This window comes from Leuciscus leuciscus, assembly GCF_965113295.1.
Source record: "Leuciscus leuciscus genome assembly, chromosome: 17".
In the NCBI taxonomy this organism is placed as follows: Eukaryota; Metazoa; Chordata; class Actinopteri; order Cypriniformes; family Leuciscidae; genus Leuciscus; species Leuciscus leuciscus.
The window spans coordinates 24,024,686-24,134,821 of record NC_138741.1 but is presented as its reverse complement, the minus strand read 5'-3'; the positions used below and the strand labels follow the sequence as shown (position 1 = coordinate 24,134,821).

General features: G+C 37.4%; 7 protein-coding genes and 1 long non-coding RNA gene across 17 annotated transcripts in view; 2 read left to right on the top strand and 6 right to left on the bottom strand.

Moving 5' to 3' along the window:
• ppp1r13ba (protein phosphatase 1, regulatory subunit 13Ba) overlaps positions 1-9,110 on the bottom strand; it is a 43,075-nt gene extending 33,965 nt beyond the window's left edge. Inside the window, exon 1 of the mRNA XM_082142301.1 lies at positions 8,947-9,110. Coding sequence (XP_081998427.1) covers positions 8,947-8,955 — 9 coding nt within the window. The 5' untranslated portion in view covers positions 8,956-9,110. The remainder of the gene's footprint in view (positions 1-8,946) is intronic.
• A 4,071-nt stretch (positions 9,111-13,181) lies between these two features.
• ptp4a2a (protein tyrosine phosphatase 4A2a) lies at positions 13,182-16,968 on the bottom strand. 3 transcript variants are annotated; one of them, XM_082142631.1, is made up of 8 exons: positions 16,815-16,968; positions 15,613-15,689; positions 15,050-15,314; positions 14,709-14,945; positions 14,524-14,616; positions 14,275-14,405; positions 13,968-14,042; positions 13,182-13,879 (listed from the first exon to the last, which is right to left on the bottom strand). In XM_082142631.1, the coding sequence occupies exons 4-8, from the start codon at positions 14,802-14,804 to the stop codon at positions 13,768-13,770; spliced, it is 507 nt and encodes a 168-aa protein (XP_081998757.1). In that variant the 5' UTR covers positions 14,805-14,945; positions 15,050-15,314; positions 15,613-15,689; positions 16,815-16,968; the 3' UTR covers positions 13,182-13,767. The 3 variants fall into 3 exon arrangements, with proteins under 3 accessions (XP_081998757.1, XP_081998758.1, XP_081998756.1); XM_082142632.1 differs by having other exon boundaries at positions 14,709-14,873; XM_082142630.1 differs by having other exon boundaries at positions 14,709-15,314.
• A 776-nt stretch (positions 16,969-17,744) lies between these two features.
• Positions 17,745-21,670, top strand: gjb9a (gap junction protein beta 9a). The gene is made up of 4 exons (XM_082142369.1): positions 17,745-17,967; positions 19,742-20,515; positions 21,233-21,296; positions 21,420-21,670. The coding sequence occupies exons 2-3, from the start codon at positions 19,762-19,764 to the stop codon at positions 21,286-21,288; spliced, it is 810 nt and encodes a 269-aa protein (XP_081998495.1). The 5' UTR covers positions 17,745-17,967; positions 19,742-19,761; the 3' UTR covers positions 21,289-21,296; positions 21,420-21,670.
• Positions 21,671-29,428: 7,758 nt separating this feature from the next.
• On the bottom strand, positions 29,429-63,391 carry LOC309478732 (zinc finger MYM-type protein 4). Of its 3 annotated transcripts, none has more exons than XM_082142414.1 (31): positions 62,710-63,391; positions 62,018-62,156; positions 61,428-61,514; positions 57,034-57,082; positions 56,686-56,898; positions 54,728-54,829; positions 54,499-54,554; positions 53,989-54,159; positions 53,823-53,898; positions 52,456-52,867; positions 51,643-51,805; positions 50,545-50,751; positions 50,289-50,436; positions 49,669-49,784; positions 44,142-44,483; positions 43,802-43,952; positions 42,738-42,910; positions 42,356-42,500; positions 42,045-42,161; positions 41,913-41,956; positions 41,038-41,194; positions 40,796-40,926; positions 40,584-40,716; positions 40,299-40,490; positions 38,011-38,105; positions 33,383-33,527; positions 33,061-33,212; positions 32,807-32,921; positions 31,410-31,658; positions 31,170-31,293; positions 29,429-30,111 (listed from the first exon to the last, which is right to left on the bottom strand). In XM_082142414.1, the coding sequence occupies exons 1-31, from the start codon at positions 62,772-62,774 to the stop codon at positions 29,901-29,903; spliced, it is 4,680 nt and encodes a 1,559-aa protein (XP_081998540.1). In that variant the 5' UTR covers positions 62,775-63,391; the 3' UTR covers positions 29,429-29,900. The 3 variants fall into 3 exon arrangements, with proteins under 3 accessions (XP_081998540.1, XP_081998541.1, XP_081998542.1); XM_082142415.1 differs by having other exon boundaries at positions 62,018-62,145; positions 63,021-63,391; XM_082142416.1 differs by lacking the exons at positions 61,428-61,514; positions 62,018-62,156; positions 62,710-63,391 and adding an exon at positions 59,909-60,794.
• LOC309478734 lies at positions 34,613-38,003 on the bottom strand. The gene is made up of 2 exons (XR_014199081.1): positions 35,542-38,003; positions 34,613-35,473 (listed from the first exon to the last, which is right to left on the bottom strand). It is a non-coding gene; the product is annotated as an uncharacterized lncRNA (long non-coding RNA).
• LOC309478733 (piggyBac transposable element-derived protein 3-like) lies at positions 45,304-49,660 on the bottom strand. Its single transcript, XM_082142417.1, has 2 exons — positions 48,613-49,660; positions 45,304-48,102 (listed from the first exon to the last, which is right to left on the bottom strand). The coding sequence occupies exon 2, from the start codon at positions 48,100-48,102 to the stop codon at positions 46,267-46,269; it is 1,836 nt and encodes a 611-aa protein (XP_081998543.1). The 5' UTR covers positions 48,613-49,660; the 3' UTR covers positions 45,304-46,266.
• Positions 63,392-65,509: 2,118 nt separating the features above from the next.
• On the top strand, positions 65,510-69,730 carry rtraf (RNA transcription, translation and transport factor). Its single transcript, XM_082142375.1, has 8 exons — positions 65,510-65,676; positions 65,848-65,972; positions 66,095-66,194; positions 67,804-67,884; positions 68,362-68,450; positions 68,542-68,610; positions 69,180-69,228; positions 69,318-69,730. The coding sequence occupies exons 1-8, from the start codon at positions 65,616-65,618 to the stop codon at positions 69,470-69,472; spliced, it is 729 nt and encodes a 242-aa protein (XP_081998501.1). The 5' UTR covers positions 65,510-65,615; the 3' UTR covers positions 69,473-69,730.
• Positions 69,731-69,858: 128 nt separating this feature from the next.
• Positions 69,859-108,448, bottom strand: nid2a (nidogen 2a (osteonidogen)). Of its 6 annotated transcripts, none has more exons than XM_082142275.1 (26): positions 108,154-108,448; positions 106,886-107,188; positions 101,719-101,960; positions 100,560-101,044; positions 99,242-99,391; positions 97,433-97,678; positions 96,817-97,017; positions 95,726-95,953; positions 89,776-89,922; positions 87,311-87,439; positions 85,789-85,914; positions 84,709-84,936; positions 83,526-83,753; positions 82,970-83,197; positions 81,301-81,528; positions 80,744-80,971; positions 78,853-79,080; positions 78,297-78,524; positions 76,669-76,899; positions 76,314-76,483; positions 76,098-76,227; positions 75,846-76,017; positions 73,638-73,795; positions 73,371-73,494; positions 72,889-73,017; positions 69,859-70,346 (listed from the first exon to the last, which is right to left on the bottom strand). In XM_082142275.1, exons 1-25 carry the CDS (start codon positions 108,355-108,357, stop codon positions 72,909-72,911), a joined length of 5,151 nt encoding a protein of 1,716 aa, XP_081998401.1. In that variant the 5' UTR covers positions 108,358-108,448; the 3' UTR covers positions 69,859-70,346; positions 72,889-72,908. The 6 variants fall into 6 exon arrangements, with proteins under 6 accessions (XP_081998401.1, XP_081998400.1, XP_081998399.1 ...); XM_082142274.1 differs by having other exon boundaries at positions 69,859-70,378; positions 72,908-73,017; XM_082142273.1 differs by having other exon boundaries at positions 72,908-73,017.
• Positions 108,449-110,136: the final 1,688 nt, after the last annotated feature.

Sequence of the window (110,136 nt, the reverse complement as noted above, 5' to 3'; positions counted from 1 at the left end):
ATCCACCTAAGAAGCGTGCGGAACAGACTGACAGCGTGAACTTGACGTATACATCAGCTTTAGAATTTGCTGATCATCCATTCAAAATATAGACAAACCTAAATGTTTTGTAGAAATCTAAGTGGTTACCAGGGCATTGTGAAGCAGTTTCTAGCATGTTCTGGATGGTTGCCAGAGCATTGCTAAGCAGTTGTTAGGGTGTTCAATAGAGTGAATTAGCGCCCGGCCCCTTTTTCAGCGGCGCTGGTTCCGGAAGTATTTTTTCCATTCATTTTTCCCATAGGGATTTAAAAAAAAAAAGATTTATAAGCCATGAACCAAGCCAATCAGCTACGAGGTGTATCACAACACTACAAACTTTGATTTGAAGGAAAAAAGTTTTAGAAAATCTGACAAAAAGACAAAGGTACAAAACAGTGTACTTAACGGTTTTAGTGAGGGAAAGAACTACAATCCCATGAAGCATTGCGAACAGCATAATCAAATTGAAAACGATTGAGAAACATAAAACTACTCATTTACAAATGTTGATTACATGTATAAAAACAATATATTTTAAGTTTAGTGCAAAATATGCATATATATACAAACATTTCAGTATTTTGAGAGCGTAGAGAGATCGACTCGATTACGTCATTCGCAGTGCATCATGGGAGTGGGCGGAGTTAAAGAACGATTTTGGTGTGTTTAGCTTTTTTCGACTCTCTGATTGGTGTAATTTTCTGTAGAGCATCATGGGTAATGTAGTTTTTTCATCAGAAATAGTTCCAAGGGTGTTCTGGCATTGCTAAGAAGGGTGTTCTGGATGGTTGCCAGAGTGTTACTAAGTGGTTGTGTTACTCCCATGTAACTAAGTGGTTGTGTTACTCCCTGTAGAATTTAACCATTGTCACAGTTGTAAACTGGTTTGGCTTCACAGCATCTTTGTTTCCAGGCAGACCATTAAAGAACACGACACATACGTCTCCAATTTAACCAATCAGATGACGACTTAGGAAATCCTGAAGTGTTTCCAGTTAAGTGTACCATAAGCATCAGACGTTCAGCCAGCATGGTGAACTGCAGAACACGAAATCCAGGGGGAGGAGATCCAGATCCAACTCCTCCCACCTTACATATACTTAAACCTACCCATCTCCACCCCCTGATCCCTAAACCTACCAATCTCCACCCCTTAGATCTGGATCCAACTCCGCCCCCTGGATCTCGTGTTCTGCAGTGAGGTGATACTGCAATCCGTGGGCGTGACGTCTGAGGCTGAGACTAGGGCTGAATCCGAAATCAACCCCTATACCCTCAAATAGGGCACTATTTGAGGGGAAAGCCATTTGTAATGGTGTCCAAAACCATAGTGGACGTTATTGAGTACGCTCATTCAATCCCACAATGCACCGCAAAAACGAGTGTACAACCGATGTACGCTCAACGGCTGTCCGAATTCGCTCACTCGTTTTCAATCACTCCTTCAAGTGAACAGTATTAGTGGACTAATGCAGGGAATAGTGAATGAGGGTTTAGAGGGCGATTTCGGATTCAGCCTATAGGTGTTTGCTAGCATGTTCTAGGTGATTACTAGGGCATTGCTATGTGGTTGCTGACAAGCCAATATTAAAAGAGCTCACCCCCAAATATCTATAATATTCCGTTCTCTAAATATGAATCAAATCCCTCCTTAAAGGGGATTTTTTATTATTGTCTGCTAGATGAATATTCTCCAAAAAAAACAAAAAAAATCTGCCAGTTTAGAAAGGTAAGCTGTGGAAAAAAACCTTAACCAAAAATGTGAGAGTAATAATTATAACCACTAATAACCAACAACCTCTTGCTCTGAAACACTGACTGAGCATTCTTGTTCATCTCTCTTCATGACGAATGTACTGTATCTAAGTCAGGGAAGAAAGTTTTCTGATTCCAAAGAAGGAGGTGAAGTCGCAGCACTCAATGCTTTGCCAATAATAAATCTCAGGACACAGGCAGGCCTTGTCACTGTGGGTCTCGAGTCGGGCGGTCCTGACAAATAGAGCTCTGACTGGGTATAGCTGCCCAGTTTCCACGGTAAAAACTGTTAATGCTTCCTTTAGTTTGTAACAACATGTCATTAAATAAGATGCTTCTGTATGGAAAATCCTAAAAAAAAAAAAGACAACGAAACACTTTTGTGAAACGCTAAATATATACTGTCAATCAGCTAAATACCCACATTTCTCAACATATAAGCGTTTTTTATTCATTTGATGCAGATGGGACATGCGCCCAAACTAAAGCATTGTGGGATTGTTGACTCTGTGAACGCTCACCTGATTTACTGTACAGTGCCATCAATAGGGTGTCCATAGCAACGACTGCATCCACGGAAACATGTCAGTTCCTCTCACTACACTGCAGCTGGAAGACTTGCATAGTTAAGTGCAGTTAACAGCAGTAAACAGCACACTCAATCTCTGAGCATTTAATGGCCCTGACAGCTCCTCGCTCTCATAGCCGACACCTGGACCCAGTGAGCTTGAAAACAGACGAGAGAGTATGTTCGGATTTCACATTTCAGTTTGAGATTTAAAGGCATGGAAAAGCACCAAAAGGAAACTGGAAAAATTTGGATAAAGCATCATAAATTCAAGAAAGAATTCATAAATAACTCCAAGTTTGCAGAGAGCGTTCATAGCACTCTCCAGCCTATTACTCATAATCGATAAACAGTTTTATTATATATTTATATAATTTTTTTCATGTTGGAAAACAACATTGGTTGGCGTTATGAGGTTATGAACTTGGAGGCTGGAAATGAGTGAAAATGGAAGAGGCAACGAACAAACTATTTTATTCATATATTATATAACTCTATATTTACTCTGGTTCATTCAAACGTATTTTTGAAAGACATTTACACTTTTATTCAGCAAATATGCATTAAAATGGTCAAAAGTAGCACAAAAAGCATTTATAATTAATTATGCTAAAGATTTGTATTACAAATAATTGCTGTTCTTTTGAACTTTCTATTCATCAGATAATCCTGAAAAACATGCATCATGGTTTAAAAACTGTTTTCAACATTGCTAATAATAAGAAATGTTTCTTGAGCAGCAAATCAGCATATTAGAATGATTCAGGATGTGACACTGAAGACTGGAGTAATACATTTTAAAATACTGTATACTAAAATAGAAAACATAATGTTACCGTTTTCACTGTATTTTTGCTGTAAATTTTACTGTAAATTTGACATAAATATTTCAATTACATTGACGAATGGTCTGGCAAGAATTATATTATGTAATAATGTTTGTTAATAATATCAATTATATTTAGTTTCAGTACTGGCTTCCCTATTTTTCAGCAGCGCTGGTTCCGGAAGTTTTTTTTTTATATCATTTTTTAAATTTTAAAATAGTCTTCGTTAAAGAGTTATTAGCCATTAACCAAGCCAATCAGCTACACTACAAACTTTGATTTGAAGCAAAAACTTTTTTGCTTTTTTCGAGACTCTTGATTGGTGTAACTTTCCAACCCGATCTCAATGGGAAAACGTACAAATTCTACGAGGTGGCTTATTCGTACGAATTCATACGACCTGACTCGTACGACTTTTTTTTTTGTGCAAAATCGTACATATTTTACGAATTTGCCAATTCGTATGAATTCATACGAATGACCTACCCCTGACCCCGCCCCTAAACCTACCCATCACGTGGGTTTAGACAAATCGTACAAATTCGTACGAGTGGATCGTACGAATTAGCCAACTTTTTATCATTCGTACGAATTCGTACGAATTGGTCGTGAGATAGCGTTGAACTTTCTGTACAGCATCATGGGTAATGGAGTTTTTCACCAGGAATTACACTGTTAAACACAATTATTTAAAAAAATAATCAGAATGCGGGCTGACGGCTTCAGCTGAAGCAATTACCATCGATTAACAACCTCATAGTAAAACTATCTTTAAAGGTTCAAAATCAATTTCCTTATGGAGAAAATTAATGGAGTTTTTACTTCCGGAACCCAACTGTTGTACTCTATATAACAGCTATGACGTATAAGACATGTTCAGATCATAAATGCACCACCATATACTAAATGAACAAAACTAGTCACAAAATATTCAAAGTAACCATAAATGCAAAGGTGAAGCGCAGGAGTCAATTCCCTCAGCAGGCTTAGAGATTCAGCAATACTGTGGCAATGCCATGAGGTCGCAATTTCAATAATGAGGCTCTGGGGAGATGTGAGCGACACTAGCGTGGACTCTAATAACTAAAGCACACTCTGGCTCAGCTGCCTATAACAGCGATGTGGGGCGTATTAAAGATCCTGAGCTGCCAACACTCTCTGTTCTGAGTGCAGATGAAGTTGTAATCTCACAGCCTGAATGTGCAAAGGACAGGCCAAAACACGATGAGATGTGTTCGCTAGCATTCACTTAGGGCAGGGGGGTTTCAATCTTTTAGATGCCATATGATCATCCTCATGCGACGGACCCCATCCTAAAATTCAAAAGGAGGCTATTTTAATGTTTAAGGACCCAATTTATACTTTTATATATTTATAAATACTATATACTATATTCTCAGTGCTGGGTAGTAACTGATTACATGTTATTACGTAATTAGATTCCCAAAAATGAAGTACTTGTAATAAGAAGATTATACTATGTTTTAAAATACTCGTAATCAGACTAAAGGTTTGTGGAATTGCACACACAGACCAGCCACTAGTCATATGCCTATCACTGAAACACTGAGACACACACACAGCATTTGAACCCTGCAGATTTACAGACATCATTTCATTTTTAACAAGTGTTTTCTCAGGATTGCATCTAATCAGCTCCTGATGAATGCATTAATTATTGAATAATCACCAGGTGAGTCATTTAACCATGTATTACTGTCTTTAAAAGGCTTTTCAAACACATTAAAATGTACAGATTCATGACATTTCATAATTATTTACATGCAGTGAAGGGATTTTTTTCGTCAGCTGAACCTCTTTGACCTAATGTATTTACTTGAAGTGCCCCCTGAGAATTTAAAATGGGTTAGGTCAATAATACAATTACGTAAATAATAATAATAATAATAGATAATAATACAATTAAGTTTGGTTATTGGTCACATGAAATTGTGCATGACATGCAGGTAAACAAAAATAAATAAAAAAGTATTTTATTTTGATTGTTTTCATTTTAAAATGATTTATTATACAATTTTTATGATTGAATTATTTCATAGCTTTTCACTAAAATCACAAACTCACAGTTTCACCACAAACCCCAGTCTGAGGAACCCTGCACATAATATCATTTTTAATGCACTTCATGCTGTTGATAAAAAAGAATGTAATTTTTGGTTACACTTTATAAAGTGTCATTGTTGCAGTGTAATCATATATTTAAGTACTGAGTAATATTAAGCAACTACAAGTACTTACTATAGGGTTAGGGCAGGATTAGGATTTGGTTGAGGGTTAGTTGCAAGTAATTATGCATAATTTATTGTTATTACTACACTGTAAAAAAAAAAATTACATCCCCAAGTCAAAAATTTCAAGTGACCGATAACATCTACATTTTTCAATTAGTCTGACGTATTATTTCTCATTGAGCCAATGTTAACAGACTATTGCAACAAGAATTTCACTTGGGCCAATTGAAAAATGTAGATGTTATCGGTCACTTGACATTTTCGATTTGGGAGGGTTAGACATTTTTTACAGTGTATGGTAAGTACATGTAACATATGTAACAATGAATTTTCTTTCTCTTTGTATTTTTATATATGTAACAAGATTAACATATTATTCAAATCAATGTGATAAACAAGTTAGGTCAAAAGTAATCTAAAAGTAATCAAAATTGTAGTCTATATTCCAGTCTATATTAATCTGTTAAAGTAGATTATATTACCTTAAATGTGTAAAGTAATGGATTATGTTACTATTTTTGTCATGTAATGCGGAGTTAGTAACCGACTACAATTTGAAAGTAATCTACCCAGCACTTACTGTATATACTACACCAATGTAAAATATTATTTAGAAAATACTGTTACATAACTTTTTTCTTCTCAATTTGGTTCTATACTGTTAGATGTATTGTTAATCACCTATTTTAATCAAATTTGTATTACTTATTAATTAATTTGAATCTCATTTTCATATATTTATTTTAATCTTATTTTTTATTTATTTTTTTATTTATTTTCACACTTTTCAGCTTATTTTCCCTAGCACTTTCTTGCGGACCCCAGTTTGAAAACCCCTGACCAATTTGTTCAAGCTATAACGGTAAATTGACAAGAAGAGACAGATTCATGTTCTCAACTTCAGAATGTTCAAATGAAATTCCGTCATGGTTCATATTCAGTTCTACAGGAAAAGAACAAGCTGTGAAGTAAACAGATCTCATCTCCATATTTACTGCCTCAGTATGCAAAAGTAAACTAACACTTGTCAGAATATAGCTGTCATAGACTTTGCACTATTGGCGTTTGTTCATGAATATTCAAAAATGCTGTGAGCAATTTTACATAGCAAAACAAAATATCTCCCGCTTATTGTAAGTGGCAAACTTCTGAAAACTTAACATGAGGACAGATATTTCTGCTTCCTCATATTTTATATTTTATTTATCTTGTCCCAAAGGAAGAAATTACTTCTGCATTTCCCAATCCACCAGTTCTAGAGTTATACATATTCATATGCACAGCAAGTCAACATAAACCACCGCTCTGAAAATAAAATACTGATCTGGGTGTGTTTGGAAGATCAATTCTTAAGCTCTAGCAATATATAAGGACATCTAAGCTCTAGTACTTTTCTAGTTACATGTCAATCTGAAGACCTGATGCTAATCGCACATGTCTGTGTTGGAGTTTAACATTAACAGAATTTTTCCAACTGGTCTAATGAAAGCAAACAGGGCAAAACATGCAGTCAAAAGTGAAGGAATCGACTGACTGTGCGATTCACTGCAAGGGACGTGTGCAGTCCATTAACTCTAAATGTGAGTGCTCGTGCAAAGGTGAAAAGGGTTAACTTCAGCACAGAGGATGCTCTTTTCTTTCACCTTTGATCTTTGACCCCATCTTACTCTCCCTGTAATCTGTGCTCTAATGTCTCCTATTGAGGGACGCTATCTGCTGCCTCATGGAGATGGAAGATAAAATTACTATATTCTCTAACAATATTCGGTGTAATGGCTGGAAAAAGTGCTCTGGGATTTAGAGTGTTATAGAGATTTAAAAGCACACAACCCTGAGTGTGTCACAATTTAGGAATTCTGACAACTTTTCCACAGCTCACCGCACAGCGCCTTAAAATACTCCCCGCAGGCTAAGGTTTCATTCAACACAGCCACAACTGCATCACTCTCACTCAGAAACTATGACAGTACAAGAAATGTAGAAATGAAGAATGTATGTAAAAGACACAATGTTTTCTAATTGGTGGGACAATCCTTATAAATGCAAGGAACATAAAGGAAAATAATCCAATATTGGAAAAACATGTAGATACATTTCAAGCTCTGACTGAATTTAAATCAACATTTTGGCCACCCCTGAAATGGATCATACAATTAATATTATCTGAGAAGTTGAATTAAATACGCTACAAAACCGTGCTCATTCGGAGACTTGCGTTTAATATAGACGAAGAACATAATGTGATTACAATGCATATAAAAGTTCAGTTGAGTGATAACATTTGCCCTCTTTAATGCTGTTAAATTGAATACGAAGCAAATTGCTTGCTGAAAATATACTCAACAACAACACTGAGTTTATGTGTCAACTGCACGTGAAAATTGCTGTCATTACTATAATGGTATACAGACACACACAAACACACATTGTTCTTTCATGCTTTATGGGGTCTTTCCATAGACATAATGATTCTGATTCTGTATAAAAACAGATATTCTATCCTCACAAACACAAACCCTACCCCTAAACCTAGCCATCACAGGAATCTTTCTGCAGTTTTACATTTTCAAAAAACATCATTTGGTATGATTTATAAGCAGTTTTCCTCATGGGGACCAAAAATGTTCCCCACAAGGACAAGGATTTTGGATATTGCTATCTTTGTGGACTCATTTTGTCCCCATAATGTAGGGTTTCCCAGGCCACAAACACACACACACACACACACACACACACACACACAATATCAAACCAAGTGTGCAAAGTATCAAATAAAGCAAAGTGATGCTAGATTATAAAGCTTTAAGTTGGAATGAAATACATAACTCTGTATTTTCTGTCCCATTAAAAGAGGTATTTGTTCAGAATTTGGATTTTAAGTAGCCTATTTGAATATTCAAATAGGCTACATCAAATCCAAACTGAACTTGAACAAATATCTATTTTAATAGGACAAAAATACAGAGTGGATAAGGTGTCCAGTGTGTCCAAACGAGTGGATAAAGTGTCCAAATACGTTTTGGAGCCATTTATGTATAAAGAGATTCTGGATATTGTGCATTTCATTTACTCTAGGAGTATTTAGAGTAAGCAAATAACTGATTTAAATCAAAATCTGAGAAGCCTAATACCTTTACTGTTATCTTAAAATGTATAGGGTGAATTCAGAGTGATTGGGACACTTTTTGCCATTGAGATGACTTGGAAAAAGTGTCCCTGAATTCACCCCTAACAGTGATTGTTATAACAGATAGGCCGATAGTCATAAAACGCCACCTACAATTTAATATTAAAATCCACACTACACCCACTTGACAAAATACAGCATGACTGCTTCCCTAACTATGATTGACAAGACATAAGAGCCGCATTCCTTCATGATAGTCTAACGGAATCCCGCAGTCCAACGCAATGTATCCACAAGTTATGAATGAATGTTGACAGAGCTGCTGTCAGTCATGATCTTGAATGACAGTTCTGAGTTTGAGCGCTAGTAAAGTACCATCAGCTGTCACAAACTTACCGGCATCATGATTGCAGAATGGCGAAATCAAACAGGGAGATGCTGGATTTAAAAACAATAAACAAGCGCCTGTTTTAACTCCCACAGAAGTGAAGACAAATAGTTCAGTGATTAATTCTGTTATTCAAGCCCTTTGCCTGTCATGAGTTTGGTCCAGTGAATGTGGTGAAAGGATGCGCCATCTGAACTGGGTCATTTAGGCCTACGTCACAGCGGCATCCCAATCCAGTGGCTTCGATGGTTTGCGCAGGTTTTTATGGCAAGCCGGTTTAACATTCATTTACACAATTTTTTTAATTTTTTTTTTTATCCATTTTTATGCTATTAGTAGATTACTTGTTTTTTTATAAAAAAATTTATTTATGTAGCTTACTATTTACCAACTATTCATTAGATTAATATATGGCTATATGATAATAATGGAATGTGCAGTGTCTGAAAATTTGTCAATGAAAACTTTGTAGGCTACTATGAAAACAATAGATTAGTAGGCTAAATATAAATAGAGGTAGACCTACCAGCAACATCTGGGATACATAGTTAGAAGTCAACAGTTAGCCCGTGTGTCCAAAGCGTTTTTAGCCAGCTGAAAACGCTAGGCGCTCAGCTGAAAACTTCTAGCTGTGAGCACTTGAAAGCGTTTTGGCAGCACAGCTTTTTTTCCGGATGATACAGAATATCCGTGGAAGTGTTAGCATCTAATTTCACAGATAGTTTGTTTCTGTATTGTTTCTATATAAAAATGGCTATATAATGTCAAGTATTTGCTCTGGCTCTTGTTTTAAATATTATTCTGCTTGTTGTCATCTGTTGACATTGATATAATGTAACAGTTGGTCAGTGTAGTATTTTTCCCTAACCCTCCTCCACTGTGATTGGACGGCTGGGTAAAAAGTGACAGTGATGAGGTCAGTAGGCTCTATGCATGATTACTTCCGCGTTTTGTCTTCAGCCTGGCTGCCCAGTTACATCCAGTGCTGCACCAGAAGCCGTTTATGCATTCGGTGGAGATAATGGTAAATTACACTCGCTGTTTACAAGAACTTCCAGCGGTTGAGGTGAATGATGTTAACAATATTCTGAGGCAGTTAGCTGTCACACCTAAGAGTAAGAAAGAGAAGGGATTTAAATTATATATTTCGAGCTACATCGACAACTTTGAGGGTGAGTATTCTCTCAATATCATGCAAAATCCGACTAGCGAATCGGTTTCTAAAATCATTGTCTCCGTTTCTGAGAAAATGAATTTTATGAAAGTTTTGCTGCTAGTACACTTCGCTATAGAACGCGCTATGCGGAAGTAAAGACGCTGGCTGAAATTCTACCGGAAATACGTCAGCAGCGTTCGTGCATAGAGCGTCTTCAACTCTTCGCGACTGGTAAAAATAGACGCTCAATGCTTTGTTAAGCTCCTCCCGTTTTAAAAACGTGGCGCTCCCATTGAAAACAATTGGAAAAATACCTTAGTCTCGGGGAAAAAAAAAACGCTTTGGTGGACACACAACCTAAATATGTGAACCACAGATCAAACTAGATTCAACTGAGAAAATTATTTAGCACTAATAATTAAATAGGCCTACATTGGGACATGCAGCAAAGAAATACGTTATAGCATGTGAGAAATAAGTTTTTCTAGTCATTACCATTACTGTGATACTAGAAATTAAATAATTATTAGTAACAAGAAAATATAAGTTTTTTTAAAGAATAATGTTAATACGGCTTGCCATAGGCAGGGCCGGTTCTAGACATTAGGAGGCCCTAGGCAAAATTCATGTTGGAGGCCCCCCACCCCCAATAAAAAAACACTTGAAACAAATATGATTCCTAACCTTTTTATTTATACAACATTTAATTTTAAAAGCAGTATATTTTTACTTACACAGTACATAAGTTTGGACACATTACTATTTTTAATGTTTTTGAAAGAAGTCTCTTATGCTCATTAAGCCTGGATTTATTTGATCAAAAATACAGAAAAATAATATAGTGAAATATTATTAAAATTTAAAATAATGGTTTTCTATTTTACTATACTTTATATTTCTGTGATGCAAAGCTGAATTTAGTGTCACATGATCCTTCAGAAAACTTTATAATATTCAGATTTATTATCAAATGTTAGAAATGGTGCTTAAAGGAGAAGTTCACTTTTAAAATTCTGTCATCATATACTCACCCTCATGTTGTTTCAAACCTGTATAAATTTCTTTCTTCTGCTGAACACAAAGGAAGATATTTAGAAGAATGTCAGTAACCAGACAGTTTTTGGGTCCCATTGACTTCCATAGTAGGAAAAAAATATACTATGGAAGTCAATGGGACCCAAAAACTGTCTGGTTACTGACATTCTTCTAAATATCTTCCTTTGTGTTCAGCAGAAGAAAGAAATTTATACAGGTTTGAAACAACATGAGGGTGAGTAAATGATGACAGAATTTTCATTTTAAAAGTGAACTTCTCCTTTAATATTTATTTTATAACCTGTGATACTTTTTTTCAGGATTTTTGGTTATTAAAAAGTTGTTTTAAAAAAGTCTTCACTATCTCTTTTTATATATTTAACACATCCTTGCTGAATATTCCTGTTTTTTTTCTGTATTTTTGATCAAATAAATGCAGGCTTGTAGAGCATAATAATAAACTTCTTTCAAAAACATTACAAATAGTAATGGGTCCAGACTTTTACCGGTACTGTATGTAATCAAACTTTATCTAAGGTAATCTCTTTTTTGTTTAATGAAGATGTTATTGTTGTTGTTGTTATTTTGCTGTTTTATTCAATTTATTCACAGTTCCAGAATCCCACTTCAGTAGATGAGCATAAGTGCTTTTATATTGCATTGCTACCTTAAATATGCTATACACAAATCAAGTGGAAGAGAAAGACACGATCGCTACTGAGCAGAAAAAAATATATAAACTGATATTATTGGCGTAATGTCAGGGTATAATCTAATCATCAGCAGAATTTAGAAGATAGACCCATAGATATGAGATCCTTTATTTGAAACATTTAAAAATGTTGTAGTGTGTTGGCTTGACGTAATACAGACGTCTTGTCTTTTAATTTTGTAGCTTTTTTACTAGTCAGCTCCCGACGCGATGTTATTCATTGTACGCGCAAATTCAAAGCGTCGCGTCTGGGCACGTTAATGACGCTCGCGCTCTTTTAAACTCGTAATAAAGCGGTGAATGATTTTTCCAGAAATGACGCTGATCTACAGTACAAGTTTATATTTAGAATACATTGCAATCACTCCAAAATAGATGACGACAACTCACACACCTGCATTATGAGCTGTGCTTCTTTGTGTGCTTATTAGGCTTTTGCCTCGCAGCACCTGATGGATGCGTTCGTTACATATACTTTCAGAAGCCGGCACCCGCTTTGTAACGGACACATTCATTGGTTTAACTGCAGTAATGTAACAGTCTATGGTTAAGATAAACATCGTAACTATTTTTAGTTAATTAATAAATATTGAAATAAATTGTAGATAGGACATTGGACATTTTTTTTTTTTTTTTTTTTTTGTCCCTCTGTCTGGGCCCCATCCCGCCAATCGGGCCCTAGGCACGTGCCTAGTTTGCCTTTGCGTTAATCCGGCTCTGGCCATAGGTCTTAAGCGGTCCGGACAACGAAATTACGAATTCTACTAATGTGAAGGTTTAGCTCATGAATATTAAATATGCCATGCCATACTGACGATGACGAGTAAAACTTCCCAAACCGTCCAGCCACGCAAAATAATTAATATTCATGAGCCATTCGCTCACCACAGTAAGATTCCGGTCGAGACAACATGCATTTGACTGTCTGTCCAGTAAATCTGCATTGCACCGACTCGTGGTCAAGATAAGAAAACACAACCGAGAGTGAAGTCCACATGCTCGAAATTACACGAATATTCTCTGCGTATCGATAAAAAAATGAATTCTTTAAAAATAATTATATTTAAAAAAAGGATTCCATTCATCACTTTTCTTTTAAAGATGAAAGAGTAATGCAGTTCAGTCGATTACGTGTAATAATACAAGATACATCCTTTATATATATATAAAAAAAGCATGATAATCATTTTTAAACGTACATTCTACATCAATATTGAAATAATTCAATTAAATACCATAAAAACGATATTTAGTTTTACAATCTGTCCATGTAAATATTTATTTTCCACCTTCATTATAGCCAAATAAATGTAAGAGAAGAAGAAAAAAACACAAGACAATAAAATTATTTGTTTTTTATTGTTATTATTTGAATGACTCATTTCAATCAGTTTAGAGTTTATCTCATTCTTTTGTTGATTGAATTATCTAGGATCTGCATCATGTCCATTTTACTGACCACCACAATCTAGTGTCCAACAGTGCTGTGAATATATCTTGGAATGTTTAATATCTATAACATTAGATACAGTAGTTGTGCCCATGTAACTTTGGAGAAGCTGACAGATATTCACCACCAAAGTGATTTGTTCATGTACTGCAGGATATTGTTACACAATCCAGACAACAGGGGACACCTAGTTTTAGAGAGGGCATAAAACACTAACAACTGCAGTAAATGATTATACCAATGTGTTTGCCACAATGAAAAACATCACTAGTGATATCCCACTTTGCCTGTGAGTTTACATGATTGGCTAGACTGTTCGGTCAAAAGAAAACCAACACTAATGCTGTGTAACCTGTTTGTGTGCTTGGCACTGTAATACAGCAAAATCCTGGTCTGAGATAATAATCAAACAAAAACTGATCATAACAACACTAACAATAAAAATGTTTCCAAAGATCCTTTGGACAAATGTTGCTCTACTGAACGCAGCAGTTTTGACCATTGGCATCCTTGAAGCGCAGCCGCATCTTGGGTTTGTATTTTTCAAGGTACATAAGTTGTTTGGCATTAAAAGCCCCACGCCTTTTCCTAAAAGAAAAATGATCATCCACATCACAAAAAGACCAACAAAATCATATCCTACAGAAAAAGAAAAGAAACTTTGTTTGTGACTCACTGACGAATAAACTCGACAGCATCTTCGTACATCATCCCGCATTCGATTAAGGCTATGGCCACCAAGACAGGAGCTCTGAACACAAAAAAATGCTGTGTCATTTAAAACTATTTGATATAAGTCACAAGTCAGGTCACTAACTGATCTGGATAAATGTTGAAGTTCACATCACAGCACAAAATGTTCCAAAAGAACGTGTTACTGCACATTCGGTCCAAGATAACTAAAAAAATGACAGTTGTAATAGATCAGTGAGCAACATTTCATATCTGTGAATGTGATTTACATTTGTCCTGATAATACGTACCGTCCCAATCCCGCAACACAATGTACTGCAATGCAACAGCCTGGTTCGTCCTTGAATTTACATTTGAGAAGGTTCAACCAGTCATCAACAATTTGGTCAGGGGGTGAACAACCATCATCAAAAGGCCAATCCTAAAGAAAAATGCATTTCAATTTAAGTGCAATCATAGGAGTGGAGAGAAGTAAATAAAACATATGCAATAATCACTAAATTCTGTTAGAAACTTTAGGGGTTAATAGCAAGTCTCACCAAAACTTCAATGCCTTCTTTTTCCACTGGTGCCTTGTCATAAGTTGCATCACAAACCCGGACGAGCGTCTGCACTCCAAAGCTCTTCAATTCCTAACAGACAGAGACAAATAAAAGAAATATTCAGCTTTGACACTCATGTTAATATTGCTATTCCTGTTAACCTCAACCATCTAGAGACTTACCTCTGTAAACTTGGTCAGTTGTGAATTGGTGGGATTGTGGGTGATGAGAAATCTCATGCATTCGTAAGTGATCTCAACAGGAGCAGGGCGATTCATTTTGACACTCGAATGAAGTTTTAATAGTACTTGACGGAGGGGAGGGAAAGAACCCAACAACTTCCGAATCTTCAACAGGGGTAGAAGTATTGATTTCAAAATATCTAAGTACTTTGACTTTTAGGCAAATCTCTGAATGTTCTAAAAAAGGGGAACAGGAGAAGGAAACCACTTTCACGCTCCCACGGTTTTAAAATAAATACTAAAGAAGGGGACGATCCTTCTGATTTGCAATTTATAATTACCCCATTCAGGAGAGGAGATGATCAGTTGGCACTAGAGAGAGGGAAAAACGATTCGCTCTCTAGTACCTGGATTGGCTCGAACCAATTCATACACTTCAACTTTGGACAAAAAAAAGGATGCTCCCCGAAAGTGCAGAATGTAAGACGGGCAGTCAGGTAGTATAATCTTCATATGGCAGGCCCTCTGTTCACTTGTCCACAATGACCAGGTGCTGTGCCTGGCAGAAGTCTCCACTCACACTGACAAACGCCATAAATGTGCAGCCTGGAATAAGAAAATGACAGTGACCGATAAATAACCAGGGCAGTGAATCCTAAACCATCACAACCAGCAAGTGCAGTCAATCAAAACATGTCACCATTAACACCAAATGGTGACTGGATGTAGCCTACAGCTGAAGAGAGACCTCATTCCACTGCAGTTGATATTGACTAAAGCCATTCGATGGATTATAAACTCTCATAATAAAAGCATACAGGCCTTGCACCACATCCTAACACGGTGGTATTTATGGAAAATGTTTAGCAATCGGTGTAATTATTATCTCCTATCAGGCACTTACTTTCAATAAGTGAACAGAAAACAAGTTGAGAACTCAGCATTCTATCTCCACCATTCGTGACTGTCTCTACTTTGCACCTAGAAAAGATAATCAACATAAAACAAGCACTAAACAAGACTTTTCTTCATTCCAGGATGAGCTCCAACAAGTCAGGAATGGAAAAAGGAAAACAGCTAATGCTTGTCTATTTGTGTTAGTACGGATTTATGTTATAAAAGCTTATCTTTTATAACATTTAACAGAGACAAAACATTTGAGATTACATTCAAATATTAATACACCATCATATGAATCTTAAAACGGTACATATAAAGGAGCAAAAATGCTGAAGCTAATCTACACATTCATATCTCACTCACCGCATCCACTGGCCAAGTCTATTTTTGACCATTATCTCATTCTTAAAGGGATAGTTTACACAAAAATGGAAAAAATTGTCACTGACCATTACCAACCTTCTTCCAAACCCATATAATTTTCTTTCTGCTGTGGAAAACAAAGGGCGATGTTATGCAGAATAACAGACTCAGTCATATTGACTTCCTTTGCATGTTTTCCCCTAAGTGAATGGTGACTGAGGATGTCGTTCTGTCTAACACCCTCCTTTGTGTTGTGTTCCACGGAAGAAATGAAATCATACTTTGGATTGGAACGACATGAGGGACAGTAAATTACAAACACAAACAAAATGCAATTATGGTTGAACTATCCCTTTAAGACAAAGAGATATGTGTGCATGGAACACAATGGGTTTCCACATTTGCTGACCACACATGTTGTTGAAGACAAATTAAACAACCATTTAATTCAAAATAAGATCATTATTTTGTTAATCTCTACAAGAACAACCCTTAACACCCACTGCATCACTGTTTGAATATGATAGGCTATGGTTTCATAAAAGCAGAAGTCGTTGACACCAATGAACAGCCTAGTTTACTAAATAATTAATACATATGTAACGTTATACAATAAGAAACATAATATAAATACATTACAACGGTAAGCATTCTTAAAAAAATAACAAAATGTTTTTTTTTACGAGATTAGTTCGGTCTTGTTCTGCTAGCATATGTGTTTTAGCTGCTAAATGCGTAACGTTATATGTTAAATACATATCCGCACAAGTTAATAATTAATCATTCATCTAGATGTTTATAAATAATAGGAAAATATAAATACGATATCATATAGATACTTACAGAGAGATGACGGTATATATGAATACCGTGACAAAAAGAAAGCGGATTGAGAGACACTGCTAGCTCTCCTCTACCGTAGAGCTCCCGTAACCAGGCGACAATTCCGGTCAGCACAGATGACCGCTGATTGGCTGGCCGCAGTCACGTGGGCAATAAACCCACACCTTTACGCTCGAATGTTACATTTTTATCCGCAAACGGGTCTAGACCAATCACGTTGATTTTTCTCATGACGACATGCCCTGTATATTTTAATTGTTGTTAGTTATCGTTGTTTGTTATTATTTTTATTATTATCAGTATTATCAGTATTAAAAAATATTTTATTTTATTATCAGACATAAAAGCGTTAGGTAAAATGATATACTTTCCATTTTAATTATATTTAACATATAACCTTTCAATAAAATATAACAATTAAATAAACATAAATTAATATAGAATAATTTTTTTTATTAAATAAATTAGGTTAATACTGCACAGGTCTTCATAATGTAAAAAATAAATAAATAACCATATGATCTATCTAATGGTCACATAGGCTATATCATTCAATTAAACATCTAGTTGAAACATTGGAGATGCAATATTTACGTTGAGAAAAATCTGCCCATACAGTTTGGAAGTTGCACAGATTTTTAAAGATGAGGTTATGTCACCATCTCCTGGTGTGAAAGAGTTATAGCATGAATTCATTTTATTTTTTCTATTCACAGCCCAACCGATAACATTATATCCCTGCAGTCTGATTTGTGGTATAAATATATTAATTATTAATATGATCTTTGTGAAAAATGTAATGTATGTTTTCCTGTATTTTATAATCTTTGCTGGGTGTGGCAGTGATGACACATGACAAGGCTGCGAGGCTTGTTGCAAATACGGACACTATTATTATATAGGCTTACTCACATTACAGTCCCGTCTGTAAGATAATATCTATTGCATAATAGCATGATGCGCCACCCACAGTCCAGCAACTCCACACCCTCCAGGTGAAGCTGCTTCATCACCACAGGTGTACTTACTTGCAAGCATGGCTGCAAGTCCCGAGATCAGGTTGGACAGGAATGATAACAGATTTTATTTGGACCGTTTCCTCATTTATTTGCGGTTCCTGTTTCAATACATATCCGTTTTGCTGTAAAACACGGTAAGTTCTTCTTTTATGCATTATTACTGAGTAATAACCAACAAAGATTGGTCTTATCAACATTGTAAGAAGCTGTATGAAATACATAAGCTTATTTGTGACCCTGGACCACAAATCCAGTCACAAGTCGCTCAGGTATATTTGTGGCAATCGCCAACAATACATTGTATGGGTCAAAATTATAGATTTTTCTTTTATGCCAAAAATCATTAGGATATTAAGTAGAGATCATGTTCCATGAAGATATTTAGTACATTTCCTACTGTAAATATGTGAAAAATATTTTTTTGTGAGTGGATGCAGAAAAATCGCGAACATAAAGGGACAACTTTAAAGGCGATTTTCTCAATGTTTAGATTTTTTTGCACCCTCAGATTCCAGATTTTCAAATAGTTGTATCTCAGGCCAAATAGTGTCCTATCCTAACAAACCATACATCAATGGAAAGCTTATTTATAAAAAAAAATAAAAAAAAATAAAATTAATTGACCATTGAAGGATGAAGAAAATGAAGGATTATGTGACACTGAAGACTGAAGAAATGATGCTGAAAATTCAGCTTTGCCATCACAGGAATAAATTACATTTTAAAATATATTACAATAGAAAATAGTTTAATTATTAACTTGCATTAAATAGTAATAATGTTTCACAATATTACTGTTTTTACAGTATTTTTAATCAAATAAATGCAGCCTTGGTGAGCATAAAAGTCTTCTTATATTATATATAAATATATTATTTGAGTTACTGTTGCTTGTCTCGTTTAGTCTGGCCAATCTCCTCTGATCTTTGGCATCAGCAAGGCATTTTCGCCCACAGAACTGCCGATCACTGGATATTTTCTTTTTTTCTGACCATTCTCTGTAAACCCTATATGGTTGTGTCTGAAAATGTTCTGAAATATTCTTCTTGTCTTGACCATGTCTACTTGCCTAAATGCATTGAGTTGCTGTCATGTGATTGGCTGAATATATATTTGTGCTAACAAGCAGTTGAACAGGTGTACCTAAAGTGGCTGGTAAGTATATATATATATATATATATATATATATATATATATATATACTGTATACACATACATACACACACACACACACACACACACACACACATATATATGTGTGTATATATATATATATATATATATATATATATACATACACGCGTACTTACATACAATTTATTACAAAACTGCTAAAAACACTTGGGAGCAGCTATGAGACATCAAACCCAGGTGTGATCCAGCAGCATGACAAATCCACATTTCTGCCAGCAAAATCATAACAGCAATAATGTATAATGAGCAAGTGAAAACATGTTTGGTAAAACGTGTCAACTCTGGCTTGTTATATTGAAATGTGTCATCCTTGTGACAAAAAAAAAAAAAAAAAAAACTTTATTATATATAAAAAAAAACAGTTACCTGTCATAACTTCCATTTAAAGTGCTTGGAACAGAATCAGTTTTTGCAAACTTTCTGATTAGATTTTTAGAAACAATCTGGAGAATGTGTTATGTGTGACTAAATGCCTCTGGAGTTTAAATATTAATCGAAGACCAAATCTACACTGGCTAATTAAAAAGATAATCAGCAACAAAAAAACGACCAAAAAAAAAAAAAAACCCATTAAGTTTTTGGTTAAATTTAGACCATACTTTCATGACACCAGTTGTCAAGAGATTCATTGACCCAAACTAAAATGCCCTATATTATGCAAAAGTGTCTCTTTTGAGTGTTATGATTAATCATGTATAACTGTGTTTATTGCAGGACAGTGTTTGTGATCAGGGATGAACTGGAAAGAACTGGAGTCCCTTCTTAACAGGGTCAATAAATATTCGACAGTTTTTGGTCGAGTGTGGCTGTCCGTGGTGTTTGTGTTCCGTGTACTGGTGTTTGTGGTGGCGGCTCAGAGTGTTTGGGGTGACGAGAACTTCGAGTGCAACACCGAGCAGCCCGGCTGCACCAACGTCTGCTACGACAGCACGTTCCCCATCTCTCACATCCGTCTGTGGGCCTTACAGCTCATCTTTGTCACATGCCCGTCGCTCTTGGTCGTAGCCCACGTCATGTACAGAGAGGAAAAAGACCAGAAGTACATTGCCGTTCACAAGGGCAACCACTTATACGCCAACCCTGGAAAAAAACGCGGGGGTCTTTGGTGGACCTACCTGATTAGCTTGATCTTTAAAGCGGTGATTGATACTGCTTTTCTCTATATTCTTCATCACATCTATAAAGGATTTGACCTCCCCCGCATCACCAAGTGCTCACTGGACCCTTGTCCCAATACGGTGGATTGTTTCATCTCACGCCCTACAGAGAAGAAAATCTTCACCCTCTTCATGGTGGCCTCCTCTGTTCTCTGCATCTTTATGTGTATCTGCGAAATGGTTTATCTCATTGGAAAGCGTATAATAAAATACTGTATAATGTCACAGTTACCACCGAAACTATCTAGAAGACCGGATCCCACTCTCTCCAGCAGGCAAAAGTTGGGTTCACAAAAATTAAAGGAAACTAAAATAGACTTAAATGACATCGGTATGTTGAAAGACCTTTACAACCTCATTGAGATAGATAGATTTTTTTTATATCATGTCTCTGGAAGTCAGGATTTTCACCATATATTTGATGTGTTTATAAAAATGTATTTTTGTTCGAATTTAAATGCACTTTAGAATGAACTTTAAAAGCACAATGCATCTAAAAAATAGGGAAAAAAGCTGGGCGAGGTTAGCTTGACTAAATATTTCACTATCTATGTCAGCTTGCTCTATGCAAATATTGTTTCGACCTGAAAATTTACATCCCTCCAAAAGTACCATGCATTTTAAAGTTTTGTGTGCTTGTTCAGTGTACAATATCAATCAAATCGAATTTAGGTGCAAATGTTACCTTGGTTTCATGGGTTTTCTGAAATTGGCAGTGGACGTGAAAGGTTATTGTTATATTAACAGGATAGTTCGCCCAAAAATAAGATATCTGTCATCATTTACTCACCCTTATGTTTCGAAATTATGACTTTTTTATTATTTATTAAATTCCGTTGAGTCGATCATTATCACATATTTAGAAAATAGGTTGAATTTTTTATTTCATGCCGACTTTAAATCTAGTTAGTTATTATATAGTGTTATGTAGGAGCTTACTAGGATGACTTTGCTTTCGAAATATACACAGGTGTTTGTTCTCTAGCTACTGTTTATAATAAATGAGTGTTTGCTTGCATTAGCTGATTTATTTGTGTGATTTTCATAGGCAACCTCGACAGGCGGTTGGAGAAACTAGTGGAGTCATTCATGGGAATGGAATAGCCGGCAAGGTTGGTCACTATTATAGTATGTATACTATTATGAAGGTCACTATTATTGTGGTTTTTTGGCTTCTTTTTTTTTTTTTTATCAACAGCAGCTCTAATATGAACTACTCCTTTTGTGTTCCACAGAATCAAGAACGTCATACTTTGAGTAAAGGAAGGCAGAATTACAGTTTTTGGTTTACTATTCCTTTAAAATGACGTACATTAAGGCCAAATATGTCACATCAAATTTCTTAACAGCATTTCAAACTCTCCGTATAATTCATCTGACTCTCTCTGGATCTTTTCTGTCCAAATTTCAGTCAGCCTACACTGCTTTTTGTACCTAGAATGCATTTAAAAATAAAATCTTTTAGCACACAGTGCACTTTCATTTACATGTTACATAAGAAGCAACTCTTGATCTTTTGCCTTCAGCAACCAATGATTACATGCCTCCTACCTTTTCTATCTCACTCAGACTCACACACCACACACAAATGTATAACACTGCACACCAAGGGCAAAACACACACACAAAAAAAAACAGATTAAGTTGGTATTTATTTGAATATGTTTCAATGATAACGTGAGGGGAAAAAAACGTGATTCTTGCATCCTAAGCATTTTATCCGACTTGAAAAATTTCTAAGAATTGCATGTTGCTAACCTGCAGATAATCTTTCAATTTTCGATACATTGACCAGAGAGAATACAGCAAATGTCCTAATGTATGATTCACTCACTCTGTGCTGCTCCTCCTACACATGTGCCCTGGCTTCGACTCAAATGCACACAGCAAACAATCCATCCCACACACACACACACACACACACACACACACACACGCCCGCACACACGCACACACGAGCACACACACACTTTTAGAAATACCACCACGTACTTACGTGTTCAGCTATACTGTATGGATGTATGTATGTATGAATATATATATATATATATATATATACAGTATATATGCTGTATATATATTATACTGTATATATACTTTCGAGCCATTTTTAGCAAGGATGCATTAAATTAATCAAAAGTGACAGTACATTTTTATTTCAAATGAATGTTGTTCTTTTGAACTTTACATTCATCAAAAACTCTAATAAATTACATTTTAAAATATGTTAAAATAGAAAACTTATTTTAAATAATAATTATGTAAAAATATTTCACAATATCTTTTTTACTATATTTTCAATCAAATAAATGCAGCTCCGGTGTGCATAAGAGACTTCTTATGCTCACCAAAAAAAAAATTATAAATATTACTGACCCCAAGCCTTTGAGTTGAAGTAAATACATTTTATTATATATATCATATAAACAATATAAAATTTGGTCCATTGACCATGGTGAAAGTACACTTTATTTCCGAGAATGCTTCAGTTTACCCCCAAATCTTCTAAATGGATTCAAACAACATGAAGCAGCTTATACAAGTTTACAAGCAGCTTACACCAACTTTTCTGTTTCTTGCCCATTTTGTTGTTGTGTAACTGTTGATTTCCCCTTTCCTGTATCCAATCATATAAATATACAGGCAGAAATAGTAAGATTAAGAGTAAGTGAAAGTGACATGTGAAGGCCAACCCATACTCTGAAATTGTCCTCTGCATTTAACCCATCAAAGTTAGTGAACACACACAAATGTACACACTGCAAACCGTGATACACACCAGGAGCAGTGGGCAGCCATTATGCTGTGGCGCCCAGGGAGCGATTAGGGGTGTGGTGCCTTGCTCAAGGGCACCTCAGTCGGTACTGAAATCGAACGAGCAACCTTTGGGCTACCAGTCGGACTCGCTAACGATTAGGCCACGACTGCCTCCAGAGTGGCATGAGTAGTTTGAAACCATGTTATTCCACATTCTGCCTAACTCTGACCTGACCTGAAAGAGAGAGCGGGAGACTGTTCTTAAATTATGATTTTGCCTGACCTTGCTAAAAGATCTTAAAACCATTTCATGTCTTTCATGAGACCTAATAGAGACATCACAGTGATGGGAATGCATGTCATGTCTGGCTACAGGATATTCGGTCAAAGCCAAAAGATTCAGGTTGGACCCAGATACAACAGTGACACTGTTGATGCATAGTATGCATAACAGATGGAACAAAACAAGCATAATGTAGGTTACTGAGGAACAACGATGGGCGGCAGCAAAATCTAATGCACACGACCCACTTATGTATTATCTTGGCACACAATGCATTCAGTTTGGCCTCATTCACACTGAACTAATTAATTTAACTAAATATAGCCCCTTTGGCCTCTACAAAACCACCAGAATTTCAGGCTCCTTCATTCTCATCCCAAATAATTCACATGAGAAATCATATATATATAGGCCATGAGACAGATGGTGGGGGGTGGGGGGGGTATAAGGCTATCCAACAGCATGCTAAGTAAACAGCTAAGAATGAAAAGAAATTAAGTGAAGAAATTAAGACTTAGATCCTTCACATTTCATTTATTGACAACCCAGGCAGAATGCATTTCCTTTGCAATGTATTAAAAAGTGGAACAACTCTCCCTGCTGAATTTAAACTTTATAAACTGAGCTAAGTACACACATTTTACTGCATATTAAGCATTATTTGTGCTATAAACTGTGCTCCTTTATTGACAAGGTCAAAATGTCTACATCAGCCTATTTGCCCTTCAGGACTTTCACAGTCAGTTTTTTTTATTTTTTTTTATGATTCCGGTAACATATAACATTCATTATTGTTATACAGAGCACACAGCATATAATGTATCTATTATTGATGTAACATTAGTCTGCAATAGATTTGAAGCTCCTATGCTGGATCTCTGATAGTCACATTGCATCCACAATCACCTATTAATAGCCAAACCTATCAGTTAACAAATACTTACTGGTCAACATAACATTGAAATCAATAACAACTCAATAAACCCATAAAGCTGTCCACCATGACACAAACTTTAAAACAGAAATGCAGCTTAAAAGAGAGACTTAAACTGTGCTTCAACAAAATTGCTATCAAGAACACATCCACATTTTATTGTGAATACTGGTAGATGTTGGCTTCACAACTTTGAAATAATATATACATTATTAAATAATGAGAAATAGAGGAAAACAAAAATGAAAATACCTGTTTATGATGTTTAGCATTAGAATTATTAAATGGGCTCTAATACAATAGGTTTGCCAGTGCAGTAATGAGAGTTAGGATACAGAATTCACCTCAGTGTGTGCCTTTGCCCCCTGTGTGTACTGTGAGGACACCTCTTCCAGCTCCTGTACAACAATAGCAGCCAACTCCCCAGGCTGGCAGGAAATCTGCTGAGCTTGGTTGCCATAGAGCAGTTTGTCTGCATCTGATTGGCCATCGCTGAATAGCTCCTGCAGCACCCCCTGCTCTAGCTCCTCCCAGTAGTCCCACGCAGGCTTGGAAGAGTTTGGCTCGGGTTCAGAATCAGTCAGGTCTGAGTCCCAATCGCTATCTCCTCCTACCGCAGAGGCTATAACAAAGTCTGCCCTAGAACCACTGTCCTCTGATTCAGAATCTTTTGAGTCACCATATACTGAATGTCCCTCTGTCACCAGCAGGTGGCAGTCAGGAGCAGCCAGGTAAACAAAACTATCTGTCGAGAGGAAGTCACATTCATCAGGGTAAGGGCAAGGTTTGGCAAAGGAAGTAGGAGGCAATGGCTCCTCCAGTGCAGGTTTGGTCACGCTTTCCTGGGGTGGGGGCAGCACTGATACTGCCAGGTAGACAAAACTATCTGTGGCAACAAATGGATCAGTGTCGCTCTTGACTAATAAAGTTTCTTTAGTCTCATGTTTGGATGGGGAAAGTGGTAAAGGTAAATCCGTCGATGTGTTCACAGTGTTATGCATCTCTTGGGTTAGAGATCCTTTGCCAACAGGTTTCAAACGTGCTTGTATTTCTGTAGCTTTGTTTGTAATCTCTTTACAAAATGCTTGCCTTCCTAGCTCTACGCTATTAGCTCTCAGCCCAGAGGGATCTTTTTTGCTGAAAGTTGCCAATTTATTTGCTTTTGGAATTGAAGAGTATGCTCCAGTAATTCGGACATTGTCCTTACCCTCTTCCTCTTGAATAAGCGAAGTAATACTTCCAAGATCTGACATTGGTCTGTCATTATCAGAAGTGATGTCCTCTCTACTCGTTTGGCTGGGATTTGACATGTAGACACCACTTGAATCCGAGTCTAGCGTCAGGTGGGAATCTGGCGATTCGCTATGGTCGTATTTGTTACCCATTTGGGCGTCAATGGTGGCAAGATCTAAACTGGTTGGGATCTTTGCATGAACAAGTTTATGGCCCCCTGGCTGAATAACAATAACATTACTTTTACCTTGACATGTTTGCAAATTGTACTGAAATATTGGTTCATCATCATCTTGGCTTTCCACAACCTCTCGGTTCATTTTCTCAATCTCCAACATATCTTCAGCACCCAGTTCTGAGCTTGTCCCAGATGGAGCTTGTGAGCCACCAAACCCCGATGGAGGATGTAAAAGAGGCCAGCGCCTTAGAGAGCCAACATTTTGCAAATCTTCATTCCATGTCTCATCCCAAAGTGAATTAACCATCTCCAACACAGCCTCCCAGTTTTCTTCCACACATTCTGGAGGGGTATTTTCAATGCCTGGCTCAGCACTCTCCTGTATGAGCACCATTTTTCTCTCTTCTTCTAAAGCTTCCTCAATCATACTCTCATTTTTGGATGCTTCAGCTTTACGCTCCTCTTGGTCTCGCAAGATCTTCCATTCTTGAAATGAGCAATCCTTCAAATCTCTTGTCAATGTAGACTTGTCAAGATGTCCATCCACATTTCCCTGGTGCTCGGGGAACGGTGAAAGACGGGGAATGGTCTTTTTATCTGAGACACTCCGCAATAGCAGAGAGGGTAGTGGGGGAAGAATTGGGAGGTTGTGAACTGCACCACCTTGTCTTACAGTCCTTCTCCTTCCAATCAGTCGCCGGGGCCAGGTGGACTCCATTGGAGTGGGGGAGACGGCAGGTCTTTTTGATGTTTGGGAGCGCAGAAGGGGTGTTGTGTCAGTTTCAGGTTCTGGGGTGGCCGGCAGCGGTTCTCTTTCAGGTTCAATGTTCTGGGGTTTAAAAGTCAGAAACAGATTATCTTTTGCCATGCACCCATCATCCCTCATACCTTGGCCAATCTCTAGTTTGTCTTGGTCTTCTTGGCCACACATTAGGGCACTGACTGATAACTCTGACAGAGGTGGTCTTGGTGAAGACGGTTGGATAGGTAAAGATTGCCTGTTGAACTGCTGATAGGGCAAGGGGGAGGGAGAGAAGAACACAGAAGGTGTATGCGTACCAGTGGAGAAAGGGGATCCAGAGAAGGGTGAAATTTGTGGGGAGGCGATGCTGTTTGGAAAGAAGGCTACTCCTGGGTTTAAGTAGGTCTTTTCCCCCGGGGAGAGTTCAAAAGTTTCTGGGAACTTTGGCGGAGACAGAACCTTCCAGGAGTGACGGCAGAGGTTGTCCTTCTTGCCACTTTCCTGGAGATGATGCCGCTTGTTCATGGATCCGCTTGGAGCCGAACTGCAGGATACGCTGGGGGATGCCGACCTCACAAACCCTCTTGGTGACTTGCTTAGTTCATCATTTGCTAATTTCAGAGAATCAAATATGAACCTCTCGTCCAGTTTTTTGCCACTGCTGATTAGCACAGAAGACCTTGTGTCAAACATGTCTCCACCTGCTCCCAGGGAACCATTACTGGAGAAGTCAGTTTCTCGGCCCCTTCTCGAGCCCAGAGTGCTGTGTGCCGAACCGTGGTCGATCTGTTCATTGATGCACATTGTGTCATAAATGGAGCGTTGAGGTATGTACCCATCTTCATTGTAGCCCTCCCTGTCATCAACTTTTTTTGAACAACAAGGGCTCTGCCGTAAGCAGCCTGGACGACTTAATGGCTTCCCCATTGTGTCACTTCTTGAAGATGGCTTTCTACACAACCTCCAATACAATCCTCCAGAAGTCTATTGTATGATGCTGCCAGAGCATGTGTACCAAGTCTTCTTAGAAATTATTGAAGACAGACATTTTTCATTTAGTTAAAAAATGAAAATAAAAACTTACTAGTCTTCAGGTGATGGTAAAAAAAAACTGCAACTTACTAGTCTTCAGGTGATGGTAAGTGGTTAGTCAAGAAATGGCTTCAGTACCTCCACTGGAAATAAAAAATATAAAAAATAAAGCATACTTCCCTTAAATGTATAGCTTGACAGCGACGTAAAGTGGGAAGGAAGCAACTTTGTGAGACAGTACACTTTACATATCCAAGTAAAGAGTAGCTTTTCATTTATAAACTGACAAAAAAGCTGTATGTCTGTCTATCCCCTTGGTTTAGTCAGATATAAGCAGTTCTGGTCCAAATTTAGAGCTCCCAATCTCCTGAGGCAGCATCTTTACACTTCAAAAATGCAGTATTAGAGCAAAAACTCACTTCTTTTCCTCATTCAAATGTGACATAACACTTCTCCATGGTCTCTTTGCATTGCCTCTCTTCATGTTGTTAATCACTGACGTAACTGGCAATCATAGCATTGCAGGATGACAGATGGACAGTCCAAGTTCCTTGTGTGCCGATGGTCCAGGTGTTAAAAGTGTCCAGGAATCCAGTCTGTATTCCAGCATTATCTTGCAGCTCTCAGAGTCTTGTCCTTCGTCACACAGAAACACAGTTGGTTTGATAAATAGCCTCTTATATCAACACCAACGGCAGCTCTTTCTCTCTCCCTCTCTCTTTCTCTCTCCCTCCTCTCTCTTGCTGCCTCCCTATCACTCTCTCAGCTCCCTCCCCTGAGTTTTGAGGCAGCTTCAGGGCTTTAGCACTTATCAAGAGCTTAGGACTTTTTTTGCCTCGTTCATTTCATTTCCTTTCAGTCACTTTTATCTCAATTTGGTTTGACCTCTAATAAGATGGCTTAGATTTTCATCAGACCTTATCTGCATTTGCCAGTATCCTTGTCTTATTTGTGTAAATAAAAACCTCATCTAAATGAAACATTTAACACATTACACCAATAGCATGGGTTTAAAAAAAGCAAAGTTTGACATTGTTTTTGGATTTTTCAAATGGCAATTCAGTCATGCACTGCCAGATTGTCTGTCTTTGTTGTACTTCTCTCTCCCACACACTCTCCTCTCATTCTCGAACCCTCTTGAATCACACCTCATCTGCCCGGAGCACGCCCACACACTCTTTTTGAACAGGCAATATAAACGTGATCTGTCCCTGAGATGCATCTTTCTGTCCGTCATACCCAATTGTACATGTACGAACAATTGGTAGTGATCAGACAAACAGAACATGCCCTTTTAAAACTGTATATATTTCAGATGCCTCAGTTATATATTGTTCCCCTTACATTAGCCTTAAATGCTTAAAGTCAGTGCAGGTTAAATTAAAGGTCCTGATGTGGGACGTTCTGGTCAGCAATAATTCCATTACTGAAGGCTGATGCATGTATATAAGTGCTTTTCATGTGTTGCACGATTTCAAAAGCAGCAGCACATTCAGAATCCAGTGCGAAGCACATGCAACAGCTCTTGTCTCTGTTACCATGGTAGCGAATGACAATTGGCTTTACATCGTAGGCTGGCGCTGCATCTATCTGTGCAAATATCAGCATAATCATGTGGCTAAACATTGCTTATTTGATTCCCATTTTTGCCATGTCAAGGTCCTGTCACTTGAATGAACAAAGCAGGACTGCCCTCTATTGACTGAGACACGACACTTTGACTCCATGAATGCATCGCACTCATTATGGTTGCTTTAACATCTTTTCTAGAAGCGAGACATCTAAAATATCTATTTCTTAAAGACCAACTGAGATCAGAATTGGAGCTTTTAGTACATCTATTAGCTTCGAGGCCGTCTGTACCAGTACGTCTGTGGTCTAGAGAAAATTAATTTTCAGCAGATAGACACATTCAAAATGGTCTTTTTTGCATCTTGCACACATGGGAATATATACATTTTTGTCCATTAAAATGCCTTTAGAATGAGATTTATAGCTTTACTGTCACGTATCTGAGTGTTCCCATAAATCTGTAGCATCGCCAAGAGTTGCTCAATTCACCAATTCTCAATGAAAACAAATGACTTCTGGTTGTGAACATTTTCAGAGTGAATGTTCCTTTACATGTCAATAAGTGTACAAAGTAGCAATTGTCCAGAAAACATGTTAAGATCAACGGAAACCTTACAAATCTTACCAGAAGTAAGCCAGCCATTCATCTGAGAATTCATATATTTTCAAAGGTTACCAACAATGACATGATGAATGTTTAAACTTAAAAAACTTTCACTAAATAATACTAAATACTGAGAAACAATATCTACTGTGACTAAAAACCAAACAATTCCCTCCAAATTTCATTTTAAAGGTCTATAACATTCATGATAGAACAGATGACTTAAGGAATGTCTGTTGAGCTTGTGCACAATTTCATTTCTGTTTTCATCCCATTCCCGTCTGAATAAAAGTAATACGTAGATGTCATTAAATGTTGGTCATCATGATGGGGTTTTTTAGTTCTTTTTCAAAGCAAGTTCTCAAAGTTTGTAGGTTTCAATTAAGAGCTCTCTTCATCTGACGAGTCCAGGTACTTTTGCTGATGCTTAGAGTCCAGATGAATGTCCCGTATAGCTAGGATTCGTGTGAGCATGCTCTCCATCATGGTGCTATCCAATGGCTGGGCTGAGTACCACACGGGGCTGCTGGGGTTGCAGGACGCCTCGGGCTGCAGGTAGAAAAGATCTGGACGCTGCTTCACGGAGTTTGAGCTGTGGATATAAAATAGAATGAACATTACAAAGGATATCTCTTTAATAAAAGCACCAGAAAAAGACCAAACAAGTGACTCTTCTTCAAGCAAGAGCAATTTGAATGAGGCTCCTTTTGTGTGCAGAACTCAAGCTGCTTCATTCAAGAATCTGGAGAACTGTAATTCAAAATTCAGTCACAAGATTGTAGAGAGTAATATAACACATTATAGTTCACTCAAAAATTTCAAATGCATGTTATTTTCATTCTGTGAAACACAAAATGAGATGTGAAAATCCAAACTGCTCTTTTCCATGCAACCAAAAATGGAAAAAAGCATTATAAGTAGTTCATTTTATTATTAAAAGTAATTATTATTTGCCATTATATTCCTTTCTGATGCCATACAAAACCTTTATGAGATTAAAATACATGCAAATTTAGTGCTAAACGCCTTGATTTCTTGTAACCAGATGTCATGGAGTCCAACCTGAGCCATATTCAGCATATGTAATTTGAAAGCTTCAGCAGCAGTGTTATTTTAGTAAAAAAAATGTATATAGTTATAGTATTTCCTAATATTTTGAATTAGCTTTTATTGTGATATTTGTATTTTATTTTAATTTCAGTTCATTTTATATTTCTACTTTTTAGTACTTCAAGTTTTTCAAATTTAAGTTCTTCATATAATATCTATGTTTTATTTTATTTCAATTAACAATTTTTAAAGTGATATTTCACCCAAAAATGAAAATTCTGTCATCATTTACTCACCCTCAAGTTGTTCCAAACCTGTATGAATTTCTTTCTTCTGCTGAACACAAAAGAAGATATTTTGAATAATATGGTTACCAAACAGTTGGGCCCCATTGACTTCCATAGTATTTGGTAAGTAGTAAGTCAATGGGATTAACTATTTGGTTACCCATATAATTAAAAATATCTTCTTTTGTGTTCAACGACACAACTTTTGAGTTCAACGGGTTGGAACGACTTGGTGAATAAATTATAAAATAACACTCACCATTTTAACCTTTAAAATAACACTCATCATTTTAACCTTTAAAATAACACTCACCATTTGGAGAGATAGAACTCGTAGAGTCTGACAGGACAGCGTAAGGGGTTCTCCACATTCTCAGGCATCTCCAAAAACTCCTCTTCCACCATCTCTTCCTCTTTCCTCCTTTTAACAGCCGGCGCTGGATGTTCAATAAACACAAGAAGTATTATGAGCACAGATGCACGCTCACATGACTAGGAGCTCTGTAAAGATTCAAACACATTGTGGTCATTGCATCTTCAGCACAGCCCTTACATTTCTTTTCCTTTTCCTCTTCCTTGCTGGGCAGTCTGAACCGAAGATAGGAGGTTGTGCCATTTTTGGTGGTCTTCGAGGAGTGGGTGACATTGGCGAATGCAAGGCGTCGATGCTCTTCAATCGTTTTGAGGTTGAGCAGCTTGGCTCCAAAAAACAGCAGCGTGTTGAGCAGAACAATAGGAGATAGAGCGCCCAACTGCTTGCATTCCCAAAGGTACTCCTCCTCAACCCGCGAGTGTATATATCCTGTGGAAACATCATGATCATCTTAAAAGCCTATTCACAACACAAGGGGATTTTACATTTTGTACCAGAGAACAAAATTCTCCTGGTGAAGAAGAAACTTTTGTCTTGTACAGTGTACAAAACAAGTTCAGGGCTAGTATTGTCTTTTTATGTTTTTGAAAGAAGTCTCTTCTGCTCACCAAGGCTGCATTTTTTTTTAATACAGTAAAAACAGTAATACAGATTTTTTTTTACAATTTAAAATAACCATTTTCTATATTAATATATTTTAAAATAATGTATTCCTGAGATGGTAAATCAGAATTTTCAGCATCATTACTCCAGTCTTCAGTGTCACATGATCATTCAGAAATTAGTCTAATATGCTGATTTGCTGCTCAAGAAACATTTATGAATATTATCAATGTTCAAAACAGTTGGGCTGCTTCATACTTTTGATCATGATTTTTTTTTTTTTTTTAGGATACTTTGATGAATAGAAAGTTTAAAAAACATCATTCATTTGAAATAAAAAGTCTTTGTTTCATTATACATGTCTTAACTGTCACTTTTAATCAATTAAATACATCCTTGCTGGAAAATAATATTAATTAAAAAAATGACTGACCTCAAACTTTTGAAAGTGTAAATGAACTGTTTTTGTTTCAACACCTTAAAGGATTTCAGGTTAAAAAAAAATATATTTTATTTGTACCAATTTCAGATGTATTTAAAATATATTAAGGTTTTAAAAGAGCAAATATTCCATGTATTCTCTCAATTAAAATGATGTCAAACTGCATGTATGAAAATACAATTACAAAAATGCTTGACTTTTTATATGGAGTATAAAAATAACACGACATTTCAAAGTATTAAGCTAATCAGCTTTACAAGTAAACGGTTAGACTTCCATACAAATAATCTAATGCTTATTAATGCTGTAAACATCTAATATCAATACTTTTTTTATAATATGTCCAGAACTGGCATTTCAGTTAGATGTGGAGCTATTGATATGGTGTCAGTAGTTAGTCTAGATTTGTTGGGTGATATGCTTTGGTTATGTGAACAGGCCATGTATATAAATATAGTATCTATGACAAAAAAATAAATACATTTTTGCAGCAGGTGACAGAACAAGGTCGTTTTGGAAAAAAGAGATATACCTCCAGGCGGCAATGTATTCCCCCAGTCCTTCAGCAGTGTGGTGATGTCAGTGATGAACTGACTATAGAGTGAATCTGTGAAGATGTTCTCAAGACGCTCATTTTCAAGCAGGCACTAAGAATTGAGTGAAGACAAGAGTATGTTAAAAATATATAATGTATCCAAAATTTATTTTATTTTTTTACATGTAATTACATTCATTTGAAGCAAAGGTGCTGAATTTAAGGGCAAATGATTTAATTTATTCTCAAACCTGCTGAATGCCCAGGCACAGGTAGTAGATGCTGTCGGGTTCATACGCCTTGCCGTTCGGCCTGCGGACCTCCTTGATGAAACGACACAGACCTAAACTGAGATCTGCAGGAGTGCACTGCAACAAATCCACCTTCACAGTCATGGGGCCCTCTGAATAAGACACAGTGGGAGAAGAAAAAGTTGCTAAAACACATGGTGGGTCAGCGCAATGTCACGCACCAACTGTGACAATGACCTTTACTAATGACACAAGCTGCGTGAGTCGTGAGGCAGACGGAGAGGGAACGACTCCATGTTCTGACCCATATGTGTGAACTTACCGGACTCCTGCTCCTGTTCACTTTGTCCTGTTTTCATTTTCACCCAGCTGGCCCAAGCTTCGACTCCATACATTTGGTTAAGCTTCGAGCAGGACGTACTAAGCCAAACACTGCCTGCTGTATCCGTTCCCGATCGCTTACGTCCCTGAATGAGACACAAAACACTAGTTTTATTACAACACAACAAAGAAACAGGACATAATGAAAGGAAACTTACAAAAGATCAAGCCCAATAAAACCAATGGAGTGCACACGATATCTGAAAATATGTTGTTAAACAGCTCTTTAGGATACTACCTGAAATAAAATGTGTTTAAATGCTCAAATGGTGCTAAAATGAAGCTAACTGTTAATATTTAAAAAAAGTTTAAAATAATTTAAAAAAAAATGCTAAAATTTCATTAAATTAAAATGAAAGCTAATTCAAAATATATAATCTAAGTAATACTAAAATAATACTATCCCTTCAAATAGTGAAAGACATTAAATTGTAGATAAAACCTGATAGAGCGGCACGATTAATCGTTAAGAGATCGCAACCTCGATTCAAACACCCTCGCAATATTATTCCTAAATGACAAGGATTCGTCTGTGTCTGTTAAACCTCTGACAAGTACGATCACGGCGAACATTCAGATCTGTGTTGCCTAAAGTAAAATCTAAATTTTATAGTTTGGATATAAACAATGATGTTTACAGTAGTGATCAAAATAAAAGTAAACCACGGTTTGAAAGTAACCTTCTTCAAATAAAGACTGTATCATTTCCATTGTTACACCAGTAGGTGGCGACAAGTGACAAAACATTTATTTGTCATTGAAGCATTCAAAAGATTGTCAAAAACACTGATTCATCCAGTAACGAAATAATTTGAGTCTTTGAGTCATTGAATCATTCATTAAACCGTTTTTTTAATATATTTATCAATTATATTTTAATAGACTGCAGCAATTAACATTTTGTCAGAACCTCTAGCCAATATTTTGTTTATTAATAATTTTGTTTATTCCGAATTAAGATCTCTATTCAAGGAATAAAAAAAAATCATAATTCTTAATTTATCCAGAATCATGCAGCTCCAATGTCTCACTAGTCCATAGAAAAAGTAACTTGCATTGCAGATAATAAATTCTAACTATTTTTTAATATTGTTTCAGTGTTCATCTTATGATAATTGTTTTCTGTTTCAGCAACAAGAACTACAAGAAAAAACAGACTCTCAAATCAGTATTTCATCTCCATGTATTTACTTTATTGGTAAGTAGTTGTGTAATAATCATGATAAATGTACAGTAAGCCAGTCATTATCAAAAATTAAACCACTTCAGGGTGATACAAGACCCCTCCCCAATTATTGTTGATTCACTTTCTCTTTTATTCAACCAAGATAAAAATAATCCAAATAACTTATTCTGATGATTTCCCCATCAGAAGCAACAACAAAAAAAAGATCATATAAATAACGATGACAATATAAATGAAGGCTTATACTGAATTCTTTCTAAATATGTAAATAAACAATTACAGATAAAATGCATTTTAGACTGAATGAATGAAGACAAATAAAGATGATGCCTCAAGAGGAATAATACTGAAATAAATGCCAGAGTTTGCATGACAGAAATAAAGAATAACATCCGATTCTTGTAAAGCAGGCACAGACACTTCAGAATGTAACAACCATTTTGACAGATGCCGACACATTCATCTCCTTTTATGGCGACTTTCTTCAACTGCAGCAAGCTCCATGGCAACCACTCCTCCATCATCATCATCTCCTTCTCTTTCAGCTTCTTCGGTCCCCATCTGGCCTGCATTCAGTCTCATTGTATTTGGCTTTGTTGCGTTATGTACAAAGTTCCTGAAGCGTTTCAGCTTCACACTTTAAACAAGCTACTCCATCCTATATGCCAGGTTTCCTCCGGAGGGATATTACGAACCTTCCTAACTGCCATCTGACGGCTTCACACTTCTCAGTGCACCCTTATTTTATTTTATTTCCAGTTAGAACAATATTCCTGAAGATTTCTGGTGGCAATTTTAAAGTCTCCATCTGATTTCTTCTCTAGTGCCACTTACACTTTATTTGCACTTTTAATTTACTGCATGCTCTAAATATCCAGCTAGATTTTCCAAATTTCTTTTATAAAAAAAATTACCTTTCAAATTCCTCCTGAAGCTCATAATCTTTAAATTTGGGACAGATTTGATATATCAAACCATTCCGTTTTTCTAGAGCTTCACGATTCTGCATAAACTGCGAATCACGATTTTTGTTGTTGTTGTTGTTGTTGTTCTAAACAGATCATGATTCTGAGCAGACAACTAAACAAAATAAGATGTCATTTACAAGAGGTTCTGACTTTACCCGTTTCATTACTGGATGAATCAGCGTTTTTGAATGAATCTCTTGAATTAATTATTCAATGACAAATACATATTTTTAAGTCACTTTCAGCCACCTACTGGTGTACCAATGCAATTGATATAATCGTTACTTGAAGCGCCAAGTTACTTTCAAAAGGCGGTTTGCTCTATTTTGATCGCTTCCGTAGACATCAGTGTTCATATCCGAACTATAAACTTTTATCTCAGTACTTGATTATTTGTAACACAGAAATAAGGATATTGTGTATTTGAAAAGACTGTTGGTGAACCTGTTTTTATACCTATACATGATATTTGCTTTCTCTGGGTCAGTGACAGTGCAGATTTGAATGTTCTTGTGTGATTTTGTCAAAGTTTTAATAGACTGGAATGACGCGTGTGTGTTTGAATCGAGATCACAATCTTTTAAAGATAAATCGTGCATCTCTCGTTGTTTATTTTCCAATTTTCACTTGTGGGCTACTGTTGTATTACAAATTTATTAAATGTTTAATTTAGGTTTCCACTACAATAGTATATAAACTGAGAAAGTGATTATTTTCAATAAAGATAGATTCCTGCCAGACCTGTTTTTCCTTTGTAAGTTAAATGAGTCAGATCACGGAGACGCTAACCTATTGTCTTTAATGGCTCTTGGAGCCAGAGCCACAGTCCAGACGTTGAATCGTTAGGCTGATTGGATTAGCACATATGCGTTTGAATGGTTATGCTGATTGGATTGAGACTGGTAACACGCTGGAGTCTAGGGCGGGTTCCTTAACCTGTATACTCATTTACATGCTTTATTCAGAGTCTCCACCTCTATGTAATCCCTCCCCTCTTTGAAAAGTATAATTACAATGAATACTGTATAATGAGTCAGACTTGATGATGATGAACTACAGACATGGAAGAATAAATCTCTTCTGCTTATAAAATCCATCTCCAAGTCTCCTGGTTTCTGCTTCGATGAAGGAATAAAAGTTTCCAACACTACCAAAACCCTAAACAATAAGAATAGGAATATGACCAATTCTTTATAAATTCAGCTAAGCTCACACAGAAATTGGAGCCGGTATTTTAAGCTTTTAAAAATGAGGAGTTTTATTTCTGTCAGTAACCTAGTAAAGTTCTGTAATGAGCGGCAGTCTGCAGGGGATGATGGGACTATGGCATCTACATGTTTAATTTCAGCACACGACACATCTCACCCACAAATGAAATGTTATTAGAGTTCATCTGTTTCAAAGAAGAAAGAAATCATACAGGTTTAGAATTATATGACGGTACGTAAATGTCATTCATGGCAGAATTGTCATTTCTGGGTGAACTGTCCTCTATAATGCAGTTTTATTTAGCTGTACAGCCAGTTTTATTCTTCTTTTTTTTCTTAACACATCCAAAACCAGGACTGGATTTATTTTTTTCATCGAGTTTTTTTATTCTTTTTTCATTGAAGCCAAAATGGCATAGTGCATAATTTCAGGAATAATAATGAGATTATTTTATTAATTTAGCCAGGTGGACATGGACTCCACAACATTTAATTTCCAAAATTTAATGGGAACTTTGTTCATGTCCAGAACCCACAAATTAGTCCAATTCTCAACAACAACAATTACATTTGTTCATCTCCATGTAAACTCAAATGGTTTATTGCACAACCTCTTGATTAACTAAAGGTACATCTAGAACAATACAAAGCTTATAAAAGAACAGTAAAACAACCTTGTGATTTTCCATCGACAAATGAAAAACATCATTCCCTTTATCAGCTATTCACAAAGTTTTTAAAACGATCAAAACTGTAAACTACCAATGGAGGCCAATGCAAAATGCTTTGGAGCATTTAACAATCCTGCATCTTGACAATAGAAAATAATAGATACAGCCAAAATGATCTGAAATGTTAAAAACTTTAAAAAGCAATTAAGCTTTCTAGATCGAATAGTCTATCTGTAGTTAGAATGCTGTCAAGTATAAAAACTTGAAAACAAGAATCAATACTACTTAGTAAAAATAACTACTTAAGAAAAAACCAAGACATTTAAAACCTCTCTAAACCTTTGGTGAACACTTCATTTTTTACTTTGGAAAGTCTTTATCATTCATTTTAAAGCTGTGAAACAACGCACTTCAACAGACTTCCCACTTCAACCTTCCAAACTGCAAAAAGACTGCGGCGGACTCTCTGTTGTTCTGTCACTTGTGCCAAATGTCTTTCCAACAAGCCAGGAATCTGATTCATTCAGATTACATACCCTTTTTCTGGGAGGGTGGCTGTCTCTACCCCTCTTACGTCTCTTCAGCGTCAATACCAGTCTGTTCTCTTTAGCTGATCCAGGGTCAGTTGGTGCTGTGAAATGACATGAATGTTAATATTTTGGGGGATTTTGCAAATTATAAAACAGGAAAGCTGTCAAAAGCTGCTAAATCTGTATGAAAGAAATAAAAAAGAATTAATGCAATAGTTTGTTCAAAAATGTATAATGCCATTATGTATTAGTTGTAGCAGGGACATTTTATGTACAGCATCCAAAAATAAAATATTTGCTTTTTTAATTGATTATCAAAGTTTAACAAGAATTAAATATTACACACATTTGTACAAATATGAATGAAAAGGATGACAGAACATTCTATAAATGAAGGCTGATAAGTCCATAAAGTGAGGGAAAACTGAAAATTCAATTCTTGTTATCAGTAGGGCTTTTCACACTGCGCTTAACCCCGGGTTATCGTCGCTCTAAACACAGCTTTAAACCCTGGGTCTTTGCACACTTGTAATTTAGAAGTTGGGTTAGCACCGATTTTTACCCGGGGTTATTAAACCCTGCTCCGGAGCAGAGTTAGCACCGCTCTTGCACTGTTAACCCCATTTTGCGGTGACAAACTTGTGCAGTGTGAAACGATGCGGTGTTATGCTGCGTTCACACCGGACGCGAATAGAGCGTCAAATTCGCGCCTGCCGCGTCTAGTTTGACGCTTGACCACTTTGTGTTAATTCGCGTGTCTAACGCGCGTAAAAACAAAAGTTTGAAGCGAAATTTACGCGCGTCAGAGGTGAAAGTTTTGGCGGCCATCTTTTTTAGATGTTTATCGAGCATTAGCGTTAATCGAGAGAGTCACCGCTCGTATATGCTCTGGAGAGCAGAAACAGCTGCGTAGGGGACATCGTCGCTGTACTCGGATCCACCAGACCCTCCGGAGGGTTTCAGGAGTTTCACAATTTGCTCCAGGAGCTAGGTTCACCCTCGCCCGCACCCACCTAATCTGTCATTTATTTTTGTTTTGATAATAAATGGAGTCAGCCTCCAAAAGTGAAACCTGTCCTGTGATTTTTGTTTTTATACACTAAATTGTGTTTGTTGTCTTTACATTAGAATAATAATGTTTCATATAATCTAGAATAGATATGGAATAAATAGCATTCAATACAAAATGAGTATCTCTCATATATTGAAATCGAGTTTTTATGTGAAAGATTTGCTTTGTTGTGCATTTTAGTCATATTACAAAATGAATTTATTAAAATAACATTATAAACTGTCACTTCACCACGTGACAGCAGCAAGCAGGCTCCTGATTGGTTAACGCGGCGCGAATTCACGCAGAAGTTCAGATTTTTCAACTCGGGCGGCAGACGCGAATTCGCATCAAACCCGTGAATGCACAAATAGCACTAATAAAATCATTCGCGCGTAACGCGCTTAACGCGCCAGACGCTCAATTCGCGCTATTCGCGCGAACTTGACGCGCGAATGAGGCGTATTCGCGTCTACCGCGCCGCGCTCTACGCCTCATTCGCGCCGCAGGAATTTTTTACGCGCGTAACGCGTCTTTGCATTGACTTAACATTGAAATCACTCGCGCCTGACGCGCTATTCGCGTCCGGTGTGAACGCACCATTAGAATGTTAAAGCTCGCATTAGCGTACACATTTGCAGGATTTGGACAGTCACAAAAACACTGCACATTGTATAAACAGTAAATTCAGCATTTGAGAGGAAAAATGTCAAATGCTGACAGAAAACGTGACAATTTGAGTGAAGAGCAGCCCGTTTTGGTCTTACCTTTATAGTCCGAAGTATCCATTCAGTATAAACTCGATGCGCAATGCTAGAGCTTTTATGTAAACAGGTTGTGTGCTACGTTCATCCAATCAATGACACTAAGCCCGCAAATATGCAAATAAGAACTTTAACCCAGGGTTTAGGAATGTACAGTGTGAAACGTCAGCTTATGAATACCCAGGATTAATTGTTAACCCCAGGTATAGTATGAGCAGTGTGAAACGTGAATAAAGATAACCCAGGATTCAGTTTACCCTGGGTTTAGAATGACCCAGGGTTAACAATTTCAAGTGTGAAAAGCCCTAGGGTGTTTTTTTTTTTGTTGAGAAATATAGACTTTGTTCTACTGCAAAAATCACAAATCTTTCAAATCTTGGCACGTTTTAACTAAAGAAAGTAAATAGTTTAGATAAATTCCAACTATGTATTTGAATCAATTTACAGGCCTAAAACAAATTTCTTAAATCTTAACTTACCGCGAGGAAAATCATTTTCCAGATCTGGCTGTTCTGCTGGCAAAGACGTAGTAGGGGCAGCTATCGGCTCCTCTCGTTCCGACGATGCCACCTGTGGCTTCACGTTGGTTCCAGGATCCTCAGCATCTGCCCAGCTGAAAGGTGTCGATCTGGCCTCTGACTCTAGATCGCCACTGTAAGTGCTGCCCTGGTCTGTGCAAGGCAATAATCCCAATACAATCAAATACTGAAGTACTTTGGTTTGGATAAGCAAACGGGTCCAATAATAACAAAACGTTTATGCACCAAGTAACGCAGGCTTGTCTTTTCCTTTCTCCACCTCATCGTCTTCCACTGAGCTCTGGGCAGGAAGGCTACATTTAGTGTCTTTCTTTTCAGCAGTGTCTTGATATCCGGGGATGACCATAGGAACAGGCACCTGGACGGTAACAGCATGATTATAAAAGAGCTCTAAACTATAGCACAGAATAAAATATTAGAAAATAAAGATGACATACCGGTAGAGGTAGCCCCAGTGGAAAAGGTGTGTACTGGGTGTATAGATGCATTGGCACTGGGATGTAGACAGGCATCGGAATGGGCACCGGCACAGGCACATACCTCACAGTCTCTCCATTTTCATCAATCACTGTGGACGGAGAAAGTGTAAATACAAATAATCATTGCAAAATATGTTGAAATGAAATAAAGTACGGCATAACAACTAGCAGGGGTTCTGATGAAAGTGAGGAAGGCCAACCTCTTTCAGACATATTTGGAGGGACTGGAGGTACTGGAGGCTCTGGGTCACACTGGACGCCTTGCTCTTCAGTAATAGGTCTGCACATGAGAGCTTTGTTCTTCAACATTCTTCGATATGGAATAGCAGCCACTGAAGCATCGGTTTGAGTGCTGGCCTATTGGGGGGGAAAAAAAACATTACATATAAGGGTCAAAAAATAATAATAAACCTAAAAAAATGCACCTTTTGGAAAGAGCTAATGAAATAAAATAAAACCAAAATTTTAGTAGCCAATATCAATACCAGTGAAATTTCACAATTCTCAAATCTAATTTTAATAGCAAAACTGAATAAAAAACTAATACATTAAAATGTTATTTTATTTATTGTTTTATTTGTATTATAATACTAAAGAAAAGTGTTCACATTACCGGTAGTTACTTTAACTTTTACATGAGTCTCCTTTGATACTTGCATCTTTACATACACTACCGTTCAAAGTTTGGGGGTGGGTAAGATTTTATAATGTTTCTGAAAGTCTCTTATGCTCACCAAGGCTGCATTAATTTGATCAAAAATACAGTAAAAACAGCAACATTTTAATAAGAATAAGAAAAAAGAAAACATTTCTTATCATCAATGTGGTAAAAAAAGTTGTGCTGCTTAATATTTTTGTGGAAACTGTGATACACTTTTTTATTCTTTGATACAGTTCAAAATTACATATTTGAAATGGAAATATTTTGTAACATTATAAATGTCTTTTATTGTCATCCTTGCTGAATAAAAGTATTAATTTCTTTTAAAAAGCAATCTTACCCCAAACGTTTGAACAGTAACGTGTATTTAATACAACACTTTGTAACACGATGTATGTGTGCATCACTACTTACTTCCCCAATGTTTTTTGAACTGGCATTTGAGGTAGGTAGTGCTCCTACAAAGAAAATTAATTACATTAAAACAAATGGAATTAAACAGCAAAATCTTTTAATTCAAAATTGTAAAGCATGACAAATGAATACCTGTGAGAGCAGTATTTCCAGGTAATGTGGAGGCCAGAGACACCACACCACCAATAACAGGCATGTCCTTCGACAAAGATAACGGAGCTTGGACTGAAGTGGTATTAGACACAGTACCTTCAATGATAAAGAAACAAGAGTGAGTCCTTAAAACCAGTTTTGAAAATTACATTTCACAGCAGAAACTCTGCACATTTGTTAAAGGTTTTTATAAATAGGTTTCACTTAAAATAAGAGTTAACGTCATTTGGTAGCCCTACTACTACATAGTTTTACACCAGTTTTACATGTAGAACTACATGGTGACGTACCGTTGCTTGCTGGATGATGAGGGGAAATATACTTTGAAAAGAACTGCAGCAAACAGGACAGGTTACAGAAGTGCCTTGTTGTTCCATCCCAGACGAGGCTTTCCTTTAGTGAGCCCTGATTCTTACAGCAGTGACACTTGGCCATCTGACACAACAAATTCATGCAGGAATGATGCAAAAAGTAGTAACAATTAAAAAACGCTGGCAATATGAAGAACAAGTGTATCTTAAAAACAAAAAGCAAAAAATTTTGCTCAATTCGCAATGTAATTTTAACCCCAAATAAAAACAGGTGATTGTGAGGCTTTCTTTAAAAAATAAAAGGACAACTACAGCTAAAAGAAGAAAAAAAATATATAATAAATGAAATGGCATCTCTAACCTCATAAAAGAGCACGGTGTAGAGAGACATGCACTCTTCAGTGCAAAACTCCTCCAGTTTGCCCCCAAAGAAGTTCTGAATGGTTTTATGGGTCATGTTTTGACAGTAGGCACAAACCCTGCATTGACCTCCATGTCGTTTGGCAAGGTCATGCTTAAAAAGCAGTTTACAACCTAGAAAAAGAAGACCGAAAGAATGAAAGACAAGTAAATATATGTGGAAAAAGTTAGGCATAAAAACCAACCTTTAATTAGAAAAGTTGTTTTTCTTCGCGTTTTTTTTCATTGTATGTCAAGTGGCCACCAAAAACATGAACTAAATTGTTTATTTTATGCAAGTAAATGAAAATTTCCTTAAGATCCAACATCCGCTTTTAGGCATGTTCCTACCACAGCAACTGGGAATGATTTTAGGGTAACACTTTAGTTTAGGGTCCATTTCTCACTATTAACTAGTTGCTCATTAGCATGCATATTACTAGGATATTGGCTGTTTATTAGTACTTATAAAGCACATATTAATGCCTTATGCTGCACGACCATATCTACATCCCAAAATCCTACCCAAAACCTAAACTTAACTACCTTACTAACTATTAATAAGCAGTAATTAGGAGTTTATTGAGGCAAAAGTCCTAGTTAATAGTTAGTTAATTGTGAGAAATGGACCCTAAACTAAAGTGTGACCGATTTTAGTTATACTAAATTAACTCCTACTTCAGAGTAGGGTTTTACATATTTAAATTTTACATATACTTACTCCATGAATATGGAAAACAGAGATAGATGGACAGATGCTGAAATCCAGGCACTTCTTAACCTTTGCGCTATAGAGTTTTTGACGTTGTTGAATGTCACGCTTAAAGGGATAGTTCACCCAAAAATGAAAGTGAAAAGGAAAATTCCTATAACTACCTGGTGCGAAAGCCCCTAATGTTAACCTGAATGGCATAGGCCCAATAATAAGCATCACATGGGCTGAATAAGACGACTGCCATTCCATTTTTTGTTTTCATTTGAGAACCACTGATATAATCAAGAATCAAGGAAAGAGATTAGACAAACCTTCACAACAGAAAGATCTAGGCTGCTTTTCGTATGTGATGATGTCTTTGACTACTTTCTCTAGTTTGCAGTACTCGCACACAGCTTTCACGTTGCTTTCCCTCTTATATGTGTCGCAACACGCTCGAGAACAGAACAGCCCTGCGTGACCCTAAGAGAAGAAAAAAAGAGGGTGCTTTAACAACGGTTTTCGAAGAACAACAAAAGAATAACTTCAAAAGGTGTTTTACAAAAGTAACATCACACTTGCAATTGCACTGTTGTTCTGAACATCAATACGTCAGTGATTCAGCCACAGTAATACCACTTTTGCTCATGTGACCACTTTTGGAAGTCATACCTTAAACTGGAAAACCTCAGGCTTTGAACTAAACTGATTCTGGCACTGCTTGCACGCGAGTCGTATTGTGTCAGAGGACGAGGGAAGCTTGTTTGGCCATTGCTGCTGGGCGTCTTGTGAATTTACCACACCAGGAGCCGGCACATAAGTTGGAACTGGATTTTGATTTGAGGGTGGTACAAAAGGTGGCGGAGGGTTGTGGCTTGGGCCAGGCACATTGGATGACGTTTGGATGGGCTGGAGATGGTCGTTGTTGGGCCGAGGTGGTGCAGCGCTCTGAGGCTGAGGTCCATGAGAGTTTCCATTCATCTGGTTATGAGGAACAGATGCATTCAGTTTCTCCTATAGAGAGAGAAAAAAAGAAAAATGACATTAAATGTTACAAAAGATCTCTTTCAAATAAATGCTGTTTATGTGAACTTTTAAGCTGTTGTCAACATTGAACATAGTAAGAAATGTTTTTTGAGCTCCAAATCAGCATATTAGAATGATTTCTAAAGGATCGTGTGACACTGAAGACTGGAGTAATAATGCTGAACATGCCATCAGAGGAATACATTTCATTTTAAAATGTTAAAAAAAAGAAAACAATTATTTTAACCCTTTAACTGCCCCACCAAGAAAAAGGCATTTGAAAAAAATAATTGTTTGCATTTCTTATCTCATGTCGCTAGTAACCACAATCAATGTATTTTTTTTTTTAATATCAGCCTCTACCAAATGATTGATATGGCACTTAAGGGTAAAAGTACCGGAATTAATTAACATAATATGAAAATCAGAAAATATGAACTATAATACTAATTTATTTAAAAACATAATCAAAATAAAATATTTTTGTATATTGAATCTTGTTTATTTATTGAAGTATGCCATTAAATATTTCAGATTTTCATTTTAACACAGGAAATAATTTTCTTGTTTTTTTAACAATAAACTAAAATAAATAACAAATAATTAAATGACCGCTATTTCCTGTGTTAAAATTAAAATCTGAAATATTTAATGGCATACTTCAATAAATAAACAAGAACACAAACAACGATCAAATGCACATCGACGGATCTTCTTACATCTGTTCTCCAAAATGTAATCAAATGTATATTTCTGCAAGCATGTTTAAACTGGTTAACTGTGTCTAAGGCAGGCAAAGGCATTCGTATTCAAGACGATTTCGCACGCCACTGCGCAATACACACAAATTACCGTGGGATGGCGGGTGTTCATTTCATAAACTCTGAACAATGGCTTATTTAATGTATAAATTAAGGGTATATGTCCAAAAAACTGGTAATGTCATACTTTGTAGTAGTGCTATCGTGGCGTAATAATCAGTTTGGTTGTAAAATGTATTACCTGAATGAAATGAAATCGAATGTATCGTCCTATGGAATCATTCATTCACAGACAGCATACGAAGATGTTCAACTAATAAAGATCTTCATCGCTGGCAAACAATATGGCAAACAGCCACTTCATCCAACGCTCTTGATGTTCTAAAACCTTCCTGTTACGACTCCGAGTGTGAAACCGCTTCAGACAATTCAGTGCGTGAAGGAAACTGAACAAATCATTCAAACTGATTTGCAAAACAATTTAGACAGATCTGCCAACTTGTTTGATGAAGTCTTTGAACAGAATCGACTCAAAAGAGTGATTCATTTGTGAATTGAGCATTGCTCATGACTCAGATACAGCGAGCTTGAAATAAACTACGCATTTGACAACATGTAGCCTATTGCATTAAAATAAAGTAACGAGAGGAACATCGCCCAATGTAACGAAGTAAAAGTAGTTTTTTCATTAGTACTCGAATTAAAGTAAAAGTACCCACATTAAATCTACTCTTAAAAATAAAAAAAGTAAATGTACTTTGTTACTTACCCACCTCTGATGGCATTTTAGGCTTTTATGGTTCAAGAAACACGCAGTCAAATGTGGTAGTGCAACAGGATTTTTTATTTTTAGATAAATTAACATTTCTTTGTAAACCAGCAATGCTGTGTACTGTAAGCCGACATTAGAAACAATCCTTCCAACAATATAAAACACTAGAGATTGTAAAACATTTTACATGTGAAATAGTGCAACAGCGCGAGTGCTTCCTCAACATGAGAACCACCCGTTATTTCTGGTGGTATGCTGCAAAGCATTCTTGGTTTGCGTTCAAGCACAGGAAAACGTTGCATTTTTGACATTTCCATCTTGACACACCCTTCGGACAGTAGTTGCACCGCCCCCGCTTGTCACAGTGTAGTGGCCAATGTCCCAAGCTGTCATATCGCACATCTGGTGAGGGTCTTGGGGTGTAGTGTTTCTTTGGTGGTGGTTCAGAGCTGGGTGATGGTCGACCAACTTTGGATGCAGGCTTGTTGACCTTGTTTAAACTATGGGCAACTGCCAGGCGGAACCGTTTGAGAGGCATTGCTTTCTCATTTAGTAGGCCACAGTCCCTCTTGTAGACCAGCCAGGAGTTTGCAATGGACAGATCAAGGATGTATCCAAAGAGGGGAATGTACCATCTCTTTGCCTTGACTGGGGTCTTGTACAAGTGTACCAGCATGTCAGAAAGATCAATCCCACCCATATGCTCATTGTAAGCAGGGATGAGTGATGGACACGGGACAGTGATCTTTTCCTTGGACTCTTTGCTCCACCGTTTGACAGCTGAAAGAGGCATGATCCCACCGGCATTGCTCAAAAGGTTGACACATTTGTTGTCAAACCATTTTACGGCAATCACCCCTTCAGCAGACCTGTAGTCATATGACCCACGTCCTCTCTTAATCAGCTCTTTATCTGTCATCAAAGGAGCTCCACCCGCGCGGTTTGCTCGGACAGTGCCGATGCACTTGACACCCAAGGAGGTTTGTAGGGTCTGGACCAAATTAAAGCTTGTAAAAAAGTTGTCAAAGAAGACAACAGAAAGACGTGGCTGTTGTATAGTTTTGCATAGTGTTGTCACCACTTTGGCTCCTAAAGGTAGCATCTGCTCCTCCTCACTGAGGGCGACATTGAAGAATGTGGACGCCCCTTGATACATCAGCAGGTCATGGATGATGCCAGATGAACTGGCTCTGCAGAAGACTTTAAAACCCCACTTGTCTCGTTTATTGCTAATATATTGGCGGAGGGTGCCAGCTCTTGTGCCTTTATATCCAATCATGACCTCATCCACACTGTGCTTGTAAGTGGATGGTATCAGGAGACACTGCTTGCGAAGCATGTCAAAGAGTGGACGGATTTTGTAAAATCGATCTGGATTCTCACTGAACTGCTGATTGTCATTGAAATGAATATAACGGTGTAACAGCTGGAATCTCTTCCTTGGCATGATATCAGCTATCAAACTGAAGCGTGACTCATGGTGCCAGTAATCCTCCAGTGATGGAAATTTGAAAACACCCATAAAGAGTAGCATGGAAAGAAAATCTTCAATCTCTTCTGGGCTGGTCTTGATTGGGTCCCCCAGCTCCTGGGCAGAATACAGGTTGGTATGATGAGCAACATGATGAATCATCTCATCAGTGAAGAGCATTTTGAAGTATTGGAAGGGTGACTGTACAACCACAGGGGGTTCAAATCTTGATTCTGTGACCTGGAATTCCTCAATGTCTTCATGCTTCCAAATTCTTCTTCTGGCATTGTGTGGGCCTGAGGGGGAACTTGAGCCAGGGGTATCCTCTGGCTCCTTCAAGGAAACTGTTTTTAGAGTGTTTTTTCCTTTTCTTCTATTCTTACATGGAAGCTTTGTAGAGGATGTGCTTGTTAAGGGAGCATCACCTTCATCCAGGGACTCAAAAGAACTGTCACCAGCTACCTCTTCTCGGACGGGGTGATAATCCGGATCCTCTATTCTGACATCATCATCACTGATATCAGCATCAGAGTCTTCGGGGTTTTCTGGTACAAGTGCCTGAAGAATGCGCGTTCTTGTACCATAAAAACTGTTGACATCCATCTAGTAATTGTAACAAATAAAAAAAATAAAAAAGATAAATAACAATCTCTTACAATTTTAGTAATGTTAGTACACCAGCATTTGTCATTTAGGAAGTAATTATTATGATAATAATCATAATTATCAACCTCTGATAATTATGATTTCCACACATTCATTCTATGAATTCATTATATTTACTTCAAAAAATATCCAAAAGTGGCAAAAAAATACATAAGAAATTATCTCAGTATATTCATGAAGAAATAATAATAGCTGTGTCATATTCATGGCTATGAATGATCAGAAGTTTATATTTCTCAGCAGATAGTCCATTCTGACTGCAGAAATGGATGATCTGAAAACATTAGCTTAGCTTTTCTACTTTTACCATAAACTGCCAAATCAACCGTTTGGTTGAGCACGTTTTTGAAAAATTATTGAAAACAGTTTTTTCATGGCACCTAGTAACATAATTTTGTAAAGTTAGGGCTTTTACAGTGTAATATGTCAAAAAAGAAAGATGCTTACCTTGCAAGATTTCACCAAAAACAGTTCACATGGCAGGAGTGATTTACTTGTTTCTAACAAGCGGCAACATTCTAATCTGAAAAATGAAGCCTAACCGGAAGTGCGAAAAACTGCAATACATCGAAAATCCGCTAGGGGCAGGTCCCAAAAGGGAGAAAATGCCCATACACCCCCATGTTAAAATCTCCGTTTTCACAGCATAAATTCATGTTTTTACAGGTTGGTCCCATGGACTATTTTTCGATAGGTTCCGAGTGCCTGACAACTGTGAGGGGGGTGAATTTTTTTCTAACTCGTTAGTTTAGATCGTATTTAGATATAAAATGTATGACAAATAAGGGCGCGATTGACAGCTTGATTGACAGCTGATAACAAGCATAGGCTGCGCCGAGTGGAATTCCTGAAATTTGACGTCTCGGCCATGATCTGACACAACACATCATACCACCTCTGTATCCTTTCTGAACATTTGTATTGAAATATGGCACCGCCCATACCCCCCATAAACGGCCTCAAAACCGTTCTTCAGAAAGTCTATGGGTGACGTCACAGATGCTTTGTCCATATTTTTTACAGTCTATGGTTTCTAAAATCCTTGTTAGAAGAAGTGTTGTGACAAGTGCTGTTGATTGACACTGACATCTAGTGGATTTTTTTTGGCATAGCATACCTCAACCAGAAAGGTAGAGATGGATCAATCCGCTTGAGTTAAGTTAGGTACTCCTCTCAATAAAATATAGTGACTCAAAATGTGCTCAACCATTTGGTCGAGCAGGTACATAATATTTTACAACACTACAGTTCTTACTGTATTTTTTATCAAATAAATGGAGCCTTGGTGAGCATAAGAGACTTCATCGATTCGAACCGACCCCAAACTACTAAAAGCTAGTGTATATTATATAAAATACAATATTAGTCTAAGTCAAGAAGATAGGAAATAAGTTAAATCCTAAACTAGATTATTAAATGAAATATTGTCCATTACATTATTTAAACTAGTTACAAACAAAAGCACAACAAAAAAACACTGTAAATAGAGAAAGACTGCAACACCTGGAATTTGCCGACACAGTCTAATGAGCAGAAGTTCCTGATGGACCCATCAGAAATGGCAAGGTGATACTGAGGAACAGCTAACTTCTTGCAAGTTGTGCATGGGAAAGAGGTGCCTAAGAGAAAAGCAAGATGGATCAGCACAAGAAAGAAAAAAAAAGGGAAAAAAAACTCTTTAGATGAATCTCATAAAACAAAAACAAAATATTCTAAAAGGAAATAGTTTACTTTTTTTAAACAAAAGCCTGTTTTTGAGATATTGAAGATTTTTAAAAATCATTTTATTTGATAAATGAATTTAGAAATAAGTTACGATAAATCATTTATTTCAAAACTATATACATTTCAAAACTAATTTCAAAACTATATTTTGCTTTTACAAAAAAAAAGCATCCTCATAAACCTGCACTGATTGCCAATTGCCGCTCGCATCAAATTCAAGGCACTGATGTTTGCCTACAGAACAACCACTGAGCAAAAAATATCAATGGTCTTAAAAATAGGCTTTAATGTCTTTATGAAAAATATGGGGTTTTTTTCTTTCTTTTTTTGTTGAAATGTGATGTGGACACACAAACGTGAATATTTGTCATGGTGCTCTATTACAACGCAATATTTACCTGTCAAACTGGGAGACGCTTGACTCAGGGCCACACATCTCTGAGAGCAGAAGAATTCCGTGACACCCTGTATGTTTGTCCCCTCCATCATTTGTTCAATATTTTTGATTTCTTGGCAGTAGGGACAGTGAAGCCGCTTGCCACTCTTCTGCAACACAGTGAGAAAGACAACAGCTTTAACCCCACTGAAGGGCCATGCCTGACTAACACAGCTTGAGCAGAGAACAGAGAGTTCAATCGTTTAATGTCCGGGTACCTGTTTGTAATTGCTGATGCATTCGGTGCAGCAGAACTTTTTAATACTATCCTCTATCTGAACCAGGTGATAGTTTCCTGAGGCTGTACAGTTGCCACAGTTCTCACAGTAGCTCATGTAGAGGTTTCTTGAGGATCTGAACCGTGCAAAGCATTCATCGCTGCACAGCTTGTGTATGGCACCCAGATGAGTCACTTCATGCTGAATCTGTAATGCAAAAAACAACAACAACAATAAACAAAAAAATGCATTTAACTATGGATTCCAATTTGCACTGATGTTCTATGACATTGTGGACTAAAGGAACGTGATTTCACCAAGTACAACATGTTCCTGGATCAACATCTTTGTTAATCCTGGAGTAACATTCCAATCAACCAATCAGATTTGAGGGGAAATTTACTGTTTATGTCGAGTTTAGGCTTACAACCAGGTTTAGGTGCTTCTACACCACCGTTATTCACCTATCATTTCCCTCTGATTTTATAAACAGGTTATGGTTAGGTTTAAGGTGTTAGGATTATGTTTTCGGAAAGAAATGTTGTTCCAGGATCATGTCTTGGCAAAATAACGGCAACAGCACACCATAAGCGTTACGTTTTTAAGACTGATTGTCAGGCTGAGGACAATTATAAAAGGTTTATTTTACTTTAAATGGTTTAATTACACTTCCCTGGTGAGTTTATTTTTCAAATTAACAAACTATGTATATTTATGATTGTTAAGATGGTAAATATAAAATGGTAAAACAAGACTCTTGACTTCTCCAAATGTTAAGAAATTGTGCAAGTGTCTCATTTTCTCCTTATGCAAGAGAACAGAGAAAACAAGCCTTTCAAGATAATTGCCCCCTTGAGCCGAGTAATGCCATGTTGGAATTTTTTGGACTGTTTGTGAACATAACATCTTGTACTGTTTATTTGGGAAACTAAATGCAAGTTTAGGCTTACAACACACATTGCATTGTACTGTACATACAAATAATCTACTTCATAATGTGCATTAATCACAACAACTCAGCCCATAAGGGAGTAACTAATTTGAATATGCAAAAACCACAACAACGAAATTGCAGCATTTGTATAATTTGAGCCTTACCTCTTTGACCAACTTACACACGCTGCAGTGTGTAAATAGATCCACAGGTGCATCTTCATACCGGTCTTTATAAATACTCAGACAAGCTTGGCTGCAAAATTCCTTTAGTGTGTTCATGGCGCCCACGGGGATGGTTATTAAGTCCTTTAGATTGACAATGACCCTTTGGAACAATAAAGTAGTTTAATAAAATGATCAAATCCACATTCCACATGTGTATAAATTGCATTAATAATTTAATTTGCATGATCAAATTAAATATTTGAATCATTATCAGTTATATAATAGTTTTCCACACTTAAAAAGTAGGGATGCACCAATATGAAAATCTTGGCCGATACCAATAACTTAACTGTATTTTCCTTGTGATTCCAATCCTATTTCAAGCCATTCAAAACTAATTCAAAACCATCACGACAAACAGAAGTGTCTCAGCTGAAGGAAATTATCAATTTATCAGCTTTAATGTATCGGCCACATTTTCTTATCTTGCCAATAACAATAAAAATGAACATATCAACTGATACCAATATGGTGAAAAGTAAAGGAAAAGTTCAGTCTGTCATTATTTATTCACCATTATGTCATTCCAAATCCCTTAATAACATAAGTTATTTTTTTGAAGCTCTTCTCCATACAACAAAATGAGCTACAAAAATGACAGCATAACAGCCTCAAGATCCCAATTTATTTTTGTTGTACGGCAAAGAGCAAAGGTTTTCCGGTGAACTTCCTTCGGGTTCAGTGAAAGAAAGCCAATAAACTGACAAAAGACGGAAAACAATTATATAGTACACAACCTAAAGTACTCACTTAAGGCAGAGGTGGCAGGTTTTCTTAGGAGCGATAATGGGGGTAAACTGAACCGATGGTAAACTGAAACTAGTTAGACAAACAGTGGAGCAAAACAACTGGTTGGAGCCTTTTCGCTGGAACGCCGTTTGCCCCTTCTGGAGGACTTTAGAACAGCCCGAGCAGCAGATCCTCACTGTGGGCGGAGGAGCGTGGACCTGGGGCGGCTGGGGCTGCAGGTGGGTTTGCGGCATCATCGGCGGCTGCATTCGGGCGTGGGGCTGGATTTGAGGATGTATCTGGGTCTTGGGCTGCAGTCGGAGCTGAAGCTGAGTTTGGGATTGGGGAGGCAGAAGTATAGTGGTCCCTCTGAGTGAAGCTGTGTTCTGGGACATTACTGAGAATGAAGATGGCTGGGAGTGTGCCACAGAAGCTGCATGAAAACAAACCCATAAGAAAAACCACAAATGAGCTAAAAGATGTTGACCATTCTAGTTCTTATGGCATGAAAAGGCCATATTCTACACTGTTTTAGCATTATTCCTTTTTTCCCTGCTGTACACTTGTAACGTCATTTGCCTAAAACTTTGTTCGAAGCTTCTTGCACCAAAAAGAGGTTTTATGTAAACCGTTGTGCTGCATAATATTTTAGGAACCATTTTAGATTTTTTAGGATTCTTTGATGACTAGAAAGTTCAAACGAACGACATTTACACTTTAAAATAAGGTTTCATTGGTTAACACTCGTTAATGCATTAAGTTAACTAACATAAACTTACTATGAGCAATATATTATTTATTAACCTTTGTTAATGTTAGTTAATAAAAATGTTAATGTCCATGTTAGTTCACAGTGCATTAACTAATGTTAACAAATACAACTTTTGATCTTAATTTATAAGTAAATGTTGAGATTAACAATAATTAAGAGTAGTAAATGCTGTAGAAATATTGTTAATTGTTAGTTCATGTTAACTAATGCAGTCAACTAATGTTAACAAATGAAAACTTATTGTAAAGTTTTACCATCTTTTGTTATATTATAAATGTATTTACAATTTTGATAAATTTAATGTATCCTTGCTAAATAAAATAATTCATTTTTCTGGATTCATTTTTTTTTTTTACTTTCTTAAAAGTTGTTTTTTATAAAAAATTCTGCTTTAGACATTAATCTATTTCCATTTTTGGCTGTTTGGTGAAGTTATGGTTTCTCTGAATGGACAAAAAAGCCATTTCGAAAAACAAATACATAAATATTACTTGTGTCAAAAATTGCTGATATAATTTTAGCAACACCATGCAGCCCTCATGAAAGTTAGTAACATTAAAGCCGATGACAAACAGTGACGTCCTGCACGGACAAAGAGAAATCTTTGTGCTCTCACCCGAAACTGCATCACTTGTGCTTCCACTGACAGAGAAAACAGAGCTAATCCTCAGTTCATCAGATGCAGAGGAGGCCTGAAATGAGTCAGAAGCCATTTAATACACGAGACAGGTTTTTACAACAGATTGAACAGCACCGCTGAACAGAACAAGACCAAATCTTACCTCATTCTCATTATTTTCAGAAGCCTCGAGCTCCTGTTTAATACGGCTCGTGTCAGACTGGGGCATTAATGCTTTATCATAGTCTTCATCAATAGGCTCATCCTTAATTCTTATTACAGGAGAGAAATTGGTTTCTCTATCTGTGGATTCCGAAGGAATCTCCGGCTGTAACTGGGAATGAAAGGCACTATTATCAAACTACACAGGCCCATTTAACACTCAAACAACAATAACAAGCAGGAAAGAAAATGTGCAAAAGGAAAAAAACAATCCATCACCTTAAACCACATGCATTCAGCGGCCACTTCATTAGGCGCACATGCGCACCTACTTGTTAATCAAATATCCAATCACCTTCAGCACCTTGCCGAATCATGCCATGAAGAATTTAGGATGTTTTGGGAGCAAAAGTGGGTCCTATAAAGTATTATATAACTAAAAAAGTGGCCCCAGAGCACATGTTTCTATTAACACCCAATATATCTATCACTGTTTTTAACCCAAACTTACGTTGGCATCACTTCGCGATGACTCAATCCTAAGCTCAGACTGTACATCTTGGATATCTGACACAGGACGACAAAAGTAGCATTTTTACATATATGCAGCTCCATAATTTTCTTAAGGCATCCAGCTCATCATAAAACCAGTGTGCACTTATACCAGAGTAAATTATTCTGGGAGAGGCAGCAGAATTACTGAAGTATATTGTATAAAGCATAATTTCATTATCTTTTACCTATAATGGTATCTGATGAGGGGGTGACAGGGGTGCCTTCAGAAACCTTCGCTCTCTCCACATCCATTTCTGAGGTTCCATTGGTAGAGGAGCTATTCTCTTCTGTAGTCAGAGAGGAGCCCAATTAGTCCAGAAGAGTTCAACTAGCCTACATTCTGATTTATAATTCACCCACATTAAAGAACTAGTTCATTTGACAACTAAATTATGATTTACTGCATAAATATATTAAAAACAATGTGTCTCGTTCACTAATAATTGCTTCGTATTTAAAGATTACTTCGTATTTGTACGCACAAGTGAACTTCTCACCAAAAAATTCCGCACACATGAATTTGGAGTAGTGTTGTCACGATACTAGAATTTCTAACTTCGATACGATACCTTGAAAAATGTCGATATTCGATACCATTTTCGATACCACGGAGAAAAAAACTGCCACAATATTAAGTTTTTTTTTTATTATTTAAAGCTAAATATAACAAGTCTAGAACATGAAAATGAGGTATATTTTACATTAACAAAAATGTCCTGAAGTAGTGAACTTGTTCAAAAGCATTAATGCTGGTTAATACATTAACGTTATTTGATGAACAGATTTAAACGCAAACTTGTGTGCATTACACACGAAAACAATGCTATTAGTGCTTTTAACAATACAGATTGTGTCAAAGCACTTAACAGTATCAAATTGGAGGATAGTGTCAGTAATGTATAATAATAAGATAAAACATTACATTTTCAGTTAAAGGCATTTCATTATTGAATTCAAAGATGTCATTCAATAGCTCAGTTTAGTTTAATTAGTATCTGTGTAATCAAATTGATGATAAGATATGAAGGCAAATTGCAGAATTAAATACTAATTTTTGAATAAAGATAAATAAGCACAAGTTAATTTACATTTGACGACAGTTAAAATATTTAACGTTACTTGTCTTGTCTTAGATTTCTCAGTCAGATTATATTAACTTTAAGAATTACGGTGAAAAAACGAGACAACACACTCATATCAACAACAATACTAGGCCAACTTGGTTAATGTTTCAGAAATGTTAAAATGAGAAGAGTTACCAACCTCTCGAAATTATTTATATAGATCCCGGTGTCGGTCTTTCAGGTGCTTTGCTGTATTAGGGGCCGATCACACCTGACGCGTTTTTCAGGTTCGAACACGCGAGGCACACAGCTGCACTTACCATCACACAGAACGAGCAGTGCGCTGCGTTTGTTATGTTGCTAGGCAACCACTGAAACAGCTGTCCTGTCAGTCAAGTAAACGTCAAATCAGCCTTTTATTAACTTTATTTACTTTCTGTTAACATTGTGGTAGTTACGGTTCGTGAAGTCGTTAAGCTCCTGGAAACCCGCGAGAGCACCACAAGTTTATCCTCCATCATCGCACTCTCCGGGCGTTCAAGCAACTAGCTTTCATCATTAAAACGGAAGGCCCGCGAGGCGCAGCAGGCGAATAAACAGCGCGCAGAACGCTCGCTGGAAACCAGTTTAAAATAGCGCCTCTCACTGCAAAAAACGCGTCAGGTGTGATCGACCCCATTCACTTCACTTTTGCTATTTAATCACAGCGAATGAGACGAGTGCGTGTGTGGTGTTTGTCAACGCGCCTTTGGAGAGAAGTGAAAGTGACAGCTCGGCTAGTATCGATACTTCAGGAAATTAGTATTGGTACCGTTCAGATATTTCAGTATCGATATTTATCGAAATATCGATATTTTTGACAACACTAATTTGGAGTCTTCTAAATGAGCGACCGCATGCTCAAGGTTAGTCATTTGCAAACCTGAACATTTTGGTTATGGGTGAATCATTTGTTTGAACCCAGATTTCATGCCCAAATTTGTGCATATGCATGCTTAGTAAATGAGACCCGATATCACTATTTACTATTTAGCATATGAAATCTTGCTTAGTAAATTATTAAACATTTTCAAACTCACCTGCTTCAGCACCACTAGTTGGCAGTCCATCTTGACTTTCATTTTTATCATTGCTGTTCCCATCCATCTGAGAGAAAGCCTTCTGAGCGAAGCTACTGTCTATTTCCCAATCATCTTCATCTGTTCCAAAGACTGGCAGTCCATCAAGCTCATCCTCCACTGGCAGACCGCTGCTGCTCTCACCCTGATCAGCAGAAGCTTTAATCTCAAGCTCTAAAGGAGATAGAAAAGACAAATAAGGTTTAATATATCAGCATGAGAGACGAAACTAACAAAAAATGACCAATTGCAACAACAAATGAAGTTAAAAGTAAAACTATGGTAAAATTGAGGTGTTTGGTTTTGTACCTGATGACTGGTCCATCTGGCCCAGATCCGCTGGCAGAGTGCTGATTTGCTGGAGTTCAAAAGACAGAAAGAGTGAAACTTTTAGTTTTGGTATCGACATATTGGATAAAGCAAATATAATTTAAGACAGAAAAGGGCAGTTGACATACAACATGAACTTTTTTCATTGTGACTGCAGCATGAAATTGAGATTCTCATGCAGAAAAACGCAGACTCTTTAATTCTCTTACAAGTCAAATTTCTTTACAAAACATTCCATATAGAATAGAAACACCGGCATAATAAAGAGAGGGAAAAAACGTGTCAAGTTTAAAAATCAACAGCAATAATAAAATAATGAAAATTAATTTAATGAATGAAAACAAAAGCAAAATGAAAGTTAATTCAGAAGTTGATTAAGGCTAAATAGGAAATAAATAGAATTAAAAAAAACATACAATGAAATAAAATAAAGACACGTTTGTACAGAATTAAACGTTAATAACATTAAAATGTGAACAAACAGTTTTTGGTTGTTTTATACATTTAACTGTAAAACGCAACACTGCATTTATGTTAAACTTCCATGTATTTCAATAAAAGCATCTAAAATGTGCACAAATAAATAGCAAAACAAAATTAGAGCTGGCAACAAACATGTAAAAAGTGAGTTTGCGAGTTTGGATGAGCGATAGACAGAATCTCCAGCTACCTATTCAGAACGTATGTAGACATGAAAAGTAAAAAAAAAAAAAAAAGATGAATTATAAATGAATGCTTTTCCATCTTTTTTTTCCTCTGGCTAAGAAATTATAGCTTTGTCATCTTCAACGCTTTCCCCCATTTACCTCATAAATTCTGATTAAATTTATGTCCATTTATGTGAGATTTGAGCTGACCCACTGTGGCACTGCAAAAGTACACTACTGTTTAAAAGTTTGGGGTTGGTAAGATAATAAAAAGTGTTTTTGAAGGATTCAAAGAGTAAAATATCAGCACCTGAAAGTAAAATATCCGGTGCCAAATGGTGCCACAATATTCACAAACTTTGACATCTTTATTTTAATAAAGGGTGAAACTTACCCTACTCTGTTATTGAAAGATCCCCAACAAATCGCCAGTTTAAAAATAGATTGTGTCACTCTGCAGGACTTCATAATTAGCGACAATATTGCATAGGTTTTCTTACATTACGCTAGAAATGAATTCAGGGACAATTAAAAACGATTTTTCTGTTAACTTTTGGTCGTACAACAGGAAAATGTCCACAAAATACTTGAAATTACAATTTTGGCAATGTTTACACCTGGTATTAAGACTTGGTCAATTGGACCACAAGTGGACGACGCTAAATAACACAGATAGAAATGGGGTCTAAAACGTTTTGAGCTTGTCTGCTTTCAACCACTTCCAGAGGCAGTCGAAAACACATTCGATCAGATTGCTTTCATACTAGTCAATATTTAGCATAGCAAAGCAGCTGTGTTCAAAATCACCCCTTATACCCGTATTCACAATTCCCTACATTACTCCACTAATATAGTCCACTGGAAGTAGTGAATGAAAACAAGTGAGTGAATTCGGACACTGACTGTGCAGGAAGGGCTGCAGCTTTTGCATAGTTTGTGCTCGCGGTTTAATAATCTTCTGAAACCTAGAAAGCTGACCGCTCCAGTAGTAATGAACTTATACATGTATGATATTACGCCGTAGCCACATTGGACCAGCGGTTTGGAAAATGGATGGATGGATGATTCAGCTACGGACACCATCTTCTGGCGAGACCCTGTGATGTGACCGTCACAGTGCATTATGGGTTTTCTCTTGCCATTGAGAGTACATTGGTTGTACACTCGTTATTGCGGTGCATTGTGGGATTAAATGAGTGCACTCGATATAACGTCCACTATGGTTTCGGACACCACTACGAATGGCTGTACCCTAAAATAGTGGCCTTTTTAATGATATAGGGGGTGATTTCAGACACAGCCTAAGACTATTTAAAAAAGTCCCTATGGGAAAAATGAATGGAAAAAAATACTTCCGGAACCAAGAAGGCCGCTGAAAAAGAGGGTCGGACACTTTTTTCATTTTCAATAATCCATTACACTCCGATGTAAGACACATTTCGCAAGAAAAATCTGTCGCAATTACCATTTCATTAGTATTTTTAAAACTTTTATCCATATGATAGAGACATTAAAATGAACATGCACTGCGTAGTAGGAAGGACCCTTTTGACACTGATATCGATATTTCCTCGATCGTTAATTATAAATACTTTAGCAGATAAATAGTGATTAATTGGAATTATACATACGGTAGCGAATCCGTATAGAAGGAGAGGCAAAAAAAGTTTGGGGGGGGCAAAATTCTTTAATGAGAGGGGCCAGAGCTAAACCAACCAATTACGTATTTCCGGTTCCCTGGCTGAGAATGCGCGTGACGTCATAGAGTGCTGAAAGGCGCAGGTCTGCATCTAGAACACATACACACCTGAAAATAAACTATAATGAACCTTATCGGTGCATATTCACATGTATTTCAATACACGTGTCACCAGCATTGCACTGGGACCCGAGCCACACAAGCTAACGACTTCAGAGAGGTTCGTTGAGAGATGCCTGCTGCTGCAGACCCCCCTGCATGCACTGCATTTTTTCGCCATGTTAATAATGCAACGCAATATATTTAATAACAGCGATCTCATGTGCACACAAGCGCTTATTAATGGTTTACTGTAAAATCTGAGCTTAAAACTATTGATCATCAGCATCGTACTCGCAGACCTACGTTATGCATTCGCATGCGTGCTAGCACGCTACATATGAGAGGGAACAGAGAGGAAATGATGCTTTAAATTGAAAGAGTTGTGAGCGTTTAATTAAATACTTACGAAGAGATAAAGATCAGCGGTCAAACGGGGGCTTTCATGCGTTCTCTTGATGTTTTAAACGTCTTCACTGTAGTATTGTACGTACAAAGCCGTTCGCCAAAGCAACAACGCGATTCGAGCTCCTGCTGCTTCCCAACAAGCTCAATGTGTTCTGCTGCACCCTGGTGTCCGGGAGGGGAAATGCAGGCCCAGACGCGCATAAACTCTTCCAAATGCGAATCATTTATTCATGTGCAATAATAGCAATCATTTAACAATTCCATTTATATTAAATGTATTATTATAAAGGAACTAAGTGTTTTATTTTGTTATAAAGCTGCCATACATTAAGCAATAAAGCAAGTGCACATGGATTTTTGTGTGTGATCCTCAGGATGAGGAAAGGTCTCATGTCCATGATGCCCAAGTTTGCACTAAGCTCCCTGATCATTGCTAAGTTTTGGGAGGGTCCATCACACGTCAAGAAGACAACCCTAACTCCGATTGCATGAAGCCTAACAAGGCTCTCTCGGATGATGCTTGGCTCTCTCTGGCCCTGTCATGCTATTGATAAGAAAGTAAGCAATGGGAATCTTCCAAGACTCGTTGATGCAACAACTATGAAGACCAGCGCTCGTGTTGCCACACCATTTTCTGTCTCACCATCACTGATGTCAACATAGCCATGAATTTGGTCCCCCGCCAAACTCAGTTTGATTATGAATGTACATTTCATCAATGAGCAAACTGTGTCTTTTCCGACTTTCTTCTGCTCAGCAAAATGACATTTTAAAGCTGTGAATGAAGCAACAGTAAATCCAGGATCTGCAGAGATGCTACTGTACCATTTTCATATGGTCTGAGGATGAGGCAAAGCCAAGAGAAACTTCTCTTCTCTCTCACATAGTCAAAGGGCTTTTGAGAATATTAGTGCAGTGTATTGCAAACTTGCGAATTGCTTCATGTTTTCGGAAAACACTGACTTTTTCTTCTTTTGGATTCTCTGAAAGATTTCTCGGGGAACATCATCCAGAATTTCAAGAAGAGAGGCACATTCAGTTGAATTTATACGTTTCTTCTAAAGCACTTTGATTACACCTTTCAATGAAGAAACTCTTGCCTTTGGTCTCCTTGTCTGTTGCCTTTTCAACCTCAGCTTTTGGCAAACTACACATAGCTTGTCCTTTAAGCTTTCCTTTTAAGTGTTTTCGGAAAGATTCTGAAACGTTGTACCAGTGATCACTCAGAGAGCTGCTAGGCATAGTGTAAGAGTGACCTGATGCTGAGTGTGCTAGTTTTCCACTCCGATTTGTGTGGTGAACGCTGCTACCCAAACCAACATCCTCACACACATTCACTGTCAGAGCAATGTCATCATGCATGACGACTTGAGCAACAAAGGCCAGTTCAGATGTGTCATGACATTGCTCTGATTGGCAGCTAGGCTGTTGGCACTACTCCCATTGTCTACATATGCAACATCCTCATTACTATTTACAGCAGAAATAGGGATGCCACTTACGACCTCATTAATACTTACCGAGCGTCTTCTTTTTGGCTTTTGTTCTTCCCCCTTGGAGTAGGAGAAAATGGTAGGCACAGCAGTGTCCTTCAGGCATGTCCTTCCCTAATAAAAATGACAAGAAACATAAAAAATATGACATTATTGCAGTTAATGGCTGTTATTAATAACAGAGATGAACTGTATGTGTTTATGTTTTATTAATCGGTCTATCACTAGTATGAAAGTACAGATTACACATTAAAATTATTATTACTATAAAAAGAATATGTAACTTTTCTCAATAACTGTCACTTCGAATCATGCTGTGTTCTGCGGCCTCACTTGGAGAATAATTTTTCCAACATGAATTTCACAGAGAGAATTTTTGAGCAATTCTCACTCTGTGATAGGTTATATGCATTAAATGCACTGAAATGTAAAAGTTGGCAAAAAAGTGGTCATGTTGCTTGATTGCTAAAATCTAAACTTCACTAGTGTGTCACTAATTTCACCTAATCAAATACTTAGTGATGTAATGTAAATGTATGTATGATGGTCAATACTTCACCAATTTCAACCAATAAGTTGCTTGACTTTTTGTAATGTATGAAACAAGGTTTCTGTACCCTGGCGTCAGTGGTGAAGTGATGACTCTCGAAGTGTTCACTGCACAGACGAGAGTCCTTGCTAGGGGTCCAATTCAGTCGTTTAATTTTGAGCACCCATTGGTCCAGCCTAAAATAGTCGGAATCACCTAGAGGAAAACTTTACACAGACAAATCCTTCACAGGCTACTTTACATGCAAACAATACAACTTTAATTACTACAGTGTCAAAAATGTCATAATAAATATATTTTATCTGAAAGGGTGGTGGACATCACAGTCCTCTTTCTGTTCCGCTGCACTGTCTATTCTTGAGTAACGTTACTTAGGCATATTTCCTACACATATTTTTGAGGACACAAATACTTCCAATAGTGTGTTAGTAACTTAAATGTTACGCTATTTATGAAATGCAGGCGTAACTTTAGGCTAAATTATATGCCAACGTTTCAGACTGTTTTATTCAGTCTATGGTTTCAGCCTACAGCTAATCACAATCTGTCGGATTCTGGAGTGTAGTAAAGTTTTAAATAAATTAATAAATACAATTTATTATAAATAATTTGTATATAATTAGTCAGTCAGTCATATTTATTTATAGAGCACATTTAAAAACAACAGCTGTTGGCCAAAGTGCTGTACAAAGTGTACACACAAGTATCCTAATAAGTAAACAAAACCACAGATAAACAGAATTTTTGAATTTCACTCACCGGAAAAAATGGACCTTAGACTTCTTGGACGATCTGTTAGTACAATTAATCGCAGAGCAAGCCATATTATTTCAAAATGTTTGAAATAATCCCGAGAAAAGTACGAACGGCAGAGATGCCAAGGGCTGAAGTGACGTGACGTCTAACAGACATCAGCGGCAATCCACCTGTCACTCAAGTGGCCCGCCTTATTTATGCAGAACTTTAAGGCTTAATATAATTTAAACGGATGAGTTATACAAAAATTCAGCCTCCTCACAGTCGTCATGAAGGGCAAAATTAGCTATATAGCCCAAAACCACTTTTTGTACCAGGCTGTAAACATATTCTTTTCTGCTGTAAAGTTGGGCATTTTAACATGGGTGGTCAGATGGACTTTCGGAGCCTGCCTCTAGCGGCCAGTCGATGAATTGCAGTTTAAGTCACTTCCGTGTTGGATTCAAGAGAGACCGGAAGGTTGACGCTTGATCAGGATAGAATAAACGATCCCTGCGTCTCAATATCCATACTTTTCATCCTAAGTATGTGAGATTCAAATAAGTGTGTCCCAAAGCATATGTTGATAAAAAGTATGCCAGAAGTCCCCGGATGCTCTACTATATCCGGTGGATTTTCGGAGTGTGGATCCGTGCTCACTGGCTGCAGATTCCACTCCAATTGTTTATGCCTTAACTTCCCTCCGTCTCGTTCACTCGGATGTGCGTCATTGCTTACGTTGCACGAGTGCCCACTACTGGCGGAACTCGTAAATAAGGTTTAAATGGAACGCACAAACACTTGGAATTCACTATTGAGCTGATTTATTATTTAAACCCCTTTTTACCTATCAATTTGTTTTATGCACCGTTCAATGTGCATATGAGCTGTTAAAAAAAAAAAAAAAAAATTACATGAATGAAAAAAAAAAAATCAATAGTATAAACTTTGACTGTGAACATAAGGTAGCTACAAGTATTATGCAATTACATCTCAAAATAATTAATATATTACACACTATGCTGCCGAGCCCCACACATGACATGCAAGAAAAAAGTCAATTGTGTGCACGATTTATTTGTGGGATTGTGGGATATAGAGCTGCTTGAAGTGTAGCCTACATCGGATTAGACTCGCTCCCTCGGTCAAAATCCATATAATTCCCTCACCCAATTCACGAAGTGGAACACACTTCAAAATGACGACGGGAATTCCGCGAGGGGCAGTGCATTTCCCGAGTTCGTGTCTAAAATTGTCATGCCCTTCACTTGCTAACTATCTTCCGTCTCGTTCACTCGGATGTACGTACATTGCACGAGTGCCCACTACTGGCGGAAACTGCATTGGGCTGAATTGGAACGTCCTAAGCCCTTGATCAATTAGAATCAGCTATGGAGTTGATTTTTTTTTATACATTTTTTTTCCCCCTTTAAGAATTTGTTTAATGCAGCATCCAAATGTATATAGGTGTGTTTGGGTTGTTTTAAATTAAAAAGATTATAATTAATATATCACAGAGTTGTTTGTTGTGGTGGTGATTAGACGAGTAGCTGGTGACATCACAATCGTACTGCATTGTGGGACGTATAGGTGCCTGAAGTGTACATATGAAGTAGACTCGCTCCCTCGGTCAAAATCGAGGGAGCGAGGGTCTGTCCATATAAACTTCCCTCGTCCACTTCATGAAGTGGAATGCACTTCAAAATGGCGGCAGGGATTCCCCCGAGGGGAAGTGCTTAGGGAAGTTTGCAAGTGTGTGTCTAAAAGTGGACTGGAACGCAGCCGGTACGGTACGGTACAGAACGGTATGGTATGGTACGGTACGGTTCGGGACGGTAAAGATTCCGAAAGATTCTAATTCTGCAATTGTGAGAAGAAAAAAAGTTAGAATTGCCACATAAAAGTGGTTTTCAAATAAAATTGTGAGTTATAAAGTCATCGCGTGATACAACTAAAGCCGCAGTTGCGTGTTATAAAGTCAGAATTGCGAGATATGAACTCACAATTCTAAGAAATAAAGTCAGAATTATGAGAAAAAAGTCAGAATTGAGAGACAAAATGTTGATTATTTTGTATTATTATTATTTTATCATTGTTGTCACGCAATCACTTTTATGCAATACATAATGAATATCAAATTACAAAATGTGGAGAGGAAATATGGGGAAAAGGTATGAGAAGACAATAATACAATTAATAATTTAAATGTCACGTATACTTAAAGATTTTTTTTTAACCAAATAACTCAACTCAACATTATACTTTATTTATATTAAAAAACGCATAAAGGGATCAGTATTAAATATAAAAATGTGAAAAAATATGAATATGAATATTATGAATTCCTTTTCATTGCATAAAAGTAGACTATCCATATAGAATACTCCCTTTTAATAGTGAATGTTGTCAAACACTGCTGTGTGTTATTTAGCAATAATTAATCTGTGTATGCAGGTACACATTCTCAATTAACACCACAGAACAAACGCTTCTCATTCACTCAGTTATATGCATATTCATTTACATTATGCATTATAGATATTTTTATAAACGAATCACCAGTAGAATATAACCAGTTTAGGAAAGTTTATGCATCTTAATTTAATTGGAATTTAACTGATATCAAAAAATATTTCAGGAGAAATGTGCCGTCAAATTAAGAAGAAGAAGAAGATGATGATGATGATGATGATGACGACGATAAAGATGATGGTGATAAGGATTAAAGATCAAATCTGGTGGTTGTAGGCTACAGAAAATAATAATTAATCAACGTCGCCTCAATACAAACCTTTATTTTGAAAACAGAGAATATGGGTTATTTTACTTCCGGTGTTCCAGTGCCATTTGAAGGCTGTAGCAGGTTGTGCCTTCCTTAGCAAAATCATACATCTGTTAACTTCTTTAAATAGTTTTAACAAGTGAGAGGGATGTTTCGTAGGAAGCTTTCAGCCTTAGAGTATCACAACCCAACTGGATTTGACTGTAAAGGTAGGAATCTGTCAGAAATGAAAGACGTGTTGCCACCTCATGCTCCTAATTCTCCAAGTGAGAATACCAACAGAGTTTAATAAAGAGCATTTATCGTTTACAATTACAACTAGGTTTAGTCTATATGTTAATTGTATTATTAATATTGTGTGTGCTCTTTACTTCACCCAGATGAAACGGAGTTCAGAAATTTCATAGTTTGGCTGGAAGATCAAAAAATCAGACACTACAAAATTGAAGACCGGGGAAATCTCAGGAATATTCCCAGCTCAGACTGGCCTAAATATTTTGAAAAGGTGAAACTAACATCAACAGATTTATTTTCATATGTATGTGTTTAGTGTATATGTATGCCTAAATTAATTTATATCGTTATTATTATGAATATTATGTATTAATTGGTGTTGTATGTTTGTAGTACCTTCAAGATGTGAACTGTCCATTCAGTGTTCAGGAAAGACCAGAGAGCGTTGACTGGCTACTGGGTCTTGCTGTTCGTTTTGAATATGGAGACAATGGTATGATTATTTATTTGAGATTAAAACCAGTGGGTTAGGGTAAGAAAATAAGAGGAATACTTATGCATTATTTACTTTCAAAAAGCAATTTATCCATGTCACAGTGAAGAAGGTATAAACTTATGTTAAAAGCACAATGTGTCAGATTTTTGGATTAAAATATCCAAAAACCACTAGAAAAATGTTCTGTAATTTGTTGATTTGTGTAATATCATTCTCCCAAATGTTTCTAACGATGTTTAAATCCAGAGAAGTCTATTTTAACCAGTGTAGTAGTAGTAGTATATTGTGTAGTAGTAGTATATTGTCCTCGAAAGGAAATTTGTTGTGGACTACATGTTGCTGCATAGACATATAATAGACAGATAAACAAATAGACATATAATAATTATTTAAAAAAAGTAGTGTACAGTGTAATGTTTGATGCGTCACCTGTCAATGATGTCATATCCACAAAACCCTTGATTTCCGTAGAAACCATTGGAACACCAAGACACATTAATATGTGTTTTATTAAACAGGTGAGCAACTGTCTGGATGCATTTATCAATGGAAAACGAACCATTGTTATACAGCTCAACAGAGTTAGTCTTATTGTTTGAGTCTTATGTTTTCTTGATTTACCGCGAGTAACATGTTTGTACCCTAAAAAGTAAATCAGACAACACTATATTGTCAAATGGCTAACATGGCATAATCAGAGAGAGCTTCATTTGTAGTAACAGTAATACAGCATTTCCTTCACCATACAGTGTGTTCAAATGAATTACAAGCCATTTAGCAACACAAGTCATCCAGCTTTTATTAATTGATGTATGATATTCTAATATTGATCTACTTTACTGCAGTGTGCATCAAGTGTCTCATACAGCCACAGAGTGAAATGCGGCATATAAGCAAAATAAAAACGACAAAGTAAAAAGTCCCAGGCTCTCGTCCCGCCCTGCTTCATACCACAGTAATTAATAAAGCTGTAATACATTAACTCATCTATGAACATGATTTCTGTCTGAGTCCAGTCGACATCTGCCGTGATTCCACACTCATTCACTGCGTCATCAAGCTACACCTTTGTTATTGTTTTGTATAAGCGACCTCTAGCGTGAAACTTACACACTGTGCCTTTAATTTGCCAAGTTAGCACAAAATGGGCAATTATTAGGCACTTAACGTCCATGCTTATACACTAGTCAACATTTGAAGTGGATCAAAACCTTTCATCAAAGTTATACATGAATTTTGAACAATTCCCTTTCTTGTCTTAGGACAACTTTGATAAACTTTTTTGATCCACTTCAAATGTTGACTACTGTATATTGGTATATCACTAGTTGTAACATACTATTTTGTCCTTTTATTGGTGAGACTTCCCCGTTGAAAGCTGTTTAGCAATTATGTTCAATCTCAAACCACTAGATGGCAGCATTTGCAAAGTTTTTTTTTAATAAAATGTAAAGCTTGCAGCTGTCCCACACATTCGATTGCACAATCTTGATTCCATTTATGTTTAGAGCAAGATGTTCCCAAAAATGCCATCAAATAATTTTGCCAACTTGAAACCTCTGGTTTCCATCGCACTGACCATTTTATGTTATTTTACATCCCACAGTCGAGAAATATCGCAACTGCAAACCTGCGACAGAGGCCAATGATGCTCAAAAGTCTGCTGACCCATTAATTAATCTGGACAGTGAGTATTCCCTCCCCCAAACGTCTTTCCAGTCTCCAGTCCTGTTGTTATGAGACGGAGGAGGCTGATTAAAGAAACCAACTCAATCGCTAAAGTGGCTTTCCAAGCATGTCTGAACAAACCGATTACACTCCCACCTCTCTCCACAACCCACAATGAGTGGGCTGAACCGAGCCAGTGACCCACAGCTGGAAGAAACATCCAGATGTCAACTGAATAATGACACACCGGGACGACGGGGTTCACTGAATGGAAAATATTGGGCTCTGCTGTTTTAAAAAAAAAAAAATTATTATAGTCTTGGTCTGAGTAGTTTCATTCCACTAATCACAAATCAAGCATTTTTATGGTAACATTGTTTTCAGAGATCATGTTTTCTTGTCATTAGTAATTAAACCAAGTCAAACAAGTTTTGCATTGGGAAAAAAGTTTTAAATTATATGTTGGACTGATATTAAATGTGATTTCTCTCTTTAGTTAATAATCCCGATTTTAAGGCTGGTGTCTCAGCTCTCGCTAATCTTCTCAAAATTCAGCGGCATGATGACTATTTGGTAATGCTTAAAGTAAGTATGGTTCGTTTTGTTGACGGTATGAAACATTTGTTTGAATCCAGTGCAATTAAACTCAAGTTATTCTGTTTGTTTGTCATCACAGGCCATTAGGATCCTGATTCAGGAACGCCTGAACCCTGACGCCATTGCAAAGGCCAGTCAAGCAAAAGAGGTGAGCATTCAATGTTCTTCTGAAATGAAAAAGGCCAGTCGGGAATATTGTTTCATGTTGTTCGAAAGAAATCTCTTATGGTTTCCATGGCTGCATTTATTTGATAAAAAAATACAGTAAAAACTGTTATATTGTGAAATAATTGCAATTTCAAATATATGTGTTTTATTTTAATATATCTTAAAGTGTAATTTATTCCTGTGATGCAAAGCTGACTTTTCAGCATCATTACTCCAGTCTTCAGTGTCACATGATCCTTCAGAAATCATTCTAATATGCTGATTTGATGTTCAAGAAACATTTCTTATTATTTTCAATTTTGAAAACAGTTGTGCTGCTTAATATTTTTGTGGAAACTGATACATTTTATTTGATAGGATTCTTTGATAAATTGAAAGTTCAAAAGAACAATTTATTTAAAAAGGAAATCTTTTGTATCATTATAAATCTTTACTCTCACTTTTGAGCTATTTAATGCATCCTTGCTGAATAAAAGTAATAATTTCTTTAAAAAAATCTTAATGAAAGGTTGTTTGTTTCAAAACATTTGCGTATTTGTTCTTTCGTAGGGTTTACCAGTCGCTCTTGACAAGCATCTTTTAGGATTTGATACCGGAGGTAGGTTTGCATGCACATTCTGTTTGCAATTTCATATGCTGTTGACTTTCGGAGGAATTGTAAACACGAAGAATGTTTCATCGTTCCAGATGCGTCTCTGAACGAAGCGGCCAGAATTCTTCGCTTGCTTCACATCGAGGAGCTCAGAGATTTACAAACAAAGATCAACGAGGCTATCGTGGCAGTTCAGGCCATCATCGCTGACCCCAAGACAGACCACCGCCTCGGAAAGGTGGGCAGATAAAAACGTCCTGCCAGGACCTTGCTGCAGAGACCTTCTTCACGAGACAAGCTTTGTTTTCATTAACCACACCACAGATATTTTGTTTGAATTCAAGGCATTTTTGTGGGAATGCCAAACTGGATTTTTTTATTTTTATTATGCATTTGTTTTCCCCTGTAAAAAAAAAAAAAAATGCACTTATGAAATTTTACATAGGCTACAATAAAAAGCTGGACTCTTTTTTTTGTTGCATAATAAACCTTAATGCAACGCAGCAAAGTTTTATGGCCAGACTCTGTTTGTTTTACCCCTGGAGAAAGAAATTCAACTTTATACCTCCAACTGTGCATATACTGTATTCAAGAAAATAATCACTGCAGAGCCAAAAAATAATGCAAGCAGGCATATTAAAGTTGTCAGTCACATTTTATTGTTATAAATATCACATCTTACAAAAGATAAAAAGGATTAAAAAATTAAGATTGGTAAAAGACAACTTTGGTTGTTCAAAGGAATTATATTTTTTTTACTTTTCCCCCAAAAATACTGTTTTAGTGTTTTTATTAACATACAAATTACTCAACTAAACTCTGAGGGTATTTTTTATTATTATTATTTGTTAGGGTTTTTTTTATAACAAAAAGTCACATACAAAAATACAGTAGAATGAAATGAGGTATAAAACAAATTTACAAAAATATTTTGAGAAAATATTCACGCTTTCATGTTTGTAAATTTGCACTTTGGCATTGACGGTGACGTTTGTCGAGACTTGCGGGTTCCGCGATCCGCTCTCTCCTGGTCCACGACTCCGCCGCGATTCCCACAGCACCAGCTCTCCAAACGCTCGCCCAAAATAGCACCATGTAACGCTGGCTCTGTTATTAATGTCTCCCTATAACACAAAATGGGACGCTTGTCGGAAACCTTTAACAGAAAGCCAAGTTTGGACAAATGTGAAAACATTTCATTGTCTAGCAGGGGAAATTGCCTGCTTTCATATGCTAGTACAGATATACAAACTCTTACTCTGATCTTGTTTGAGTGTTTTCTGGTCTTTAAAGAACTGAAATGCTTTGAAGTACCGTTGCAGTACCGCTGCAACACCAGTGTTTCATCGCCTCTGTCAAAACTACAGTGATTTGGAGGCAGGTGCCTTGTACTTTTCTCTTAAGTGCCTGTAGTTGACAGCTCATGTCTGAAAAATGTTATCCTGTTATGTGCTTGAAAAGAGGTCACCCACATTTTGCTACATGGTAAACGTGCACTTTTAGGTTATTAAACTACACTAGCAGAAGCCCATTTACAGAGTGCATTACTGTATATTAGTGCTGTCAAATCGATTAATTGCATCTAACTTAAAAGTCTGTGTTCATATAATATATGTATATATTATTATATATATATATATATATATATATACACAGTTGTAATCAAAATTATTCAACCCCCATTTCAAATCAGGTTTATTAGCAAAATGTACAGACTTTCAGCTATTTGCAATGAACAAATCAAACAAAAGTAAGTGAAATGGCTCAACACAACAAATGTGTCAAGTGGTTTCCCCAAATTTGACAGAAAAAGCAACTTTTAATGACTTATGTAGTCTCAAAATTATTCAACCCCCTGAATAGAATCCCTCACAACAACACAAATCTGCAAAACAGGTGTTGTCTCAAGCTCACCTGATGCAACTAATCAAGGGCTTCATTAGTTGCACCAGGTGTGCTTGAGCTAGAACACATGAAATATCTGAACTGGCTAAGTTTGTCGAGTGTCACGTTTGACTGCATGTTAGAAATATATGGGAAGTTCGGATCATTTTACTGACTCTCTTGTTCGATATCGTTCATCAAAATGAACGAATCTTTTTTCGAGTCATTTTGTTCATTTAAGGGGCTTTAAATGTTATACTTTTAACAGGCAAATTCCCCGAACACATCCACGTACGCAATCTTGATCATATTCTGAATTAAGAAATCATTATAATGCAGTCAAAAATAATTTACAGGGAACATAAATAATGACTTTAATTTCCGAGTCTTTCGTTCATTTGTCACGTGACAAACGCAATGAACGGATCGTTCATGAAAGACTCATCACTAATGGCAAAAGAATGGTCCAAAAAGTTAAGAGAAGATATAATTGCTCTTCACAAACAAGGAACAAGATACAAAAAGATAACAAAGGCACTAGATGTTCCTAGAGACACCGTTGGAAGCATAGTTCACAAGTTTAAAGTTAAAGGAACAGTGAGTACACTACCTGGATAGGGCAGAAAAAGGAAGCTATCAACAGCTGCAACCAGATTTCTGAGAAGGCAGGTTCAGAAAAACCCTCGAGTGACTGCAAAAGACCTGCAGCAAGACTTGGTGGCAACAGGCACTAAGGTTACTAAAGCATGCGTTTTCCATGCCAGAACTCCAAGACGTACACCACTATTGACCCAAAAGCACAAGAAAAAGCTCAAAATCATAAATAAGGCACAGAAGTTTTGGGATTCTGTTCTGTGGAGCGATGAAACAAAACTGGAGCTTTAAGGCCCTATGTATCAGCGGTATGTCTGGAGGAAGAAGAATGAAGCATATGCTGAAAAGAAAACACTCTGTCTACAGGTAAGCATGGTGGTGCTCTGTGATGCTCTGGGGCTGCTTTACATCCTCTGGCACTGGAAACATGCAGCGTGTGGAAGGCAAGATGGATTCATTGAAGGATCAGGAAATCCTAGTAGAAAACGTCATTGGACCATTGGACTTTCTAACAGGACAATGATCCCAAGCACACCTCAAATTCCACCTAGGCTTGGTTGGAGAAGAAGTCCTGGTAGATTCTACAGTGCCATCACAGTCACCTGACTTGAACCCCATAGAAAATCTGTGGTGTGATTTGAAGAAGGCGGTTGCATCAAACAAACCCAAGAATATTACTGAACTGGAGGCCATTGCTCATGAGGAATGGGCTAAGATTCCTCAGAAACACTGCCAGAAGCTGGTGTCTGGTTATACATCTCGCTTACAGCAAGTCATAACAGCAAAAGGGTGTTCTACTAAGTACTGAAGATGCTTGCCACGAAGGGGTTGAATAATTTTGAGACTGCAGAAGTCATTAAAAGTTGCATTTTCAGTTGAATTTGGGGAAACCACTTGAAACATTTGTTGTTGAGCTATTTCAATTACTTTTGTTTGATTTGTTCAATGCAAACAGCTGAAAGTCTGTAAATCTTGGCATTAATCCTGATTTGGAATGGGGGTTGAATAATTTCGATTACAACTGTATATATAAATATGTGTGTGCACTTGTGTGTGTACATTGTGTGTGTGTAGATAGATAGATAGATAGATAGATAGATAGATAGATAGATAGATAGATAGATAGATAGATAGATAGATATAAAATGGAAAATACATTAGCAAAACTAAACAGATTATATACTTTACCACTGATATCTGTAAGCACCTTATAAACAGTGTGGAGGAGCAACTGTAATTCCATACAAATGAGATCTCTGATCAGGCAAGTACTCATCTGTTGACTGGCTATCTCGACTGAGAGCGATGACCCCATCTCTGAAACATCACAGAACAAAATATAAAATGAGATCAGATTTAATTGATGACATACTTGACAAACAAATAATAAACTTTATAAAGGGTATAAAGCTATATTATTGTATAAAAAAGCCGTTTCCTGTTTCACTGCAAATCATATTGCTCTAATGCTTGTATTTAGTATGAATGGAAGTTAATGGAGCACAAAGTCTAGTGCAACACAGAACGTGAAGTGAAACGAGCATGAAGGACTTGCCAACATGGCACTTTTTAAAAATTGAATATAGGAACATTCATAAATAGAACTATCTGATAGGTAGTTATGATTCTGATGGTCATTTTGTGTTGGACATGCATGTGCTATGTTTTACCTCCTCCAGTCTGTGTAATAGTAGTGATTGGCGAAGGAGACCATGCTGAAGGGGTAGTTCAGGTTACTCTGGACCACACGTCTCCCTGTCCCGTTAGGCGATATACACTCTAGGCGCTTGGTTCCTGCCCAAAACACACAAAAAAGAGGTTATCAACGAATTTTGAATGAGCTTTTCAGTCCCAGTCTGTTATTGTAGTATCTAATTCAGATTTACATGCAAAGTGGACCAGACTTTATGTCAAAACCCAAAAAGCTTAGCGCATACCTGCATCGGCCCAGCAGACCTGGCGTGTAGTGGAGTCGTAGGCCAAAGCATTGGGCAGTCCAATGCCATCCTGTACCAGGACTCTTCGGTTTTGTCCATCCACCGAGGAGCTCTCGATTTTAGGAGCTTCTCGGTTCCAGTCAGTCCAGTAAAGGGTTCTGTGAAAAGATCAAGTTTTACTTGTCAGAACATTATGACAATGGAACTTTTGGTTGACTTTTGTTTAGTCCTGTCAAATTGATTAATCGCGATACATAAATGTTAGTAAATATTTATGTTTTGTGTGTGTGTGTGTATGTATCTATCTATATAGATAAATCGTGAAATTGATTTGACTGCACTACTTTTTTGTAAAATATAAACTTAGATATAAATATAGTTATATTTTATATTTATACAATTATTTATTTGTAAAATTGTATTACGGTTTCCACAAAAATATTCAGCAGCATCATTGATAATTGAGCATGCTTGCATGTGCAAGTCTAATTCTTTCATATTTAATCATATAGGTTTAACAGTTTGATCAAATTAGTAAAGTCAAAGCTTGAAATAATATAAATTAGATTGAGATATACACATGGGAGGCAAAATGGCTCACAGTTTTGAGATTTTTCAAGAGTTGCAATTCATGTTTTGCGAAATCAGGAAACATACAAAACTGTTCTGCACTATTTAGCATTGATTTAAACAAGATGTTTTAAATCATGGCATATGAAACTAATAAAATCTAGCCAGCACTATTTTTAATGCTGAATCACTCACTGGGCAAAAAAGATTTATAACCGTAAATTATGTTACTTATGTTCCTCCCAGAGGATTTCTAAGCATCAAATTACAATTTCACAGCATTTGTGGTAAAAAATGATTTAAGGGATATTTATAAGAGGAGCAGCGAACAACGCAGACTGCACACTGCTTGAATGATTAAATATTTGTTTTATAAAATTCTCAACTGATGAATCAGACTTCAACCCAGATAGCATGTTAATCGGAACCATCACCTCAAGCATGCAGACATTATGCGTTACGGCACGTAGCGCGAATCGCAGCACCGACAAACACAAACACACATTTGCAGCTATTCTCATGGCCCATGAGGTTTGTGTTATATCTCCTGTCCTCCACACTAGTTCAGTTGCTCCAGATGTTGCAGATGGTTGTGTTTGTGGAGTTGCTGGCCCACACGTTGCCTGCCTCCCCTGAGACCCGAGAGCCAGGCCAGACACTGAAGCAACACTAACATCTGGGCCAATTTGTAGCCTTGCCCTCTTATTTTCTCTGCCTCCCATGCACGTCCTGACCTCCTCCCTCTCTCGCTTCCCCTCAATCGCACTTTCACGATAGCAGATAACAGATTTTTGGTCTTGTAAAGGAAACATGGGAAGTTGGAGATGGAGGGGAAACGATGGTTCATTAAATCAGCCAATTATTGGATTAATTAAGCAGAGATGCCCCTGATAATGATGCAGTCGGAGTGATCCGGCACTCTCAAGACAAAAAAGTGGAAAAGAACAGGATTTATTCAAAATAGAAATCTTTTCTAACAATATAATTCTTTACTATCATTGTTTATCAATTTAACACATCCTTGCTGAGGAAAAGTATTGATTTCTTTCAAAAAAAGAAAGAAAAAAAAATCACTGACCCCAAACTTTTGAAGGGTATTGAATATATTGTTACAAAAGATTTCTATTTTAAATAAATGCTGTTTTTTTTTTTCTCACTTTTTATTCATCAAAGAATCCTGAAAAAAGTATCACAGGTTATGAATAAAAATATTTAGCAGCACAACTGTTTCCAACATTAATAATAAATCATCATATTAGAATGATTTCTGAAGGATCATGTGACACTGAAGAATGGAGTAATGATGCTGAAAATTCAGCTTTGCCATTACAGAAATAAATTATATTTGAAAGTATATTCAAATAGAAAACCATTATTTTAAATTGTAATAATATTTCACAATATTAATGTTTTTTCTGTATTTTTGATCAAATAAATGCAGCCTTGGTGAGCATAAGAGACTTTTTTTTTAAACATAAAAAATAGTAATGTTTCTAAACTTTTGACCCAGTACTGTATATACATACACACACACACACACACACACACACATATATAATTAAATGAGAAGCATTAGTGTTCTTCTGGTATTGATTTTTGATATCTTTAAGATCATCTTTAAGCAAGATTAGCACATACCCTGTAGGGGAGTCCACAATGATGGCTCTGGGATTTACTAAGTCTTTCTCGAACAGAACACGTCTGTCACTTCCATCAAGGTTTGCTGTTTCGATCTTGTCTGGTGTGCTGTCCACCCAAAACAGTCTCCTACGGGCCACATCTACAGCAAGACCTTCTGGACTCGTCAGAGCTGGAAAAGATTATATAATATAAAAGATATTCCGTTCCATTCCATAAATCATAGATTTTTTTCTAGCAAAATAAACATACCTGTATTTATGATAATCTCAGATTCTGATCCTGGCTCCAGACTGGCTCGATTGATTGTCCGTCCTGCCAGATCTGTCCAGTAAACTTTCCTTTCTCTGCAATCGTAATCAATGCCGACCACTATAGAGCCCTGAAAGTGTAAACAGGACTGAATTAGTATACTTTTCTCAAAGCCACAGACTTCAGTATTTTAATTCAATATTGTGCAAGTCTCACATGTAGAGCAAGCAGCACTGAAGATCTCTGCTTGTCCATCTGTGTGCCATTGAGAGGCAAGACTCCAATCTGTTGACCCTGGGCATAGAGCAAGAACGTGCCTGCTGGAGGCGGGGTCACATCTGGGCGTGGCAGAGGGCGCATGGTGGGAGGGGCCACAGTAGGTATACCTAGACGGTAGAAGATTGGTTGTTTTAGCTTTGAAAAAGAAATCATTTTGCCGCCTCTTGTTATGAACATACAGATTATTCATAATAATAATAATATATTCAACCACTACAGAAGCATCATAAGTCTTCTTGTTCAAGCATGGAGACACATAATTAGTGTACATTTCACAGCGAGCGACACTCACAGGCAGGTTTCACAGCGTCTTGTGAGCGGGTTCCTGGTACTTCCCGTCCGTTTCGGTCCACACACCAGCAGTATCTGCTGTCTCCATAGCACTGAATCGGGTTGAACTCGCCGGAAGAGTCACACTGAGGTAGATAGGACTGGGAATTCGGCTGGCCTCCATATTGCTGCATCAGACTGGCTCTCCAGCGCTCACAGACAGTCTCTGGACGCTGGGTTGGAGGCACTATCACTGGGTAAATCAGAGGGGAAACCACAAACATATTACTGATGCTGCACAAAATGGGGATATATTTCAATCACCACATTTACATATCTATATATTTCAAGAGAAATCTATATATCTATATATATATCATATATATCACCACACCACAGAGATTTCTGAAATGAAGATAGCAAATGATTTATCCAGCATGATAAAGAACAGAAGAAAAAAAACAAAATGTTTAACAGATATTTTAAAAGTTTTAAACTACTGAGCGGAATTTATGATGATTACTTTTATGTATTATTGTTGCTATTGTTCATTCTATTATTAATAATAATAAAAAATATGTTTAAATAATTGAAAATAATAATTAAAATACATTTTAAATGTAACAAAATGTATATATATATATATATATATAGTGTATATAATTATTATTCTGAAATAATAATAAAAAAAATTGTTTAAATAACATACAAATACAAAACTATATACTGTATATAAAAGTATATATAACATAATTATATATAATAGATGCACCCCTAACATCTACTTCTAAAAAAAAATAAGATATAGTACCAATATGTTTGCTTATTTTCTATCCATTTTCCATTTAACATCTAATTTTGAAAGTTTTTTTTACTTCTTCGCAAGATTCATATTTGGCCATAAAACATTGAGAAAAACAGGAGGCATTTTTAACTGTGGTGAGGACACATTCATTGGCAGTGTTGACATGGATGAAAGTGCTCATATTTTCCTAATGCTCTGTAATCTCGAGACACAGGCTGGACTCTCTGAGCTCTGCTACAGATTATAGTGATTGCTTACACATGATAAGAAACTGCTTAGCAAAGTAGAAAGCCCATAATTTGCAAGCAATATTACAATTATAACACCAGACACTGGATGGAGACCATGTCAGACGTGTTTTAGATGTGTAGCCTATGCAAAAGTTGGCGCCATGATGCTAGTTTATGGTGGATGGTTGCCAGGGCGTTGCTATGCAGTTGTTAATGTGTTCCATTTCATTTTTTTTTAAAATGTATGTACATTTATTAGACTATACTTTGTGTTACATTATCTTGGCATTACATTTCTGAAAAATAGTTAATATTGCTGTGTGAGTGTTTTTAATGCAACTGCTGATATGGCTACCTGTAATGCAAGTCAATGGGATTTTATTAGCTATCAAATTATTCACCAGGTACCCACTCGAAGGTTTGATTGCTTAGAGAAGCAGCCCCATCCACAGTATAATCCCATTAGACCAAAATCACACTCCATAGCCGTATATTCAATTGGCTGTGATTTTATCGCTTAATACAATATTTTGGTTTTATTCAAGCCTGAAAAATTGCTTGACACTGGAAACGTAGGACTTGTTAGGATGAGGTGGCCGCGTACAGCACTCTTACCAGGCTCGTCACAGTTTCTTCTTGGGGTTCCAGGTGGAGTTCGGGTTCCCGCTCTCTCCTGCCCCCTACTGTCCACACACCAGCAGTGACCTGTGGACCCGTGGCACTGCTGAGGCCTGTACTGACCCTCCTCATCACACTCAGGGATGAAGCCTCCCACCAGAGGAACACCACCGTTTCCACTCTGAAGACTGTCTCTGTGCTGCTCACAGTGGGTCTTGGAACGACCTGGATGCACATGAGATACAGAAGGGATTGTTATTCTGCTCTCTAGATATGGCAAAGGGCCCACCTGTGATGTAATTCTATGGGATTTTATTATCTTTTATATTCACCAGGTACCAACTTGTAAGTTTGATAGCTTAGAGTAGCAGCCCCATCTACAGTATAATCCCATTGAACCAAAATCCCACTCCATAGCTGTATATTCAATTGGCTGTGATTTTATTGCTTAATCCATAATGCAATGTTTTGGTTTTATTCAAATCTGAAAAATTTCTTGACACTAGAAACATAGGACTTGTTAGGACGAGGTGGCCGCATACAGCACTCTTACCAGGCTCGTCACAGTTTATTCTCGGGGTTCCAGGTGGAGTTCGGGTTCCCGCTCTCTCTTGCCCCCTACTGTCCACACACCAGCAGTGACCTGTGGACCCGTGGCACTGCTGAGGCCTGTACTGACCCTCCTCATCACACTCAGGGATGAAGGCTCCCACCAGAGTAACACCACCGTTTCCACTCTGAAGACTGTCTCTGTGCTGCTCACACTGGGTCTTGGGACGACCTGGATGCACATGAGATACACAAGGGATTGTTATTCTGCTCTCTAGATATGGCTAAAGCTCAAAGAATACTTCAGCCGTCCATGTTCCGCGACAGTCTTCGCACAGTCCGCGTGACGTAACTTTCATCATCAGGCGGGTCCGCTGATGTCTGCGCACACTGTCCGCGTGCAACCCAATTTTTGTGACTGCGCGGACGGTGCGCATACAACTGCGGATATTTGAGGAACTTGAGTGTTTGAAAACACCTAGATAGCGCACGTATCTTTCTGCGCTCATGGCAAAAGGAGTATACTTTAAAGGCTCACCCTCTCGACTGTGTGCGAGACGGATCGGAACGTGGAAAATGAAGTATACCCGGGCCTTAATGCCCCAGTTGTAATGAAAGTCTATGAGGTTTTACTAGCTTTTATATCATTCACCAAGTACCAACTTGTAAGATTGATTACTTATGCCGGGGACAAACTTAACGACTAGCTGAAACATTCTAAGATTGAACTGAACACACTTGCCGACTGTTTCCATTGACTGGAGCAGATTTTAAACACTGACTGTGAACACAGATTGAACGCAACTGTCTCTGACTCAGCGCGTTTGGGCTCGATCAGTCGTAAGTATCAAATTACATTCATAATCGGCCTTACAGTCGTTAAGTGAGTCTCCGGCTTTAGAGAAGCAGACCCGGGTCAAGGGTCTAGGAACAGATCCCATTAGACCAAAATGAGGATGAGGGTGAAATTAGCATAGAATATGCCACCGCTAAATTCACATCCAGCACGAGTTGCAGTCGCACACAGTGCAGCCCGAATCGCAGTTCACTGATCGTGTGACGATAGCGGAGGATTCGTTGCACATCAGAGCCTAAATGTCTAATAAATGCCTTATCTTGTTGAATGCGCGCTCAGCACCGCCACTCCATATACACAGAGTACATGAGATCGCCAATCTGAAAGTGAAAGTAAAACACAGGCTCCCTGATACGCGCAAATTAGGCAAAATACAATAGCCCGTCTCCCAATATCAAACCTATCTCTGGACTGTGTAGTTGTGGCTCTGGTCTCTGTTTTGGTCTATGTTTGCACTTGAATACTGAGTAGCCTACTTTTATTAAGGTTGCAGTTGCACTTATTGTTTGCACTTAATAAGACTAAGAAATTATTTTTATTTTTTTTGTTATTTATACTGTTTTTTTTTCTATGTTCAATTTGTGGAAAGGAGTTCAATTAGGTGGTCACACATAGCCTCAATCAGAAGTTCTGGAAGCTCATAATTCATGTACAGTCATTTGAGTTTGTGGCAAAACCCTTTTACAGTGCTTGTATATTGTTGTCTTTCAAGGCATTTGATAATTCATACTCATAAAGTAGAACTGAAATGACATTCATTACACGATTATTAGTTTTTTTTAAATCAATATGCACCTGCAGACAATTTTTCTAGTCATCAAATTTTGTCATTGAGGATTTCTGTAAAATATTGTGCAAAAATTTAGTCTTGTCTTATTCTCGTGAACCCAATGTCGTGTTTTGTCTCGTCTCGTGAGATAAGTGTCTCGTCACACCCCTACTTAATACAATATTTTGGTTTTATTCAAGCCTGAAAAATAGCTTGACACTGGAAACTTAGGACTTGTTAGGACGAGGTGGCCGCATACAGCACTCTTACCAGGCTCGTCACAGTTTATTCTCGGGGTTCCAGGTGGAGTTCGGGTTCCCGCTCTCTCTTGCCCCCTACTGTCCACACACCAGCAGTGACCTGTGGACCCGTGGCACTGCTGAGGCCTGTACTGACCCTCCTCATCACACTCAGGGATGAAGGCTCCCACCAGAGGAACACCATCGTTTCCATTCTGAAGACTGTCTCTGTGCTGCTCACAGTGGGTCGTGGGACTACCTGGATGCACATGAGATACACAAGGGATTGTTATTCTGCTCTCTAGATATGGCAAATGGCCCACCTGTGATGTAAGTCTATGGGATTTTATTATCTTTTATATTCACCAGGTACCCAACTTGTAAGTTTGATAGCTTAGAGTAGCAGCCCCATCCACAGTATAATCCCATTGAACCAAAATCCCACTCCATAGCTGTATATTCAATTGGCTGTGATTTTATTACTTAATCCTTAATGCAATGTTTTGGTTTTATTCAAGCCTGAAAAATAGCTTGACACTAGAAACGTAGGACTTGTTAGGGCGAGGTGGCCGTGTACAGCACTCTTACCAGGCTCGTCACAGTTTCTTCTTGGGGTTCCAGGTTGAGTTCGGGTTCCCGCTCTTTCCTGCCCCCTACTGTCCACACACCAGCAGTGACCTGTGGACCCGTGGCACTGCTGAGGCCTGTACTGACCCTCCTCATCACACTGAGGGATGAAGCCTCCCACCAGAGTAACACCACCGTTTCCACTCTGAAGACTGTCTCTGTGCTGCTCACACTGGGTCTTGGGACGACCTGGATGCACATGAGATACACAAGGGATTGTTATTCTGCTCTCTAGATATGGCTAAAGCCCAAAGTATACTTCAGCCGTCCATGTTCCGCGACGGTCTTCGCACAGTCCACGTGACGTAACTTTCATCATCAGGCGGGTCCGCTGATGTCTGCGCACACTATCCGCGTGCAACCCAATTTTTGTGACTGCGTGGACGGTGCGCATACAACCGAGCATAAGTGAGTGACTTGAGAGTTTATAAACCACTAGATAGTCCACATGTTTTTCTGCGCTCACGGCAAAAGGAGTATACTTTAAAGGCTCACCCTCTCGACTGTGTGCGAGACGGAGCGGAACGTGGAAAATGAAGTATACCTGCGCCTTAAAGCCCCTGCTGTAATGAAAGTCTATGGGATTTTATTCGCTTTTATATCATTCACCAAGTACCAATTTGTAAGATTGATTGCTTAGAGAAGCAGCCCCATCCACAGTATAATCCCATTAGACCAAAATCCCACTCCATAGCCGTATATTCAATTGGCTGTTATTTTATCGCTTAAAGGGGTGGTTGAGTGTGATTTCACTTTTCTAACTTTAGTTAGTGTGTAATGTTGCTGTTTGAGCATAAACAACATCTGCAAAGTTACAACGCTCAAAGTTCAAAGCAAAGTGAGATATTTGCTTTTAAAGAAAAGGACTACAACAAACGGCTGGTTGGGACTACACAACATTCCTCTCGGGTTAGTGACATCACTAACCCTAGAATTTACATAAACCCCGCCCCCGGGAACACACAGTCCATGTTGAGAAGAGGAAAAGTTGTTGTATAAGAGTACATTTGTGAGTCAGCTCAAACTTTAGCATCCATCTTTTCACATGCAATAGAAAGTCACTCTGTGTGCATCTCACAACAGTTCATATATGAGCAATTTATAGATTTATCATGACAGAATATCCTAATTGAAGATAGTTAACTCCACATCAGCAACATAAATTCATCAACTAACCATTCAGAGACGTCCTGTTGCATTCTACATGTTGTCACTTCTTCTTGAGTCTCTCCATCTTTGTCTGACTCCGTTTTAACATTAAAGGCAGAACAGTTTCTGTCATTTTAGTGTGTCAGGTAACAGCAGCTGCTAACAGACACAAGCTCTTGAAACCCCGCCCTCTGCAGCAGCTCATTTGCATTTAAAGGGCCAGGCACAAAACGGTGCGTTTTTGCAAACCCTCAAAAAGTGACATCTTTAACTTGCTATATAAAAATATCTGTGGGGTATTTTGCGCTAAAACTTCACACACACACTCTGGGGACATCATAGATATATTTTACATCTTGTGAAAAGGGCATTATACCACCCCTTTAATACAATATTTTGGTTTTATTCAAGCCTGAAAAATTGCTTGACACTGGAAACGTAGGACTTGTTAGGATGAGGTGGCCGCGTACAGCACTCTTACCAGGCACGTCACAGTTTCTTCTTGGGGTTCCAGGTGGAGTTCGGGTTCCCGCTCTCTCTTGCCCCCTACTGTCCACACACCAGCAGTGACCTGTGGACCCGTGGCACTGCTGAGGCCTGTACTGACCCTCCTCATCACACTCAGGGATGAAGCCTCCCACCAGAGGAACACCACCGTTCCCACTCTGAAGACTGTCTCTGTGCTGCTCACAGTGGGTCTTGGAACGACCTGGATGCACATGAGATACAGAAGGGATTGTTATTCTGCTCTCTAGATATGGCAAATGGCCCACCTGTGATGTAATTCTATGGGATTTTATTATCTTTTATATTCACCAGGTACCAACTTGTAAGTTTGATAGCTTAGAGTAGCAGCCCCATCCACAGTATAATCCCATTTGGCCAAAATCCCACTCCATAGCTGTATATTCAGTTGGCTGTGATTTTATTGCTTTATCCATAATGCAATATTTTGGTTTTATTCAAATCTGAAAAAATGCTTGACACTAGAAACATAGGACTTGTTAGGACGAGGTGGCCGCATACAGCACTCTTACCAGGCTCGTCACAGTTTCTTCTTGGGGTTCCAGGTGGAGTTCGGGTTCCCGCTCTCTCCTGCCCCCTACTGTCCACACACCAGCAGTGACCTGTGGACCCGTGGCACTGCTGAGGCCTGTACTGACCCTCATCATCACACTGAGGGATGAAGCCTCCCACCAGAGTAACACCACCGTTTCCACTCTGAAGACTGTCTCTGTGCTGCTCACACTGGGTCTTGAGATGACCTGGATGCACATGAGATACAGAAGGGATTGTTATTCCCCCATTACACTCCTTTGCACAACACTTTGTTTATAAGAAATGAAAGGTTTTGTGCAAGTTTAAGAGCTGCCTAACTCTAAACTCCAATAAAGTTAAAGAATGATCTGTTTTGATAGTAATATTCCAGATGTTAATACTGTCCATGTAAACACAGGTGGTTTTGACAACCCTTGATCTTCCCTAAAATCCTATATTTATCAGAGAGGAATGCAATACGTGTCTACAACAGAAAAAGTTGTATCTCTTCACATTTTTGATCCTATCCTCCTTAAACTCTAAGGTTCAGGGCTTGTTTTCCCAGACTTCCTTCAGAAGAGTAGAATCTGGAGTTTTGTACCAAGGATATTCACTCTCATTCAAAAGTTTAAAATCAGTAAGGTTTTTTTTTTTTTTTAAAGAATGTAATACTTGTATTCAGCAGAGACGCATAAAATTGATCAAAAGTAACAGTAAAGGCTTTTACATTGTTTTACACTGTTATATTATGTTTAAAATAAATGCTGGTCTTTTAAACTTTCTATTCAGAAAAGAATCAAATCAGCATATTATAATGATTTCTGAAGGATCATGTGACACTGAAGACTGGTGTAATGATGATGAATATTCAGCTTTGCATCACAAGAATAAATTACATAAAACAGTTATTTTAAATTGTAATACTATTTAACAATATTACAGTTTTTTACTGTATTTTTGATTAAATAAATGCAGAAGAAACTCTTTCTAAGAACTTTAAAACTGACCCCCCCCCCCCCCCCCCCCCAAAAAAAGCATTTGCTACCTCTCTATAACAGATCCAAAGACAATTAATTAGTAAAAAACATTAGAAATAGTATTTAAAATAGGACATGTGACCTATTGAGAGAGGACTATGACAATTTTCTCAAAAAAACTTCAAGTTCAGGTAGACATGCTAACCAGGCTCGTCACAGTTTCTTCTCGGGGTTCCGGGTGGAGTTCGGGTTCCCGCTTTCTCCTGCCCCCTACTGTCCACACACCAGCAGTGACCTGTGGACCCGTGGCACTGCTGAGGCCTGTACTGACCCTCCTCATCACACTCAGGGATGAAGCCTCCCACCAGAGTAACACCACCGTTTCCACTCTGAAGACTGTCTCTGTGCTGCTCACACTGGGTCTTGGGACGACCTTCAAGGTAAACGTACCAGAGAATATAGAATTTACTTGGAGGGTTAGTTCTCCAAAAAAATGTAATTCTGTCATCAATAAGTCACCCTCATGTTGTTCCACTTTCGTTCAACTTCGGAACACAAATAAAAAAAAAGATCAAATCTGAGAGATTTCTGTCCCTCCACTGGAAGCCTATTAACACAAAACTCTGACAGTTCAAAATGTTCATAAAGAGGTCGTAAAATAAATTCATATATGAACCGAGCGGTTTATTCCAAGTCTTCTGAAGAATAACGATTGCTTGATACAATGAACAGATTTAATTTAGCTTTTATTCACCTATAAACATTGATTAGCAAACATGTTTATAGCGCTCAAATACGGTAAACGGAAGCTCAAGCATGCTTGCTTGACATGCGAGAACCAATGAGGTTAATTCGCGCGTCACAGGCTGTGTGAGTGACTCACAGCCGAGCATTGAACTTCTGCAAGAACTAATTTGGTTAGTTCTTACGCATCAAGCAACTACGGTTGAGCTTCTGTTTATGTTCACTGATCAATGTTTATATGTGAATAAAACTCTATTAAATCATATAAAGCGTTTGTGTCCCTTCAGAAGACTAGGATTTAACCACTCGATTAATATATTTTTATGATCTCTTTATAAAAGTTTTGAAGAGTCAGAGTTTTGGGTGAACAGACTTTCAATGGAGTGAAAGCAATCTCTCCGATTTCATTAAAAAGATCTTCATTTGTGTTCAGAAGATGAGCGAAAGTCTTATGGGTTTGGAACGAAATGAAAGTGGGTAACTGATGACAGAACTTTCTTTTTAAATAACAACATCAAAAAGCAAATACGCAAACAACTACCATTTTGAGGGTGGCACTGGAAACCATCTCCATGGTATCCTGGTTGGCACTGGCACTGGAAAGATCCCGGACCGTTGGAGCACAAAGCCTGGGCGTGACACGGCTGGTCACGACACTCGTCTACATCTGCACACACCACAAAACAAAACACTCACTCCATAATTCAACAAATGCAACATTAACCACATTCCACAGGATGTTAGTCTGAGTCATTCTAGCTGTTGCCCAAAAGCTCCAAACTCCCACCATCCCGTCAAAGACCAGAAAGCGCTGAACAGGAAGGAGAAGAGTGAACTGTCTTCTGACCCCCTTGTGTTCTTCAGCTGTGAGTCTCCTACGCACATTCCCTGAGTGAGGACATTGGGTCATTGTTTCAAAATACCCTCCCTTCCACAGCGTCTCTGGTTACCCCTGCCCTCTCTCCACACTGCAAACCCTTCACCTTCAGCATTCAGCTGAGAGAATGAGCCTGTGATCTTACCAACATTTAACCTCCGTAACACATCAAATCCCACTGACAGCACACTTGCTGAACATGTTCTTAGAAGCTAATATAGATGAGATGCTGCTTACTGCATACTGTGCAGCATAGTATGTGAAATAGTACACTGTACAGTATAACAATGAACATTTAAAACATTAAACATTGTCACATTATGCACATGTTTAACGCCACGAGAAGCATTCAGTTTTTACCAGGAAAAAAATTGTTACACTACTATAAAAAATATTGTATGTTTTTAAAAAGAAGTCTCTTCTGCTCACCAAGGCTGCATTTGTTTGAACCAAAATACAGTGAAAACAGTAATATTATTACAATTTAAAATAACTATTTTCTATTTTAATATTCTATGCCATCCCTGTGATGGCAAAGCTGAATTTTCAGCATCATAACTCCAGTCTTCAGTGTCACATGATCCTTCAGAAATCATTCTACTCAAGAAACATTTAAAATTATTATAAATGTTGAAAACCGTTGTGCTGCCTCATGTATTTGTAGACACCGTGCTACATTTCCTTCAGGATTTTTGATGAATAGAAAGTTCAAAAGAACAGCATTTATTTGAATATTTTTTAAGCATTATACTTTTTTTTACTGTCACTTTTAATCAATTTCATGCATTCTTCCAAAATAAAAGTATTCACTTCTTTCAAAAAAGAAAATCTTACTGACCCCAAACTTTGAATTTTTTCTCTCACTTTATAATTTATATTAAATTCAATTAATTTAAGTCCAAACAAGTAATGAGTCAAGAAAAGGTCTGTAGTCATTTCTTCTTGTTCATTTGTAAGGTCAAGTCAAGTGCATTGCAATGTAGTTGTGGTGATTTAATTTTAATTTTATATATATATATATTTAAACTCCTAATTGAATGACAATACCATTTTTTTATTCAAAGACCCGCAATTCCACTAACACATCAGGTATACAATGGTCTTTGAATGATACATAATAATATCTAATGTGGTTGGAAGAGTTTTGTTAAATCAAGCTAAGGAAAAAAAATAAATAAATTCTTACCCTGACATGTGCGGCCATCATATCCAAACTGAAATCCGCTCTCACACTGACAGCGATGGCTTCCGGGCAGGTTCACACAGTGAGAGTGAGCACCACATGAGCTCAGACCTTCTGCACACTCATCCACATCTACAGGGAGAAAGAAACTGCTCAATTGCAAGCCATAATGCCCTCGTTTGACCCAACCAGACAACAGGATTCATTTTCTTGGAAGATAGGTGTCTAGAAAGCTGTGAGAGATGCCTTGGTGTGAACATGTCAGTGAGGTGCTGGAGAGATAAATCATGCCCTGAGATCCTGACGTTTGTGATGACAGAGAAAGATAGAAGGGGATCTCGTCCCGTCGGAGTGTGTGGGAACAGGCCTGAGGCTCTGGGTGGGTTTAGAGCTGGTCAGCAGGAGACCTGGTTTTGATCACTGCTAATTACAGGGAGGGTAAGGAACCCACGGTCCCCCTCTCTCTCTCTATCTCTTGATTTTTCTCTGCTCTCTTTCTTTGACCCCCTTATTATCTACTCTAGAGTGAAGAGTTCAGACAGGTGATAAAATGTTCCTCTAATAGGAACACGATGCCTGATAAACACACCCATACACACTCACGCACACATAATCAAGCGCAGACAGTGCCTTCGGAGTAACACTGGGAAATCTGATTCATTCTGGTGAATCAGTTCATTCGGATGGTTTGTTCCAAAGAACCAGTTCTAGAAGAAATGAGTCAGTGAATCAAATTATGTGAATGAGGTTGTCAGATCATTTTTAAAAACAAAATTAATACATTTCTAAAGACAATAGTGTTAATAATTATTACACAATATTTCTTTCCAACAGTTTTACTCTTTAAAAAAATGATCCCTTATGAGGTGTACACATGTACACTGATTTAGAGTGACAAAACAGCAATATATATATACAATATATATACAAATTCACTTTTGTTGCAGTGTTTCATGGGCGTGTCCAGCGATGTGAAGTTTAACTTTATGCAAATGAGCTTTATGGACATGATGTATGGACCATTTCATTTTTAGAAACTGTCAGCGTAAACAAAATTATGCATGGACAGGTTATTTTTTTTAATCATATATTTTGTGATATTATGCAATATGCACTGCAGCAGTTTATATATTCCATAACACTTTCCCACCCGGAATGTTAGTTTAAGTGCAAGAAAGATTATTCATTGTTTAGTCTCTTCAGATGGTTTGTTCCAAAGAGCCAGTTCTAAAAGAAATGATTCTCTAAATAAATAAAATAAAATAAAATAGAAATACCTAAAAGCATTTATCACTGCATTTCTGATTAGAAAATATAGGTTGCGTCAGGTAATTCTCCACAACAAAATACACAACATTGTTGCCAATATTAATATTAATGAATAATGATATATTTAATGATATTAAAATGATTTATTCCACAATATTCTTTTCAACTGAACAAAATCACCCCTTATGGTATGTTCACATACAGTAATTAGTCATTACATTTCAATAAGAATATGTTCTTTCTTTTTTTTTTTTGCACTGCTTTATGGGTGTGAAACAGCTGAGAAAAGTTTAACTTTATTCAAACAAGCATTATAAAAATATGCATAAACAATTTCTTTTTAGAAACTGTCAATGTCATTTTGAAACATTTTATTTGTGATATTATTCAATATGTACTGCTGTAGTTTGTCCAATTATAATGACATCTTTTTTTTCCCCACTAGCAATACATCTCAGTTGCGCAGCCCAACCTCTCTTTTGCTTTGTGAATCAGTTCAACAACCAAATCATTGAATCAGAGTCAATTTGAATTAATTTGTCTCAATATCAAATATCATCTAGAATAGGGGTTCGCAAGGAACAAAATGCACATCTGTGTGATTACATTGGGCGTTTTCGGAAGGGGAGGTGCGATTTGCTCTCACCCCTCTTCAAACGAGGAAATATTAGGTGGTCTCAGCCCCCCCAACTAGCTTGAAGCTGAGGATGTGGCCTCTGCATGTGCAGCTCAAACAGAAATGCCACAGCAATGTGCCTTTGCTTACAAATCTTCCCCAGACTCACCGCAACCCCACAGATCTCCCACATTCCACCTAAAGAGTGTTTAGTCTTTCTGTTGTTTGACTTGGTAACAGTGGGAGGAAGAAGATGAGAGAGGAACGGGGGGGGAAAGACCCCAGGCACGTTCATGATTCAGTGAGGGTTTCCTCTACTTTGCGTCTGACTCATCGGATAGGAAACGTCTGGTCGTGCTAATGTACTACAGTGGTGACGACCCCACTTCTGGACGACATGTAGTGTTGATGTTACGCAGATGCATTGCTCTAATGAAGGAAGAGGAAGGTTTTGGGTAATTCTCGAAGTATTCCAGACCCTCGACTTATTAAACAGAGTGTCAAGGGCCTGGAATTGAATTTACGGCTCAAACGTGTGTGTTTGCACAAGGCGGTGGAGATTTCTCCATATAACTTCTCTTACCATAACAGTTGCGCCCGTCTCCACTGTAACCTGTGGCGCACTGGCACGAGAACAGCTGTCCCTCGCCCGGCATGCACTGTGCAGTTGTGTCGCAGTCATGATTTCCGGAGTAACAGGGGTTCACATTTTCTGGCTCGGGTTCTCCAGCTGAGAAAAGATGTGAAGGCAACAAAACTATAAATAGGAACACAACAAACTGAGCTAATATCACAACAAATAACTTATGTAATGTCAATGGATAACAACTGAATCAGTCCCGTTGGAAACTTAGCAAAGGGAAACACTTCTATAAAAGGGGGTCAAAAGAGGTCAATAGTTAAGGCTCTTTCACACCAAAGACAATAACTATAAATATAGCTTTAAAGACCCTCCTGTGGTGAAAATCAGGTTTTTAATGTTGTTTATGTGGTGATTTTAATATGCTTTAAGACAAACCATGTGCAAATTCATAAGTCAGCACCATTGCTGAATATTTTCTCCTTAAAACTGCAGTGAACCAAAGACTAAAATCTCTAATCTCTAAAATCGCCTGTGTTTCTTCCATAACAAACTACCTTGTAACCAATCACGACAACGTGCCGGTGGGCTTTAGCATATCATTAACTATGCTGCGAAGCAGGGGAGTCTCAAGAGAACTGCAGGGCACACTTTATTGCGCACACAACATTATTGTCTATTGGTGCGTATTTCTCCCAAATTTTTTCTCCAGTGACATTTCAGAAAATTCTTCAATCAAGACTTTTAGGCATTGATACAACTCAAAGCATTACAAAATATGATTCAAAGTAAAGCAAAAACAAACAAACAAACAATAACGAGAAAATTTCCATCCATATATAAATCTCACCCCTTTCTTACAATCGACTGCAAACTCAGATTCATTTCTGCCTCCTTCCACCGACTTATTTCTTTTTCAATAATTTGTTACACTCAGATGTACATCACAATATGGAAGAAAAGATCTGTTGCTATTTGTGATTCATCGCTACTTTTAATTTCATGGCTTTGTTCACACTTAGACAAATGACCTCTAAACTGGAAGATGTCAATGTTGTGGTATGGTCTGTCCTATTTACATAGTTTCAGAACTATTATCAAAAACCGCTAAGTTGATTTCGTCACTGGTATGAACGCCTCACATGACTTTTCTTCTTCGCAACACAAAATAACATCTTTTGAAGAACATTTGGGTCCAAACAACATTGTAACCCGTTGACTTTCACTGTATGGATAAAAAAAATCATTTCTTTTGTGTTCCGCAGAATAAAGAAAGTCATACAGGTTTGCAAAAATATGATGGCGAGAAATTTAGGAAATTTGTGTGTGAACTATCCCCTAAATTTACCAGAAAGTATGTTTAAAGGCGCCTTTTAAAAAAGAAAATAGTGCCAAACATGACTATGGCAAGGAAAAAAGTCCATATAAAGAACTGTATGTCATAAAACACTCAAATGGAGATTTCTGAAATGAATTTTTACTCCCAGAACCCCACTGGGTAGCTCTATATTAAGCTTTTTTTGCGCCCGTTTATAATATTGATTGATTATACTGCTGTTTGTTCAAGATACCAAACTAATTCATTGTGATGGGGAACACGGACTGGAAATGTGACTCACAGATGCATGGCATGAGTCACTGCAGATGTATTAAAACCTCCAGCCAAAGTCAGCATCCTGAGAGGAGGTTTCTTAAAAAAATAAGTAAATAAGAATTACTGATGGAGCTTTGCTATTACAGCCATCACTGCTAGGGCTGGGCGATATGGCCAAAAAATAATATCTTGGTATTTTTTGGTTAAATGGCGATATGTACGGTGCTTTCTACGTTTTTCTATTTGGATAAAGAAAATCTGTATTTATTTAAAAAAATGTCCTTTCACATCCTGCCCAATGATATCCTACAAACAATGTTGATGTTGAAGGATATGGAAACAAATACAGTGCATGTAATATAGGCTATGCAATATATTATGTGCAAAAAGGTGGTTAAATCACATTACATTCAAGCATTGTAACATTACAATCTAAAAACAAAAATAATGCTTTTGACTAAAGGCTAAACTAAAAATTTAAATTAAAACAAAAGTACTTAAACTTATTATATTAAAAAACAAAAGTACTTAAACTTATTATATTATCCTGCATTTGATGACCCCATTATAATGGTCACTTTCATAAAAATATACTTGTAGGTTTAAAATTCCACATATGGCACAATTATTGTTTCCAACAACAAATATTTTAGCAATATGTATATTTTAGTCAGAATTATTGCGCTACTATTCTATTGTGCTCCGTCTGTTTGGCGCGCATGCGCGCGGCGGCGCTCCATATCGTTTCTAAAAAATATATCGTACTACAAACTCAATATACCGCCCAGCCCTAATCACAGCCATAGGGAATGCTGGGACGTCCGCGCCGGACATGACTTTATTCTTAGTAATGTTATATAACCACAGACCTTGAGTAATGAGAGTCTTTGTGATAAATGTGCATTCACAGGTGTTAACATATGGAGAGGTGTGAACACTTTGCTTCCCGCCAAACCAACACAATTTCAAATGGTCCGTATGTTATTTAAATTTGACCTTGGGGGTCAAAGTACCTGACCTGGAAAACACAACACCTTTAAAAGGGTCTTAAAACACAGGGTGGTTCCCACACCATTACTAAAACTACAAGTGACATTACCAAACCCCTTTAGACCAAGACAACAGGACTTCGTTGTGCTCTTACCCATTCGGCTTACCATGAGGGACCCATTGTTGGGACCCTTGGGCCATGCGGACTACCTTCACCCCCACCCAACGCCTACTCATCACGCATTAAAAACAGCTTGATTTCCTCACCCCAGGCCAGGGACCAATTTGGCCAATTATCAAAGCCAGACAGGAAGACTTTTGTTTGAAGTGAGAGAGAATGAGAAAGACGGTCCCCTTTAAAGTGACTCCACAGGGGAGGGGGAAAAGTGGAGAGAAACTACAGGACAAACGTTGCCAAAGTTGGTCGGGGGGGGTTCTTTTTAACTTTTTGCTAATTAAAGGGACAGGGGCAGACCAGTGAGGCGGAGCGCTGGTTAACACAAGACTTTGAGGAAAACGAAGGGGGTGGATGCACCAGGTGGGAAACTGTTGTCGCAAGTGGGAGAGAAACACTCCTCAAGTAGTTCACACAACTAAACTTATGTTAAGAGTGTGTGATGGGGGCATCTGGAGGACTGAGCTTATGCCAAAAGAAACAGAACCCAATACACAAGCTTAAAGTAATTGACAGACATAAAACACTGACCATCACTTTTCTACACATTCATCTAAACAAACCCAAAACTTGATTTACACAATTAGGACATGTTTCTGGACCAACATCAACCCATACAACCAAAAAAAGTTAGCTAAACCATAAACCAATACTTGCTTTAGTCAAATTAAAAATATGGTTCTACATTTGAAATGTCCAAGGTGAATTAATCTTAAGAAATGTTTGTAAAAATGTATTTCAAATCTATATATAATATTTTATTTCATTTAAGAAAGAGTTTATTAATAATTTATTAAATAATTTTAAATGAATGAACTGTGCCATGGTTAATTATAAATTTGATATCTACAGAATCAGGCTCTTATGGTTGGACAATTTCAAAAAAAAGAAAAAAAAATTTGATGGTGCCAAAATGGAAGAGCCTGTTTTGGTGGTAAAGAAGCATAATTATACTATTAATGTATTTATGGCGATGATATTATTTTGGGGATTCCAGCAGCCCAAACAGTAGAGTAAGGAGCGTTAGAAGTGCCAAGGTCATGAGTTTGATTCCCAGAGAATGCATGAACTGATAAATTGTAGGCCTACACCTTGAATGTAATGTAACTTTCAACAAAAGTGTCTACCAAATGCAAAAATGTAGATAAGAGCTGTATTTGCATGACAAGAGAAAAAGCTTCTAGGGTGTTGCCAAGATGGCCACCGAGTGAACGGACTTCCCTTAAAGGGACCCTGAACAAATTCCACCAGCCCCGGTTGTGGAAAAAAAACGACTGCTTTAAACATCATCAACCACATGAAACTCTAACAGCTGGTCTGAAATGACTTGAGAACTGAGATCCAGCCACATACCTCTTCATGTTCACAGTCAGCAGGACCATAATGACATGTTATACGGTCACACAAGCGTGTGAATCCACCTCAGTCTAATCTAATATGCTTTTAGTCAGATCAGATCTGATTATGTGTCAGCACTGGTCTAATTACTACACGTCAGTCGTGCCGAACAAACTGGACAGACAGTGGCAGCTGTGTTTTCCAGCCTCGGCCCAGAGTCCATGCATGGCTCTCTTGGGTACAGGGATTCCGGGGTGTCCTTCTGTTCCCACAACATCACTCTGCAACTATTCCTCAACCCGCCCCCCGTTAGGGATACTTTGTCAGAGTTAACACAACAATAACAGCAGTATGAAATTTATCACACCCACTATTTAGGTTATATATCAACATCTGGAGGAGACTGTACTCCCCGAACACTAAACACTCTCACAGGGCATGATCTGGCTAAGAAACAATCTTGTAGGTGACCAACCACATCTTATTATTTATTACATAAAATCCTAGGTCCTGTGATTTTAGTTTACACAGTGACAGCAATGATCAATTATGAAAAAACAATTACTGTGTGGCTTTCCAACTAGGGATGCACAAAAAGCAAATTTCTGGACGATATACAATGGCTGATAAATGGACATTAAAATCCTACCCTATGTTGTCTAAAAAAACAAAAACAAAAAAACACTAAATCAAGCATTTTAAATGCTACAAGAGGGAATTTAGGCATTTAGCATTAGATGAGGATAATGGTAATCTAATCTAAATGTAAAAATAGGGGAAATGAGAATGAACAATACACAGTATTGGCCAATATTCAATTTTGACTGATAATTATATATGATATACGATGATATATTGGGAGATCCAACTTGAACAGGGGATTCAAAGCAGTCAAAATGACCAAAACGCACATCCCTATCTCTGATGATACGTTCTTGCATAAATGAGGCTTAGTTCGTGTGTTTATCATCTAATGGTAAGATAACATTCATTATAATGCAATGTTGTATCTTCACGTATGAACTTGCAATCCATAGCAAGCGAAAGGAAGGTCACATCAGGTTTTGCCGATTGAGCAACTCTAAGAAACTGGATCTTATTCGACCCACAGACTAGATACAACACAGCTGGAGATACGCTCATCCGAGCCCCACTTATCATCCTAAAGTCAGCGTCTACAGCATTAGCCAGGAACTACAGGGCCATACAAAGCATAATGTGATAAGCCTTTGTCCCACTAAAACCTCTTTTGGGAACAACACAGCCTTACAAGGTCACAAATCGAGTGGGGTTAAAAAAGAAACCTTTGATTTATTCCTTGAGGGAACTCGCTGGATAAAGGGATTTGTAACAAACTGCAAACGCAAAGCCCAACAAAATGCTACAGGCTCACTTCGCAGACATTGTTCATTTTAAGTGCAGACCTCTCTCTCCAGCCCCTGGGTCTGCTGTCTAATGCCGGGCCGTGGTAGAAAGCAGCAGGTGGTTCGGGGTGGTTATCTTAGACCTCCTATTTTGCATGATGGGAAGGCAGCTGAAAGCAAGCCAGTGTAAGTCCTGTGTGAGAGCCAGACGTCTCAATGCCACATCAGTCAGCATGTTAATAAAGAAACTATGCCAAAAATGAGGGTCGGCCTAAAACGAAGGATGAGGAGGAGGCCATATACAAAGAGACTCAGTTTCTCTTAGATTAGGAAGGTTTTTCTACAGAAAATGAGAAGAAGATACCAAAGCAATCAACTGATAGGCTTTTAACACTTGAAACTGTTAAGCCAGTGTCATTCCAAACCCTGAGTTTAATCAAAATAACGTGATCTTCAGGGTCTTCATACCCTGTGACAGTGCTGGCAGCCTACCTCCGAGAGGGCCGATCTTGTTGGTGATGGCGTATCGAAGGATGCGCTCCTCTTTGACGTACATAACAAATATGCGCTCCATTCTCAGCTCCTGCGTCTCCAGTCCGCTGCGGTGCCCGTGACTGCAGTCCCTGTATGTGATGTTCTGTTTGACCTGGAAAGTGAAGGTCTCCGCTCCATTTTCAGCAGACACGACTGTAAACTCACGCACTGATGATGAGGTAATCACTGAGAAAGATAAAAAAGACAAGAGTTTAGAGAGTTCAATCAAAACTAACTTTAGCTGGACCATAACTTTATTCTAGAGCTGCTGTAAAGCCAAAACAATCTCTGTTACTTTAATTTCCTATTATCACTGTAAAGCTGCTTTGAAACAATCTATATTGTTAAAAGCACTGTATAAATTAAGGTGACTTGACCTGAAAAGAGGAAAGCAATTCACAACAAACTTTGGCTCTTCAATTCTAGACCCAAAATCCCACAGGATTTGATTGTTAAGCATCATCATGTTCAGCAACGTGAGAACTGCTTTTATTTAGGGTGCAAGATCAGACAGAGCTTCCTTTGAAAGGAAATGGAGGAGACAGGAGACGTCACAAGATCTATTTTTTTAGCTAACATTTCCCCCCTTTTGTTTTATACTGAATTTGTGATTTAAAAAAAAAAAAAGTAAATTTTTTAATGGTTTTAAAAGAAGTCTCTTATGCTCACAAAGGATGCATTTATTTTATCAAAAATACAGTAAAACCGTAATATTGTGAAAGATTATTAAAACTTAAAATAATGTTTTATTGTATGTCTTGACTGTCACTTTTGATCAACTGAATGAGAACTTAAAGTATTCATTTACTTTAAAAAAATCTTACCGACCCCAAACTTTTGAGCGGTAGTATACAGTATGTGATTAATTTGATTAATTCATTCATATTGTGTAATTCATTTGATCTATTTAAGTGTATTCCATTGACAGTCCTGGTAAATATAAAACAATATTTTTTAAAGAAAATTCCATCAGGAAAAAGGATCAGAAATTGGATCAAACAAAGGTGGACAGATATATTTACTCCCTAGTTACTCCCTTCAGAACTTACATGAAGGATAATACTGGTAAGTGTCCTTAAATGGCTCCATCTGCACTGTGGCACCAGGAGGGATGAAGGGAACACTGCCTTGTAAATGAGTGTCCACATTGAGGTAGTTCTGGGTATCCAAACCCGTAGCTGTCTGGACGATGCTGAGACGCTGGTTACCGGGATAGAAGGTCACATCGGCACGGCGAGTGAATTCGGCACCTGTGAAACAGAAATGTTCCTTTTCAACATAACTGTTTTAAAGGTCGTTAAAAAGCAGTGTTGTGGCTCACTCATTTTACTACAAACAAATATTAAGTCAAGAAATAAGATCCAGATGGGGGTTGTGACCCTTATAAACGGTGCTTGATGAACATTTGGGTCTTTTTCGAAAAGAAAAAAAACAGGCTTTTTCATGCAAAGTGAAAACATATTATCATACAATGGAGCACCTGACTTAAATTAGGGGAAAGGGTTGTTGTACATGCCTTGGATATCAGACTAGCAAAGCCCTAGTGGGACTCTATTAGTGAGAACAAAACCGCTAAGCCTAAAATCTCACAGCAGGAGGCCATGTGTTTTAACAAACATGCAAACACCATAAAAGAGGTAGAAAATTAGATCATGACGGCCTCACCGGTGATACTGAAGCCATTAAGGCTGTTTGGCAGCTCTAGGGCAAAGAGCCAACCAAACAGACCTCCAATGGGGGCCACGGGCATAAGGGCCCAGCCCACCGGCTCCGGGACCTCACTGATGGCGGTGTACGCTCGCCCATCGCCAACCACGATGTAGGCGTGCAGGTCGATGCTGTCCAGCTGCACTGCTGTGCCACCCACCAGCACGGTCCCTCTGACCTTTCCATTCACACGATGAGGTGCACCTGAGGACAAGGTGAAGACCAAATCATGAAAATTTTAATCTTTTGCAAGTCTATGTGGATTGCTGATTAATTCCCGGAGTCAAGAACTAAATCTGAGAGGTTATAATAAGGATTAAGGAGGCAGAAATGTCATTTTTATGTTTTTATTCGTCATTCTAAATGACCAATCAATACTGAAAGTAATGGTACGTCTAAGTACTCCATAAAAGATTGCATGTGCATGTTGAGAATTATGTGTTGAGTCGTAATTATGACGTCGGATGCGTTCAAGTCACTTTGGTTTGAGCAAGATGGCGATGCACCTTTAAAAAAAAAAAAAAAACTCTACTCCTACAAAATGATGAATAAAGAATGTGCATCAGTGCTTTTGCTTTTTTTATGTTTTTGTTAAATGTATGAATTTATGAATAGAATCATTGTATATTTTGTTGTAATTGTACAATACTATCAAATTTTGTACATGCAACTTATTTTATACAAAAACAATTTTTTTTTTTACAATAACATTATTTATTTCAACAAATTTACCAACAATACAGACACTATTTTCTCACTGACATGCTCCCAACTCAGAAACTTTTTTAAAGTTCTGAGTTTCCCACTTGTACGACTTTGTGCTGGTGTTCAAGTGTGTTCAACTCGTAAACACACACAACATGACTTGAATGCACCATTATCACCACCCTGGTTCCCTAAACAAAAAGCCAATAGGGTTTTTTCCATTGGCTTTTGGATTATTGCCCTCAAAAGCTCTAATTTCTCCAGTTACTCAGCTGTTTCAGACTTGTTTTGGAAGGTTTTCCCTCTCCACCACCTCCCTCACCGGCCACACAAAGCTCCTTCTGTTCACATGCATATCCAACAGCTGAGGAAGCTTTTCCACTGAATATTTTCTCTCAGAAACAAATGTATGTCATTCAGTACAAGCCAGACGTGCCGCTTTGAAACGGGGCTCAAGTTTTCTTTCACACTTAGGCTTGTAGTGGATGTTCACAGGTAGATTACAGTCATACAAGGCCAATGTGATGTCATTGTCTTGAAAAGATCCTGTTACTCAGGCCCCAATGAGAGCCGCAGAATGATTCACTGGGGAATTCCTGTCCAAAAGATTTCCCAAAAGATCAAGTGTTTCCGACATAAAACCTCCCACAAATTTGGCATGGCAGCCACAACTATTACGAAAGAGACTGTGGAATAAGTTGTGGGTATTACCGCAGCCACTTAACACATGTGTTCGTCAATTACAGACAATTAGCACACAAGTGAAGCTGTTAGTAAAAGTTTATGCTAGGAGACGTGGCTAGATTTGACAGGAAACAACTGCATGGAATTTGCATACCCAACCGGCACAACGTGTGTGCCAAATCGAAATTTTATCTACAAATTCCTTTGCATTACAAAAATAGATGTTTTTACCTTTACAAATACTGTGTTGGAAAGAGAAACACTGGTAATCTGTCCCCAGAGGTTTACTGCAAATGTTGTTCATACTTTCAGAACAAGGTCATGTTATGTGTGGCTTTTACAACGGCTCTTTTTACAACATTCCCGCTCCAGTCTTACCGTTTGGCAGGCAGTGACGGCCGTTGCCGTAGAATCCTGAGTTGCAGTGGCAGCAGAAGCCAGTGGAATAGTCGGTGCAGTGTGCGTTCTGACTGCACTGCTGCTGGAAGCGATCGCACGTCTCTTTATTATCAGTTGAGTAATGGATCACTGCAGGAGAGACATGGAAAGACTGCTCATAAATAGGCTAGTAAAGTCGAACTCATCCACTGTTTAAGTCATAAGTCACATTCCTACACAATCTTAAATTCTCTCTGTATTGTTTTGTTAAATAGGGATGCACCGATATGAAGATTTTGGCCGATACCGATAACTCTTTATATTTGAAAGCCGATAACCGATATATTGGCCGATAGATCTAAATCCAAATTTGTATATAATTTTTGAGAGCCTGATTACAAAAACCAAAGTCTCATCATATCCCAAGCACACAATTCTCTTCAAAGTAATTCCAATCATATTTTAAGCAATTCAAGGCCATCACGGCGAACAGTGCATATCTGAAGCGCCTCAGCTGAAGGAAATAATCCATTATTTATCCGCTTTAATATATCGGCCAAATTTTCTTATTGGGCCGATAACGATAACATTACAAATGAACATTTATCGGCCTATACCGATATGGTCACAATACTTGCATCAAATAATCACAATAATCACAATACTTGAATCAAAATAAAGGTGCATTAAAAAAATATTTTGTGATATTTTTTGATAATTGTGATAAAAAACATTTATTTTGTTATTTTATTTTGGAAATTAATTTTGTGTAAAATTGTGTAAGTTTCTGGTGTAAATGTTTATGTAGCTCTTTTGTTAACATTAAATTATAATTTAATTTGCTAAACCAAATTAGAAAAACAAAAATTTCAGGAATTATATAAAATGTATTATAATAAACTTTTTTTTTTTTTTGTCACGGTGGTTGCCAAGGCAAGTTTTTCATGTAATACTTATATTTTGTATTATTTTAGCTTTATTTCAATTACAAAAATACATTTTTAATAGTTTTAGTTAACAACAACAACAACACTTTTAGCTTAACACACAAGACTATCCACGGGACCACAGGTGTGTGTGTGTGTGTGGTTTGTGTGTGTGTGTGTGTGTGTGTGTGTGTGTGAGAGAGAGAGTGTGTGTGAGTGAGACATACATTAGAAAAGAGCAAAAGCTTGTCTGAGATGGTGTACGGCAATTGATGCTAAAGTAGGATTGGTCAGTAACATGTTTAGGGCGGGGCTTAGTGAAGGTTAAATTAGCAAGGGTTCCATCTGTATATATCAGTATTGGTTATGGATCACAATAATTCAACTCTCACCTCCAGAGTCAAAGTTCACTTTCTCCTCAACACTGAACACTTGGACACCAGAGGGGTGAGGTGGGACGTCCTTCACACGGTTGGGGTACACCTGCAGAATTGCGTGCTTCGGAAATGGCCGCTGGGGCTGGGTCACATCCTCCGGGGGGAGATTACGGGGATCCGGATGAGGGAATTCGCCTGGATCTGACACTGAGGGCTGAAGTGGAGATTGACCAAGAGGTGCCTCCTGGTCGAGACGCTCCAGTAGGGAGGAGTCCTGCTCTGGCTTAAGGAACTCTGTTGTGGTGGGATCCTGGAAGTCTGGATCGATGGAGTACTCCTCCTCATCTGAATCTGTGTAGTCTTCATCTGGAAACACAGCGTCCAGGACTGGGGGAGCTTTGGTTAAAACAGCCTCATTCTGAGCAGGAACCACATTCTGGAAGGAATATCTGTTTCCAACGTGGAAAAGCCAAACTCCAGGCTCTCCTATGTTTCCCTTTCTGAGGAGAATTATAATATTAAATTATAATATTATCGTTTTTATCATGGCAATTTATCAAATTAAAAATAATCAGACTAAGATTTTTTTTTTTTATTAATGCTTTTATTGTTCTATATTAATAAAATATAATAAAATAATAATAATAATAAACGGATTTCAAATGATCATTTAATGTTTGTTCTGCTTTACCTGTTTTATAATTTGGGGAGATATACACCGTTCAAAAGTTTGGGGTCTGTATGTTTTTTTTTAAATGAAATTAATCATTTTATTTAGCAAGGATGCATTACATTGATAAAAAATGACTAAAATATTATGCAGAACAACTGTTTTCAACAATGAAATTAATAATAAATATCGACTGGAGTAATAGCATCTGAAAATTCAGCTTTGCCATCACAGGAATAAGTAACATTTTAAACATCAAAATAGATAATAGTTATTTCATAATATTTTACTGTGTTTTTGATTACATAAATGCAGGTGAGCATAAGAGACCTCTTTCAAAAACATAAACAATTATATTACCAACCCAAAACTTTTGAAGAGTAGTGTATAGTGTATAAATGTTATTATTTATGAACACTAACTGATAACAGTTTATTGTATTTTCGAATAACTTTCTGTATTAATTCTAAAAGAAAAAGTTATTTTATTTTATGGTAAGCTTACTGGTAAAGGTTCTTGACGGACTGCTCGTTGGTGGTGACGCTGTAGTAAGGCCCCTCTGTCCGAGAAAAGAAGAAGTAGGACAGCTCTCCTCTGGTAAAGCCCACACGTGCTGGAAGCTCAATTTCCACATTGTAAGATTCTTTGGGCCGTGTCCCAAAAAACTGCAGGCCATCCTCAGGGTATAGAAAGAGCGCATAAGTATCCTTCTCATTGTACGCAAGCACCACTTGGAACGTGTTTATCTAAAAGAAAGAAGAGATGGCCATTACTCAGGGCTCCAGAATTCTTTGCAGCACTTTAGAAGGTAATAAAAAGACTTTCAAAACATATCACCTGTAAATATTCTATTATATACTGTAAATCTATCGAACATGTTTAACTAAAGAACTTCTTTTTCCTTACTTTTGGACAAAGTGATCTCAAAGAGGTTTGCTTTCTGTGTACATCAATTGGTTCTGGAGATCTCAACCATCTAGAACTTCAGCCGTAACCCAAATATGGTGTTTCTAACAGCCTCACTGATTTTACAAGCCAAGTGACCCACCAAATGTGCCCCCCACAAGAACTCCCCACACCAGTACTATATGTTGCCTTCTTTTGGCCCCGTTTACACCTGGTATTAAGATGCGTTTTGGTCAATCGGATCTCAAGTAGATGAGGGAGACAAATTCCAGTTTACACCTGGTATTTTAAATCTCTTTTGTCCACTTTCACTTCTGTCCTGATTTATGTGAGGGGAGGGTCTAGAAGCGGGTAAATGTAAGGTTTTTTTCAGGTCTTTTGATGTAATGGACAAAATAAGCTTGCACAATTTACATATGAACGTGCCCGGAGATGACGGAAAAACATACGGAGAGCAGCAGTTTTCATTTCTGATATGATAGCCTCAAGACTGCGTGTTAGAAATCAGGAATGGTGAGAGAACATTGTGTTTGGTACATTTTTCATCTTCAAACCAAAGTTGGGTCTCCAGCCTACAAAGTTTAAATCCTGTCTAGCTAGCGTGATTCCCAAAATGTTTACGCGTTAGGTCAGTAGGCAGAAAGTAGGCGGTCTTTTGTGGCTGTTTGAACTCATTCAACCACATGTGCGTTTACTCTACGAAAGCAATCTGGTCGAATGCGTTTTCAACTAACTCTGGAAGTGGTCAAAAGTGACTAGCTAGACTAGCTCGAGACGTTTTAGACCCCGTTTACACCTGTATTTACCGTCGTCCACTTGTGATCGATACAAATTTTTTACAAAAAAATCTTTATACCAGGTGTAAAAGGGCCATTGTTGTTTTTCACACCTACTTTTACTGCACTTAACAGACCACTAAAAAAAGTATTGAGAGTCTGTGACTCTTGGCCATGTCAACTGTGGCAGATATGATGAAGAGGATCAGAGGATATTATTTTAGCGTTATCATTTATATACAATTATAGTATTTATTCATATTTTGAATTAGCTTTAATACATTTAGACATTTCTAGTTTTCATTTTATTTGAGATTTTTAAGTTTTAGTCATTTTGTTGTGTTCTTTAGTCATTTTTATTAGTTTTTGTTCGTTAAAATATTTTTATTGTTTCGATTTTATTTAGTCATTTTCGTACTTCATCTTATTTTATTTCAGTTAGTTGACAAGGCAACATTTCCCATTTCTCTCTCGTTTTATTCCAGCTTTAGTTCATGACAGTTTTAATAGTTCAGTGCCCAACTAGCCTCTCAGTTGTGACTGCAACACTTACATGTAAAATCAACATCAAAGGCAGTTTGCAATCCATTTTGCATTCATAATGTAAAATAATTCCAAATGAGCCTTGATATACAAATAAGGATGCTTGGTACAGTTGCTGCATAAATGGAGCGAGTAACATTAGTCACATTTTCATCAAAGATTATGAAAGCGAGCATGTTTCTTCTTCTGAATAACTTGCAGAGATGAGTTGTTCCCAATAAGGTAAGGAATGCGCATTATGAAAATAAACTGGGTCTATTTTTTAAGCAAGCTTTTCTAACAAGACATCCTAATGATATTCAACCCAGATATTAAGATGCCCTTCCCCCTTTCCAGCCTCTCACGTACACACACACACACACACAGAGGTTGTGTGTGAAATTCCTCTCCTCTGTTTAGTAATCCAAGCTGTCCCCGAGTAGAGCTATCACCTCCACGAAACAACCCCCAATTCCAGAGAGACAATGCTGCATCTGGCTTTCAGAGAGCCTCGGGCTGCCTCATTCCCCAGCATGCATCCCTCCTCGATCCCCTCACCCAACCCTGCAGCCTTCAGCTTCAAACTCCTAATTGCAGGACCACACTGCCTCTGAGCAGTGCAGAAACACACCCATAAACAAGATCGTTTAAAGATGTTATGGTGCGAAAAAGATATAAGACCCCCACAATGTAGGGGCTTATGAGCTTGAGATGGTACTACATCAATATTATCAATAATATTACAGTAATCATCATCACCATCATCATAACATCAATACTATCACAGTATTTTTCTTCATTATGTCTTATGTATATAGTGACTATATATAGTCAAGTCACCTTTATTTATATAGCGCTTTTTACAATACAGATTGTTTTAAAGCAGCTATACAGTGATAACAGGAAAATATTGTTTTGTAAAAAAAAGAAAAGAAAGTTGTTTCTGCTGTACAGCAGATTTAGAAGAAAATAGTGTTATAGTCTAGCTTAAGTAAGTTCAGTGATGGTTCATTTTTGTTTTACATTTTTTATTAATTTAGTTAATTTATATATATAGCTCAGTTCAGTTCTCAAATAATGGTGTCAATTCAGGCAGATCAATAATATTGTTGAATATTAAATGTTAAATGTTTAATAATATAGTATATATATATATATAAACACTTAAAATATTTTAATTTGATTTTCTAAAACTTATTTCATTTCTAAATTTAAGGATTTTAATACTTTTTTATTGTTATTTGTTATATTGTATAGCCTACAGTATTTCTTTTTCTTGTCATTATTTGTTTTGTGTATAAAGTCCAACATTTGTGAAGTATCACCTCTATAACCCCGTCTTTCTGCACTGACAGACATCTGGAGGGGGCACAAGACCAGATATAGTGGTTCAAATCCCAAAGGAAAACAAGATATCATCCCGAGATTTCCACCATTTAGTCCCCCTGAGCTTCAGCAAACTGCAGAGAGACCGAGCGGAAGCGTAGTAAATCAAATCAAGGATGTGCTTTCTTCAAACAAGCCCTATGGCCTACAGCTATTCAACTGCAATCAAGTAAAATGTAGTAAGCAAAAATTGCGTAAGATAGTAAACAGTTCTAAAAGCATGCAACCTTTTAGTCCGGAAAGATGACTGCAGTTTGACTTTCCTCCCAGTATCCCTGCAATGGGAGCTATCAATATAGCTTCTACCAAGTGACTGGGCCAAAATACTGGAGTTTGATTGGATGCACTGCATTTAATGTAAAAAAAAAAGTTGAATGTTGAATAACCTATTTATTTTTTAATACTAAATTTGCTTAGTTGCATTTTATTCTTTGCATTTAGCTTTGTTCTTTTTCTGCTGAACAGAACCCAGTGGAACTCTTGGTGATATTTACTCTGAGGATACAAACATGAATATGAACATGGCCTTGTGCAACCTCAACAAGAGAAGAAATGCTGCTTCCGGAACCAATGAATAACAAATGCTAATATTTGATGAGCAGAGCAGCTGTTTCTGCTCAGCAGTCTGGACAAGAGAGCCAAACATGCACTGGACTCTAGTGACTAGAGGCTTGAAGAAGGACCCGCTCATTAATGCCCATTAGAGTAAAACACTGAAAACACTCAGAATTCAGTTCCACTTCAGCTCTGCAATCACTTCACTTACACATCAGAAGATTGACCGACAACTGTTACATTGCTAAATGGAAATATGGTCTGAATGTGAGGGATACATTTAGGATATGACCAGTCTACTGAGAAATTCACCTATAAATATTATAAAACTGGATTTTGTGCCTGTAAATGTGGTTCAGCAGATACATTACTGTGTAAAAGTTTGGTGTTGGTAGGATTTTATGTTTTTTCTCCTATGCTCACGGCGGCATTTATTTGATCAAAATTACAGTAAAAGAATAATATTGTGAAACGTTATTACAATAAAAAACTTTTTGCTATTTTAATATATTTTAAAATATAATTTATTAATGTGATGCAAAAGCTGAATTTTCAGCATCATTACTCCAGTCTTCAGTGTCACATGATCCTTCAGAAATAATGCTGATAATGATGATTTGATGCTCAAGAAAAAAAAAGTAAAAACCATGATTTTGTCAGGATTCTTTGATGCATAGAAAGTTCAAAAGAACTTTCGTAACTTTATAGGCTACGTATTTTTTGCTGTCACTTTTGATCAATTTAATGTGTCCTTGCTGAATAAAAGTATTAATTTCTTTAAAAAAACAAAACTTTAATGCTAGTGTACACTTGATTTACTTAAAATGGATCACAGAGCTGTTTTAATGGACATTTGGGAAAACCAATGCTAAATGCAAATAATAAATACAACTTACCATTTTGTGTTAAGTTGGCATAGCCAAAAAAAAAAAAAAAAAAAAAAAAAAAAGTTTTATTAGTAGAAAAATAAATCAATTTTATTATATTAATAAATATTACAAGATTTTACTATGTAACTATTTTATTAAGTTAATAGATTATTAAATTTATACTTTCAATGTGTGATTTTAACTGCATTTTTGTCTGCTTTTGTACAATCAACTATCCTGGTACTCTGCTTGATGTCTGATGTAAAATTTGACCCTAGAAGCAAAGCCAGCTGGGAACCACTGCAAACTTAATTAGATTCAATAAGCCCGTCAGGCCCCCTGAGAAACACTGTGGCTCTGATAATCTAAAACCTTCCAAGTCATTACTCAGCATTTCTGTGGTATGCGAGGTGTTGATAAAACCTAATCACTGAAGTGACGGGGACAATTAGGAGAAATTCAATCCCACCAATTGTTCCAGTGAATTGCAGGTAAAATGAAAGGCTGAAGGGCTCTGGGATAGATTAGCGGGTTCTGGGAGACGCTATTGTGTGCGCAGCCCCCCCTCTAGGCCTGAGATTAGGACAGATGACCAGCTTTGATAACCTCTGCCTAAAAGGAGCTCAGGTAAAGCACCACTTTAAGCAGTTCTCTTACCCGATTGGATGGGCCGGAGCTGCGGGTGACCTCCTCATAAGCTGACACGTTCTCCCAGGTGGCGATGAAGGCATGGGTAGGGGTGAACGTGGCATCTGGAAAGCCTCTCCTGACATCCGCTTCCGCCCGCTTCAGCACGGTAGGAGACTCCGTCTGCCGGTAGAAGATGGATCCTTTTCCTTTGCTGGTGTCAATGTCAGCCAGGAAGGGGGCGATGACAGGGAAGTCGGTGGGGAAGCCGTCATCCACGTACTGCTTCTCCATGGGAAGATCCTGAGTTGAGATGATTCCATTGGTGGCCACCTGGAACGAGACATTTAAAGACACAAAACAAAATGAAAACTGTCCATGATGATCTTAATCTGGGGTCATGTTCTTATTTTTTTGAGAGTAAAATCATACAGTGATATGGTCATTTGTGACCACTTTGGATTTAAATTAAAAAAAGCTTAACATTTTAAAATAAAATTAAAATTGTAAAAAAATTGTTAGTTTATTTGGTAACACTTTATTTTACAGTGTCCGTGTTACATATGTTACATGTACTTACCATAGATATAACAGCAAATTATGCATAATTACAAGTAGCCTGACTAACCCTAAACCAAACCTTAATATTACTCAGTACTTAAATATATAATTACACTGTAACAATGACACCTTAAAATAAAGTGTAACCCTTTATTTTAAGGTGACATAGTTACATTGTAATTACTCAAGTAAGTACTGAGTAATAATAATTAACTACATGTACTTACTATAGAGTTACGGTTAGGGTTTGGTTTAGGGTTAGTTACTTGTAATCATGCATAATTTGCTGTTATTACTATAGTAAGTACATGTAGTAACATGTAACTATGTCACCTTAAAATAAAGTGTTACCAAAGCTTTTAAAAGCATTTAAATTCTAAAAACTATTTTTTTTTTTAAACCGAGAAGAAATTACAAACATTATTGTGATAAGTACAGACAGAAATAAAAATGTCATATAACATAATAATGATATTGTTTTACAGTCTACAGGGACATGCTCATCTCAAAATAACAACACATCTTTTTTAATATTACAGCATAATCATTATTATTATTATTAGATTTTTGGAAATCTTAGACTTTGCTTAAAGTCTTTATACATACAACTTGATCTATCTACAAAGCCTGATCTATTAATATGTATTATATACTTGTTACAGTACGAGATACGCTAATTCTTTAGGCAAGACAACAACAACAACAACAACACATTATCAGACGCTTGATGTACTCACATATAAGATAGTGAAGGACGCCTCATAGAAGTACATGGGTTTGGTTAGCGTGATCACTTCAGACGTCTCATCGTCCCCCTCTTGCAGAGTTACATCGCCGTAAAACATCCCATATGGATAGATGTCATGTCTGTGGATAGCTGTGACATGGTGAACTGTCCAGAAAAGTTGTAAAAAGAACAGCGTTGTTTTGCCCCACGTCATTTTACAGAACAGCTAGTACACATGCAGCTTAGTATACATGCGGCACACTCAGATTGAATGAGTTTGAGTGCGCGCTGATGATGTTGGGCATGAAGGTGGGAAGTTTGGGATCCAGAACTCCACGGGACGGGAGGGTTTGTGGGAGGTCACGCGGACGTTGATTGGCTAACGGGTGACACTCGGGACACCGTCTGCATTTCATTACATTTACAAGAAAAGAGACTGGGGGGGAAAGGCGAAATTTATTTTAAAAAAACAGTTTTTAAATGTATGGTCTTCTTAAATAATTATTTATATTATATTATAAAATATATATTAATTAAAATGTTATAATATTAGTATTAAAAAATGACAAATAACTATCTCTAAATTTTAATGCATTATATCACTTTTTAATTTTATAGTGAAATTATATAATAATATATTTTATTCTGTTAAATATCCAGCTTTTTCAGCTTTTTCATAATCCCTCATGTTTTTTTCCCCCTCTTTTACCCTATGCGTTTACCTGACAGTTTAATAATAATTGCATTAAGACTGCTTTAATCCAATTATTCAATCTGAAAGAGTCTTTAATCAACTTAAGGAGTGTAAATATCAATAACAAATGGATGAGTGTCACTAATCTAATCACTGAGGCTCATCAAAGACTGCAGTAATATGACAGTGACGTTCTGTTGCTATCATGTTTGTATTCGTATTGTGAATATTACACAATACATATTTTCTGCCATTTCTGTATATTGCACATATTGTTTGAATTATGTATTATGTGTGACAACAGGGCTTTATTTGTATTTCATATTTTCTTGTATTGTGCTTGTGCTGATCATTCACCTTGAGAACTGATCATGTCTTCTTTGTTTTTGATGCCATCTAGTGGCCATTGCTATCATCAAAGCTGGAAATGGGACAAAAAATAAGAAATAATGTGAAAATAACTTTGGCATGACTATGGCACAAACCATAAGGTCTTAGAACAAGATCATGTTTTTGACTTGTGCCGTGGCTTGACCTTTTCTCTTGTCTTATAAAAACTTTGTCTGTAAACAAAATGTGTTTACAATGCATGAAAATGAAATGTAACTGAGTGAATTCTTGCTCCTTAGAGAAATGATCACTCATTGGTAACATGGACTGTAGAGCAGCACAGGTCAGAGTTTTGTAAGTCACAACAAAGTTAAATTAAACCATGCAATGTTGATTCATGCTCTTATATTTGTTTTATCTGTATCTTCAAACCAATAAAAAGGTTTACAAGGACACAAACTTGATTATCTATTAATAGATGTTTAGTGTCCAACAGGGCAAAAGGCCCCTCAGGGTGAAAGGCCACAGCATTTTCCCAAACTTGTTTGTTACTAAATACTGAGAACCCGTCCTGTTCCACGTGTCATTGCAAGAACTGACAAAAGATTTGAGGTCAAATTTTAATTTGATTTGATACACTGCCAGGATGATGATTCTTTGATGAACAGAAAGTTCAAAAGAACAGCATCTATTTGAAATGAAAATCTTAAGTAACATTATAAATGTCTTTACTTTTCACTTTTGATAAATTCAATTCATCCTTGCTGAAAAAAAAAAAAAAAAAAAAACATTTGAAAGGTTGAGATATGGATTTTTTTTTAATATTACAGATTTATGTAGATCATAAAAAATCATAAAACATTCACATTTAATGTCTACAACTGTCGAATACATGAAAGTTAAATAAATTAAATTATATTCTCGTTTATTTTAGTAGCCTACCATAAAAATAGCCTTACCTTATTTAGC

What these genes read in the sequence shown, in the direction of transcription:
- nid2a (XM_082142275.1), bottom strand. Translation starts at nt 108,357, where the DNA reads ATGACGTGGGGCAAAACAACGCTGTTCTTTTTACAACTTTTCTGGACA. An exon ending in CGTCCTTCACTATCTTATAT is followed by an intron (nt 107,189 to 108,153) that starts GTGAGTACATCA and finishes GTCTCGTTCCAG; the next exon opens with GTGGCCACCAATGGAATCAT. An exon ending in TATTACACAGACTGGAGGAG is followed by an intron (nt 73,018 to 73,370) that starts GTAAAACATAGC and finishes GTGATGTTTCAG; the next exon opens with AGATGGGGTCATCGCTCTCA.
- ptp4a2a (XM_082142630.1), bottom strand. Translation starts at nt 14,804, where the DNA reads ATGAATCGCCCTGCTCCTGTTGAGATCACTTACGAATGCATGAGATTT. An exon ending in AAGAAGGCATTGAAGTTTTG is followed by an intron (nt 14,406 to 14,523) that starts GTGAGACTTGCT and finishes ATTTTTCTTTAG; the next exon opens with GATTGGCCTTTTGATGATGG. An exon ending in GCTGTCGAGTTTATTCGTCA is followed by an intron (nt 13,880 to 13,967) that starts GTGAGTCACAAA and finishes TTTTTCTTTTAG; the next exon opens with GAAAAGGCGTGGGGCTTTTA.
- LOC309478733 (XM_082142417.1), bottom strand. Translation starts at nt 48,102, where the DNA reads ATGGATGTCAACAGTTTTTATGGTACAAGAACGCGCATTCTTCAGGCA.
- LOC309478732 (XM_082142414.1), bottom strand. Translation starts at nt 62,774, where the DNA reads ATGGCTTGCTCTGCGATTAATTGTACTAACAGATCGTCCAAGAAGTCT. An exon ending in TGGAAATACTGCTCTCACAG is followed by an intron (nt 41,957 to 42,044) that starts GTATTCATTTGT and finishes TTTTCTTTGTAG; the next exon opens with GAGCACTACCTACCTCAAAT. An exon ending in GAATACATTGCCGCCTGGAG is followed by an intron (nt 31,659 to 32,806) that starts GTATATCTCTTT and finishes ATGTTTCCACAG; the next exon opens with GATATATACACTCGCGGGTT.
- gjb9a (XM_082142369.1), top strand. Translation starts at nt 19,762, where the DNA reads ATGAACTGGAAAGAACTGGAGTCCCTTCTTAACAGGGTCAATAAATAT. An exon ending in AATAGACTTAAATGACATCG is followed by an intron (nt 20,516 to 21,232) that starts GTATGTTGAAAG and finishes TGATTTTCATAG; the next exon opens with GCAACCTCGACAGGCGGTTG.
- rtraf (XM_082142375.1), top strand. Translation starts at nt 65,616, where the DNA reads ATGTTTCGTAGGAAGCTTTCAGCCTTAGAGTATCACAACCCAACTGGA. An exon ending in AACTGGATTTGACTGTAAAG is followed by an intron (nt 65,677 to 65,847) that starts GTAGGAATCTGT and finishes TACTTCACCCAG; the next exon opens with ATGAAACGGAGTTCAGAAAT. An exon ending in GGCCTAAATATTTTGAAAAG is followed by an intron (nt 65,973 to 66,094) that starts GTGAAACTAACA and finishes GTATGTTTGTAG; the next exon opens with TACCTTCAAGATGTGAACTG.